Source organism: Bidens hawaiensis, unplaced genomic scaffold (genome assembly GCF_021521415.1).
Source record: "Bidens hawaiensis isolate Kalapana, Puna unplaced genomic scaffold, B.hawaiensis_p1.1 tig00001236_1, whole genome shotgun sequence".
Lineage (NCBI taxonomy): Eukaryota > Viridiplantae > Streptophyta > Magnoliopsida > Asterales > Asteraceae > Bidens > Bidens hawaiensis.
The window spans coordinates 3147638-3286356 of NW_027491070.1; the positions used below are offsets into that span (position 1 = coordinate 3147638).

At 39.1% G+C, this 138719-nt stretch overlaps 7 protein-coding genes and 2 pseudogenes across 8 annotated transcripts; 2 read left to right on the forward strand and 7 right to left on the reverse strand.

Annotated features, from left to right (window-relative positions):
- Positions 1–15019: 15019 nt before the first annotated feature.
- Positions 15020–20134, reverse strand: LOC143567788 (putative sulfate transporter 3.5). Its single transcript, XM_077054105.1, has 12 exons — positions 19654–20134; positions 18747–18954; positions 18466–18637; positions 17878–17943; positions 17444–17557; positions 17225–17341; positions 16838–16964; positions 16444–16730; positions 16163–16353; positions 16004–16086; positions 15725–15801; positions 15020–15322 (listed from the first exon to the last, which is right to left on the reverse strand). The coding sequence occupies exons 1-12, from the start codon at positions 19985–19987 to the stop codon at positions 15182–15184; spliced, it is 1917 nt and encodes a 638-aa protein (XP_076910220.1). The 5' UTR covers positions 19988–20134; the 3' UTR covers positions 15020–15181.
- Positions 20135–22019: 1885 nt separating this feature from the next.
- LOC143569281 (aldehyde dehydrogenase 1-like) lies at positions 22020–24966 on the reverse strand. The gene is made up of 9 exons (XM_077055243.1): positions 24826–24966; positions 24617–24759; positions 23774–23916; positions 23430–23670; positions 23083–23346; positions 22846–22983; positions 22632–22769; positions 22488–22549; positions 22020–22401 (listed from the first exon to the last, which is right to left on the reverse strand). The coding sequence occupies exons 1-9, from the start codon at positions 24929–24931 to the stop codon at positions 22128–22130; spliced, it is 1509 nt and encodes a 502-aa protein (XP_076911358.1). The 5' UTR covers positions 24932–24966; the 3' UTR covers positions 22020–22127.
- Positions 24967–41359: 16393 nt separating this feature from the next.
- Positions 41360–41457, reverse strand: LOC143569673 (small nucleolar RNA snR60/Z15/Z230/Z193/J17; annotated as a pseudogene).
- A 2285-nt stretch (positions 41458–43742) lies between these two features.
- On the forward strand, positions 43743–76651 carry LOC143567798 (dynein light chain 1, cytoplasmic-like). Of its 2 annotated transcripts, none has more exons than XR_013141470.1 (2): positions 43743–44371; positions 76297–76651. XR_013141470.1 is itself a non-coding variant. In XM_077054114.1 (2 exons), the coding sequence occupies exons 1-2, from the start codon at positions 75690–75692 to the stop codon at positions 76438–76440; spliced, it is 282 nt and encodes a 93-aa protein (XP_076910229.1). In that variant the 5' UTR covers positions 75307–75689; the 3' UTR covers positions 76441–76651. The 2 variants fall into 2 exon arrangements, 1 of the variants encoding a protein (XP_076910229.1); XM_077054114.1 differs by lacking the exon at positions 43743–44371 and adding an exon at positions 75307–75827.
- A 314-nt stretch (positions 76652–76965) lies between these two features.
- On the reverse strand, positions 76966–79465 carry LOC143566630 (uncharacterized). The gene is made up of 4 exons (XM_077053278.1): positions 78650–79465; positions 77762–78564; positions 77600–77669; positions 76966–77531 (listed from the first exon to the last, which is right to left on the reverse strand). Exons 1-4 carry the CDS (start codon positions 79236–79238, stop codon positions 76966–76968), a joined length of 2028 nt encoding a protein of 675 aa, XP_076909393.1. The 5' UTR covers positions 79239–79465.
- Positions 79466–101599: 22134 nt separating this feature from the next.
- LOC143566639 (rho guanine nucleotide exchange factor 8-like) lies at positions 101600–104986 on the forward strand (annotated as a pseudogene).
- Positions 104987–105305: 319 nt separating this feature from the next.
- On the reverse strand, positions 105306–107855 carry LOC143569291 (ras-related protein Rab7-like). The gene is made up of 7 exons (XM_077055250.1): positions 107705–107855; positions 107562–107588; positions 106290–106389; positions 106036–106182; positions 105874–105954; positions 105651–105796; positions 105306–105546 (listed from the first exon to the last, which is right to left on the reverse strand). The coding sequence occupies exons 1-7, from the start codon at positions 107755–107757 to the stop codon at positions 105480–105482; spliced, it is 621 nt and encodes a 206-aa protein (XP_076911365.1). The 5' UTR covers positions 107758–107855; the 3' UTR covers positions 105306–105479.
- A 1249-nt stretch (positions 107856–109104) lies between these two features.
- Positions 109105–112754, reverse strand: LOC143569301 (proline-rich receptor-like protein kinase PERK1). The gene is made up of 7 exons (XM_077055257.1): positions 112111–112754; positions 111241–111795; positions 111072–111158; positions 110920–110990; positions 110726–110802; positions 110503–110650; positions 109105–109715 (listed from the first exon to the last, which is right to left on the reverse strand). Exons 1-7 carry the CDS (start codon positions 112625–112627, stop codon positions 109257–109259), a joined length of 1914 nt encoding a protein of 637 aa, XP_076911372.1. The 5' UTR covers positions 112628–112754; the 3' UTR covers positions 109105–109256.
- Positions 112755–126329: 13575 nt separating this feature from the next.
- On the reverse strand, positions 126330–129884 carry LOC143569310 (putative chlorophyll(ide) b reductase NYC1, chloroplastic). The gene is made up of 10 exons (XM_077055264.1): positions 129529–129884; positions 128774–128852; positions 128542–128677; positions 128072–128146; positions 127787–127982; positions 127637–127705; positions 127350–127489; positions 127149–127271; positions 126834–127026; positions 126330–126679 (listed from the first exon to the last, which is right to left on the reverse strand). Exons 1-10 carry the CDS (start codon positions 129802–129804, stop codon positions 126497–126499), a joined length of 1470 nt encoding a protein of 489 aa, XP_076911379.1. The 5' UTR covers positions 129805–129884; the 3' UTR covers positions 126330–126496.
- Positions 129885–138719: the final 8835 nt, after the last annotated feature.

Here is a 138719-nt window from a genome sequence, read left to right on the forward strand (position 1 = left end):
GGACCCGGCATTCTTAAGTCCGAATGGCATCATTTGATAACAAAATGTGCCATCGGGCGTCCGAAATGCGGTTTTGTCCTGATCGTCAACGGCCATGTGGATTTGATGGTACCCTTTATACGCATCAAGGAAGCATTTAAGGCGAAACGGTGCTAGCGAATCTACCTTAAGATCAATTTCGGGTAACGGATAACAATCTTTGGGGCATGCTTTGTTCAAGTCATTGAAATCTATGCACATGCGCCATTGTTTGTTAGACTTCGGTACCATGACGGGATTTGCAACCCATGTTTGATATCTGCTGACGCGTACGATGCCCGCGTCAAGGAGTTCTGTGACTTGGGTTCTACACGCGTTAGCTTGTTCCGCCCCCATTACTCTGCGCTTTTGTATGACCGGCGTAAAAGCCGGGTCACACTTGAGCTTATGCTCTGCCTTACTTCGAGGTACCCCAGTCATGTCAGCTGGTTTCCATGCGAAGATGTCAGCGTTTTTTTGTAGTAAGCGTTTGAGTAAGGTGCGCGTAGGATCAGTGACTGTTGGGCCAATGGTAACCGCCTGGTCGGGGTATTTGTCATTGAAGGCCCATTCTTCTGGTTCGGTGATGGTCGGTTTAGCCATCTTTGGTTTGGGTGTCGATGAGATAGATGCGATGCATACCTGGGGAATACCGGTGACCATCGCTACGCCCTCAGCTGTTGGCCATCCCATCATGCCGTGGACTGAAGATACCACGGCATTGAATCTTGCCATCCCATCTCTCCCGAAGAGAATGTCGTATGTGTGGTGTGGCTTCCTCATTACGACAAATTCCACGTCCTCTGTGCGGGAGTGTTTCCCGTCTGTGAGAATGACGGGGAAGGATAGGATACCCAGGGGGGTGTTTGTGCTGCCGTCAAACCCTTCCATCGAGGCGTAGACCGTTTCCAGGCGTTCTTTGTCTTCGTCGTATAGCTTGTCGAAGAACTGCCTGTACATAACTGTTGACGAGGCGACATTGTCAACAAGAGTGCGGGAAGTGATGTAGTGCCCCAGCTGGCTTTTGATGACGATAGGGCCTTCCTTGCTGGGTCCTCCTAGAACTCGCGAGAAGCGCACCTCAGCTTCCTTCCATGCGCATGGTTCTGTCGTCCGTCTTTTTCTTCCTCTGATGTTATTATGGACCATGTGGATGCTGATGTCAACGGGCTTTCGTCCGTTGCTTTTGTATCGGTTGTCATTCTTCCTTCCATTCTTGATTGATGCCACAAGGTGTGTAAGTTTTCCATCCTTGACGAATGATTCAATAATATCCCTCAAGGATGTACACTTCTCAGTGGTGTGACCCTTTGTCCCGTGGAAGTCACAGTATTTGCTCTGATCCACGCCAGGTCGGTGCCGGACCGTTGGAGCTTTTGGCCATGGGAGTTTCTCAGTGGCAAATATCTCCGTGACGCTTTTGGTGAGCGGCGTCCACCGGGGGTGTCGGCTTGATGGGTGCGTGTTATCCCTTCCGCCTACTAAAGAGCGAGAGCTGGATGAGGTGTCAAAGTTTACCCTTGACTGCCAAATGCCTAGCTTCCTCTTTTTGTTTTGCCAGGCGGTCCGGAAGTTGTTTTCTCTAATCCTCTGCGCGTAGAGGTTTGTACTCTGGGGCGGATCCCCACCCAGTTGCTTCTCTGTTTCGGCAAAGCGCTTGGCCGCCGTCATGATGGCATCCCACGTGGATGGCATGCCATCTTTACCCGTCAACATGCGGATAAGCTCTAGGTATTCGGCGCCCTGGATGAAAGCGGCGCGAACAAGATCTTCGCATATAACGCCCAGACTCAGCTTTTTCGAGTTGAAGCGAGTGATGAAGTCTAGTAAAGATTCATCCTCCTCTCTAACACAGTTGAGGATCGTCCACTGCTCTTCAGTATATTTCCGCTGTTGACTGAAGTGTTGGCTGAACTTGTGTTGGAAGTCCGCCCAATCGTAGATGTGGTTGACCGGTAGACGGTCAAACCACGCTCTAGCCACTCCAACCAGCGTCATCTGGAACATATAACACCACGTGGGTTACGTCCAGTTGCTGACGGTTGCCCCCGCTATGAATCTGTTCAGGTGATCGTCTGGGTCGGATATACCATCATAAGTGCCAATGTTGGGCATCTGCTTGGCACTCTTCGGGGCGATTGCTTCCGCAATGTCCTTTGCAAATTTGGACGTTCCTGCATTTGCATAGTTGGTCTGAAGGTTTTGGAGAAGTCACGTGGGTTTCCCCCCGCGTTCCTTTGTTTGAAGGTTTTTCCAAAATTCCTTGTTGGTTGGAAGTCCGTTTCGTTACGCTTCCCTTTCGCCCTATGGCGAGGGTTTGCGTCACTGTCGGATTCCTCCCTATCATCGTCCGAGGACTCGCACTCATTGCTCATGTTGAGCTGTTGTCGAGTGCTTCCGAATTCGTCATCTTGTTGGATGGAACGTAAGCGTTCGTCCAACTCAGCTTGGAATTCTTTCTGACGTGCTTCCGCCCACGCTTTAACTTGATCAAGTGTTTGGCGGGGGAACCTCGTCTGTCGTCTTTCCGCCTGGGTATCAATGAATCCCAGGGGATGATTGTTTACTGCACTTGCCCCGGCTCGAGTGACCGGGGAAGTGTTCGTAAAATTTACTGCACTTGCCCCGGCTTGGGTAACCGGGGTAGTGTTCGTAAAATATGTGTACTCGCCGGCGTTCCCCCCAGTAGCTGGGGTTGTGGTTACCGGGGTTTCTTGCTCCCTCGTTGGCCTTGGCAACGGAGTAACCTTAGCCATCTTTCCAGAAGTTTTGAAAAAACTGAAAAAATAAGTTCTAGCTTTTATGCACGGATGGCGCCAATGAAGAAACACTAATCGACCCCGGGCAGATTACGGATAATCTGGGGGTTAAATAGATGTTTCCCACGAGGGTTATGTCCGGCAAGATGGTTATTCTTCTGATGACCTGCAAAACAGACCGTGAGCTCGTCACTGAGAAGGGGGGGTACCTTCTTGTGACCACCCTCCGGCGTGAGAGTCAGACTAGATTGCTCTTGAATATAAGTGTATATTAAGAGAAATAGCTAGAGAGAAGATGATGATACCGTTCCAAGGTGTTGGAGTATTTATAGCCGAAGGTAGGTTTCCAAGCAGGTACAGCCGGCTGAATAGTATTCCTGTTCTACCAACTGTGGGCTACGCACGTGCCATGCTGATGGGTGGTGGGTAGGCAGCGGCTGATAGTGACCAGGCCGGCTGTGTACTATTCCTTTTCCACCAACTGCAGGCTATGGACGTGCCCCGACAGGGGTTGGTGAGTAGGCAGCGGCTGATAGTGACTTTAAGTACTAGAGCGTGCTGCCCGTCGTACTGTTGTCAGTGAGCTGTCGTAGCTTTGGTCAGATCTTTTGTCCATACCTTGGCATGTACAGTACAAAAGATCCTCCAGTATCGTACGGACTGGCTCATTTGGGCGGAGTATTCCCGGCTTTGGGCGGGAGTGTTCCCGGCTTGCTCATTCCCTCTTCAGGTGACATTACTGATTTATTTGAGAGTTAGTGCCTTGTGCGTGTAGCCTTGCTGCGCGGGTAGCCTTCCCTGATGGTTAGTATCCGTAGCTACGGGAACAGGCGGAGTACTTCACCATTGGGAGGCTTTTCCTGCGGGAACAGCTTGCGTACTGCGCGTAAGGACGTCGCGTCTCTGAGCATGGTTGGTCCTGCGGATCCAGTTGGTCTTTGCGCAGACGTCCCTCTAAGGAGTCTTGCGAGTTCAACTGCGCAGACGTCTCTCTTCGAGGTGAGTCTTGCGGGTCCAACTGCGCAGACGTCCCTGTTTAAGGTGAGTCTTGCGGGTCCAACCGCGCAGACGTCCCTGTTCAAGGTGAGTCTTGCGGGTCCAACTGGGCTCTGCTGGGACCTACCTCTTCAGAGATGGTCACAGTCTACTTTGACCAATTTAACATAATTTTTGGATGGCGTTTGAACTATTTAACATCAAAAAAATAATTATTTAAACATAAAATGTATCACAATCATACATTCCCAAGATAAAAGGGCAACAAATTAAAAGAAAAAAAAAACTTTAGAAAAAAGAAAAAGTTTGACTTTTGAGTGTTGGGTTTAAGTTTTAAACCGTCAACTGAACCAATACGTTGTTAGACCATCAAAAGTTTAAAACCGAATCATATGGCTATATGTTATGTAGTTATAGGTCTTTCTTTATATTCTAACATTCGTTACTTAGCGTTATCTTAGCACTTTCTTCATCATTCAACCTCACCACCCAACCCATGTTATACCTTATTTTTCATCATTCTCTACCGCTCAACTTATTTATATTAGAAAAAGTTAAAAAGAAAAAAAAAACTAACTAGTTAGAGGGCACATGACTCGCAAGACCATGGTCATTTACACCCGTCCCGTCACTAGTAAGATGATGATGACAATGGACACAGTGTTCCAGTGAGCTCACACGAGCCATACAAGCATCACGCATGATGCTCCCTTACCTATACTCCGTAACCTAAACTAAACTTTTTTTTATAATACTGATATTATTTTTATTAAAAGTATTTAATTACAATATAGAGAAAGGTAAATTGTATAAATATTTTCAAAGGCTTATGAATACTATTTGTTTGGATTCCATTTTTGAGATTGAGATAAATGAGTTGTACGAACGAAGCCTATGCAACGTGGAAGGTGACAACGTTGTGTGTAGAGGACAATATGTGACAGTCTGGCACTGCCAGCAAGGCAGCTAAAGCACATGTGACGTGGCCCTCCATGTTTGACAGTTGACACATTATAGTTCTACGTGGCACTTGGACTTGATGCAAATTGTTTAGTTAAAATAAAAAATTAAAAACACATATTCCAAGTCACACCTTCAAACAATATTTTGAGATCCCAAATTAAAGTTTAATTTTTCGGAGATAATTTAAATAATTTGTAATGTCAAATATCTGGGTTTTACGGAATGTTTGTATGTATATTTTTTTAACTTTGTAAATAATTATTTACTAACTCGGTAAATATAAACTATTTAAATCACGATATTATTTACTTATTAAAACCATTTTATTTATGCTAAAAATTTTAATATTATACTATTTGACTTTACTATTTATAGGTAGCTTTTGGGAAAAAAAAGTTAATATTCTAGGGATAAACTAAAATTAAAAAAAGAAAGAATAATAAAGTTTTTGAAGTAATTCCATTTATAACGTATAGTATGGTTCCTCAACCTACTAAAGACTACCCAAATATTAAATTTAATATGAACTAATACTTAAATAATAATTATTAATTATTAATTTAAATTTAAACGAGCTAGCTCGAGCTGAACTTCCATCTTGTTAAGAATATATGAGTTTAGCCGAATACGAAGTTGGTTTGGTTCAACCAGCTCGTTAAGTAGCCCTACATTGTATATTTGGTTCAACCAGCTCGTTAAGTAGCCCTACACATATTAACTCTTCCTTAATATGTGTTTTTTTAACGATCAACTAAATGTGTATTATATATACTCAAAAAATGAAAATTACCCGCATTTTGCATCCAACCAAATACACCAAAACACCCTAAACACAATTTACAACATTAAAGTAGAAAACAAAAACAAAATCTTTTTCTTTGTGTCATGCTTTTGATATTGTTTAATGGGAACCAGAACAAATTGGGAGAATATTCAAATAAGAATAAGCGGTGGCAACGCAAATTAAGGGAGAAATTGGAGACAACACAAAGAATAAGAGCATTCACATTCCGTTCTCCATCCCCATCTCTATAATTACACTACAAAACACTACATTTCTCTTTCCTGTTTAATTAAATAATACTTTTATCATTACAGTTTTCTCTCTCCCCTACTCACAACCAATCCAACAAATATTAAAAACTAAATAGGGGCAAACAATGTTCCCTAAATGTTTCCCCAAATTTACAAAAAATCACCACATTTCTCTCTCCACCCTATAATTTACACTCACAATCATTCAAAACTCATCCCAATAATTTACCAATCCCCTCACATAATTATGGGGGATGGGATGGGAATGCTCTAAGGTCTTCTTTTTTAATGTTTGCTTTACACTTCTTCTATCTTCATGGACCCCACACGTCATTCACTTTTTTTTAGCATATTTCAAAATTTTTACACACTTTCGAAAGAAAGTTACCGACTTTTCGTTTATGGCTCAACATAAAACAAAGATAGAAAGGCATGATGCAAATTAAAGTTTTTGATATTTGGAGTAAAATTTGTTTGGACCATTTGAATCACACTGATATGAATTAATCAAACAAATTAGATAAGCTTGATTAGGGAAAATTATCAAAATATATTAATTCTAATATGCAAACGTTATTTACTATTAAAAGATTGTGACTAAAAATGTAAACTTTTCATTTTTCAAGTAAAAATGTGTAAAATATTAAATATCGTTTTTTAGCCTAGAGTTTCATGTATTTAATCTCATACTAGTAAATTTTAATGATTTTATTTTCCTGGTCACACAACTATTTTATTCACCCTAATAAAAATTACCCATGCACTCTATTATCTCTGTTACTCATGACCAAAATGTGACATTGGTGGGTTAAACGAGCTGAACTGGTATTGCGCTATTTGAGATCAACACACTAACAACTCAACACGAGTCAGTTTAAATAACCCGTGTTTAAGATATGTTCGTTTAGTAAATGAGCATGAGTTGGTCTTTATATACCGAGCTTCTTAAATTTCAAATGAGTCGATTATTTATAATACTAGTCAGTTGCCCGCGCGATGTTGCGGTGTATGCGCAAACACAACCTGTGTTAGTACGTTTGTAACCTTGCAAATGTATGTGTGTAACCCGAAGGTGATCTGCATAACGTGGCTTCAGACGCGTAACCAGTGCCAGTAAGCACACCATATAATGTCTATACGCGAGCAACCCGGTATGTATAAACAATGTCATCCACGTAACTGATGCTTGAACGCGCGTAACTGGTGGCGAGAAAAAAGAAGTAAAGATGAAATGCACAATAATTTCAAAACCCAATCCGTTTTGACGGACCTGTTCCGACCCGAAAATGTTATAACCCGAAACCCGTTTTGACATGAACCCTTTCGATCTAAACTCATCCCGACATGAACTAAATTAATCCTTTTTGCATTAACCTGTTCCAGCCCTAACCCTTTCCAACACCATTAGCCGAACCTGCCCAAACCGTTGTCGGTAATAACTGATCACGTAACATGTTAGTTTTTTAAAAATTAATAAACTATAACAATACTATACTCAGATTAAAGAAAACAAAATGCTCGTTTTCATGATGGAATTTTTTAGAAAAATATTAACGTGTGAAAAAGTTACGACCGTTAAAATGTCGCGGGGTAGGTGGTTTATAATTAAGGTGTAAATGTTTAAATATTTAATATATTAACAAAACTTGATTGAAGTTGAAGAACCATTATTGTATATTATTTTGAAATATGTAAAGATTATTATACCCCTATTTTCTTAAAATTATATGCATTGTAACTTGTACTATATGTAATAAGAGTGGTACCTCTTAAAATTTAAGAGGTCCCTCACTCCTATATTATATATAGCACAGATATAGATATAGATATAATGATATAATACCTTTTAATGTAATAAATATGTATTACATTAATAATTCAAAATTAATTGTACATATATTGTATGCATATCCAACATGATTTCGGCCGTATGTATGACTTATGGAACAAGTATTTATAATTGGACATGGATTAGGATTGGCTAAACCCGTTTCGAGCCTCACCCATTACCATCTTTAATCAAAACAAAAGAGTTCAAACTATTTCAAATAAAATAAGGTGAGCTCGAGCTTATACGAGTTAAAGTTGGACACATCACACCTATACTCAAAACAAGGAAAGGTACAAGTCAACTCATCGTATTTTACCATCGAACAAGATCATTTTGACTTTATATAGTTTTTTAAAATTTACCAATGATGTGATCTAATTTTTATTAACCTGAATTACGAATTCACGATCCCCAAGCACTTGAAAGATAAATTGCCACATGCCACACTTCATGGATCTATTCTTACCCATTCACACTAAGTTAAAATCCATTTATTCTTTATATTTATACTAAAAATTATCATTTGTTACCGTATATAATAGTATATTTATTATTGCTTTTCATTTATAATTAAAATTTTTATTTGACAGTAACGCTACATCGATTTGACAATACTTTTTTATTATAAATAGTATGTAGTGTTAAGACTAAATACAAATAAATTTAAATTGATAAGAATATGCGTAGTGGTTTTGCCCCAAAACGCTCCCACCCCATCTTCCTCTCAATTAGCCTGGAAGAAAGTCAACCCCCCATCAAGTGTTTCCTACAAAACGCTCAAGCCCAAATTCGCCCATAAAACGTCCCGAGGGTGGTATACTGCTATACTACATTTTTTGAACTAGGGTTTATTCTACTTCAATATTTGTAATGTGATTGCTCTAGATAAAACTGTAAAATGATAGCAGTTACTCTGGTTTTTGTACGCTTAATAAATTAATTTCAATTTCATTTATACGTGTGACGTCTTTGATTAAATGATTTATATAACATTTATATTATTTTAAGTTTTTAACCCATACTTTAAACATAATAATTGCTACCTTACATTTGGCATTTTGTTATCCCGTTAGTGGGTTTTTGTCCGTCTGCCTTTGTCATCTAGTCACCATTACAAAAGACATTTAAAATATACATAAAGTTATATTTTACCATCCGTGTATTACGAGGATTTATACATCGTTGAAACCAACTAACAAATCGAAACATCTAAATCAAAGCAAGTTGGTCGATCGGTTGGTTTTAAACAATGCTAGCCTATTCATGGTTTTACCGTATCATTATTATTACTGATAAGAACATAACTTAAAACAAATTATATAATATAAAAGAAAAGTTTGGTGATGCTAGAGTATTACGGGTCCATTTAGCATCGTGAGATTGACTAAGTAATTTTTTATTTTAATAATTAAATGGTTATTCGTGTCGATTCACCGCCGTAATGACCGAGACCGAAAACATTCGGGTTTTACCAGCTCACCGTCGCAACGCCTGGTATCGACAACGCTCGGGTTTTACCAATACCCGGGTTTAACCGACCTTTTTTATTTTAGTTCCATTATCGTAAAGATTGTAAACGAAATCTACCAAATTTGCTTCCGACTCGCTGTCGCAACGCCCACGACTGTATATGTTATGGTTTTGCCTACTCGCCACCACGAAACCTGGTACCTACAACACTTGGCTTTTACCAACACTTGAGTTTTAGTTTCGTTACCGTAACGAATGTAACCGAAAATGAGCAAATTCACGCTGACACACCGTTGCACGACTAGGATCGACAAAGCTCCTATTTTATAGCGCATGGGTTTGGGGTTCACTGATCCACCGCCTTCGTAACGTACATAAAGAAAACCAACCGAATGTCGATTTTGTTTTTTTATGCTTTAATTCTGGTACCATAACGAACGTGTCAGAAACCAACCGAACTTGCGTAGAGTCACTGCCTCAACTCCCGGGATTGACAACGATCGGGTTTTACCAACACTCAAGTTATACCGGTCGACACCACCCCATTGCTCCACCTCAATTTTTATATTTTTTTTGTTTATTATTTGTTTTAATTCCGGTACAATAACACATGTAACCAAAACCAACTTAATTTGCGTCGACCTACCATATCATCGCTTAGGACCGACAACGTTTGAATTTTACCACACTCGGTTTTACCGACCTACCGTGGCGCAATGCGCCGGTAAAAAAACTAGTTATTACATAATAATAGTTTTAAATTCGTTAATGTTCTTTACTAAGAGGGTGTTTGGGATTGTTTCTTTAAAATGTTTTTTGCTTTTTAGAGAGACAAAATGTCCAAAATGTCCCTCAAAAAACAATAAAAAACACCTGATGTTATTGAAGAAACATTTTAAATATTTTGTCTCTTCAAAAAACATAAAGCATTTTAAAAAAGTAATTCCAAACATGCCCTAAACATGACATAAACTTGGGTTAAAGATTAAAGTCATCGGAGAGAAATAAAAGTGGATAGAGATACGATAAAAGAACTTGGGTTAAAGATTTAAGTCATAGGAGAGAAATAAAAGTGGATAGAGATACGATAAAAGGTGGTGGTGATATGTGGGCCCCCACCACGAGGAGCTTAAAAGTAACGGATCCGTTTATATGATTAGTGGGCCCAGAGGATTATTGACCACAATTTTCTTATTGCCATGCACATGACCATAGCCATTGTGTCATTATCTTTCTTTTCTAAGTTTTAACTAAATTTATTTCAACTCATTTTATTATAGAATAAATATTCCCACATGTTATGCTATGGTATTTTCAAATAAAAATTTCAACTCATTTTTTGTACACTTTGTTCGTATTTTCATATGTTGTTATTTTTTAATTCAATTTCATGTTCTATACCATTATTTTCATGTATTTATGCCTTAATTTATGTATTTATATATTTATTTTATATACTTATATATTCATTTCATATATTTATCATCATTTTTATGTATTTGTAAGTAAAGTATTTTATCCAAATTTGTGTTCTATTAGTAATCGAAACCGATAAATTAACTGAATAAGCCGAATTAATTAACTGCAATCTGATTGGTTAATTTGGTTGAGGCTAATAACTTAACCAAATCAAACCATGCACAATCTTACCAAATACCATTGGTCCAAATGCCCTTTGATTTTTTTTTTAATGCCGACTTTTTTTTTGTGTTCAAGCCACCACACTCTCCAATTTGGAAAGCCCGTTGCCCCAACCTGATCAGACTATGTTGTCTTAACCGGGCTCACACTAACTTCAGAGTTTGGCTTGGACGTTCCCCTCAAAAACCATACCGTCGGCTACCACTTGACAATCGTCGTGTCACCACAAGAGCAGAAGTTTCTGACATAACATAAGGGCGGGACAAAAACCCGAGTGGGCCAGGGATTCAAGCTAAAAACCTCACAAGACCTAACTCAAATTCTTATTGCCAATATCCACTAAAAGTGACACAAGTGATAATCGAACTTAAGTCTCTATTAAATAACCCAAGCTTTTCTACCACTAGTAAGTAAATGGGGATCCATATGCCTTTTGATGAGTTGGTTCGATAGTTTGTCTGATTATTAAAATATTTATCATCATAAAATTCCAAAAACTTTAAACTACTTTGTGAAATTTATAGTGATTTTTGATGGATAAGTAGGATGGTATGAAGAAGATTGAGGCGTCAGTGAGATACCTAAAATAAGAAATGACAATTTTTGATGATGAAATCTCTCTAAAGTCTAGAGTCTAGACGTTTGTTGCCAGCTGCTTTGGACCCCTCCCTTTTACTTCTTATTTGTTCTTTTATGATTTAAATATTCCTTAAATTTGTCATAATTATCAAATATAATGAATGAATGAATGTATGTATGTAATTAGTTGTTAGTTCAATGGTTCATGTATGTATTCTTTAATTTGGAAATAAATATAATGGTGGTCAAATATGTTGGGGCGATCTATGTCGTGAATAGCGATGTTACGTGATACTGATAAAGAAAGAGTTACATATACAATATATGTGATAACCGGTAAGGCCATATATTGATTTTGTTATGTGTATCATCGTTGCTTCTACGTTTCAAAACACAAGATAACTGTTGTTTTAAAGGGGAAAACAGAGATTGCAATGGTCTGCTTGTGGTAAATTAAGAAGTTCAAGACGTCGGAGAAAGGATGTGTTCGGAGAGCATGAGCAAAAATGGTGTAGGCATTATTTTTATATTTAGAGTTTTATTTGTTTTTGCTAGAAGGGTAAATTAAATATTTTTTTAAAAACTAACCGAGTTTTCAACGTTAGTAAAGTGAACATTATTAGCTACCATAGGTACCAAACATATTATTTTTTAAAGTTAAGGATTAAAATTGAAACATAAAGATACCATAAGTCCACAAGTACTATCTATATAATTCTTTCAAACTAAATATTTATGTACTAGTTGAGTAATGAATGTGCATGTGTCTTTACTTTCATGTGTATTTTAGTATTTTAACTATATATACATGTTTTTCTATATTATTTTTTCTAATCCAAGCATAATAAGATAATATTTGATATATTATAACATAAAAAGCCAATAGCAATGAATTTAGGACATGCATGTATATTTATATTAAAATTGCAAGAAAACGGGTGCAACTCAGGTTTGTTTAATAAACAATAAAAGTTTCACATTCAAATATACCTGATAGCATGCAGGTCTATAAATAAATTATTTAAACAATATGTAATAGGAGCGGGCAATAACTGTATCGTTAATCAGACTGAAAACTAATACAACCGAGCTGAAATAACCGACAACCAAACTAACTAAAATTGATTACTTTTTGTTTCCTCGGTTAACTAAACTAAAACGAACCATTTATATTTTCAATATTTCCAGTTTTATACCTTTATTTCACGTATTTCATGTTTTATACTATTATTTCATGTATTTATATATTTATTATATGTATTTATACCTTCATATCATATATTTATGCATTCATATAATGTATTTCAAAGTAAAAAACCTAAGAAAAGTTTGAATTCGATTCTTAACCAAACAAAAAACCGAAAAAATAACCGATTAACTGAAAGTCCGAAAGCCAATTAGTTATTTAAATTGAGGCTAATAACCGAACCGAATTTAACTGTAATTCACACGGCATTATTTTAATTAAAAAGAATAAAGACACAATAATGGAATCGGAGCATATCCGTGTAAAAGGAAGTCAAAGAACAGTTGCAACAAATCCATATACATAAAACTATAAAAGTATAGGTATAAATTATTAAATTATGATGTATTTCACCAGCCAGCCTGTTCAATTATGGTCTTATAAAAGAATTGGCATGTTGTTGAAATCTAAATCATTTTCAATTAGATAAAAATAACATATTTTGGTTATTAAGTTAATATTAACTGTGCTAATAATAAATTCTTTATAATTGAGTGGGCTTGGATCTGGAGACATTTATGGGCTGATAAAGTTCGTGGGCTCAGCAACTTGGGATGGATGCAGTTATGTTCAAGTAGAGGTGTAATAAAAAAACGGTTTGGGCCCACCAACCCGGTTTATAACGTGACCGGCGGCTGCACCAAAAAATTTGGTTTGGCTTAAACAGGTTAGGACCTGACCCCACCCCGTTTATAACCTGATCCGCTACACCAAAAAAACCGGTTTGGCTCAAACCGGTTAAGACCTGACCCGACCCGCAATTTCTTATACTGGTTCGTAGTTTTGTTCCCCCAAAACGGTTTGAACCCAACCGCATTTGAAATACACGCCAAAAAACTCCTTTTTTTGTCCGAAACTGGTTTCAACTTGATCCAAACTGGTTTATCGGACTGAACATTCTTGCCTCCAAACCAATTTTAAACCCGATCCGGTATCTTTCAACCCGGTTTTACCATCCCAAACCAGTTTGGGTTATAACTCGTATTGTACATGTGTACGTTCAAGCCTCAAATTGGCCAATTGGGTGACTAATAATAAAAGTAGGATGATATATTTGTGGATTAAAATAAAATTGGGTGACAAGTGAGTAAAAGGTATCGAATGAAAGGTGAGAAGCAGCCTATGAAACCAATCATAGTGTCCACAAATATTTGGGTCACTTTCATAAATTTAGTTCAGCTTAAATTTAGATAACATATCCATATATGTTGTTAACTTAAAATGATTCACATGGATTAACATCATCCATGATTATTGTTTTGTCACCACCATAGACACGCCCACCACCACGGACGACATCGTCAACCACCCACCACCGCCATAAAAAACACCGCCACACTTACATAACCACCGCAAATGGTCGCCATAACGGGTGAACCTATTTTGATACTTTTAAGTTATTATATGCTCCCCATGTTACAGGAACTCACTTTATGTCATTATTAGAGTAATAGAATTAAGAGTATATTATTATTTCAAAATAAGTTATTTTCATCTAGTAATTCTAGTTTATTTATAAATTATTGTTCTTTTATCTTTCACCAAGAAATGCCTATATTAATTAGATTTAACTAAACTAATAATTTGTGTATGGTAGTATTTGTTTGCTTTAGGGGTCTTTTTATACATCTATATTTTCTAAATATAACTACTACCAAATGATTAGTTATCGTAGCCCATTGGGCTTTTAAACAATGCTTGTCACTTTGTCTTCAAGATCTCTATGCGTTTAGGCCTTGTTCATCAATGTATGGTATTAAAACCGGTTAGAAACCAAATTGAACCCTCGGTTCAGGAACCACTTTGTTGAAATCGTTTAAAACTGAACTAAACCGGTTTGAAACCAATTCGATCATCTTCTACTTGGAAACCGGAATCGTTTTTAAATAGTTCAACAACTTGATCTAAGTATATAAAAAGTAAAAACAATGATATTTTAATGTAATTACAGAAAGAAATACAAAATATATGTGGTCTGTCATATGTTAGTTATACAAATTCATATTTTGTTGCGAAAATTTGTAGCATCCATAATAAATAGTACTATACAAAATAATAAAATAAATAAATAAATAAACAAAAAAATTTTCAATACATTTATTTTAATTTTAATATAAATTGGTTGTGGCTCAATGGTAGAGCACTCACTTTACTAGTGAGAGGTAAGGGGTTCAAACCTCACTATCAACAATTTATATGGGAGATATGAGGGATGACCCTGGCTTGTCAGGGTTCGAGTCTTGATCTCATCCGGTTTTACCGGCTCCTCGTTGTCGTGCCATTTGGCGGGCTTGGGTGTCGGGTTTTATCTGGTGAATCCCTCAATAGGTGGACCGCTAGGGGCTTCGTCCGTCCGGAAGTGGCCGGCTCGGGCTACCTTTAGCCAATGGAGGCCGCGTACGAAGTATCCAGCGTTACTTAGTTGGTCGTTAAAAAAAAATACATTTATTTTAATCTATCAACAATTATATTTAAAAAAAAAGAATTTACTTTATTTTTTTTTCATATAAACTTTTATATTGCAACAAGAAATCATGCATTTACAACTAATAATAAAGATAACAAATTCCTCCTCTTCTTCATCCACCTAATTCCCGCAATGCTAGAAAACTCAATTACTTTCTTTTATATTTATAGTCAATGTTATTCGTGACTAAGTGAAAATTTACACCCCTCAATTGCATCTTTGACGGATAGGAAAACCCTTTCTTTCCCAATTTTGTCAATAAAATTGGTCACAATCAACTTCTCCATCACCTCAAGTCTTGGATTTACTATGACAACCTATATATAGAAATACAATAATAATCAAGTTTCAATACCTTTAAAATAAAATTAATTATACTTTTCTAGCTATAAAACCACTCAAGTTTCATTAGTGTTCCATTGTTGTAAGATTTTCCAAAATTTGTAAAAATTTATGAAGTTTTATAAAACTTTTAATAAATGGAACAATTATGAAATTTATTATTATTTAATTACTTTTTCCGTTCATGATTCATAGGTATCTCATTAAATAGTAACCAACTTTCATATATGTTATGTTTCGGTCACTTAATTTTACATTTATAAAAATTTTACAAGTACTGAACAATTTTGTTTAGAAAAATGGAAAGCTAAGAAAACTTGTTAATATTAAGTGAAATATCCATGAATATATATCATGACTTGAGATTTGATAATTACCTTGATTTCTTGAGCTTCTAAAGATCTACGAATTTCAACTAAAGTTTCAACACCAGTTATGTCAATAGATGTAACGCCTGAATAAATCAGCACATCAAGTGTCAACATGTTAAACATGAGTAAAGTTAGACGCATATAAAAAAAATCGAGTTTATTAAACGTTGGATCCTGTAAAGATTTTTTAACTGAAAAATAGTGACTATATCGAAACAGAAGACAAACTGATAAACTTTAACACATGTTAATAACATCATTTAATCAAAAACCTTTGAAACTTACCTCCTAAATCTAATAAAACATACTCAACGTCATCTCCTTGAGAATCTTTACTAGCCTTTTCATCTCTAACCCATCTCAAAACCCTTCAAAAGATCCCAAAAATCATGTCAACTTTCAAAAATTACACCATGCATCAAAATGCAAATCAAGATTTTATACCTTTCTCTAATGTAACCAGAATTTGCAAAATAAATTGGAGAACCAAGTTGCAAAACTAGTGTTTTGGGAATGCTTATCGCACCGGGGTATTGCTCTACATCGCGATACAAACCCGTATCTCCTATGTTACCTAGCTTCGAACTTGCCGGTCTAGCTACATACAAAAGTGCTCTAATCAAAGCTAATCCCACCTAAATTTACAAAGACCAAAAAAATTCATTTATTAACACATGTAACACATAAAAATAAAATAGTTGAATAATTATTAGAACAAACAATACCGATAACATGAGACCAACATCCATGCTAATGAACGCAACACCAAGGAAAGCCGCCATGCAAATCAAAAAATCAAATTTATCGGTTTTGAAAAGATGGTGAGCTTTGTCATACTCGATGAGACCAATCATTGCTGACATAATAATAGCCGAAAGAGCAACAAGAGGAGTGTAACTAAAAAGAGGTGCCAAGAAGAACAATGTTAACATCATGCACACTGACATCACTACATTTGCCATTTGTGATTTACACCCCGCGTTGTAATTCACTGCGGTTTTTGAAAACGGCCCTGCATAGTGAATAAAAGAAAGGGATTTTAAGTAGCAAGAAAATCATTTGTGTTTACGAAAAAATTAAAAAAAAAATAATAATAATAATAATATATAAAGTAAGAACCTGTAGTTAAGTAGCAAGAGGTTAAAGATCCAACAATGTTCATGAGACCAAAAGCAACCATCTCCTTATTACCATCAATTTGTTGATTTACCATTAATGCAAAGCTTCTTCCAATTGCTATTCCTTCCTGCAATTTTTAACCTCAAATTATCTTTAAATTAATAAACAATTAATGTTTTGAAAGAGTAATACATTATTGAGTCTAGTGTTTTTTCAAAAAAAAAAATAATAATTTTTTTTATATTTATAAAAGTGGTAGCGGTGCAGCTTGTTGCCCATTTGCCTTCTCTTTCGATGTAATCAGTACTTTTCACTTTTACTATATTAAAATAAAAATATCCCATTAAAATTTATAAGCAATTTTAATAAAAAGAATAATGTACTTACAGCAAGAGCAATCAAGGCTGTAATGACTCCTGCTTCAATAGGTGCTGATATATATTTGGGATCAAAATTCAAATTTTTAAGAGATGGAGGATTAATTCCTTTTTTCAAGGGCCCCACCTAAATATTCCAAATTATGTTAGTTAATAACATCAATCAAATAATTGTTTTCTTTTTTCTTATAAATGTTAAAACTTATAGAGACTACAAATAAAAACTTACTATCGCGATGCCAAGTTTCTCTACGTCTACTACAAACGCAAATAAGCATCCAACTGCGACTGCCACCATTGGAGCTATCGCCGACACCCAGAATAGCTTCGGTTTTCTTTTTTTCTGAATAACCATGGCGCATTCGTGTATTAGTAAATAATAACATACCATTTGTTGGCAACCGAAAATTATGATATATTTTTTAAACTAAACCTCATAAATTATTTTGAAAATGCAATTCTAAACAAGATGTCACACAATTAAAAACATTAGATGTTAACTTTTAGGAGCATGTCATGTCATTATTGTTACCAGTTTAACCCGCCATTTTTCTGCCACTAGATAGTGTCCAGAAAAGATAAACCATATCTTTTCATATTGTCGCAATTGCATAAGCGATTTAGCGACGATAAATCGTGACATATATGAGTGTCGATACTTACCACCTGCTTTGCGAGTTGAAGAAAGATTAAAAAGATGACACCAACAAGTGTGCATTCCCATCTTATCTGTCAAACCAAATAAATAAATTTTAAAACTTGTTTTCCAGAGGAAAAACACATACCAAATATTATTTCACTATGTAGAGAAACATACTAGAGAAAAAAATAGGGTTCGGTTTTCTGTTATTTTTGTTTTATTATTTGGGCTTGAAAATTCTTAATAAAAAAATATTACAAAATAATAAATTTGGGCATAAATTTATTTAAATAATGATTATTACATATTTGGATCTATCATTTTAGCTACACCAATTATTAATTTGTTATAATTTACATAAAATCCTTTTTGTTTTTGTTTTTGTTTTTTGGTTCCAACCGGTTCGGTTTTTTTTTTTTTGATTTTGGCAGCAAAACCAGAAATTGGTTTTAAAAAGAACATAAAACCAAATCGTGGATTTTTTTATTGGTCCGATTATTTCAGTTTCGTGCACTTTTCTATACTCGAATGTCAAGGGGCACTTGTAAAGGACTCACTTTATGTTTATTTTTTGTCTAGTGAAAACTTAAATACGTGACGGGGTATTATACCTCATGTTTATACTTAAAAATCGCGGTTGTAACAGATACAACATCAGTATGTGTAGTAAAATGCTTCAAACCAAAAATGCCTTTTAATTGTTGCAAGCATATTATTGTTGCAGTCCCTCCCATGAAGCCAGTGATCGTAGAATGTGACAAAAAATCCACCAAAATTCCCAATCTGTTTACATTCAAATATAAAAAAAATAAAAAAAATATTTAGTTACAAAACACCTAACTGATTTTTTGTTTTATTTTTTATTTTTTACATTTTGTCAATCAGAACTCACCGAAAAACACCAAGAACCAACTGAATTACACCGGAAATGAGTGTCGCCGTGAATATTAGGTTAAGATAGAGCTGTGGATCATCGGCTTCGTGCACTTTCTTTTCAATGGCGTCGGCTATGATCAACGAGCTTGAAGCTACCGTTCCAACTGCTAGATGCTTCGAGTTACCAAAGATTGCGTAGATCAAAGGCGGAACAAAGCTGGAGTCTACAAGTAAATGTTTAATTGATAAAAAATTAAAAATGATACAACGGAAAATTGTATTTACTAGCTCAATTTACAAATCAATACAAGCCTCATGTATAATGGATGAAACTTAACATACACTGAATGACTATAATGCCCCTATTCTAACTAGGGGTGTGCATGAAACCCAAAAACTAATCTAAAACCGAAAGACCGAAAAAAAAAACAAGTTGAAACAAAAACCAACGGCTTGGTTTATGTTTTCACAAAGATGGACTTTTTGTTCGGTTTTTGTTTTGCATGTAATATATACCAAAAAATCCCCCTGAAATTTTAGATTTCATTTTTTTAATTTTTAATCGTAAGCAGTTTATAAAATTTTAATAAATGTGTAACCCAAATATTTTAGCTCAAATGTATAGTAATTAATTAGTTATTAGTTAACAATATGATTTAGGAACAAGTTCATTATATTTGGCCACTTTTTTTCCGGCCCAAAAATTTCAAGCTCAAATGGTAAAAACCGCAACCAAAAGATTTTCAAAAACGCAAAAACCGAAATTTCACATTTTAGTTTGGTTTTAGCTGAAAACGAGCTAAACCGACCCATGCCCACTCCTACCCCTAACCAGGCCTAAAAAATAGGTACAATATCGAATTATAAAAACAATGTAATTTGAATTTTGGATCGAATCAAACAATGTGGATCAAAGAGCTTACATAAACCGATAATCGGGGGAATATTAGCAAGCTTTGCATAGCTAATGCCTTGAGGAATCGCAAGGCTAGCAATCGTGACTCCAGCCAAAAGATCATACATAAACAGCTTCCGGCTGTAATCCGGAAGCCATTGACATATGGGAACAAAATACTGTATCGCTTTTTTTGCCTTCACGGGCAATGTCTTGCCCGTGAAGTCATGAAAAGGATCGTCAGGGAATAAAGTTTCCTTCAAATCGGACTTGAATGCCGTCGAGAAGCTCCTAGGCTCAGCGAAACTTACTTTTCCGACACTGGATTGGTCTTCATCTGGTTTGGAAGCCATGGGAATCATGTGTTATGTTACTAAGAGTGGAAATTGGTGTAGGAAATGGAGTTAAGGATGATGGTATTTATAGAAGGTAGGTTTAAAAAAAGCCGTTAAAGATGGTAGTTATGGATAAAAGAAGTAATATTAGTTGTGAGTTGAGAATAATTTGCTAGTTTTTGACCTATTCAGGCTCATGTCTATAAATAGTATTTAGTATTTATCCATATAAGATAACATGGATTAATGCAAATATTAATAAAGATAAAAGTATAAACATAATATTGTTGACATGTAAGTATTAAAGGGTAAGGTTAGGATCTTAAGAGAATATTTTAAAATCGTAAACTTTGAGAAACATTTTGAGCCATATAAAAACCTTTTAAAAAAATAATATAAAAAATATTAATTTTTCTTTTATAAAGAAAAAAAGAAAAAAACAAAAATTTTTATTTTTCATCCCAGATTCATAAAAAAACTAATTATACAAATATGTATATTTGTATTTAATCTCGATTTACATATTGTACACATATGTACATTATTATTTATCGTAATTGTACACATGTGTATAAAAAATAACATATATAAAATTAAAAAATAAGTATTATACATATGTGTATAATTTTGCTAAACCGACATTTTTTTATGAAACCGGGATGAAAAAATAGAAATTTTTGGTTTTTTTTTACTTTTTTTATTTTCGCGTTTTTTTGATTTTATATTTTCTTTTTTGTTAAAAAAGAGTTTTTTTTTTCCAAAATAATTCTTAAAGTTCTCAATTTCAAAATAATCCTCACATAATCTTAATCATTTTAAGGATATATAAGTTAAAAGTTATACAATAAGATGAAGTGTGTCATTTTTTATATTATCCTTTGATATTATCATTGATAAATGTGTTTTACTTAAATCATGTTGGGTTGATGTTTCAGTTGTTCAATTTTGATGCAACCAGTATATATTTTTGTATAGAATTGTCGGATATAACCTTTATAGACTTAAAATTGGGAAACTCGAATACGACTCGTTTAACTCATTTATCTACGTGTGAAGCAGGTTGGTGAGTAGTGATCAAGTTGTGAATGTGTTAAATAGGTTGGTATGTTGTAAAAAAGGGTTAGTGGTTCGAACCGTTGAAAGTGGCCTACAAGTCGACCAGTGTAATTAAACAAGTTAAATATGTCAACATGAACACACCACAACTAATTAAACATGCTAATCTAAAACTTGTATACTTGTGCACTAAATCGAGTCTTTTCTAACGGCTAAATTTTTATTAAAACGAAAACCCGACTAGAAAGAAACTAATCATAATCCAACAAAGAAAGAAACTTACTCCTAGTTGACACGAGCCCAGGAACAGTGATCCTAACCAAGTGGCTTCTAAAGTTTTTCATGTGTGTAAGAGACAGAGATAAAGTGGGGCCTAAACACAACCGGTTCGTCTCATTCAAAAATCCAGACGGCCAATGTCGTTTGAAAATTCAAATGGGGTTATATCGGCCAACTGTTCGAAAAGTTTTTCACCTCGTAAGTTAAAGGTGCTTTAAGAGCATCCGCGTACTGAAATAAATCGGAATTTATAAACCTAGTTTGATTTTTGGGCCAAATCCGCTCTTTCCCACTCTCTCTTTCTCCTTTTAGAATGGTTGTCTATGTAATTTTTACGTTTAGATAAAAACAATTATATACATAGTAAATAATACTGACCATGAGCCGAGCATAGATACATCGAGCTCACTAAAATTACATAAAAACAATTTTTACGTATTTTTAACAAGACGAGCTTGAGAAGACAAAGTTTGAAGCTAACAAACTCGAGCTCACTAAAATTAAACAAGTCAAGCTCACGTAGCTCATTTACACCTCTAGATACGTAGAAGCATCAATGATCTTAAAACTAGCGTGTGCGATTGACTAATGCGACAATTGTGATCACGAATGCCAATGGAATGGTATATTCTCCATTAGATCACACTCAAGGGTCCCGATCAATCGATCATAATCAAGGTGTCACTATTTTATTATATAGTAAATGAAACTGCATATACTTTTAATAACCTTATTATTCATTAAAAAATATTCTCGTTACACCCAGCCTTGCTTCATCAAAGATATTCGATTTTTGCTTAAATAGATATGAATGCCATGTTTATTGGTACACTCATAGCCAAGGAGAATTATGAACCGGAGTGACAACTGATTTCACTTGAAGATACTTGTATAACGCGTCCATCCCGAACTCTCTTCCAAATCCGCTCATTTTATAGCCCCCGTAAGGGGAATCTGCGTCGAATGCCATATAACAATTTATCCAAACGATACCCGCACGAATTGATCTTGAAACAGTGTTTGCTATGTTTAAGTCCTTGGTCGCTATCCCTGCGGCCAAACCATAACGTGTTGCATTCGCTCTAGCAATCGCCTCCTCAATCGTCCTACAACATTTATACATAAAAGTTATTATTATTGTTATTATGTATTTAGGGTTCTATGATTTATTTAGCTTTGAATTTGATCTTACTTGAACTTAATGACACACATAACGGGGCCAAAAATTTCATCGGTCGCAATAAGCATGTCGTCCTGAAAAACATAGATAAAAATAAACGTATATGTTAACAAGAGTACATTTATGCACTTCGTGACGCCACTTAGGTTCACTTACCTTAACATTGGTGAAAATTGTTGGCTCAATATAATATCCCTTTTCACGACAAGGGTTTCCCCCGGTTAGCAATGTAGCGCCTTGTCGTTTTCCATGTTCGATATACGAAAGTACTTTATCATATTGTGCCTTATCAGCCTATAAATTGAAGCGTTAGCGTTACCCAAAATAGTGACACAAAACTTATGGAATATAATGTCTAAATGTTAATTACTTGAGGTCCTTGAATCGTGGAAGGCTCGAAAGGATCACCGACGGTCATCCCTTTTACATAGCTAGCAATCTTCGTCACAAATTCGTCGTATATTCCTTCTTGAACGAAAATCCGTGAGCTACACACGCAGTATTCGCCCTAAAAGTGGCAAGTTTTATTAAATGAAATTGACAGTTTCAACCCATTTACTTATAAGTTGACGCATAATAAACTATAATATTAAATATATTTATATACCTTGTTTGCAAAACCGCCCATAAGAGCAATATTAACAGCTGAATCAACATCCACGTCATCAAAAACAATGAGGGGGGATTTGCCTCCGAGCTCAAGAGACACTGATTTCAAATTACTTGTGGCGGCGGCTTGCATCACAAGCCGCCCCACTTCAGTCGACCCTGTGAAGCTGACACAGTCGATATCCATATGAGAAGTTATGGCGGCTCCAGCTGTCGGTCCATACCCGGTAATCACATTAATCACCCCGTCAGGAATACCCGCCTAATCGATAACCAAAATCATATTATTATTTGTATTTAATTAATCCATTTCAAATGTAAACCCAAACACACCCCAAACCATACCAATTTAGCTAAGTGGGCACAATAAAGAGCGGAAAGTGGTGACTGCTCGGCCGGCTTGACCACCATGGTGCATCCGGCGGCCAGAGCGGGGCCGACTTTGAAAAAGAACATCCCCGAGGGGAAGTTCCATGGGATAATATGCCCGACAACACCAATAGGTTCATACAACGTGTAGCCTTGCAACTGGTTTGCCAGTTTTAACGTCTTTCCGTGGATTTTATCGGCCCCACCAGCGTAGTATCTAATAATAATAATAAAACGTTAATAACTATACTAGAATGACTAACAAGCAAAGTTAAAGATAAATGATAAATCAATAATAATAACTATAACAGATAAGAAACCTGAGTACGCTGGTTGCGAATGGAAGTTCTCTAGCCTTCCCGTGTGATAAAACCTTGCCGACGTCAAGGGCGTCGAGTGCTGCTAATTCTTCAAGGTGTTCTTCTACTAAATCCACATATTTCATTATTATTCTACCTCTCTCCTGTTATTAAGCAAATTATAGTTGTCAATATGTTTTGTTCACATAAATATAACTTAGATATAAGTTTGATTAGATAAATCTGCAATACCAAACACATAAGATTTGAGTTTATTTTATTCAGTTTTAATATAAAAAACACAAAATCACTCATGTTCATATATTATATCATCTAAAAAATAAAAACATTCTAGCAAACAGGGTCGAAACGAGCCGAGCCACTTAATATAAGACCCATAAGAAGCTCAAAAGGAGTAAGCCTTATCAAGCCGCATGCCTCAAATAAAGCTCGTTTAGTTATCGAGCCTGAGTTGAGCTGGAAGATCGTCTAGGCTCGTCGAGCATAGGGTATTTTTAAGGTTTAACTATGTTTTAAATCCTTAACGAAATCGAGCCAAGCTTTGGCTCGTTCAAGGTACTGCACATGAGCTCGAGCCGAGCTCAGGCTTGTTAAGCTATTTCTCAAACATTTAAAAATAGTAAAAAAAAATTATAAATTAATTAATAAATAATAAACAAGCCAAGCTCAAGCTTGAACTCCCGTAGGTCAAAAACAAGCCAAGCCCATGCCTAGTCAAGCTTGTGCTCGGTTCCTTTACAATCTTAATATTTACCAAACAACTATAAGATATCTGCTACTAGCAGATATCTTATATTTGTCCGGTAAACATTCAAAAACTAAACTAATTAATATAACACGTACAGAACCGGACATGCGAGGCCACGGGCCATGATCGAAAGCCTCACGTGCGGCCTTGACAGCCAAATCAACATCATCTTTATCTCCTTCAGCAATATCCGCAATCTTTTCTTCCGTTCGTGGGTCAATCGTCTCAAACGTTTTCCCTATACATGTCACAAACAAATAAATACCAACAAGTCACAACAACTAGACCGAAAAACTAAACGTACCCGAAACCGAGTCGACGAATTCTCCATTGATAAAGAGCTTAGTGAAGGTTATTTTTGGGATGTTGAATGAAGAAGTTGAGTTGCCATTGCTGTGAGTTTGAGCCATAACTAATATTTTTGGTTTGTGACAAGAGATAATGGATATGAATATATATGATATTATTATTATTATTATTATTATTATTATTATTATTATTATTATTATGGTTGAGTTTGTCTGGTAATATTGATTCCATTGGCCGTTCGATCATGATACTGTTTTTCATCATTTTTGTCGCCGGGCTATTGGCCATATTTTAAAACATGGTAACTTTAATTTTTTATTAATATTAATATGCCGTTCAAATAAAAATAATAATAATAATATAGATTAAAATAAGTTTATATGTAAATTTATTATGTTGGAAATCAGACTCATTTAATTTTGACTCAACTAATATCAACTCTTTTCGTTTATTATGATTCTTTTTTTTTTATGAACGACAAGAATCTCACATGTAAACCTATCCTTTTGGGGTTATGTTGACTCCTCGATCGTACCCCCTGATGTGCCAGAATAGGATGGAATCTATAAATCCTCATCACTGTCGGGTTTGAACCCAATATTAAAGCCCTGATTCTGCCATCCACTAAGGTAGATCGTGCTCTTACCGCTAGACTAACTTCTTAAGATATTACTCCCTCCGTCCCATTATAAGTGTCTTAGTTTGACTTTCCAAGTCTTTATTTTGCAACCTTGACCGTAAATATTTTTGTTCGTGTCATATAATACTTGATGAAAATTATATCAATGTAAAATACATTTAAAACTCAATCCATTCATATATTTTACATCAAATATTATATAACACAAACAAAAATATTGTCGGTCAAAGTTAAAAAAAAAAGACTTGAAAATCAAACTAAGACACTTATAATGGGACGGAGAGAGTATAATTCTTAACACACAAATTACATATTATTTATAACAAAGATTTTTCTAAACATATTACGACTTAAACTTCTACTTTCTAGCTTTCAAAGTAATAAGGTAAAAAGGTAAACAAACAAATAAAACCGTCCTAGGATTAACTTGTAATAATTTATACCGAATTTCATAAAAACATGATTATGACGGAACATGCATGATGTAAAACTTTTGAAATACAATTGCTGTTAAATTTAGACCTAAAAGTATGAATAATATTATTTTCAACCTACTCATAATAATAATAATAATAAACTTTAGGAAATTTATTTAAATTTAAATAATTCATTAAACTCCACTAATTATCCATTTAATAATTTAAAGTGGCCAACATAGAACCAAAATTAATTTCATTTATGTGGTGCTAATCATGGGTGGTAGGTGAGAGAAATGGCAATTAACTCTGTGTATCACATATACTTTATACGCTTTCATAATTCTTTACTTAAAATTAGTTATAATTAGTTTGCTGCTATGACTTTAATGGACCGAGCCTTAATTAGGATTGTAGGTGTTTATCATATTTAGCATTTCTAAACTTGTATTGAAGCCGGAATATGTAGATAGACTCGTTAGAAGGTGTCTCATCCCCAAACAAATTATATGTATCGGTCAAATTTGTATCATATATAAAAACAGTTATCTCGTGTGCAATATACACGAGAAGACTAACGTAAACGGCGGGTTGTCATTCTCATGTAGGGAGGGTAAATGGCCACTTCTAAACAGTTTATCCATCCATATTGATTATGATCATCCGATCAAATTTATTTGTGAGTCTGAGTAATCTCTTTGTGAGGACCGACAAAATTTGAACTTTGTTACTGCCGATCTACAAAATTTGTCTTTATGTAATATTATTTAGTTTTAAATATTTAAATATGAAAAACACAATTTATAAAAATAAAATAAACTTGAATATTATAATGTTATAATAATAAGATTAATATAATAAGTTATAACGTTATAGTATAATAATAACATAAATTACTATAAATATTATGTTGCAAAATATTGTCTCTTATTACTATTCATTTTAGTCTATACATCTTGAATTTGTTCTTTTTGAATTGTCTGGGGTCACATCCTGAATATATGTTTATGTTAACACGTGTTGTAGTACGTGTTCTTCCCTCCCATATTAAGACAGTTTATAAGCAAAAATTTTAGGGATTTTTCAAATTGTGGGTTAGTTTTAAAAAATGGCAAGTCAATATGGCCATAAAGTAAAGTTCTTAGACTATGTGTAGTGGATGAGCTACAAAATAGGACGATTTGTGTCATGTGACGCCCAACTAGCAAATGATAGGTTCCTCTATTTTGTAGCCCCCATCACCCCTAATCCTTGCTCAATTATGCATGGCTTTATAATTGTTCTCATCAAGCTTTCATGCTTTGAGTTGATGAAATCAAAAGGTAAAAATGTGGTATTTGAGATTTGAGAACTGAGGCTTTGAGCTATTCTAGCCCAATTATAATGTAGATAGTGTGGCCCAAATTTTATAATAATTGCGTTATGTATAGCACTATAGCCCATTTAAAACTTAGTCAAAGCAAGCGGCCTCATAATATATATGATAAAAAGTAAATTAAATTCCCCCTTGCATTTAATTAAAGACCAGTGGGCTTTTGCCTGTGTGTGTGCTGCCTTGGGACGTGGCGCTCTAAAAGGGCCCGTCACTTCGTTCGTACCTTCTTGGCTTAGGCTTGCGACTTCACTTACTTTATGGCCTTGCCGCCTTTTTCTAGCAGAAGCTAAGCGCTCAGTCGGTATCATTATCGGTTCAGTTAGTTGTGGTACGACACTCGCTATATAAACGAAAGAGACAACAACAAAAAAAGTTTGAAATTGGCCCAACAGTTTAAAAAATTAGTCATTGTAATTATAAAAGTTGTATTAAACGTATATCGCATCTTATTTTTACGCGTTGCACCCTTCAAGTTCCTAGATGAATACAATTTAAACCTTTAGGTTTTTTGACGTTTTGTTATCTGTTATTACAACTTCGATGCTTAAAAATTGTAAATGAATTTATTAAAACCTTTTTTATACACCTTTAGGTTTTTTGACCTTTTTAACGGCAAATTATAAAACCTTTTTTATACACCTAAATACAACCTAATCTTACATTTACAAAGAATTTAACCCGCGTCATCTTTATGAGAAACAAACACGATACTACTACATCACTAGATCACGCGTTATTTAAGTTAACGATTATTTAAAACATACATCGAAAGCAAACATCCTCAACCATAAATAGTATTCCATGGCGGACACCACCCGTTCACTAGTATGCACTACCTAAAATACATTTAGTGCCCTACACGAAACAAACAATCCTCGTCAAGTAAAGAAAGCATCATATTCCAAACTCACGCCCACCGAATCGTAGTTAACGTTATAAATGATTTAATTTGGATTATATTTTTCACTTACATGTAAAATAAATATTTAAAACATATTAAACATATTGAGATGATGTCTTGTAACGTGCATTTTTATGATACATGTAATATGAGTAATATCTGCTTGGGACATCTATAATGGTTTCACTAAAAAATAGAAAAACGATACGTCATGTCATTGTCTAAACCACAATTGTGCAATGGTTTCACTAAATCATAATCATAGATTCGACCTAAACTAACTGCACCCATTTAACCTCAACTCAGACCCGTCAATTTTGTATTAGACACATTTTATGTCATTAATTTGCACTCCAATTAAGCCTAAAACAACAATGTGATTAAAATGACTCATACCTTATTTTAAGCAAGTTTCAGCAACTTTATGCACCTTTTGTGAATATAATTAACTAATATCACTAAGATAATATAGGATCATTGTTAGCTCGATTTGAACATGAATTAGCATGTAATTTAGGCATGATTATAAATCTCCTTGCACACCTTTTACATTAAGATAATAAAGACCAAACATGTTTTAGTACTTGTGAGATTTTAGGACTCATTTAGTGGGCCACCACAATGTCAATCAGAATGTTTTTAACATATGAAGTTTGGCCAAGTGAGATGTGTATGACTCATGTTTCTCAATTCCCACCAATCATCAACTTCACTCATAAACCAAGAATTTGTTCTAAACCCTTTATACAAAACTTTACTCACCCAACTTTATTTCCTACAATTGGTGTATATGTGCTATATATAATATAATATAACACAATACATTCTTTTCTTCAAACTAATTTCACAACTTTTTAACCAAGAAAAAAAATGTGTTGCCACAATTTTCACTATATGAAAACAAGATGGTACATATCACAACCACCAAGATCCATGGTGGTAGAAGGCGGTGAATCTCAACGAGCCTTGAAGCGGTGTTTGTGCTCTCCAACTAGCCATCCAGGTTCATTTCGTTGTAGAAGTCATCACGATGAATATGTTTGGGGCGGGCGGGTGACTCGAGTTACCACGAGACCATGATGAAGCTAACATCACCATGTACGGCACCCGAAGGAGGGGGGGGGGTGGATAAGTTTGGTTTATTTCTGGTATGTCATATTAATTGCCATTTGATATTGATATGTTTTTCAATCATATGGTTTGTCTCCTCTAATGAGGCTTAAATTATATCATTTACATGTTATAACATTATGTAGTCATGATCAAGATTAGGTTTCATCTTTCATTTCTAGAAATCTATATCTGGACAAGTTGTATGAAAACCTAACCAGGGTTTCTATTTTACGTAACAAGTCACATGCCTAAAACCGACACTTCCCCTATTGATAAATCATTACCAGCAAATGATTCTTTGTTGGGTGTAAACGAGCCAAGCCCGAGCTCTACTAAGCTCAAGCTTAGCTCAATTAACATATGAGAGCTCAAGCTCGAGCTTGGATTGTTTCATTTTGAGCTCTATTTCTAAAGCTTAAGCTTAGATCGTGAGTAGCTTTTCATGCTTGAGCTCGACTCGGCTGTGTTAATAATTATTAAATACGTCTATACATTTATAATAACTATTTATATGTATATTTATAAATATATATTATATATTTAATTATCATTATCATAGTTTTATATATAGTAATAATAATTATTATTTCTACATACATACATACATACATACATAACAAATAAAACTATACAAAAAATAGGCTCGATTAAGTTTGCAAGCCTACAATAGCTTGCTCAAGTTCAGCTAACATATAAGCTTATTTTGTGTCTCAAGCTTGGGCACAAGCTCTTTTAACCTTGGCTCGATCAGTTCGATTATTTACAAATACGTTCATTAATACTGAATGTATGTCATTTATGGTTTACTAGTGTCGACCTATACCATGGTAAAGCTTTTACCTCTACCATGGTAAATATCTTCATTTTCTCTAGTACTTAAGAATTATCTTCAAATGTACAAACTCGACCTACTTTCTATTTTTTGGAGTTTGTGTGTATGCTGAAAAGTGTGAGTCATTTTGTATTATAGTAGCCTAGTAGGTCATGTTTATGTACTTTGAAGTCCATACAAGATATTTTTCATGACTTGAGGTTAAGGTTTATCACATTCGAAGACTATTACAACAAGAGCCCAATGCTCGTAGTTTTTTTTCTTATTCTTAAATTAATATATTTTATATTTAGTTTCTGTTTCTTTTAAAAAAAACAAGAACCTATAACTAGATTAAACAACAAAAACCTAAAATAGTAAACCCAAAAAAAACCCCATTATTAAAACAAAAGCTTATTTGTTTATTCATTAACCAATTTATCAAAAGCTAGAGGCAGTGTTTGGTATGAACAAATGAGATACGAAATAGAACATCCGTTGTGAATGATTGAAAACAAAAACTTTTCGGTTGGTTAAATGATTGAAATCACATATTACATCGTCCATTCAATTGTCTTTAAAGCATCCCAAATTTATTATATGAATTCTGTCTTTTTTTTCCCCATTATATTCTCTCTTTCACCCTACATCACCCTCCCACCGCCACCTCCAACGTCGCTGCCATTCACCCACCACCGCCACTGCCGCAACAACCAACCACTACCATGACGAACCGCCCACAACCACCCACCATCGACAACCACTGCCCACCACTAACGCCACTGCGACCACCACCGTCACTCACCACGAATTTTATATCTATTCATTTGTTTTTTCGTGCGTATCAAACATCATAAAGTAATGATTTTTTCTATTTTCACATCCATTCCATTATTCTATACCAAAAGACCATATTTATCAAAAGCCCCATTACTTAAATAGTTATGCTATAAATCTCATTAAAAAGGCCAAATTTTAAAATTCGGTAACCATTTTAACCAAAATGACAATTCTATTGCTGATTTTTTTTATATATCCAAGTTAATTATATTGAGGATCCGTACATTCTCAAGCTTGCCCTGATTACAAAGAAAACTAAAATAGATTCGTTAAATTTCTATGATTTTTATCACTAAAGAAATAAAAAATTGTTTGACATAAAGAGTAACAATAAATAAACATATTTCATCATAACCTCAATAATACAAACCAACCGTTTAGTGTGGTCCTAGGTGACAACGAGTCAGCATAGAATCGGCATATCGTATAAAGGCATTGGTCCTGGTTGACAATGAGTCGACCTCGAATCTTCATACTTGATTAAGACTTTTGTTCTTAGTAAGTCCCCACTTCAATTTACTTCAAAATTCATAACAATTATCATGTAATTTCAAAGTTTAAGATTAAACATATGTTCTTCTAGACGGTTCAACCATTTTGAGTGTCAAGATCGAAATTAAATCCGAGGTTTTTTTTTTCAAGTTGTTTGTGTTTGTACTTTCGATTTATGTTTGCAAGGAAATTACTAAGAATAAAGATATTTAATTAAGAGAGAAATCGAACCAAAGTAGGATTGGCTTTCCTTTCAAAAGGGGGTTGTGGCGCAGCTTGTTGTCCGTTTGCCTGCCACTTTATTGTAATCGGTTTGTAGTAACTTTATTTAATTACAAAAAAAATGTTTTTAGCTAAGAAGTCCAAACATACCAATACTATCGATTAAGGGTAAACGGGGTGGAGTGTTGGTAATTTAAGACTCTAAGTCACAAGTCGGTGAGCTTGAGTGACCAATATTGACAAGTATGTCATATTTGGTTATAAATAGAATCACATAAGATGCAACCGATTTAGGGTTCATAAAGAGAAACACGAATTATGTGTAACATGGGTTGTTGAGTTATATTTCTTCTACACTATACTGAGAGTTATTCAATATTTGTTTTGTGTGGTTAATGATTTGGAGAGTTATATCAATTTGTTCTTGATGGATTACTTGGAGCTCTATATACACTCTCTTGACTTACAAGAAAATGGAAGCTTCTTCAAGAAAAAGATCGCCGGGTTCAAACGCAAAGATATATAGACCAAGGATTGATCTAAATCGATACCAACCCATTCCGACCCAACCGTTTGTTAGCCATCCGAACCCGAGCCATCACTTTTCTAGCCAACCGAACACGAACCGACCTTAAACTGGGTAATTTTGGATAGTTCAGGATTTGGTCTGAGGTGACAGTATCATATTGGTTGGTTGAGTAGGTAAACCACCTCTCACCGTAAAAGCAATAGAATTTAGAGTATGTATTTCTTTTTAATGCTTAGAAATAAGATGGGTGACATGTAATAAGTTTACATAAGTGATATATACACACTTAAACAGAGCCTATTTAAGATTACATTAATGTTATTGTTAACTTTGCATTGTACAACAATGTATCATCATAATTCATAAATGCCTGAAGTACACATATTTGGCCAATGGAGGTGATTTGTGAGATTTTAATGTGTATATTTATATTCCTTTTGAAGTATGATTTGTCTTATTATTTTATATGCAAAGTTGTTGAACAAGACAACATTTTCATTTGGATGCAAGGTATCAACTGTTGAATGTAAATTGAATTTTGAAACTCATGAGTTACAAGATTTGAGATATGTTTTATCTTACACTAAACCAATATAGTGGATGAATGTTTCAAATTATTTTGTAACCATATATTTAACATATGAATATATAAATTTGTAAAGCGAACTTGTTTTTTAAGACCATTGTGGAACAAGAGACAGAAGGCATCACATGGAGAAAGTCAGTAATTTTGTTTTGGTTTTCTCTGTCTATGAACAAGACAAGAAAACATGTTTCACTTTTACATGCTTTCATATAATTTTTTTACTTTATTAACCTGAATAAGGTGTTTATTTCAGAAGAATTATGGTCAAAATTTTATGCTCTCCATCATCTTTTGAGTGAATGAAAAATAGATAACTTTATTCGTTAATCATTCCCACCCTCCAAATTATTCTTCTCATTCTGTATTTCTGTTAATAAACTTTTAATTACTATATTAACTCAAAATCAAACACTATTAACGAATATTCTCATTCGTTAATGAGCAGTGTTTACATTGAAATAAAAGGCAAATTATTGTTCACATATGTGTAGCTAAAACATCGTATACAGATAACAAGCCAATTTAGGTTAGTAGAGCTCGATAAGCGAGTTTCGGATTATTAAGCACACTTATTTTTTTCACTCTATCTTCAGCTCTGACTCATTTAAGTTCGACTCAATTAAAACTTCCAATAAACTTTTGACTAAACTTGATTTATTATTAGCTAAAATGTTTTTTAAGTGAGTAAATGTTACTCAAATATCCACTACTTTTGGCCTAGTGGTACGGGGCTTGCGTTCTCCTATGAATACCTAAGTTTAATCCCCCACTTATGACAGTTTGAGTGGATATTAATAGTGAAATATTTGAGATAGGCATTGCGTGGTTGTTAGTTCGAATCCCGAACTCACCCGGGTTTTAGTCCCACCATGTCTTACGTCACAAAGTTCAGCTTTTGTGGCGACACAACCACTGTCAAGTGGAAGCTGACGGTGTGTTTTCCCGGGGTACTGCCCAAGCCAAACTCTGAAGCCAGCATAAGCCTGGTTAAGACAACACAGTCTGACCAGAGTAGGAATACAGGACCCTCCAAATTAAAAAATGCAGTGACTTAACATACAAGAAAATCATTGTTCTAAACAAATGTTACTCAAATAATATAAAACCACCCCAACTGATCACATAAAATGACAAGTTTATTTATTGTGAGACTCAATTTTCATTAATCACAACGAAGGAGAAGTCACTAGTACAAAAATAAAGAGCAAATATCACGGTTTTCATTCAAATATAACGTTTAACAGACCGCCTTAAAAGCCATCGTTATATTTGATATACACCGCGTTATTTGAACATATGCACCGCCTTATTTGAACTAACTGGAACCGCCTTATTTAACCTAAATACACTATGTATCCACTGCCTTATTTGAACAAACAAAACCACCTTATTTAACCTAAATATACTAAAACCAAAACCGCCTTATTTCAACCAAATATCAATTCATTTTCATATTTAATTCATATATTATTTATCTAATTTACAATTCACCATTTGTTCCATACCGATTAATTCAAAATCATATAAACAGAAAGATATTTATATAAAATAGCCAAACATCCATACATAGTCTAAAGCATTCACTTAAACTTACAAATATATCCAAACACTCACTATAACTCAAATATAAACAACTATTTAAAAACTTCCTTTAGACTTCAAGCAACCTCCTTTATCCACCACAATAACCATAAGCTACAATCTCTTTGCCACTGATCAATACACAAAAAAGAGTCTATTAGCTACCATTAAAGATTAAAATAAAACAAGATCCACCTATAGAATCAAAGAAGAATTTAAATGCATAAGTTAATACAAAGCCCTTTGGGGCTCCTAGCTGATATTGCATGTGATCTATGTTGTCACAAACTCTTTAGCGTGTAGGCATTGGGGTTAGATGGATGGATGACTAATCAAAGTGGACAAACGGGTCAAAGTGACTTAACCATTCGTGTAATTAACTCTAAAAAATGAAGAAAATGAAAAATATAATATGTACAAAAGAGATAGCATACTAATATACTTACCTTCGTTCATCCTCCACATCCTCACAATAACCAAGTAATAACATAAACACCTTTAAAGTACGCTCTACAATTTCGTTAATTTCATCTCAACGAACCATTCTTTTATTATTTACCAGCTACAACATAAATATAGATAAAAGTTAGATTACATTTTAATATACATTGCAATTAAACATAAATAAATAAGAGTTAATAAAATATGTTTACTGTATGTTCTTTGTTACTAACGACAAAATTATACATAGCCATCATAATACAATAACCAGACTCCCATCTGTTAGGTTGTGAGACAACACTAAATACTTGATTGAATTAACCGTTTGTTAACTAAGCATAACCATAAACAATCTGGAAAGAACAAAAGAGAACTTACATTAACCATATCCAATGCAATTTTCTGGTTTTGTGGCCTTTTTGAATAATTCCGTAATCTGAATGATCCTGTGTACCTTTAAATAAATCATACTATTAAAAGTTGTCAGAGTTAAAATTTTGATTAGCATAAATATATACAACATGTATGTAAATACTTACGGGTTTGTTAGTAAATAATGAATATACAAACAGAGATTAATATATGCAACAGAGAACATAGGTAGCAATTGAAGTTGCAATTATGCAAATACACATGTATTAAAAAACTGAGGCATTTACATGAAATTTAATGATTGAACAACTAACAAGGAACCACATAGTTATTCTAATATATATATATATATAAAGCTTCAAAACATTACCTTTTCATGAAACTTGGAGTAAAAAGCTTCAAACTGAAGATAACCCAAGTTAGAGTTCGTCGTTTAGGTTCTTCGAATGGAGTAAAAAAGCTTCAAATTGATTAATTAATAAATGCATCGTTTAGGGTTTGGATCGAAGAAGCTACTGGACGCTAGCTTTACTTTGGGAGTTTGAATAGGGTTTGGTGGGGTAGATATAGCGCCTAACTAGTAAAAGTTTGGAAATTTTTGGGATATTGAGCGGGCTTTGCACGATGTTTTGTTTTTTCAATAGTTGGGATATAAATTTTAATATATTGAATTTTAAAAGTGAACAGTGGATATGAATTCCGAATGGCCAGATGGATTATATAATCAAAATCATGGGATAGTTAATATTTTCAAGTTCTTACAATAATTTATATACACTTATAAAAAGAAGTTAACAAATAAAAAGAAAACGGTACATCAAGTATATGACTGTCACCGGTCCTAATTTTCACACAATTTGTTTTCATTGAACCTCTGCTAAAAAACTTAACGATGTTAGGTGTTTTTACCAAATTTCAAATTGATGTTTTAGGGCTTTCGAGAATAAGGATACGAATCATTGATGTAAAAATGTAAAACTTACATCGAAACAGTGTTTCAAACAACTTGATTTTTGTTGAATAAAAGTTTACACACCGGAATTGAAGCATCCTTTAGTCATTCGGGCCATCGTTTTGAGGTAAGTTAAACATCAATCGACTCGTATTCTAATTCCGAACGAAATCCCTAAAACATAAATTTGAAATTTGGAAAATCTTAACGCCGTTAAGTTTTTTTTAAAGAGGTGTAATGAAAACAAGCAGTATGAAAGTTGGGAGCGGTGACAACTATTTTCTAAGTTGGGATTATTATCGGCCAATTGTAATTAGTTGGGATTCTTAGAATTCAATTTTCCAAAAAATTAAGACCAACATAAATATATTATTTTGTTTTATATAAATTCTAGTTTTTATCCTCCGTGGGGGTTGCTTTATATTATTTGTTTTCAATATTTATTTATTTTTTGAACTTTTTATTTTTTTATTGTATGAAAGTCAATAATATACTTATGGTTTTATAATAAATTGTTTCATAAATAAATGAGATGTTATAACCTGGTTTAAAAGTTATATGTGTTTGATAAGACCCAAGACCTGTTTATTTTTTTTTACTATACACTTGGTTTTTTAATTATAAATAATATATATCTTTTTATAAAAATAAATCATATATTAATTTTTAGTAAATTCCTACTTTATAGGATTTTTATATCAAATATTTGGTAATATTAGTTTTTAATTTATTGAGATGTTATAACTCGTTTAAGAAAATATCTGGTTTGATGAGACTCATACCAATGAATTCGGGTCAAATGCATGAGAAGCCACCATTTAAAAATCAAGTAAATCTGGTGACTCCAAAAAAAGGAGTAGCGACCACATCGCAACACGTAGGATTTTTATGGTTTCGTTTATAACTAACGAATTTTTACATTGATTTTCATAAAATAATTAATCTAAACCAGCAAATAGTTACTAAAAAAGAACATAACAAACTATAAAGAAAAAAATAATAAAATATAGAAGAATATATATATATATGTGTGTGTGATTGATTTCTTTTGAGAACCGCTTTGAGTTTTAAGAACTCGAAAGAACTCAACGTAACAAATTTTATTTTTGATTTTTTCTACACATGTGTAATACGTAAATACAAGTAATGTACAAAAAATTACCGTAATTTTTAACACACTGAATCGACTTTTTACACATGTGTAACTAAAGTTTAAACTTGTGTAATCAACAAAAATATTTATTCTCTCTCTTGATTCATTTTTTAATCAAATTTAATCTCAGTCACATATTATAACTCAGTTAATTAAATGTGTGGTCTAAAATTGAGTTTTTAAATTTCTTACAAATTATCAACTTCTCAAATATCTCTCCCCTATATATATGTATATATATTTAATATGAGAGGGGTGAAAAATTGTCGTAAGGATCACTCAAACGGTGAAAAATTGAAGTAGTAGCCCAATTATTACTATTCGTATCACTCTCATCATCTCCAACTTCCAGCCGTGACGGGGAACTCTCTGGCATCTCAAACGGTGTCCCATTCGCTTCACCATGTATCGGATTCGATATATAAACCGGTGAGCATCCGTTTTGGGTTCCATTGGTGGCAACTTCTTGTTTTTCTATGTCAGTTAAGGGGTCTGAATGGGTTGGAGAGTTGTTTATGGTGGTGGTGTTGGTGGGAGTAGTGAGGTGGCGGCCGCGGCGGTGGCGGTTGAGTGGAGAGCAGTACAGTTCAGCTAAGAGAAGTAGAATTAAGCCTAATACCATGGCTAGAATGAGGACTAGAAGTATAGTTAACCATATTATAATATATGATGTTCCCTTCATGTTTTTTGCTTTTGTTTTGTTTGGTTTATGTGTGTGACTAGAAAGAATGTGGTACTAGTGGTTGTTGCTACAATGTCACTAACTAATAAATGGTAGAATCAGTGTGTGTAATGTGTATGACATGTTTTGTTTTTGGCGGGAAAAGAAGGTGCGTTGTGAATGGGCGGGTGGTGGGTGGGAAGCATACAAATTTCCAAGTGAGACAAGATTATTATGTGTTGCGGATAGAGGTGGCAAATGAGTTGGGTTGGGTCGAATGAGTCATGGGTCAAAACGAGTATAAGTCAGAATGAGTTTGGGTCAAAACGGCTCAATTAAAAAAAGGGTTGTTTTGGTTTGGGTCGAAATAGGTTAGGGTCGAACAGGGTTTTGAGTTTTTTTTTGTGTGAACGAGAATAACGGCATAACATTTTAGTTTTTTTAGATTTTTCGTTTTTATTAATAATTTAAGTTATGATTTTTTTTATTATTTTTTTAGAGGTTTTCTATTAAGATCAGAAACTTTCAAAACAATATTCAAAAATAATAATAAAAAATTATAACTCAAAATATAAATCATAAACAAAAAAGGTAAAAACACTAAAATGTTTACTAAGTTGTCGTCGTTCCGTAAAAAAAACTACCAAGAATCGAACCGAAACCGATAGAATCGACGAAAATGAAACAAAAAAGCCAAAACCGGACAACATCAATTGAAATCGAAAAAATCAATCAAAACGAATCTAAAAGAATTCAAACCGAACAAAAACAAAACTGAAAAAACGAACAAAAACGAGTCCAGAATCGACCAAAAAGAAACAAAAGCAACCAAAACCCAACACGTCACAGGTGAAAACTCGTGTTGGCTTGAAACCTGAACTGAACCCGTTCCAATCTGAAACCCGTTTCGTGCTGAAATCTGTCTTGTACGAAAACCCGTTCCGATCCGAAACTTGTCACATTTCCTTAGAACACTAACCCACATCGACCCATTTCTTTGAACTTGTCGACCCATTTTAACCCGAAAATAAAAGGATGGAATTTCAAATGACTTATTTTGACCCATTTAGTTAAAACCTTTGACCCAAACCAACTCATTTAACTTTTAAAACAACTCAAATTAACTTATTTGATAGGGTTTGGGTCAAGATTGCCACCCTTAGTTGTGGAGCATTGTTGTAGTGTTATGACATCTCTCGAAAATCAAGATGGTGCGGTGTTAACTAACTCATAAATTATATATAGTTGAGTATAGTTTCAACTAAATAAGTTTATAATCATTTTGGTTTGTATACACACATCACGTATTAATTGAATTAAAAAGGTTAATTATCATTAATTGAATTTGATTGTAGTCCAACCACCTTGAGCTCATTGGCTCGTTTTCAGTAGCACGCCAAGAGGTTGAAGATGGGGTTGACGCTTGTTAAAAGGGGATGAAATTGTTTTATATCGCAAAAGAACGTGTTGTGGCAATCTCACCACAACACAGTCTAATAAGATTATAAAAAATTTGAAATAATATAGTTGGATTGGTGGAACTGTAAATGTTTCTATTTTAAGTTTATAGTTGGATTGGTGGAACTGTAAATGTTTCTCAAGAACAAACGTTTGTTTAGATTAGACGTGCACAAAAAAACCGGTTCCGGAACCTAACTGGTGGAACCGAACCGGAACCGGTTCCAGTTCCAACCCGGTTGGAACAATACCCGGTTTGGGTATTTTTGTACCCGAAAATCGTACCCGGTTCTCCTATTTGTATGTCAGTACCAGTTCCAACCCGGTTCCTACCCGGTTCTTAATTGGAACCGGTTCGGTTCGTACCCGGAAAAACCGGTTTCGACGGGTTTTTTTTGAAGGGTCAAACAAAATTCAAACTAGCCGTTGGAACCGGTTCCAACGGTAATATAGCCGTTGGAACCTGTTTTTTAGACACCAATTAGCCGTTCCAACGGTAATATAGCCGTTGGAACCGGTTTTTGAGACAATAGATCCGTTGGAACCGGTTCCAACGGTAATGTCGAGTTGGACCCTGCTTTAAGAAACTTCGAGCAATATTTGCAACGTGCCAACTCATGTGAGTTGGTCATGAGACACAAATCGTTATGAACCCAAACATCGGGGCATCTTGTTGTTTCGATCACCATAACAACGTCATCATTGGTTGTCATTTGTTGTCGGTTTAAGGTTAATTGTGGTTTGGAGTGTGTTTTATAGTTTTGGAAGTGGTTTAACAAGTAAACAAACAAACCTTGCTATTTATAGTAAGAAAATAACTTATTTATAGTTAAAAAACCGGTTCCAACGGTCAAAAACGGCTATATAGCCGTTGGAACCGGTTCCTAACGGCTCTGATATTTAAATTTCAAAAAAAACCGGTGGAACCGGTTTTTACGTAAAAACCGGTTCCGGTTCATACCCTACCCGGTTCTTAAAAGTTCGCATATCTGGGCATCGGTTCGGGTCGGGAACCGAACCGGTTCTTGATTGGAACCGGTGCCATTTTACAACCCGGTGTGAAAAAACCGGTTCGGGTTTTCCATTTGAACCCGATTTGTGCACCTCTAGTTTAGATTTAAACGATGTAACGCAATTACGACACAATCACAATCTAGTTTTTTGGGTCGCAGAATTTGGTGAGGGACTTTTTAACATGTCAAGATTGAGTTCCATCCATTATTAACAAGAATTCATGAATACAACGGTCTTAACATCCATTCGATCTTGTGGAGACTCGGAAGAGCATTGCACTCCAATTTTCACCAGCAAAATCAAACTATTTTCATCAACATTCTCATTTAGAAGCAATGGATCCGAAACACAGAACCATCAGCTAAGGCATTCATATGCTAGGAATGCAAGGTTAGACACTCGTCAAGCATTGGATCAACCGGTTCCTTCCCTGTCATCGTCTCTAACAATAGGATTCCAAAATACATGTTTTAACATTAAATTTTCTCACTTTTAATCTTATTGGAAATGAATAAATTCTGTTTAAAAATTCCTACTAAAAAAATTAACAAAATTTATAAATTAACTAATAATCAAATATTTACATATAAAAAGATATATGTAAATATATTATTATTTAAATAAGATTTTTTTAACAAAATCAATTCTTATCCAAGAATAGAAAAAGTGAGAAGATGTAAAACTAAAAAATCTATTTAAATAATATGCTTTTAAATATTTTTTTTACTTTAAATTTAAAAAAACATATCATCAATATCACATCCAATATTCTATTCAAGACCACATTCTAAAAGATATTCATACAAGAAATCATCAAGATAAAAATCAAAAGTAACCAAGAGCTCATCAGACAATAGTGAAAGTTTATAATCACGTAACATTGTCATTCGAACCATGAAAATAAATTAGCATCATTTGAATCTCTTGGTTATAATAATAACAAAAAAAAAAGTTACAAAAGAAATCAAACCAAAAACTCATCAGATAGGAGCGAAAGATTATAAAATAATTAATAATCACATAATTAATATTGTCATTTGAACTATGCAAACAATCATCAATTGAGTTTCCCAGCTCTAACAAAAAAAAATTATAAAAATATTAAATGAGTCTAAGCTGACCCAAGCTTTGGTAGTACCTTAAACAAGCGAAAGCTCAGCTCAGGATCAAACATAATAAAAAAAATGGGTATAAATAATCAATGGCAATTTGTTTAAAAAACAATATCAATAATAAAATAATAATGGTTGGCCTCATAGAGAATATTAGATTTAACAACACAGTGTGATTCAGACATATGCTTGTCATTTATTTTATATTAAATCAAGATCGAAAACAAAAACAAAAACAAAAACAAAAAACACTGAATTGTAAAATTAAAACAAAATAGCAAATACCTTCACATTCTGTTTGATTGTGAATAAGATTATATGATGAAGATAAAACTTTGGGTTGTGATTTGTGGAGATTGTGGGTTGGTATTTATAGACGGCCGCTAGGGTTTTATCAAGCTATGAATATGATTGTGAAAATTGGGCCGTTAAGAGAAGAAAATTGGGTTTTCTTTTGTTTATTTATATACCAGAGAATTGCGGTTTTCGTTATTATGTTTACGGTTTTAATATGATAGTTATAAATTTAATTTTTTTGTCCAATAGTTTTATTTTCACTTGTAATTAAACTTGATCTAACTAATCTTGTTAACTCTGGTAGTTAAATTCATCAGTAGGGATGGCAATGAAACCCGAACCCGATGGGAAAACCCGAAACCCGACATAAATGGGACAGGTAATACCCGACCCATTAGGATTTGGGACGGGTTTGAGATTTCTAATATACCCGATTACCCGTCCCGATTACCCGATAACATAAACTCATTTACCCGATTATATATCCAGATATATCTTATTATATTATATATATACTATATTCCAAATATATTATTTGTCAAAACTTGTTTATGTTAATTATTATAAACATTTTATCTTTATGGTAACCATCTTTGTAATCGATTAGTAATATTTTGTCAAAACTCGGAAGAAACTTAACGGGTTTTGATCTGGGTATACCCGGCGAGAATTTTATCAAAACCCAATAAGAAACCCGAAACCCGACGGGTAATTACCCGATTAAAACCCGATGGGTTTGGGACGGGTTTGGGACGGACTTTCATAACCGGGTATGAGTTTGGAAATACCTAAATGCGACCCATTGGCATCCTATTCATCAGCGTGTCCCTTGCATGAGGGGCAATTTTGTTCTTTTTCTACCCAAATAAAGCCAGACCTAATTCCCAAATCCCATTTTAATCTTCGTTGTTCTTTCCTTTTCCTTCCACAAACTCTACATGAACAAACGAGAATTAGGATTCATCTCTGGTGGCTTCGATCATGACACATTTGATAGATAAAGGGGCCAAATGATTACACAAGCTGACGGGTTCAATGAACATAGTTAACGGGGCTAGTTGGATCTGGTTTAAATTGCAAATGAAAACAAAACTATTGGATGACAACCATATATTAGAAATGGTTGGATTAAAACCGCAAATTTGATCAAACCAAAACGAAAACAACAGTTCTCTCTCTCTCTCTCTCTATATATATATATATTGACTTTATAATGTTTTCAGTTTTACAACAAAACATTTAATACTTCAAATGATGTAACATACTTCAATTTATTACATGTAGCATGTAAGAGTTCTCTATTATATGATACAACTTTAAGCGTAACGAAATTAAACGTCACTTTGACACATGCTCACTCTGGGCATGAGCGGTGAGCCTGGAACCTGACCACGAGAGGCGGACGAAGTTTTGCCCCTTTACAAAAATGCATATACATAATCAAGGGAAGGCGATTGCACTCTAGGGAACGGTCTTAAATTAAAAGATGTCCTTTATGACCCAGATTTTAAGTGTAACCTTATATCAGTTGGACAACTGACTGAAAATCTGCAATGCTCCTTTTCCTCGGTTTTGTATTATGCAGATGCTTGACACGAGGAGTTTGATTGGTGCGAGTATACAAAAAGGTGGTAAAATGGGGAGAGAATATCTTCTTTTCAATCAAATAAAACATATGATTATGTACGCAAATGCATATGATGGTTTTACATCTACGTATCTAAACTCTTTTCATAATTTTATTTAATATTAACTAGACTTTTACCCACAGGCGTATTTAGTGTTTTTGTTGACTGGAAGTTAAACTTATACAAAACGGATGCTAGATGTTGATGTACACAAAGCAAAGTAAGTACTATCGATGAGTAGTACTCTTTTGTGAAACAACACCAATTTCACAATTAATAAATTTTAATGAATAATATGTCACACGTTGATTTTTATAACATTGTACAATTCTTTTCGTACCCAATAAGCTAGCTACACATATGATTGTTCAAACTTGTGCAAATACCCTCTTGACACATAATATTTTCGTGTTACATCTTATGTGTCATCTTATATAACATGTTACGTGTCGAACTTTCCCTTAAATAACGAAAAAAGAACAAAAGATGCGCACTTTATACACAAAACACGACAGTCACAACTCATGGGTGTCAACAAGATAACAACTAACAACATGGGTATATGTTGATCTTATTATGGAAAACAACAAAACATGCCACCATACATATTTTCCCACACCTATGTAATGGACCCTTGAATACTTCTAAAATCATCAACTAGAACTTTCATGTTTGTTAAATGACATTGAAGTTTATGGCCTATATTATCTCATCAACATTCACAAGTTCACACCCATTTTTCAAAATTCAATATTTTGATGAGTTAGTATGAGTTTAAAGAATTTTGATTTTTAAGGGTGAAATTAAGAATGTTGGAAGGTAAAGCATATGTGAAGGATACATATATGCCATTGAAGATGCAAGTTCATGCAATGGATTCGGCTTCTCAAGCTCTTGATCTTTATGATGTCGTTGAGTGTACCGCCATTGCGGCATGCATCAAGAAGGTAGCTTTTTGCTTAAAGTTTTACTTTTTTTTGGCTTAATCTGGACCAATGTCATAAAAGTATGCTTACATAATCGCTACAAGGTATGGCACTGAGGTGACTCTCTATAACTCCGCCTAGTTACTAATTATCGATCAAAGGTGGTTAACAGAGCCGGCTCAAAGAAAGCGAAAAAAAAATTGGGCCGAAGACGAATTTTTTTTTGGGCCTTAAGTAAAAGGAGTATTTTGTTGGGTTTAAACAATTTAATTTTTATATGAGCTTACTTTGTTATAATTTGGGTTGTGTAATTTTTTCTTTATAAAAATAGGATTAAACATACCTCAAATGAGACTCAAACCCGTAACCTTTGGGTTATAAGTAATATTCATTTGCCACTAGACCAAGCTAGTAGTTATGTAATGTAATTTAAACACTAAATATACATATTGTTTTAAAAGAAATACATATAATTTTTAAAAAATGGGCCTAGAGGGGTGTCGGACATGTGGCCATTGACCACCCAGCCCCACCTTATGGTCGGTCCTGGTGGTTAACCTCACTCAGAATTGATATAGTCGGTTAAGTTTTTGATCCTTGTTTTAGTAAAGATAAGGTAGATTTTTTTTAGCTAACATGGGTGGATGCGACGGGTTTTGAGCTAACAAGGAGCGTATACGATGGGTTTTGAGCTAACATGGTGGGGAGGTGACGGGTTATGAGCTAATATGGAGGGGAGACGACGAGTTAAGAAACATATCGTCTCGATTTCCTAACGTAAAGCTGAAGACGAGTTAATAAAGGGACAAAAAAGGAATTTGAATTTTGAAGGGACATATTTGGAATCTCTCTTTTAAAACGAGACATTTTGGGAATTTTCCCTTTAATTTTCTTCATTTATTATATATATATATATATATATATATATATATATATATATATATATATATATATATATTTTATTATGATTGTAATATCCAATCTTGAATGTTACATGCTTTGTGACATATTGGATTCATATCCATGATTATCATAATGTGTCAATTCCACCATTAGATTAGACCGGCTAATGATAAGATGTTTGGTTGGGATTGTGCTTAATTAGTGTCCAAGATTAGATCCACTAAATCAATGCAAATTATTTATATGTAACAAGATGAGCATTCTTATCAAATATCAAGTTAACAAAAATAAAACAAATCATCCTAAAGAAGAAATGATTGCTTACGTTCTATTTTTACAACCAAATTAACTATATTGTGTTTCTTGTTTTCCTAAACTGATTATGAGCAATGTTTAAAAAACGGGTATTTTACTTGTGTTGGATTGGGTTAAAAAATTATACAACCGCTTGAACCGGGTTATGAATTCATTTTGTTTTAAGTTTTAAATGGAATTTTGCGTATTATTCAGGAATGAATCAAGCTGGACTGGCGGAATGTATCTTTCGAGCGGTTAATTCTTGTCACCCTTATCTTCATCGTGTGGTTTACGAAAGGTAATTGGCATTTGACGTTTAATTATTATTATTATTATTCATTTCGTGGGTCGCGTGAATTTCACATCTTCTTTGTCTTTCTTGATTTGATATATGAATCGTGATTTTAAGTCAAAACTTGTGTTTCAGTATCATATTGACTGGTGGAAGCACATTATTTCCCGGTTTTGCCAAAAGATTGTGAGTTTCACTTTTGTGTTTAAATCTTTATTCTTATATCCACTAGGGATCAAATTTGAGTTGATTGCAGAGAAAGCGATTTGCGACCGCTTGTTCCAGATGTGTACAAAGTGAAAATAACAACTCAAGAAGAGTGAGTAATAATCATTTTCAGCAATTTTTGCTTTGAATTATTTTCCCGCTTTTAGTATCTTATAATTGGGAAATATATATCCTGTATTCGCAGCCCTATATTAGGTCTTTGGCGAAGGGGTCGTTATTGCCATCTAGCCCTGATTTTGATGGCGATGCGTGTCACGAAAGCCGAGTATGAAGTGCATGGATCAGCCCGTTGTCGTAGGCGATTCTTTCATTAACCCACATTCGAAAGGTACTTTTTTTTTGTTTTGGTTTCTTGTGGTGAAACAGCAGGAGTAGGTAGATGAAGATTGTTAGTGTGCCTGTAACAAAAATGCTACCTTGTGCTGAAAAACCAGATCTGTAGATAAAAACAAGCATTTTTATTGACTATTGTTATTCAAGATTTTTTTTTGATAGTTTGATCCAAGTAAGGTGGTGTTTGGTTTATAATTCGTATGATTTAGAAATTAGGCAAATTGGATTCCAATAATCCGATCTATATTCGTCTTATAATCAATGCCGACAATCTGACTCGGTGCACATCCAAACCGGTTTCTCTAACTGGTTAGTAAGTGGTCCCTCTCTAGCCGGTTTCTACCAGGAAAAAACCGGAAGTTAGTACCGGGTTATACATTTGGCCTAGAAACCGGAACCGCTTAACTGAAACCGGTTTTAGGTTTTTTTAAATATATTTTTCTAAATCCGGGTTTTCTTCAGTTATTTATCAGTTAACCATACCGGTTAGGGTTTTTCTGCTTGAAAACCGGTTGGTACCCGACCTGATTAACTGGTCTAGTCGGTTAGTTGACCATTGACCACTAACCGGTTATTAAATTAACCGGTTTTCGGTTAACTGGTTTATGCATACCTAAATCTGACTAATAACACTTTTATCTTTCACCTGCGGTATCAACGTCAAAACCTACCAAACACAATTGAAGATACTAAGGCTATCCAACATCTCAAATTGAGCCCATAAAGTGGGCCCAAATGAGTACAAAACACAAAGCTGGTGAAATTTTCTTCGAGAGGCACCACAGTACTACCACCACGTGCAAATATCTTATCTCAGTACATGATGATATTTTTGTTTTGATGGATTTTTCCTTTACAAGAAATAAAATAAAATCTCTATGTAATATATTTGATAGTCACTAAAATTCTCACAACAATGATGATGAGCGAAATGGAAAAACGAACTCGCAAAATCAAGCATAAATCAAATGTAAATTGAGTGTAAAATCTATGATAGATTGAATTATATAAATTCAATTTTATTTTACTTTTTCTTAGACCATGCGTAGTCAAAACTACGCACTCGGGCATTTTACGTCATGTGGCGCTTAGTCAGTTTTTGGGCATTTTGCAAAATGTGGGTGTGGTGAGAAAAAGACTCCAAAACGCCCCCTCTCTCTCCTCCCACTCTCACAAAATCCTCAGAATTTGTGCTTTCTTAGCGTTTTATAGGAAACGCCTCCCCAAAACACCTAGAAGGCGGTGTTCCCCGGCGTTTTCACCCCTCAAAACGCCACAAATTGGCCGATGGTCTTAACAAAATACTCAGTCCTGACTCTTGATTAGATGCTATATAGATTATAGAGCTCCTTTTATTGGAATGTAGGCATCAAAAAAGTTTTATTTTATGAATTAAAAAATAGCCTTTTATTTGAAAGTGAAGAAACGCATGCATTTTCAATGTTTAGACGTAGACTAGGACCCCTAAAATCGTAGAGCGGTGGAGCATCAACCGTTGTGTTTTATTTTAAATGAAGTGTTATTTGTTCTTATCTTAAACATATATGAACAAAATCTCTATAAATTCTCTCAAACTAACATATAACTTTATTTTAAATTAAGATTTTTTATGTATTTGACCTGAATTAAAATGTATTGATATACCAAACTCAGATAGTACTTAAACGAGTAATAGCATCTTATTAAAATTAAAAATTAGTTGATATCAAAATCCTATATAATAGGGATATACTAAAAATTAGTATCCGATTTTTTTCTTAAATTTATTTTTTATAATCAAGAAACAATTTAATGGTAAAAGAATATGCGGGTCATGCATCTCATCAAACCCGTATAGCTTTTAAACCGGGTTATAGCATCTCATTTATTTGTGAAACTCTTTTATCATCAAATCTTAAGTATATTATTAACAATCTTATAATAAATAAATTAAAATCTGAAAAATATATAAATATTAGAAACGAATACTATAATTAACTTTTTTAAAATAAATAAATTAAAAATCCTAAAAATATATAAATATTAGAAACGAGCAATTTAAAGCAACCCTATAATACGAGAGATAAAAACTAATTATTATTTATATTTTTATGTTTCACAACCACCTTATCTTTTAGAATTAGACCATGCGTGACGGTTAATGTCCCTTAAGGGGTATTTTCCACAACCACATCATCATCGCCTTCTTTTTAGTTAAAAACATGTATAATAAATAATGTGCATTTAATCATTACACTTTAAGATACATATGTGGTTTATTGTAAAAACGTACATACCCTTATAACACTCCACAACTATAATTTACAGGAATGCGTATGTTAGATAAACGTTTTATCATGTATAACCCTCCGTTAGTTATGTTTGATAATCTTCTATAATAGTCAACCGTTATTTATATTCAAACAAAGAAAAATCTACTCCCGTTGTTTAAGTAGGCAAGTAGCCCATATTTCGTCTCAAAAAAGTTCAACCGGGCATTAAAGCTAGTCTAAACGATGTTAAATAAAAAATAATAATAAGAAAAAAATAGTAAATTTATTATATTGGGAATCATATATCATGGTAACTTACTGAAGAAACACTAAATGACCCCGGCAGATTACGGATAATCTTAGGGTTAAGTAGATGTTTCCCACGAGGGTTAGGTCCGGCAAATATGGTTATTCTTCTTGACCTGCAAAACAGACACCGTGAGCTCGTCACTGAGAAGGGGGGGGGGGGTTCCTCCTTATGACCACCCTCCGTCGTGAGAATCAGACTAGATTGCTCTGAATATAAGTGTATATTAAGAGAAATAGCTAGAGAGAGGATAAGATGATGATACCGTTCCAAGATGTTGGAGTATTTATAGCCGAAGGTAGGTTTCCAAGCAGGTACGGCCAGCTGTATAATACTCCTTTTCCACCAACTATATGCTACGTACGTGCTACGATGGGAGTTGGTGGGTAGGCAGCGGCTGATAGTGACATTTTGTACTGGAGCGTGCTCCTCCTCGTACTATTGTCGGTGAGCTGTCACCCTGTGATTGGTTCATGGGCTGCTTTGGTTAGATCTTGTCTATTTTGTCCATACCTTGGCAGGTATAGTATAAAAGTTCTTCCAGAAGCGTACGGACTGGCTCTTTTGGGCGGGAATATTCCCGCCTTGCTCATTCCTTCCTCAGGTGACATTGCTGAAGTATAAGAGTTAGTGCCTTATGCGTGTAGCCTTACTGTTAGTGCGGGTAGCCTTCCTTCTTGGCTTGTACCCACAGCTGCGGGAACAGGTAGGGTACTGTACCAAGGGAGGCTTTCCTGCATGAACAGCTGGCTTACTGCGTGTAAGGTCTTCATCTCTCTGAGCATGGTGGGTCCTGCGGAACCAGCCGGTCCTTGCGCAGACGTACCTCTTCAAGGTGTGTCTTGCGGGTCCAACTGGGCTTTGCTGGGACCTACCTCTTCAAGTCCCCCAGTCCATTGTTCTTCTCATGAATTGTTAATGAGGTGAACTTTTGGACTTTAAGCAAGGGGTTTTAAAGAGGGGTTTTTGTTTTTTAAGGTTTTTCGTGGGGATTCTTCCCGCAGTTTTCCTAATGTCACTTGCAGAAATTCCCGACTTTTCTGCCTGATCTTTGGTCATGATGCGGGTAGATGTTTAATCTCTTCGCAAGTCGGGAGCGTTGAGTTTCACTTGTATAGATTCTTCACGAGGTTTTGGTAGTTTTGGACATAGTGATCAGTTCTGTTAAACCACCACTTCCACCTTGAAGTTTCAAACAATCTAGTTCTCAACGTTCCCGCCATGCGGAGGTGTTATTTCTCTTTCCGCAAGCATGGCCCATAAGATCCTTCTTGGTTTCAATTCCCTGCAAGTGCTAAGTATGTGAAGGGTTTCGCCTTGACACTGTACCCGCACTTGTCTTACGGTATCTTGCTTTCCAAGGTAAGGGGGTATATTCCCTCTTATTTTTGAATCTTTTTGAAATTCGAAGAGTTGGTGAAAGGATAAGGACAGTCCAAACTGTTGAAGTGACGTTGGCGTCTCCTGACGGTTTCTTCTGACGGCTTCAGGACGTGCAGGAAGTTATGACGACGTGACAGTATATGGTCATTCCAGACGCTTTTTCAGGCGCGTGGGCGCGAGTTTTACGGCACGCGTCCTTTTGACAGCTGTTGCCAGCTTGCTTTTTCCACGTGTCGCCGTTTCATTGTACCTGCGCTTTCTCTCTCTTCCGCATTAAATTCATCGCATTCATTGCTTGAGTATATAAAGGGGGGAGAGGGTGCATCTCAATTCATACCTTCACTTCACTCTTCTTCTTCTAAGCGATTTCCGGCGAATACTCTAACTTTTCCGTCGAGCATTCCCCTGAAATCGTTCTCTTTCATACCTAAAAGATGTCTTCTACTCATGATCTCGAGGTTACTGTCGAGGAGTCCGATGCATACCTCGAGAACCCGACGTCCACGTCTGATAAGGACGATAAGAGTACTGCTGGCGAGTGCCAGTGTACTCTTTCTGTCGATTTGTATCACTATATCGTCAAGAAGTTCATGCTCGAGCCTCACGAGCCTGAGTTTCCAGAGCCCCACCAGACAGTGTATGATGCCCCTAAGGTCAAGATAGGGGTTTATGCCTCATTCTTCATATATGGGAATCTCAGATTCCCATTAACGAAGTTTGTATACCGTGTTTTGGAGAAACACGATGTACACTTGACGAAGGTGCACCCGATGGCAATCGCCAAGGTTCGCCATTTTGAATGGGTGTGCCATATTCTGGGCATCGAGCCCCGCGTCGACCGCTTGATGACCTTCTACTCCTGGAGGTGCATCCAGGGTTGGTATACCCTGGTTACTCGGATCAAAGGGTTGAAGATCTGCGCTACCGAGCGCAGTCTTCGGTCTTGGAAGCGGGAGTTTTTCTACATCTCCGCTCGCGTCGTCCCCATCACGATGACGTTCAAGAACGGGAGGGCGCTCCCTAACCTTCACGCCTCCAATTACCAGGAGATGGAATGGTTCGCCAAGATCTCCCAGATCCAGACTCCGGTTTACCGCTTCGCGGAGTCTGGGATGGTGATGCTCGGCATGAGCCGCTTGTGGAAGGATGCCGGGTCTGGGACGCCGCAAATACCCATCGTCCTCGAATACGGTTTGAGCTCTATTCCTTACGGTATGCTCCATTTTTTCTGTTATTTTAGGGTTTTTCTACTAACACCTGTCTTTTCTTATTTCAGAGGGGAACGACTTGCAATCGCTCCTGTATCCGCGGGAGACTGGTGGTCCCGCGCGGTTGGGTAGTCGTGATCTTGACGAGAACGAGTTGCCAATCTTGGAGCAAACTGCGGATAGGTTCGTCGAAATCCATCCGGCAGGTCATGAGATCCTAAGCGCCACTCGGCCAGGTAATAAGTTCTTCAATCCTCGTCCCCTTCATGCTCAAACTTCTGCTGGAATTCCTCTGATTTTGTCATCTTCTGATGAGGAATCCGCAGATGGGCCCTTCTTTGCGAGGAAGAAGAAGGCTGCTGGTGGGAAGGACAAGGCGAATGTTACCTCTGTCGTCGACCTGGGGAATTAGTTTGATTCCGAGACCGAAAGTGAGGAGGCGGCGGGGGACGTTGGTGGTGGCGAGACCATTGCTTCGGAGGCTGAGACGGCTGTCACCTCCGAGCAACCAACCGTTGCGATGATGACTGGCGTGAAGAGGCCAGTTCCATCGGGTTCGTCTCCGCCCGTCAGAACTTTCAAGATAAAGAAAACCCGTAAGTATACTTTTTGTTTACCTTTTCCACATTTCTTTCCGACATTGTTTTTAATATTTTGTTGTCTTCAAGCAGGAGTGGATGCATCCGTATTCCAGAGCGGTGCGGGAGGAAGCAGTTCCGGACCCACGACGATAGGTTTGGTCAACCTATCCGAGGCGATGACCCAGGCGGCTGCGCCTGCATCCTGTGCTGGTTCAGTTGCTCATACCGTTGAGTCAACTGTTCCAGTTGTGACGTCATCTCCGCCGGCCGTCAGTGCCATTTTTACTGCGTCCTTCACTGAGCCGTCGGTGATCTTTTCTGCAAGCTCCGCAGCAGCGACCACGGTTGTGAGTTCATCTCCAATGAGTTCACCTCCGATGGTCTCTACCACGGTGGCTTCTACCATGCCTCCTCCGGCGCCAGCGATTACCTCGTCGATGGCCGGTTCTTCAGGTATGTTCGGGGTTGGGACTTCTAGCCAATCTTTGCCTCCTTCCCATCTCCTTGACCTCTTGGATGGATATCCTTTAGGTTCGGGTGATGGGTTCGGCGGTTACTGACCTGTTATAGATCCTACAGGTGCGTGGGGTTATTTTGGCCTTTTATCCCTTTTATCATTTTTTCCTAACTGTTTTTTGTTTTTGCAGTTTCGGATTCTAATGAGGTGTACGCTCCACGGTGGAATATCCGCCGGGGAACGACCCTCCGAACGGCTGCGGACTGCGTCGAGTGGGCGTGTCATGCCTCCCCAAGCGGTGCGTTGGGGGAGGCAATGGCCAGCTACCAGGAGGGTAGGCTGTCCAATGAGCTCCGAATCCTCCTTGCCCGGATGAAGCCGCGCGTCGAGCTACTCTGTCGTGAAAACGACAAGTTAAAGACGGCGCGTAGCCTGGAAGTGTGACATCTGCCCCGATCCGACCCGACCCAGGTACCCGTTTCTCTGACCCGATCTCTCTTTTATTATTTAATATTTATACTTATATTTTACTTTTAATAATAATATATATTTTCCTTCCCGCCTCTTTCTCTCTCTTTCTTTCCGCCGTCCCGTCCCTCTTCCTTCTCTCTTTCCGCCTTGTTTCCCTCCTCTTTGCTTGTCCTTTGGTTCTTCCCGCCTAAGGATGTCTGCAGCTCCACGCGCCAGACTCCTTACATGGAAGCCTGCGTGAAGACATCTTGTTCCTGCGATGCGTGAAGAGAACTCTTCTCGCAGCGCGCTAAGAATGCATGTTCTTCCCGCAATGCGCTAAGAATGTATGTTCTTCCCGCGATGCGCTTAGAATTCTTGTTCTTCACGCAGCACGCTAAGGATTTGTGATTCTTCCCGCAGTGCGCTAAGGATTGTTGTGCCAGCCTTCGCGCTCGCGCACTCAGCCTTCCCGCGCTTAACCCTTGTATCTTCTGTTTATTCCAGCCTGTATGCTTTGTGTTGTCTTATCTTCTGTGCTGTTGACCTAACCTATCTAATGTCTGAATAGTTACTTTCGGCGCAGCATGCGTACCAACCCCCATTGGTTGGTAGAAAAAGTGACTGACATTATCTTTTGAGATCTGCTTTTGCCATGCTTGACCAGTACCTTTATCTGACCCGCCATGCCTGTTACTGTTTCCCTGACAGCTTTATCTTGCCCCTGCAGCTGCCATATCTTTTGATATCTTTTGCTTTTGGAATCTTTTGCTTTTTGAGATCTTTTTCCCTTTTCTAGGGATTATGTCTCCTAGGGTTTTTCTATAAATAATAATAATATTTCATAACACATCACACACAAAACACTTAATCTCTCCTGTTCTCTTGCTCCTTGCTCTCTCTGCCGTCTTCCTCTCTGCCTCCGTCTTCCTCCTTGTTCTTCCTGCTTTTCCGGTAATATATATTATAATTTACTTATTAATTATGCTAACTTATAATCAAGACTTAAAACAAATCATTAAAACAATAATCTTTAATTATAGGTTAACTTTGCTTGTTTAAGAGTTGATTCTTGCATATCTATCACCGCATCGTTTATCAAGTGAGTTATCTCGTATCTAATCCCTTTTTATTTTAAATGCTTTGGGATGTTCATGTGTTCATACAAAACTTGAGTCTTAAACTTGTTTATGAACTTTAGTCGCGCAGTATCCCATGTGTTGAGGACGTTTACTTGGCTGTTTATTTGTATGTGTGTATCATTAACCGCTTTGTTCGGCCTATTCCGCAGTTCCGTTGGTACCATTAGTTGAACACGGGAGACCTATCGTTTACGGTTTTCTTTGTTTACACTTGCACAGATGTTTTCTCGTTTTTATGCTCAATTGGGAGCATGGATTGAACTATGATCTATGAACTATCTTAGGCTTGATCACAATCTGATTACACCCTTGTTAAACTCTAGACATACACGTGTTGCGCGCAGATTTACTGTGATTATCTATGATTATCTATTAAACTTGATTTCTCACCAACACGCAAGTGTTTGACGTTTATTTTAACACATGTTCAGGTTTGCAGTAGCTGTTTTGGAGCTTGTGGACACGTAGGACGTTTTTACTTTTGGACCTAGAATTAAAATGTATCAAGACAAGTTAATGTTGTTTGAATGTTAAAATTTATAATATATTGATTTATGTTTGATTTATGTTCTTTATTTTCCCCGCTGCTCGTGCGCGATAAAATGTGTATTAATAAATATTGACACCAATAGTGTCGCGAGTAATGAAGCAATATGTGGCGCCCCGATGTATAATCCGCCTTTGGTCGGGGTGTTACAGATTGGTATCAGAGCTCGTTGACTTTAGGATAGGTGGTTAGACGTAACGGCCTAGAATACCTAAGAGTCCCTTCTCGCGCATGAGAGAAATCTCATGTTTGCGCACTTATTGTTAATTACTCGTTATTTATGAATATGCTCGCGCTTGCGCAGTATATGATTTTATTCCGCGATATTTCGATTTTTGTGAATTTCGATTTTTATTGATTTTACTTACATATTCGTTTGTTGGGATTGAAAATCCGAAAAGTCATGGTGATACATGAATAGTTGATTTTCAATTTCCATTTACGATTATGTTCTAAGGTTGGAGACTTGAAAAGTCATGGTGATACATGAATTGTCAACCTCCAATACTCATTTTCTTGTATGTTTTATATTGAGGATTGAAAAGTCATGGTGATACATGAATCGTCAATCTCCAATACTCGTTTGCTCGTATATTTTAAATTGGGAATTCGGAAAGTCATGGTGATACATGAATCGTCGATTCTTGATTCGAATTTGTTACCCTTATTAAGTCTGCATTTAAAGTCATTTATTTTACTTTAACTTTTGATAGTATCTAACTCTGCGAAACCAAGCTTTATAAGATTAAAACTTTGCGCTAAAACCAAGATATTAACTAAAATTAAAATTTTTATAGAATGCCTCCGCTATCTCGCCGATTTCAGAGAAGAGAAGCCTCGCGCATGCGTAGACAGCAACGTTCCCAGGAAATGGCCACCGCAATAGCCCAAGCCTTAAACCAAAACAATACCAACACCTCGAGTTATAACATTAAGTCCTTCAACGCGGGTAACCCTCCAAAGTTCACAGGTCTTGAAGGAGCCACCGTGATGCTCCAATGGCTCGAAAAGATTGAAAACACTTTCCTCCATACCCAATGCCCTCATGACAGACGAACCCTATATGCCTCCAGTGTCCTGGAATCCAGAGCGCTTACATGGTGGAATGGAGTAGCCCATGCGCGTGGCGCAGAAGCTGCTTCCAGCATACTCTGGGAGGAATTTAAGGAAATTCTTACGCGAGAATTCTGCCCTCCCAATGAAGTTAAGCGCCTGGAGGAAGAATTTTGGAATCTTAAGCAGTACAGCGGTGAAGCGCGCGAGTACGCGACGCGCTTCCACGAGCTAAGCTTACTGGTCCCTCACCTTGTTACCCCTTCCCGCCGAGCCATCGAGAAATTCCTTGGGGGTCTCCCCATGGAAATTCAAGATTCTGTATGGGCCAGAAACCCAGTAACCCTCTCTGACGCCATCGAATTGGCCGCTGTGCTCAGCGACAACCATGTCAGAGCAGGAACCCTGTTCCTGCGGGGAACTGAGAAGACCAAACCCAAGACTGTCCCTGAACCAACAGAAACCAAACCAGAACCCTCAAACCATAACCAGAAACGTAGGCGCAGACAAGCCTATGCGCTTACCAACCCGCCCATTGTCCAGCAACCAATTTATCAACCAGTTTACGCGCCTAACCCACTGTCAACCTACCCAGCACCTCCTGTAGTCCACAACTATGCCTTAACCAATCCAGCACTTCCTGCCCCGCCAACTAAGAAACCTTACACAGGAAACCAACCCTTTTGCCCAACCTGTAGACTTCATCACCCACCTCAAGTCCCGTGTCGACAATGTAACCGATGTGGCCGCATAGGTCACTCCGTTGAGTACTGTAGAACCCCTCCCTCCAATCCGATTGCGCCAACACCACCAGCCTACCCGCAGAACCCACAGCCAACTTACCAAAACCCACGACCCAGATCGTGCTTTAACTGCGGTGATCCAAGTCATTTCCGGAACGCGTGCCCAAGGCTACAAGTTCAGATTACTCAAGCGAATCCGGTGAACCAAATTTCGAACCAAGTGACGCGTGGCCGAGCTTTTAACATAACCGCGCACCAAGCGCAAGCGAATAACGACGTAGTTAATGGTACATTTTTGCTTAACGGATTTTATGCATCTATGCTTTTTGATACTGGCGCCGATAGAAGTTTTATCTCTCGCGCCTTTGAGCGGAAGCTTGCGCGACCGCGCGATAACTTAAAAGAAGATTTTTCAGTTGAATTGGCTAATGGCGAAACTGTTTTAATAAACTCGGTAATTAAAGATTGCACGCTTAACCTTAACGAAAACGATTTTCTGATCGACCTCATCCCTATGCCTCTTGGAAGCTTTGATGTTATCATTGGTATGGACTGGCTCTCGAAGAATCGCGCCGAAGTTATTTGCGCCAAGAAATTGATTCGCATACCTCGAGAAAATGGTGATCTTCATATTTACGGCGAAAAACCCTCCAGTGGTCTTAAACTTATGTCTTGCGCCGAAGCCCGAAGACTCATGCGGAAGAAGTGTATTGCATTTCTAGCCCATGTGGTTAAACCCGATGAAGAAAAGAAGCTTCGCGATATCCCTGTTGTGCGTGATTTCCCTGAAGTTTTTCCTGATGATCTTCCTGGTATCCCTCCCGCTCGTGAAGTCGAGTTTCGTGTTGATCTTGTCCCTGGTGCTTCCCCCGTGGCTAAATCTCCTTACCGTCTTGCACCCGCTGAGATGCAAGAATTGGCCAGCCAACTTCAAGAGTTGACTGCTAAAGGATTCATTCGCCCTAGCTCTTCGCCCTGGGGTGCTCCGGTGTTGTTCGTTAAAAAGAAAGATGGATCGTTTCGCATGTGTATTGATTACCGCGAGTTGAACAAACTCACCATTAAAAACCGGTATCCCTTACCGCGTATTGACGACCTCTTTGATCAACTCCAAGGTGCCTCTTGTTTCTCGAAGATTGATCTCCGCTCTGGCTATCATCAGTTGCGTATCCGCGATGAAGATGTTCCGAAGACTGCTTTTCGTACTCGTTATGGCCATTTTGAATTCTTGGTCATGTCCTTCGGTCTAACCAACGCACCCGCCGTTTTCATGGATCTTATGAATCGGGTGTGTAGGCCTTTCTTGGATAAATTCGTGATCGTGTTTATCGATGATGTTCTGGTGTATTCTAAGACCAAGGCCGAGCATGAGCAACATCTCCGATTGGTATTGCAAAAGCTTAGAGCCGAGCAACTCTATGCTAAGCTTTCCAAGTGTGAATTTTGGTCTGATGAAGTACAGTTTCTTGGTCATGTTGTAAACAAGATGGGTATTCATGTCGACCCATCCAAGATTGAAGCAATCAAGAACTGGATTACGCCATCCTCTCCTTCTGAGATCCGTTCCTTTCTGGGCTTAGCTGGTTATTACCGGCGTTTCATTTCAAACTTCTCAAAGATCGCTTTGCCTTTAACAGCTCTAACGCACAAAGGTAAACCGTATATTTGGGGCTCGAAGCAAGAAGAAGCCTTTCTGACGCTCAAGCGTTTGTTGTGTGAAGCTCCTGTTCTTGCGCTACCTGAGGGTAATGATGATTTTGTCGTGTATTGCGATGCATCCAACCAAGGTCTCGGTTGTGTTCTTATGCAACGAGGCAAGGTTATCGCTTACGCATCAAGGCAACTCAAGGTTCATGAAAAGAATTATACAACTCACGACCTCGAGCTTGGTGCAGTTGTTTTTGCCTTGAAGATCTGGAGACACTACCTTTATGGTACTAAGTGTATCCTCTACACTGACCATAAAAGCCTTCAGCATATCTTTGGTCAAAAGGAACTTAACATGAGGCAACGCCGATGGAACGAACTCATCAGCGATTACGATTGTGAGATCCGGTATCATCCTGGTAAGGCTAATGTGGTAGCCGATGCGCTCAGCCGAAAACCCTGCCACCTTAACTGTATCTTGCCGCGCACCCAGCTTCACTTCGCGCCGATTCAAAGCAACCTTGAATCGCGTATTCGTGACGCGCAGCGCGCATCCATCAGTAATGGTAACCTTCGCGCCGAGTTAGCGTGTGGCGCGGAAGCACTCTTTGTCCCTAATCTGAGTGGAATTCTCTGCTATCTCAATCGCATCTGGATCCCTTGTGATGAGAATCTTCGCGCTGATATCCTGAGTGAAGCGCACAAATCTCGGTATTCTATTCATCCTGGCGCTGATAAGATGTACAAGGATTTGCGCATTACTTATTGGTGGTCTGGCATGAAAAAGGATATTGCTGTGTTCGTAGCTAGGTGCCTGACTTGTTCTAAAGTGAAAGCTGAACACCAACGCCCATCTGGTTTGCTCGAACAACCAGAAATTCCTACGTGGAAATGGGAAGGTATAGCGATGGACTTTATTACCAAGTTACCTTTGACAGCAAGCAAACATGATAGCATTTGGGTAATAGTGGATCGATTGACTAAGTCTGCTCACTTTCTGCCCATTCGTGAAAACTACCGTGTTGAGCATCTCGCGCAGCTTTATGTCAAGGAAATTGTCTGCCGCCATGGTACTCCTTTGAGCATCATATCCGATCGCGATGGCCGTTTTATATCTCGCTTTTGGAAATCTCTCCAATCTGCGCTAGGAACTCGCTTGGACATGAGTACGGCATATCATCCTCAGACTGACGGTCAGTCTGAGCGAACTATTCAAACTCTTGAGGATATGCTCCGATCTTGTGCTCTTGATTTTGGAGGTAATTGGGATTCACACCTGCCTTTGATCGAGTTTTCTTATAACAACAGCTATCATTCCAGTATCGGTATGGCCCCATTTGAAGCACTTTACGGTCGTAAATGCCGCTCCCCGATTTGTTGGAGCGAAGTGGGTGAAACTCAAATCACAGGACCCGAACTTGTTCAAGAGACAACCGATAAAATCGCCAAGATCCGTGATCATTTGCTGACTGCCAGAAGCCGACAGAAGAGTTACGCAGATCGTAGACGGAAGCCTCTCGAATTTCAAGTTGGTGATCTTGTTCTCCTCAAAGTGTCGCCTTGGAAAGGTGTTGTCCGCTTTGGGAAGAAGGGTAAGCTTGCTCCTCGTTATGTTGGTCCATTCAAGATTCTCGCGCGTGTGGGAAAAGTTGCCTACAGACTTGACCTGCCGCTCGCGCTCAGTAATGTGCATCCAACGTTCCATGTTTCCAATCTCAAGAAGTGTTTAGCTGACGAGAACCTTCACATTCCACTTGATGAAGTTCAAGTTAATGAATCCATGCATTTCATTGAGAAGCCTGTTGAGATTATGGATCGCGAGGTTAAGCAAACCAAGCGCAGTCGTATCCCTATCGTGAAAGTTCGCTGGGAGTCCAAGCGCGGAGCCGAGTTTACATGGGAAAGGGAAGATCAAATGAAGATCAAGTACCCGCACCTGTTCTCTGCGCAACCTACTTCGAGATAAATTTCGGGACGAAATTTCTTAAAGTAGGGGAGACTGTGACATCTGCCCCGATCCGACCCGACCCAGGTACCCGTTTCTCTGACCCGATCTCTCTTTTATTATTTAATATTTATACTTATATTTTACTTTTAATAATAATATATATTTTCCTTCCCGCCTCTTTCTCTCTCTTTCTTTCCGCCGTCCCGTCCCTCTTCCTTCTCTCTTTCCGCCTTGTTTCCCTCCTCTTTGCTTGTCCTTTGGTTCTTCCCGCCTAAGGATGTCTGCAGCTCCACGCGCCAGACTCCTTACATGGAAGCCTGCGTGAAGACATCTTGTTCCTGCGATGCGTGAAGAGAACTCTTCTCGCAGCGCGCTAAGAATGCATGTTCTTCCCGCAATGCGCTAAGAATGTATGTTCTTCCCGCGATGCGCTTAGAATTCTTGTTCTTCACGCAGCACGCTAAGGATTTGTGATTCTTCCCGCAGTGCGCTAAGGATTGTTGTGCCAGCCTTCGCGCTCGCGCACTCAGCCTTCCCGCGCTTAACCCTTGTATCTTCTGTTTATTCCAGCCTGTATGCTTTGTGTTGTCTTATCTTCTGTGCTGTTGACCTAACCTATCTAATGTCTGAATAGTTACTTTCGGCGCAGCATGCGTACCAACCCCCATTGGTTGGTAGAAAAAGTGACTGACATTATCTTTTGAGATCTGCTTTTGCCATGCTTGACCAGTACCTTTATCTGACCCGCCATGCCTGTTACTGTTTCCCTGACAGCTTTATCTTGCCCCTGCAGCTGCCATATCTTTTGATATCTTTTGCTTTTGGAATCTTTTGCTTTTTGAGATCTTTTTCCCTTTTCTAGGGATTATGTCTCCTAGGGTTTTTCTATAAATAATAATAATATTTCATAACACATCACACACAAAACACTTAATCTCTCCTGTTCTCTTGCTCCTTGCTCTCTCTGCCGTCTTCCTCTCTGCCTCCGTCTTCCTCCTTGTTCTTCCTGCTTTTCCGGTAATATATATTATAATTTACTTATTAATTATGCTAACTTATAATCAAGACTTAAAACAAATCATTAAAACAATAATCTTTAATTATAGGTTAACTTTGCTTGTTTAAGAGTTGATTCTTGCATATCTATCACCGCATCGTTTATCAAGTGAGTTATCTCGTATCTAATCCCTTTTTATTTTAAATGCTTTGGGATGTTCATGTGTTCATACAAAACTTGAGTCTTAAACTTGTTTATGAACTTTAGTCGCGCAGTATCCCATGTGTTGAGGACGTTTACTTGGCTGTTTATTTGTATGTGTGTATCATTAACCGCTTTGTTCGGCCTATTCCGCAGTTCCGTTGGTACCATTAGTTGAACACGGGAGACCTATCGTTTACGGTTTTCTTTGTTTACACTTGCACAGATGTTTTCTCGTTTTTATGCTCAATTGGGAGCATGGATTGAACTATGATCTATGAACTATCTTAGGCTTGATCACAATCTGATTACACCCTTGTTAAACTCTAGACATACACGTGTTGCGCGCAGATTTACTGTGATTATCTATGATTATCTATTAAACTTGATTTCTCACCAACACGCAAGTGTTTGACGTTTATTTTAACACATGTTCAGGTTTGCAGTAGCTGTTTTGGAGCTTGTGGACACGTAGGACGTTTTTACTTTTGGACCTAGAATTAAAATGTATCAAGACAAGTTAATGTTGTTTGAATGTTAAAATTTATAATATATTGATTTATGTTTGATTTATGTTCTTTATTTTCCCCGCTGCGCGTGCGCGATAAAATGTGTATTAATAAATATTGACACCAATAGTGTCGCGAGTAATGAAGCAATATGTGGCGCCCCGATGTATAATCCGCCTTTGGTCGGGGTGTTACAGGAAGTGGCTCAGGCGCGAGCATTGCGGGAGGAGAACAAGAGACTCGCTGCCACCGCAGCGGAGAAGGAGAAGGCCTACAAGGACCTTGAGGTCGAGGTCCAGGCCAGGCATGAGGCCCGCTCCAAGGCCACCCAAGCTGTCAACGAGCAGCTTAGGTTGGCCAAGGAGACTGCGCGTAACGCGACCGAGAGGGCCACCAAAGCTGAAGCCATTGCTGAGCCTCTGCGCGCCGAGAATGAGGAGCTTAAAGCCAAACTAGAGAAGCTTCAGCAGGCTCATGATGTTTTAGCCCTAGAAGACGCCAAGAAGCTCTAAGAGCTCCTGGATCAGAAGGGTATGCTTGATCGCGCTGAGCGTAAGCTTAAGGGCGTTGAAGAGGCTGCGGCTAAGGGTTTAGTTGAAACGGTAATAATATACTCTAATAATATTTATGGTAATTGATTAGGGTATGACCATAGGGTTTAGTTGAAATTGGTAATGGGCTGGTTTGGCAAGCCCACCTAGCTAATGGGCTGGTCTGGCGATATGGGATGAGCACAGCCCACAGGCATGTGCTTGTCAACATTTCTACTTAAGTATTTAACATATACAAGTAAAAAATACAAGCAAGTTCTAAGCAATTGGTTATGAACTATTTTTCTACGAGATGCCGGTAATTCCTTGTACCATATTCCTAGCCATAGTATGTAGATTGTGAAGAAGACTGTTTGACTTTGAAAGTAACAAATATTATTTCAAGACAGTCTTATTTCAAACTTTCTATTGGCAAAAGTTAACATGGAAAAAACTGTTTTTTTACATTTACAAACCTTTATTTAACTTTGAGCCATCAAAGGTCAAACTAGGTGACACTAGAGGTGGCAATTCCGAAATAACTATAAAATATAATTAAGTTTTAGGTTATCATGATATCTTAACTCATTTACAAGATCACAATCAAGTTAACATGTTCAATTAAATAAGCTGACTCACTAACTCATTTAGCTCATTTTTGCGACCCACCAACATGTGTAAGTAGCACGTTTGCAACTTGATCACTACTTGTCAACCCATAGGACACATTTAGATAGTCATAGTTTGCATATTTTTTAATGTCAAGTAAAAAAACATTAAAGTAAAAAAAAAATTAATGTGCCACACAGTAAATGCCATCATATTGAATAAAGAGAAACAAACAAACAAACACGAACAACATATTTCGATCATTTACTTAAACGAACGAAAACGGGCATGCTCCGTTCATGTCCGTTCGGTTTGTTTACAAGCCTGGTGATGGCTAAGATTTGTATTTGTTTTTAAATGTGATTATAATAAAACTTATTAAAGTGACAAGTGAATAAACTTTCCCTTCACAACACAACCATTCTCCATGGGTCATGAAAAGCCTAACCCCATCTGGATTAGTTAACATCTTGATGCCATTATCATTAGTTGTAACAGCCAATAGGATACCTTCTTTGTTAAAAAAATTATACAAGGAAGCCTGCGAAATATTTTCATAAGAGTTACAAATGTGTAACGAACATTTAATAATTAATTATGAAATAACAGCATTAGCGATTACCGGTAAACCACCCTCGGACATTAAAACTTAACAAGAAACTCATCACCAGCAGCAAGAGAACGATAGTTCCCGAGCCTGTTACGCGTTCTTTTAACCACTCCTTGGCTTTCATTCCATTCAACAATGTATGATTCTCCTTCTTTATTTGTACCACATGAGAATAACCTATTATTAACCAAAGTAAGAACCATAAGTAAACATGTGTTTACATCAAGAGTTGACTTATTGGCATTTGATAAAGTACAAGTTGATGACTTTTCTAACCTTGTACCGTCTGCAGTGTATGCCATTGTGGTGGATGAATGACCTGGCGCATCATAGTCAACTCTTGAACCCATGTTGTCATACAACCATGCTTTTATTTTCCCATCAGTTGCAGTTGAGAATATTTTCTTTAAAATGTGAACAAACAGAATAAAAGGGTGCTGCATGACCCTCAAACGTGTGTTGTTTGGCACCCGTAACCGCATCCCAAACTCTTCACCACAAGTCACAATGCAAAGTTGTTTGTTTGGATAAGAAAACGCGAGATCATTCACACTGCCAACATGAGCATCAATCTGTGTATAATATGGAATATAAGAAACGCATTTAGTAAATGCACAATAATGCCAACCACCTAAAAGAATAAAATAAAATAACAAAGTAAAGAAAATATAAAACTCCAAGTGGTTTATGGCATCACCACCATCATGATACAAGTATATCTGCACAATGTGCTTTGAGTATGCAATACCTGTATCAAAATCTATTATTCTTAATTTGGACTTTACTGACAATAGATATAAAACTATAATTGTAATTTTAATAATATACCAAAGAGTGTTCCAAGGCTCCAAGTTACATGATTGATAATGCAGTATGGCCTCTGGTCAAAGTGGCCTGGAATAAAGAGTCAATACGTAACAAAAATAACAGAGGACATGAAAAACAAACCGTGTTCGTTTAGTTAAACAAACGAAGATGAAGACGTGTGACGTGCGTTCACGTACGTATGTTTGTGAACGTTTGTTTAAGTTTATCCGTTCATGTTCATTTACGTTCTTTACTTTACATTTGTTTAAGTTCGTCCGTTAACGTACATTAATATTTTCATTTAAGTGTATTGGCCCATTACAACTTTTAGTATAGTTATAATACTATTTAGGTCCAGCACATTGTTATGTTTTAGCTCACTTACATATGATACGTACTATATATTTAGGTTAACGCTTTGGCTCAGTTACGTTCGTTCGTGAACCGTTGGTTATTCTGATAAGGAGCAAACATAAACAAACACGAGCATGCATGCTTACTTTCTTAAACGAACGAATACACACAAAAAAACCTCATTCATCTTATTGTTCGTATTTCTATTAAAGTTAAACGAAAAACCGAGCATGCTCCTGTCGTGTTTCTTCAATTCAAATACAAGCCTACCTGCAAAGGCATTGACAAGGCTCTAAGATCCCAAACTTTAAACTTCTAATGAGCAAGTTTTTCTCTGCTACCGAGCTCCCATATCATGATATCCCCAGTACTTGTTCCAATTGTGATCAGATCCTGATACCAAATGTGATCAGATCCTGATACCAACTAATTGTCAAACTACTCGTTTTTTTTTTTTATAAAAGAAAGTGACATACTTCATCAGAGATACCAAATGCCCGTGTTCTTTTTAATACATGTTCTGAATCAGCTGTTTGATAGTCTACAGCAGGATTGTTGGTTGGTTGAGTCCTAGGGCGCTTTAACGTAGCTGTGATAACTTACATTAAGATAATACGGACCACTAATCCACAGAATTTGGTGAGCGATAACGGCACCAACTTTGCTGACAAGAAGCTACAACAGTGGCTGAAAGAACTTCAAATCACCCACACCTTTACCTCAGTGGCACACCCGCAAGGTAATGGTGAGGTGGAAAGAGCAAATAAGAGCATCGTCGAAGGCATAAAGAAAAGACTCTTGGAACATAGATCCGGCTGGGTGGACGAGCTTCCGCACGTCCTTTGGGCAAATAGAACGCTGAAAAAGGCCAGTACGGGAGAAACCCCGTTCAGTCTCACTTATGGCACTGAAGCCATGGTCCCGGTCGAAATTGGTTTACCCTCACCAAGGGTCTTGATTCAGCCAGAAGACAATGATGCGGAAAGACGGTTAGACCTTATGCTAACCGAGGAACGCAGAGACTTAGCCGCAGTGCGTGAAGAGAACTACAAGCGACAAATGCAAAAGTACTACAACACGCGGGTAAAACTCTGCAACTTCAATGTAGGAGACTACATACTGCGTAACAACGAGGCTTCGAACCAACAACGCCCAGGAAAACTGGCCCCGGTCTGGGAAGGGCCATACATTATCAAAGAAGTTCTGGGAAAGGGCGCATACCGGCTCGAAAGGCTCGATGGCACTCCCATCCCAAGAACATGGAATGGAGCTCAATTACGCAAATGTTATATGTAGATCAATTCCAAAATTGTAAAGAAAAGGCCTAGAGCCACTTCTAATGGAAATGATTCTCCTTTCACAATGTGTTGATAGCCTTACCTTTATACTTATGAACTTCCCACACTGATGTGCCGGTATTCACCGCATAAATAGGGGAAGAAGTAAGTCGTTACGTGTGGAAGGCGGCAAAACCCGCATAAACACAAAACGGTAAAAATTTCAAGTTTTAAGGAAAACCTCCACGCAGGTCAGAGGTAGGCAAAGTTTAGCCATCCTACTAAGTGCAAGTGACGGTCTTACCCGCACAATCACGAACAAGGAGGCAATACTTCAACCTATTATCTACCACGTTCAAAGGTTAACTTATTCTGAACACTTAGAAAATTTCAAAGGAAAAGATGAGGAAAACTTCCACGCAGGTCAGATATAAGTAAAGTTAAGCCATCCTACTAAGTGTAAGTGACGGTCATACCCGCACAATCATGAAAGAGGAAGCGAAACAAACTTATAATTTGCCACGTTAAAAAGTTAACTTATCTAAGTACTAAAGAAATTGCTAAGTTAAATCAAAACATGCGTAAAATAAACAAGGCAAGGAATTAACACAATCTTTATTCCATCAAAATTCAAATATTACAAAGATTGCTGGGTGCATACCCGCATACAAAAGAAGCTATACAAAAACAAAAATCTACGCTAATGGTGGAAAGGGATCTTCAGGATCATGCTTCAGGACCACTTCCACTTGGACCCGCACCATCAGTAGAGCGTGGCGGTTCAAGGAAAGCTTTAAGGATAGCTAGCCCATCATCAGCAGCAGCGACTTCGTTTACCTTCTCCACCACCGGATGCGGGAAGGCGGCATACTGATTCACTGCTTGGTCATAAACAGCTTCAGTATCCACATCATACAAAGGGAAGTTGGAAGGCGGGATGCCTTTCTCAACAAACCCTAGACCAAGCAGGAAGCCGGCCTTTTCCCCATCCTCATGAGAAGCGTTGAGGGCTGCGCTCATAGCATCGTCATAAGACGTCTCTGTGAAGACCCGATGCACAACCTACAAAAAAGAAAAAATACAAGTATCAAAACCTTTTCTATTTACAAAGAAAAGCTTAAAGACATTATGAAGTTAAACTTACCTGAGACAACGCTTCTCGAAGAAGCCATTCCTTGGCAACCAGAGCTTCTTGGAGGGCGGCTTGACCTTGGTTACGGGCGCGTTCGGCTTCACTTTGGTTGAGGTTGGCAAGCAACACTTCTTTAGCCGCAGCCTCTTCAACGCCCTTTAGCTTCCGCTCAGTCTGGTCAAGCACCCCCCTCTGGTCCAGGATCTCTTGAAGCTTCTTCGCGTCTTCCATCGCCAAGGCATCATGAGCCTGTTGGAGCGCCTCTAGTTTAGCTTTAAGTTCCTCATTCTCGAGGCGTAGAGGCTCAGCAACAGCTTCAGCCTTGGTGGCCCTTTCAGTTGCGTTCCTAGCAGTTTCCTTAGCCAGCCGAAGCTGTTCGTTAACAGCTTGGGCAGCCTTGGAACGGGCCTCGAGACGGGCCTGAACTTCAACTTCAAGGGCCTTGAACGCCTTCTCCTTCTCCGCAGCAGCCGCGGAGAGCCTCCTATTCTCCTCCCGGACAGCCCGCGCCTGAGCTACTTCTTGGATTCGAGCTGCTTTTAACTTGTCGTTTTCACGACAAAGCAGCTCGACGCGCGGCTGCATCCGGGCCAGGAGAACCCGAAACTCATTGGTTAGCCTACCCTCCTGGTAGCTAGCCATGGCTTCCCCCAATGCACCACTGGGAGCTGCGTGACGAGCCCACTCCACGCATTCCACAGGTGTGCGAAGGGTTGTTCCTCGGCGGATGTTCCATCGTGGAACATACACTTCATTGGAATCCGACACTGCAAAAAACAAAAAGCAGTTAGGAAAAGATGATATAAAAAAAAAAAAAAATAGGCCAAAAGAACCCTACGCACCTGTAGGGTCAATAACAGGCCGATAGCCGCCAAACCCATCACCTGAACCCAAGGGAAATCCGTCCAAGAGGTCAGGTAGATGGGAAGGAGGCAGAGGTTGGCGAGAAGCCCCATGCATACCTGAAGGATCGGCCGTCGTTGCCGATGACGGAGGAGGCATGGTGAAGGCCGCCGCGGTCGCCGCTGCGGAGTCCGCAGCAAAAGTAACCGCCGGCTCAGTGAAAGATGCGGTAAATATGGCACTGACAGCCGGCGGTGATGTCATCACAGCTGGAACAGTTGGCTCAACGGAGTGAGCAACTGAACCAGCGGAAGCAGGCGCAGGCGCAGCCGCCTGGGTCGTCGCCTCAGGTAGGTTGACCAAGCCTACCGTCATGGGTCCGGAGGTACTCCTCCCCGCTTCACCCTGGAATGCGGTAGCATCCACGCCTGCACAAAGAAGATAAGTATTAATGATGGAATGCTATGAAGTTAAAAATAAAGTTTGAACTTACGGGTTTTCTTGAGTCTGAAAGTGCGGACAAGCGGGGATGAACCCGATGGAGCCGGCCTTTTCACGCCGCTCACCGTTGTCTTCCTGGGCTCTCCGGAGGTGACAGTCGTCGCAGCCTCCGGAGCAGTGGTCTTATCACCACCGGGGTTCCCCGCCACCTCCTCGCTCTCGGTCTCTGAATCAGACCGAGACACCGGATCGGCAGTGGAGGCCACCTTCGCCTTCCCCTTCCCGCCGGCAGCCTTCTTCTTCCGCACCAACGAAGGACCATCTGCGGATTCCTCATCAGAACACAGGATTAGAGGTATTCCAGCAGAGGTTTCAACATTGAGGGGTCGAGGGTTGAATAACGCCTTACCTAGCCGCCTGGCGCTCAGGATCTCGTGGCCTGGCGGGTAGACCTCCACGAACCGATCCGCCGTCTGTGCAAGGATGGGCAACCCGTTCTCATCTAGAGCACGAGTACCCATCCGAGCGGGACTATCAGCCTCCCGCGGATACAGGAGCGACTGCAAGTCGTTCCCCTCTGAAATAAAAGGCAAACAGTTAGAAGACAAACATATATAAACAAAGAAGACAGAGCATACCGTAAGGGACAGAGTTCAAACCATATTCAAGGACGATCGGGATCTTTTGCGCATCCGCATCCTTCCACACCCGGCTCATCCCGAGCATCACCATCCCGGACTCCGCAAAGCGGTAAACCGGAGATTGGACTCGGGATATCTTCGAGAACCATTCCGCCTCCTGATAGTTGGAGGCGTGAAGGCTGGGGAGTCCTTGCCCATTCTTGAACTTCATGGCAAGGGGGATGGCGCGAGCGGAGATAAAAAAGAACTCCCGCTTCCATGAACGAAGACTGCGCTCGGTTGCGCAAATCTTCAAACCCTTTATCCGGGTTATCAGAGTATACCACCCCTGGATGCACCTCCAAGAGTAGAAGGTCATCAGGCGGTCGACGAAGGGCTCAACGCCCAGAATCCGGCACACCCACTCGAAGTGGCGAATCTTCGCGATCGCCATAGGGTGCACCTCGGTCAGGTGTACACCGTGCCTCTCCAGGACACGGTACACAAACTTTGTCAAAGGGAACCTAAGATTCCCATAGACAAAGAATGCGGCATATACCCCGATCTTGCCTCTGGGGGCATCATACACCGTCTGATGAGGTTCAGGAAACTCAGGCTCGAGAGACTCGAGCATGAACTTCCTGACGATGTACTGATATAGATCGACAGGCAGAGCACACTGGCACTCGCCAGCAGTACTCTTGTCATCCTTGTCGGACGTGGATGACGGGTGCTCGGCGTGCACCCCAGCCTCCTGGGCTGTAGCCTCAAGGTCGTAAGCAGAAGACATTTTGCAGGTATGAAAAAGAGAACGATTTCAAGAGAATGCTCGACTGAAAAGGTGAGTATTCGCCGGAAATCGTTTTGAAGATGAAGAGAAAAGTGAAAGTGTGGATTACAAAGGACCCTCTCCCCCTTTATATACTAATCGCAATTAATGCGGTGAATTTAATGCGGAAGAGAGAGAAATTGCAGGTGCAATGAAACTATGACACGTGGCAAAAAGCAAGCTGGCAACAGCTGTTGAAAGGACGCGTGCCAGTAATTTCGCGGCCACGCGCCCGAAAATTCGCGCCCACGCGCCTGAAAAAGCGCCTAGAATGACCATATACTGTCACGTCGCCATAACTTCCTGCACGTCCTGACACTGTCAGAAGAAACCGTCGGACGACGTTTCAATAGTTTGGACTGTTCTTATCCTTTCACCAACTCTTCGAATTTCAAAATTTCAAAAAGATTCAAAAGCGAGAAAATACCCCTTACCTTGGCAACCAAGTAACTATAAGACAGGTGCGAGTAAAGTGTTAAGGCAAAACCCTTCACATACTTAGCACCCGCAGGGAATTAACGCCAGGAATACCTTGGAAGTAAAGTAACCGTAAGACGAGTGCGGGTACAGTGTCAAGGCAAAACCCTTCACATACTTAGCACTCCGCAGGGAATTCAAACCAGGAAGGATCTTCTGGGCCATGCTTGCGGAAACGGGAATAACATCCCCGCATGGCGGGAACGTCGAGAACTATATTGTTTGAAACTCCAAGATGGAATTGGTGGTTTTAACATAATTGATCACTATGTTGAAAACTACCAAAACCCCATGGAGAATCCACACAAGTGGGACTCAACGCTCCTGACTTGCGAGGAGGTTACAGACCTACCCGCTTCATACCCAAAGATCAAGCAGAAAAGTCGGGAATTTCTGCGTGACATTAGGAAAACCGCGGGAAGAATCCCCACGGAAAACCTTAAAACTAAAAACCCTTTTCAAAACCCCTTGCTAGTCCAAAAGTTCACCTCACTTATTAATAATTCATGAGAAGAACATTGGACTGGGGGGACTTGAAGAGGTAGGTCCCAGCAGAGCCCAATTGAACCCGCAAGACTCACCTTGAACAGGGACGTCTGCGCAACGACCAACTGCTTCCGCATGACCCACCATGCTCAGAGAAGACCTTACGCGCAGTACGCCAGCTGTACCCGCAGGGAAAGCCTCCCAATGGTGAAGTACCCCGCTTGTTCCCGCAGTTGCGGATACAAGCCATCAGGGAAGGCTACCCGCACTGATAGCAAGGCTACACGCACAAGGCACTAACTCTTGCTACTTCAGTAGTCACCTGAAGGAATGAGCAAGGCGGGAATACTCCCGCCCAAATGAGCCAGTCCGTATGCTTCTGGAAGATCTTTTGTACTATACCTACCAAGGTATGGGCAAAACAGACGATCTGACCAGAGCAGCCCATGAACCAATCACAGGGTGACAGCTCACCGACAACAGTACGAGGAGGAGCACCCTCTAGTACTGTTTGTCACTATTAGCCGCTGCCTACTCACCAACCCTTACTGTGGGACGTGCGCAGCCTACAGTTGGTGGAACAGTGCATAGCCGGCAGTAAAGGAACAGTATACAGCCGACCTTGTCACTGTCGGCCGCAGCCTATCCACCAACCAGCATGGCTTGTGCGTAGCCCACTGTTGGTAGAACAGGAATACTATTCAGCCGGCTGTACCTTCTAGGAAACCTACCTTCGGCTATAAATACTCCAACACCTTGGAATGGTAAGGACATCATCTGATATCTCATTATCTTATCTTATCTAGCAATCTCTTAATATACACTTATATTCAGAGCAATCTAGTCTGATTCTCACGCCGGAGGGTGGTCACAAGGAGGAACCCCCCCTTCTCAGTGACGAGCTTACGGTGTCTGTTTTGCAGGTCACCTGAAGAACAACCTTCTCTGCTGGACCTCATCCTCGTGGGAAACATTACTTAACCCCCAGATTATCCGTAATCTGCCCGGGGTCACTTAGTGTTTCTTCAGTTTCGGTTGTAAAACATATGATGATTATTATTAGATACAGAAGAGGAGGAGGAGGAACTTGATCCTTTTTTATCATGTTTCTGTTGTGTACTTGATAGGTACAACAGGGGCTTCCAAGCGCCCCTGTGTTGAGCATTCATCGGGGACCGGCAACCACTCGTTTGGTATGTATACATTTGTGCCTTGTTCTTAGTTCTTGACAGTTTCTGCTTTAGAGTGCGTGTGTTTGGTTAAAAAGATGATATTGTTTCTCAACTTTAAAAGTCCTTTTTTAAGATATTTGGATTTAATTATTTTTTTTATCTTGTCTTGTTAATTAACAGTTGGAGATCATCCAAACTCTGCATCACAAGTAACCGCTTCTGCTGGTAATCACTCCTTCCTCTGATGGTTTCTTTTTTTTTAATCACTTTTATCATCAAACGTACAGATAATTTGTTTATAAACTAATTAGCAGGTACCAAAGCTAAAGCGATACCTTGGGCTTCATTAAAAGCAACGTATGGACAGCCTTCTGATCCAGGTAGGTAACAATGACGTCGGTGTTAAAAACTGTTAAATCTTTTTAATAATTAATTAATGCAGGTTGGTATCCTACATACAGTTACTCATTGAAGGAAGGTCGCTTTGTTCGAAAACTCAGAAAGTGGGATGGACCGATTACGGTACCTGGTATCCTTAATAAACACAGAAGAAGAATTATTTTCCCAAAAAAACAAGATGCAGGTACAGATAGCTACCTACCTTTTATTATTATTATTATTATTATTATAGTTTATTTAACTGTATTGATAGCTAACTACAATCCTTGCTCTTGTTGGCCGGTTGGTTATTAGGTGCTCAAGTCAAGTGAATCCAGTACCCTCCTTATTAGTAATATATTATTTTACATGTTTTGGCTTAATTTGTTCCTAGTACTTTATATATGGGCATGGACTCTTTTATTTATGTTGTGGACTGTTCTGTAAGGGCCTGGAGCCTCTTTGAACTCGATCTTTCAAGGCAAGCATGAGTCTTATTTGTGGCGCCGATTAATCTCTTTTATTATGTAAATAACTGATCAGCACTGGAATTCAGCTTAGTTGCTGTTCCTTTTGGTCTATTAAAGTTTTAGGGTTGGGGCGAGATTTAAAAAGGAAAAAGCCTGTTAACCGAGTCCGAAACCAAGTTGTAACTCGTCTCAAAATCAAACCACGAACCCAGCTTGTTTGTTACGTGCGGGACCCCATAGTCACCAACTATGCATTTAACTTTTCAAAATGACAGGGTCAAACTCTCTTCAATATGCTCTTTGTATTTCCCCTTGTTTGGCACAGTTTTTCCCTGGTAAAGTGACCAAGTTAAAAGTTAATGGGTTAAATTGTGGATTAACTTTATTAAATTTAATGATTGATTTCGACCCACTCTTCTCTAATTATAATTATATATTTAGATTAGACGATAATAGAGGTCGGAGTGTATATTATACTTTTTTCTAAATGTATAAAGTTTTAAATATTAGACAACTAGACCCCTGTTTGTCCGTCCGGTAGGCCCGGTGAACCGGTAGGCCGTCCGGTCCGGTTATGAAAACATTGATTATATGGTTAGATATTCCAAAAAAAAAAATTATTGATTTTATAATCTTTTCAAGTTTTACAACAAAACATTTTACTAAAAATATATACTTCAAATTTTGATTTAACATGCAAGAGTTCTCAACCAACAAGAGGCAGATGAAGTTTTGCCCCTTTACAAAAATGCATATACATAATTCATAAAATGGTGTACAACTCAACCAACAACTAATGGGACGCATACTTGAAGATATCTAAAAAAACTTCACAAGTCAATATTTACAAATTACAGTTCCGTAAGGGTGAAATTAATCTTTACTCTATCGTAACATTTATTTGTATAAACTTTTGTGGAAAGACATTCTAACACCATATGAGGTGCATGAGGCTAACATGACTTTCTCAAGATGCTTGGTATTATTTACTTTACACATTAGGAGTGGTCATATTGTCCTAAGGCTATGCGTAGTGGAAGGGCTACAAATTGGGGTGAATTGCGACACGTGAAGCCCAGTTAGTAAGGTGTAAGAATTTGTTTTTAGGGTGTAATGGTGTAAGGACTACAAATAGTAATAATATATATATATATATATATATTTGGAAGAGATATTTTGAGAACCATGTTGAGTTTTAAGAACTTAAGAACTCAATTCTAGACCACACATTTAATTAAATGGATTGTAATATGTGGTTGAGATTAAATCTGGCAAAAAAGTCAAAGTAAGAGAGAGAATAAATATGTAAGTGGTTACACTAACTTTTAGGTCCGTTACACATGTGTAAAAAGTCGACTCGGTGCGTAAAAAATTCTGTAATTTTTTTACGTGTATGTAACTTACATATACTACGCATGTGTAAAAAAAATTCGGAAAAAAAAATCGTTACACTGAGTTCTTTCGTGTTTTATTAAAACTCAAAGGAGTTCTTAATTGAAATCTCCCATATATATATAGGAGAGAGTTATCCTAAAAATAAGTAGTTTCCTAGGAAGACTAAAAATAAATCATAGCCATTGGATCATATCAATCAATAGTTGAGATTTAAAATTACCAAAAACCGTCATAGTTTCCTAGAATTACTCTTTCACAATTATAACCGACATAGTTTCCTAGAATTGTTCTTTCACCATAGGTTTTAATGCCAAATGTCAAAATTCTATTGGTTCTTACTATTCCTAGGAAACAACTTCTTTTTATTTGAACCCTTATATATATATATATATATATATATATATATATATATATATATATATATATATATGTGTGTGTGTGTGTGTGTGTGTGTGTGTAACACGCACACATAGTAATATAACAATAATAATATTTCTTTCTTCCTTCCAGCGACAAAATCCTCCCGCCCCCGCCCCATTTCGCCCCTGTCGTCCCGTGAAATTCGCCCACTACGTTGAGCCTAAGGTGTGGCATGTTTTCTATATGTTAGGTGATCATCCACACCCATTGCTTAGTCTTGAAGTTGTAGCGTCACATGATCTATGAATTTGGCATGCATTCTTTAGGGTTGCAGAGCCAACAATGATGTTCTGGCTCAGTCACTAGCTTTTACGGTATAATAGATGTAGCTGCCCTATAGGGTCCTCGTATATGTCAGAATAGTACAGTACATGCACATTAGTAATATCTTTCCAATGTAATGCATCCCGAAGGCTTGTTTTACGAACGTAACGTTTGGTATAACTTCCCTATGAATGCCAAATTTTCATTGCCAACATATATAATAATAATGCACACGTTGATTTTTATTGCATTTCACAACGGCTTTCGACTTTTCATACCTAATAAGCTGCATATTTGATTGTTCACACTTGTACAAATACCTTGTTGACACATAATATTTCCGTGTTACATATTATGTGTCATCTAATATTATATGTTACGTGTCGAACTTTCCCTTTGAATAACGAAAAAAGAAAAAAAGATGCGCACTTTATACACAAAACACGACAATCATAAGTCATGGGTGTCAACAAGATAACAACTTACAATATGGGTATATATGCTGATCTTATTATGGAAAACAACAAAACATGCCACCATACATATTTTCCCACACCTATGCAATGGACCCTTGAATACTTCTAAAATCATCAACTAGAACTTTCATGTTTGTTAAATGACAATGATGTTTATGGCCTATATTATCTCATCAACATTCACAAGTTCACACCCATTTTTCAAAAATTTATTTTTTTGATGAGTTAGTATAAGTACAAAGAATCTTGATTTTAAAGGGTGAAATCAAGAATGTTGGAAGGTAAAGCATATGTGAAGGATACAGATATGCCATTGAAGATGCAAGTTCATGCAATGGATTCCGCTTCTCAAGCGCTTGATCTTTATGCTGTCGTTGAGTGTACCGCCATTGCGTCATGCATCAAGAAGGTAGCTTTTTGCTTAAAGTTTTATTATTTTTTTTGGCTTAATTTTGAGCATTGTTATAAAAGTATGCTTACAAGGCCGTCGAGTACTCCCCGAGTAATCGTACAAGGTAGGGCGCTATTGCGACTCTTTATAACTCCGCCTAATTAGTAAGAATCGATCAAAGGTGGGTTGATTTTGACTTAAAAAAAAAATAAATATAATTCGTATTTCTATAATATTAAAAAACGAATATCATTTTTTTTAATTAATGATTAGCAAATTTTAAAATAATTTAGTATTTAAAAATATATTTATATCAATATTCACCTGTTTTGTTATAAATATCAGTAAACTTATGATATTTGGCATTTATATAATATCCAAAAATTAATTTTCTTTATATTTATCGGGCAGTCCGAGTACTCTCCGAGTGACTTGTGCAACCTTGATTTTGAGAAATAATTTGTGGGCTTTTGATGGAATATTACAGGAATTTGATAGGATGTATGGTGGTGGATGGCAATGTGTTGTGGGTTCAAATTTTAGTAGCTTCTTTACTCACACAAAAGGATCTTTCATCTATTTCTCATTGGAGACACTCAATTTCCTCATCTTTAAAGGTGCTACTTATTGATTAATTAATCAAATCAAGAATTAGTGTTTATGGATTGTTTCAAACTAGTTAAAGTATGCTACTTTTTGTAACATGTTTAATTAGTTATTGGTCATAAATTTTATTTCAGTTTAGTAGAAACAAATCTTTATGCGTTATTAAGTTACATTTATTTTTATATGGTAGTACCTAAAGAAATAAAATACAAGTCACTATAACATGATCGTGTCACGTTCGAATCTAGCTTCGACTAGTTTTTGTCTTCATCCACTTAGACAACATTACAACAATACAACTTCTATGTTTTAATTGATCATATTGGTTAGCAGGTACTGGTGGGTCCCGTACAGTTACAAATAAATACATGATCATGTCGGTTTTTACCATTTTATTATGCTGAAAACACCACCTCAACTAGTATTAGAACTTATATACTGAATTTTTATACATCTACTAAAGAATTTAATTTTCAGGATATGTTTTAAAATAATGCACCAAAACAACAATATTTCATTTTATTTGCTGCAAAACACTAATTTTTTTTTTCTACACAAGTTCCATAAGCACATCATCAATTAATCTGCTCAAAACCATCTTCTCCAAATCTAACACGGTTTCCTCGACTTCATATACCGTAAAACCATCTTTCCATCCCGTAGTACCCCACGCTCCACCGACTGTATTCCAACTCAAATCCCTTTCCAAAAATACAGAAACTGTATCTGCAGCACACCTCTCGTTCGGAAACTTACTATAGTTTTTAAAATTTTCAAGCTTGTTTAATATTTCCCTCGTCGTCTGATCCTCGGAAACGCAAACTCTTGATGGTAAAATGGATCTTGGAATCCACGGGCTTTGTCTTTGGTGTTCGTGTTCCAAAATCTCGTCTATGCAGTCTTGAAAGAGCTCAAAACTTGCTGGCTCGGGTTCTTGAAAATCTATTATAGTTTTCAAGATTCTTGCTTTCTGCATATTAATGTCGAAATCAACATTTTCTTCTTGACTGTTTCTTGTTTCGGATTGATCCATACACGTAATATTATCATCTCTAGCACGACATGAATCTTTTACAAAAGCTTCACAGAGTGACTCTTGTCTCACACTGCCAATTTCTGTAAAAGAATATACATTAAAATTTATTAATAAAGCATAAAACTTTAAGGTTGTGTATGTGATATACCTTTAATTTTAACTTCAAAATCTTTACTTTCTTCTTGAATTGGCGAATCGACTTGCAAGACTTCATGAACCTACAATGGCATGCAACAATGTTAAGAACTTAAGATCATACTTGACTTTTGACATAATATTTTTATGATATTTAAAGCATGAAAGAACTCACTATGATTGGCTTTCCGATCTTTGTACTCTTCTTTTGGTTGTTTGACTTGTTGGTTGATAAAGCCGAAGAATTTGTTCGTTTTGAAACTTGACTCGAGAGAGCAGTTCTTTGTGGCTTCAACGAACTGTTTTTTGAAATTGAATTTGTGGATTTTGCATTCTCTACCGATTTTTTCTTAATTTGCGGTGCCGTGTTTTGAATCTTGTCTACTTTCTTTTCAACTTCTTGCTTTCTTTGTGGTTTTCTGGCAACAGGAACAGAAGCTTTCTGCCTATTTTTGACACTTTTATCTTCGGTTTTCGCCTTTTCTTGATGAACCTTTCGAATTGGATTTTCATAAACTTTAACTTTAGGGTCATCAGAATATAAACCAACTCGTTGCGGTCTCACTAAAATAATCGGTGACACATCATCTTCAAATCTTTTGCTACTTTGCTTGATTTCCCGCTTGTTGCTTCTCAAAAGTCCTTTAGAATGCATCATGTTGATGATTTCATCTAATGACATATGTTCTCGATCCGTTTTCTTCACGAAAAACTGCGGTTTCTTTCCATTTGGCAAATCAACATCGAAAACGGGCCTTGTTTTGCTACTAACATCCATTTGTTTCCGTGGCGGCTTTGCAGGAAACTCTTCTAAGCCCATGAGTTTTGCAATTAAGTTTAACCCTTTTGACTTTTCCTCTGTCGCCCTTGATGAAAAAGACTCGGAAGAAGTGAACTCGTGTGTCGAAAACACCATCGAAGAAGACGTGCTTGAGCTTGTTGAAGCAATATCAGGAGACAACTGTGGTTTTCTTTTACCTGCATAGTAAAAAAAATTCTAAAAAAATTTAATTTATGATATTTTAAACCTTTTTTTACAAACATTAAAGATAGAGAATCACACCTTCTAGTCCTTCTACGTATGTGCTTGAAAAGGCACTTTCTTGATAAGACTTTTGTTTAGAAAGCCCTTCTTTAATCACTTCTCTAAGCTCTGTGAAACAATCTCGTGACGACCCATTCGCCAATTTTCTGTCCTTTTGATAACCAGAATCATAAATTTCGAAACTTTCAAACCGATCCGAACCATTCCTGCTAAAAATTTCTTCACTTGGTTTTTCATGTTTCTTCTTGAAACTTGTCAAACTCACTTCTTGCAATTTTCCAAGCATCATTAGCGATTCTTGAAGATCAAGAGCGCCTTTTAGCAAATCCTTCGCGATATCCTTCGGCTGACTTTTAAAACCAACCCCTTTCGACCAGAAATCGATAGCTTCGTTTAGATTCCGAGCTCCGTTTTTCACCTCAACAAGAGACATCTTTTCCTTTTCTTTTGAACTCTTTGATTGCATTTCTGTTTCGGTTCTTCGGTAGCTCGTTTTCGTAGTATTAGTTTTTGTTATTTTGATTGTTTTCCCTTCAACTACACCTCTTGGATCTTCACAAGTGACAAATGATCTGTACACAACTGATCTCAGGCTTTCTTGAGGCATATTCTACTCACACACATCATTACATTGATAAAGTCAGAAACTTTATTAAAAAATTATCAAAATTCACATTTGTGTTACATTTGTTGCTTACTTAATCCACTATTTTCAATCCAAAAAAAGACAAATTTCAAGAATTCAAAAGATTTGTCCGGCTGCATAGTTCATGCCCAACAAGACAAAAAAAAATTAATAAAAATAATATAAATAATAATAATAATAAAATCATCAATTGCCGCCATTACAGAAACAAGTATCTTTCTAGACAAACAGTGACAGATCTAAACAAGACTCCAAAAACAAAACTTGAAACAAATTAAGTTAAATAAGCATATGTTTTCCAAGAACAAGAAATGAGTACCTTTTTGAGTGTTTCTTTGCTACCAGACAGCAATAATCACCATTTATTTAACTTAAATTAATAATCTTGAAACTCCCATATGAAAAGATGTAAACTTGAAGGTTAAACCATCAAGATTTCAAGAATCTTTGCTTCCAGACAGAAATATTCAGCATTTATCAAACTCAAATTGGCAATCTTGAAACACCAATGTGAAAAAGATTAAATTTTTACAGAGTATGAACTATAAAAATCAAGATTTCAAGATTTTAAGAATCATGGGAGAAAGAAGGTAAACTTGGAGTCTTGAGTTGTGGTAAAGAAATAAAAACTGAATCTTTATAAATCAATATGATGTTAAGAGCAAATTTGCAGGTGAAGCAACATATTTGATGAGAAGTTAAGTGTTTTTTTTATATATAATTATATAAAAAGGGTGGAAATGTGAATATGAAAGGTTAAAGAATATAATAAGAATAATAATTGGAGTTTAAGGAAATTTGGGATTTATGTTCTCATGGGTATCATCATGAATTCAGAGCCCTTAGTTTCATGGGTATCCCAATATATTATACTTGTTTAAAAAATAAAAATAATAATAATAATAAAAGATTTAATAATTTATATAATCTAATCTAATAATAATAATAATAATAATAATCATGTTTTCATGTGATTAGATGATTACCGTTTGGCTCCTAGCATGTGATTTGGAGGCCCTCCAAAGATTATTAACATAATTATTTGAAAATCTAAAGAGATATTAAATTATTATTAATATTACTTACTAAGACCATCACTGTATAGAAGACGGACTTTAAAGAACTATTTCTTAAAGCTCTGTTATGATCTAAAGCCCATGGCCCCACCACTTTCTCCTTACACCACCCGATATCCAAATACAGCCCCCCTACCACCCTCACTATGCCGGCGTGGTGTGCAAGAGCGTTAAATCCCCCAATGCAGCCCACACCACAAAGTCTATTGTGACATCCCACATCGGTTGAGAAGGAGAACTAAGCCTTCTTTATAAGGAGGTGGATACTTCCCCATCATAACGCGTTTTGGGCGCTTAATGGTAGTAGATGAGAGGAGAATTCCACAGTTAAGCGTGCTCAGGTGGGAGAGTATGAGGATGGGTGACCACCTGGGCAACCAAAAGCAAATCCGTGAAGCGATGGTGGTACGTCCCGACCAAAGCGGACAATATTATGGTGCGATGGTAGCTGGGTTGTTACAAATGGTATCAAAGCCAGGGCCGGACCGGTGGTGCCAGGTCCCGCGAGGACGCTGGACCCCTAAGGGGGGGGGGGTGGATTGTGGCATCCCACATTGGTCGGAAGGAGAACTAAGCCTTCTTTATAAGAAGGTGGATACCTTCCCCATCATAACGCGTTTTGGGCGCTTAATGATAGTGGATGAGAGGAGAATTCCACAGTTAAACGTGCTCAGGTGGGAGAAGTATGAGGATGGGTGACCACTTGGGCAACCAAAAGCAAATCCGCGAGGCGATGGTGGTACGTCCCGACCAAAGCGGACAATATTATGGTGCGGTGGTAGCCGGGTTGTTACATCTAATAAGGTGTTACATTTGCAAATGAACTTTAAATGAGTCTGTTCAAAACACGACAAGACTTTAAGTGTGTTTAGGTTGTAAATTGATGTTTTTGCTAAAAAAAACCCATCAACATAACTCTTGTTTTAGTTATATAAAAAAATTGTATTATAACATATTAAAAATAACAACTTCTTATAAGTGAAATATAATGGTGTTTTAAATTGGAATAGAATCACAAGTCTTGTTTGGCTGGATTTAGCATCTTTTCGGGGTGGAGCTTTAAATGTAATTTAATCCCCACCAATCTTTTGTTTGCCTCTTGTCTGCTGGACATCAATTTCAAATCCTACTTCAATTTATGATATGTCATATATTGGGTCCATATGTTTTCAATTTGAACCTCATTACACAAACCATCTTCCTACTATTCGCATGTATATATAAACTACTAGTCTAAATGTGTAATGTTTCAAAAAATCAAGACGTGTGAGTTAATATGTAAAGTTGTCAAGATCGTTATGTTTCTATGAATCATTTTGTCTTTGTGAAGAGGTAGGTCCCAGCAGAGCCCAGTTGGACCCGCAAGACTCACCTTGAACAGGGACGTCTGCGCAACGACCAACTGCTCCCGCAGGACCCACCATGCTCAGAGAACCTTACGCGCAGTACGCCAGCTGTACCCGCAGGAAAAGCCTCCCAATGGTGAAGTACCCCGCCTGTTCTCGCAGTTGCGGATACAAGCCATCAGGGAAGGCTACCCGCACTAACAGCAAGGCTACACGCACAAGGCACTAGCTACTTCAGTAGTCACATGAAGGAATGAGCAAGGCGGGAATACTCCCGCCTAAATGAGCCAGTCCGTATGCTTCTGGAAGATCTTTTGTACTATACCTACTAAGGTATGGGCAGAACAGACGATTTGACCAGAACAGCCCATGAACCAATCACAGGGTGACAGCTCACCGACAACAGTACGAGGAGGAGCACCCTCTAGTACTGTTTGTCACTATTAGCCGCTGCCTACTCACCAACCCTTACGATGGGACGTGCGCAGCCTACAGTTGGTGGAACAGTGCGTAGCCGGCAGTAAAGGAACAGTGTACAGCCGACCTTGTTACTGTCGGCCGTAGCCAATCCACCAACCAGCATGGCCTGTGCGTAGTCCACTGTTGGTGGAACAGGAATACTATTCAGCCGGCTGTACCTTCTAGGAAACCTACCTTCGGCTATAAATACTCCAACACCTTGGAATGGTAAGGACATCATCTGATATCTCTCTTATTTAGCAATCTCTTAATATACACTTATATTCAGAGCAATCTAGTCTGATTCTCACGCCGGAGGGTGGTCACAAGGAGGAACCCCCCCCTTCTCAGTGACGAGCTTACGGTGTCTGTTTTGCAGGTCCCCTGAAGAACAACCTTCTCTGCTGGACCTCATCCTCGTGGGAAACATTACTTAACCCCCAGATTATCTATAATCTGCCCAGGGTTCACTTAGTGTTTCTTCATTGGCGCCATCCGTGCATAAAAGCTAGAACTAATTATTAGTTTTTTCAAAATTTCTGAAGAAATAGTTAACGTTACTCCGGTCCCAAGGCCAGTAATCGACCAAGAAACCCCGGTAACCACAACCCCAGCAACTGGGGGGAATACCGGCGGTTATACAAATCTTACGAACACTACCCCGGTTACCCAAGCCGGGGCAAGTGCAGTAAATATTCCACTGGGGTTCACTGATGCCCAGTTGGAAAAACGAACGAGGGTCCCTCGCCAAACACTAGATCAAGTTAAGGCGTGGGCCGAAGCACGTCAGAAAGAGTTCCAAGCTGAATTGGATGAACGCTTGCGTTCAGTTCAACAGGCTGACGAATTCGGCAGTACTCGCCAACATCTCAATATGAACAGTGAGTGCGAGTACTCAGACGATGAGAGGGAAGAATCCGATACTGACGCAAACCCTCGCCATAAGGCGAAATGGAAGCGTAAGGAAACGGACTTCCAACCGAAAAGGAATTTTGGGGAAGCCTTTAAACCAACGAATGCGGAGAGAAACCCGCGTGACTTCTCCAAAACCTTTAGACCAACTGCTACAAATGCAGGAAAGTCAAAGTTCGCAAGGGACATTGCGGAAGCAATCGCCCCGAGAAGTGCCAAACAAATGTCCAACATTGGCACTTATGATGGTCTATCCGACCCAGACGACCACTTGAACAGATTCATTGCGGGGGCAACCGTCAGTAACTGGACGGAACCCACGTGGTGTTATATGTTCCAGATGACTCTGGTTGGAGCGGCCAGGGCATGGTTCGATCGTTTACCGGTCCATCACATATATGATTGGGCGGACTTTCAAAACAAGTTCAGCTAACACTTCAGCCAACAAAGGAAATATACTGAAGAACAGTGGACGATCCTCAACTGCGTCAGAGAGGAGGATGAATCTTTACTAGACTTCATCACTCGCTTCAACTCCAAAAAGCTAAGTCTGGGCAACATAAGTGAAGATCTTGTTCGCGCCGCTTTCATCCAGGGCGCCGAATACCCAGAGCTTATCCGCACATTGACGGGTAAGGACGGCATGCCATCCACATGGGATGCCATCATGACGGCAGCCAAGCGCTTTGCCGAGACGGAGAAGCAACTGGGAAGGGATCTTCCCCAGAGTACACACCTCTACACACAAAGGACCAGAGAAAACAATGTTCGGATCGCCCGGCAGAACAAAAAGAGGAAGCTAGGTATTTGGCAGTCAAGGGTAAACTTTGACACCTCATCCAGCTCTCACCCTCTTGTTGGCGGAAGAAATAACATACACCCTTCAAGCCAAAAACACCGGTGGACGCCACTCACCAAAAGCGTCACGGAGATATTTGCCACTGAAAAGCTACCATGGCCAAAAGTTCCAATGATCCGGCAGCGACCTAATGCGGATCAGAGCAAATCCTGTGACTTCCACGGGACAAAAGGTCATAGTACGGAAGAGTGTACATCCTTGAAGGATATTGTTGAAGCATTCGTCAAGGATGGAAGACTGGCACACCTGGTGGCATCAATCAAGAAGGGAGGAAGGAACGACAACCGGTACCGAGGCAACGGACGAAAGCCCGTTGACATCAGCATCAACATGGTTCATGGTAAGATCAGAGGAAGAAAAAGGCGAACGACAGAACCATGTGCTTGGAAGGAAGCTGAGGTGCGCTTCCCGCGAGTGCCAGGAGGACCCAGCAAAGAAGGCCCTATCGTCATCAAAAGCCAGCTGGGGCACAACATCACTTCTCGCACTCTTGCTGACAACGGCGCCTCGTCAACGGTGATGTACAGGCAGTTCTTCGACAAGCTAGATGACGAAGACAAGGAACGCCTGGAAACGATCTGCGCCTCGATGGAAGGGTTCGATGGCAGCACAAACACCCCCCTGGGTATCCTATCTTTCCCCGTCACTCTTACGGACGGGAATCACTCACGCACAGAAGACGTGGATTTTGTCGTAATAAGGAAGCCACACCACACATACGACATTCTCTTCGGAAGAGACGGGATGGCAAGATTCAACGCCGTGGTATCCTCAGTCCACGGCATGATGGGATGGCCAACAGCTGAGGGTGTAGCGATGATCACCGGCATTCCCCAGGTATGCATCGCATCTGTCTCATCTAAACCCAAACCAAAGATGGCTAAACCAACCATCACCGAACCAGAAAGATGGGCCTTCAAAGGCAAATACCCTGACCAGGCCGTCTCCATTGGCCCAACAGTTGTTGATCCCACACGCACCTTACTCAAGCGCTTATTACAAAAAAACGCTGACATCTTCGCGTGGACACCAGCTGACATGACTGGTGTACCCCGAAGTAAGGCAGAGCATAAGCTCAAATGCGATCCGGCTGTTACGCCAATCGTACAAAAGCGCAGAGTAATGGGGCCAGAACAAACTAACGCGTGTAGAACCCAAGTCAAGGAACTCCTTGACGCAGGCATCGTACGCGTTAGTAGATATCAAACTTGGGTTGCAAATCCCGTTATGGTACCGAAGAATAACAAACAATGGCGCATGTGCATAGATTTCAAGGACTTGAACAAAGCATGCCCCAAAGATTGTTATCCGTTACCTGAAATTGATCTTAAGGTGGATTCGTTGGCACCGTTCCGCCTTAAATGCTTCCTGGACGCGTATAAGGGGTACCATCAAATCCACATGGCCGTTGATGATCAGGACAAAACCGCTTTTCGGACACCCGATGGCACATTTTGTTACCAAATGATGCCATTCGGACTTAAGAATGCCGGGTCCACATACCAACGCCTGATGGACAACTAGTTTCATGCCCAAATTGGGAGGAACTTGGAAGTCTACATGGATGACTTGGTCATCAAAAGCCCTGACCCAGAAGCGATGTTGAAAGACATCGAAGAAACTTTCAACACGCTCAGGAAGATAAACATGAAGCTCAACCCGAGCAAGTGTGCCTTTGGAATGGAAGAAGGGAAGTTCTTGGGGGTCATCGTCACTAAAGATGGCTTCAGAGCGAACCCTGAAAAGGTCGAAGCCATAATCAAAATGGAATCACCTACCACCATCAAACAGGCTCAGACACTGAATGGACGACTAGTGGCACTTAATCGCCTTTTGGCAAACCACGCGGATAAGTCGTTTCCCTTCGTGTCAACGTTGAGAAACTGTTTAAAGAAAACGCACTTCCTCTGGACACCAGAAGCGAAAGCAGCTTTTCAGGAGATTCGGTCACGCTTGATCGAACTCCCAACGCTCACAGCACCAAAAGCGGGAGAGGAGTTAATCCTATACCTTTCCGCAACAGATAGAGCAACCGGGGCAGTCCTGCTAGTAGAGCGAAAAGGCATCCAGATGCCAATCTATTATGTCAGTCGTATCCTAACAGACGTAGAAACCCGGTACTCTACCCTCGAAAAATTAGTCTTAGCACTTATACACGCTTCACGCAGGTTAAGACGATATTTCCAGGGTCACCCAATCACCATTCTCTCCAACTTCAAACTTGCAAACGTTCTAGGCAAACCCGAGTTATCGGGATGCCTAGCCAAATGGGCAATTGAGTTGGGGGAGTACGCGATAAAGTATAAGCCAAGACCAGCCATAAAAGGCCAGGTTTTGGCCGACTTTATTGCAGAAGTGCCTGCATCGCGGGAAAAAGAGTGCCAGGAAGAGGCTCAACCCTCTCCAGCACAAGACATCAATGATGTCTGGCGACTCTACACTGATGGAGCAGCCAGTAACGAGGGTTCAGGCGCAGGGCTGAAACTAACCAACCCAGCAGGCCAAGAATACACTTACGCTATTCGACTGGATTTTCCAAGTACGAATAACGAAGCCGAGTATGAGGCATTCTTGGCTGGGCTGAGAATTGCGCGTAAGATGGGAGTGAAACACTTGGAAGCCCACGTGGATTCCATGTTAGTAGCCAATCAAATCAATGGGACGTACACGGCCGTGAACGACACAATGGCCCTGTACCTCGCACAAGCAAAATCCCTTATGCGCGATTTCAACGACTGCAAAGTCATACACGTCAAGCGAAGTGAAAACAAATCTGCGGATGCGTTAAGCAAGCTTGCATCGTTAGCCTTCACCCACTTAGGAAAGGACATCCGCATTGAACTCCTCGAGACACCTTCGGTCCCGCACAAGGAAATTTGTGTCATCCAAACCGGCACAGAAACATGGATGACACCAATAATAAAATACCTTGCGGCAGGTACACTGCCAGAGTCAAAAACACAGGCAAGAAAACTACGCTGTAAAGCACTGAATTATCAACTCATCGATGCCATCCTTTACAGACGTAACTTTCTTGGCCCACTCTTAAGATGCGTGGACAACCAAGATGCTGACTACGTCCTAAGGGAAGTACACGAAGGCATCTGTGGAGTACACGCAGGTCCCCGCGCTGTTGTAGCTAAGCTAAACAACGCGGGATACTTTTGGCCGGGGATGCATACGGATGCGCTGGCATACATCAGAAAATGCAGGTCTGGAATGCGTCAACATCCACGCCTGCACAAAGAAGATTAGGTAATAATGATGGAAGACTATGACGTTAAAGATAAAGGAAGTTTGTACTTACGGGTTTTCTTGAGCCTGAAAGTGCGGACGGGCGGTGTAACACCCCGACCGATGGCGGATTATACATCGGGGCGCTACGAATTGTTTCATTACTCGTGACACTATTTGGGTGTCAATATTTGATAAATACATTCCATTGCGCATGCGCATAACACACCATAAAGTAACATAAATCACATAACTCATAATATTCAAATACATAAATTTGTCTTGTTATATTTTAAACTAGGTCCAAAGTAAAAGAAAACATCCTACCTGTCCTCGAGTTTCCAAAAGCAGCTACAGCAAACCTGAACATGTGTTAAAATAAAACGTCAACACTTGCGTGTCGGTGAGAAATCAAGTTTAATAGATATAAATAGATAATAACAAAGCACTGCGCGCAACATGTGTATAACTGGTGTTCAACATAGTGTGTAAACAGATTGTGATCAAGCCTAAATAGATCATAGCTCATAGTTCATAGCGTGCTCCAAATCGAGCAAAAACAAATAATCATTCGTGTATGTGCAAACAAAACAAGAAAATCGTAACAATAGGTCTCCCGTGTTTATCTAATGGATCCATGAAAACTTCGGAATAGGCCGATCAAAGCGGTTAATGATCAACACATACAAATATACAACACTAGTAAACGTCCATAACACATGGGTTTTGCGCACATAATTTCATAAACAAGTTTAAGACTCAAGTTGTACGAACACATGAACATCCCAAAACGTTAAAAAAATCAAAGGGGATTAGGTACGAGATTACTCACTTGTAAAAGGTGCGTTGAAAGATAACGCAAGAACCAACTTTTAAACAAGCGAAAGTTAACCTATAAATAAGAGGTTATTGGTTTAACGATTGGTTTTTTTATGTCTTGAATATATGCAAGTCACTTAAACAAATTATTTAGAAAGAAAATTATATATTATATATTTACCGAGATTTCTGGGCAGAAAAGAAGAGAAGACGGATTGCAAAGAGGGGAGTGGAGGCGTCGCTGAGGATCTTCGGCTGAGAGTAAGGGAGAAAGATTTTGGGGAGTGTTTAAGTGTTTAATTATCCAAGAAATTAGTTTTATTTATAGGAAAATCCTAGGGAACACATCCCTTGAATTGGGGAAAAGATCTTATCAAATCAAAGCAAAAGATATCAAAAGCAAGAGATATGGTGGCAGCTGCAGGGGATGGGGAAGGCTGACAGGTTACTGTTCATAGCATGGGAGGGGTCAGTCAAAGTACTGTTCAAGACATGGAAAAGAAGATTTAAAAGATTATGCCAGTTACTTTTTCTAACAACCAAGAGGGTTGGTAAGCAAGCTGCGCCGAAAGTGACTTTTCGGACAGATGTCAGATCTGGCCTACTGTGCCCATACCTTGGCAGGTATAGCACAGAATATAAGATATTTCAAAAGCATACAGGCTGGCTTAAACTGGAGAAAAGACTTAAGTGTCTAGCGCGAGAAGGCTTGAGTGCGCGAGGGCGAAGGCAGACAGAACAATCCTTAGCGCGCCGCGGGAAGAACTATAATCCTTAGCGCGCCGCGGGAAGAACTACAATCCTTAGCGCGCCGCGGGAAGAACTACAATCCTTTGCGCGCCGCGGGAAGAACTACAATCCTTTGCGCGCCGCGGGAAGAACTACAATCCTTTGCGCGCCGCGGGAACAGTTCGCCTCGCGTATCGCAGGAACAGCTGGTCTTCACGCAGGCTTCCTTGTAAGGAGTCTGGCGCGTGGAGCTGCGCAGACATCCTTAGGCGGGAAGAACCAAAGGACAAGCAAAGAGTTAAGAGAAAAAGGGGCGGGACGGCGACAAGAGAGAAAAAGGGGCGGGACGGCGGAAATGAATTATTATTATTATCATTATTATTATTAGTAATATATATATATATATATTTGATAAATTTATAAAGATTATAATCAAATTTTAAATCTTAAAATCGGATCCGAAAACGGGTACCTGGGTCGGGTCGGATTTGGGCAGTTGTCACAGTCTTCCCTACTTTAAGAAATTTCGTCCCGAAATTTATCTCGAAGTAGGATGCGCAGGAAAAAGGTGCGGGTATTTGATCTTCATTTGATCTTCCCTTTCCCAAGTGAACTCGGCTCCGCGCTTGGACTCCCAGCGAACTTTGACAATAGGGATGCGACTGCGCTTGGTTTGCTTTACCTCGCGATCCATAATCTCAACAGGCTTCTCAACGAAATGCATAGACTCATCAACTTGAACTTCATCAAGTGGTATGTGGAGGTTCTCTTCAGCTAAACATTTCTTGAGATTGGATACATGGAACGTTGGATGCACATTGCTGAGCGCGGGCGGCAGGTCCAGTTTGTAGGCAACCTTTCCCACTCTCGCAAGAATCTTGAACGGACCAACATAACGAGGTGCAAGCTTACCTTTCTTCCCAAAGCGGACAACACCCTTCCAGGGCGACACTTTGAGGAGAACAAGATCACCAACTAGAAATTCGAGAGGCTTCCACCTGCGATCTGCGTAACTCTTCTGTCGGCTTCTGGCAGTCAGCAGATGATCACGGATCTTGGCGATTTTATCGGTTGTCTCTTGAACTAGTTCGGGTCCTGTGATTTGAACTTCACCCACTTCGTTCCAACAGATCGGTGAGCGGCACTTTCGACCGTAAAGTGCTTCAAATGGGGCCATACCGATGCTGGAATGATAGCTGTTATTATAAGAGAACTCGATCAGAGGTAGGTGTGAATCCCAATTACCTCCAAAATCAAGAACACAAGATCGAAGCATATCCTCAAGGGTTTGGATGGTTCGCTCAGACTGTCCGTCAGTCTGAGGATGATATGCAGTACTCATGTCCAAACGAGTTCCTAACGCAGATTGGAGAGATTTCCAAAAGCGAGATATAAAACGGCCATCGCGATCGGATATTATGCTCAAGGGAGTACCATGACGGCAGACAATTTCTTTGACATAAAGATGCGCAAGTTGTTCAACACGGTAGGTTTCACGAATGGGCAAAAAGTGGGCAGACTTGGTCAATCGATCCACTATTACCCAAATGCTATCATGTTTGCTTGCGGTCGAGGGTAACTTGGTGATAAAGTCCATTGCTATACTTTCCCATTTCCACGTAGGAATTTCTGGTTGTTCGAGCAAACCAGATGGGCGTTGATGATCAGCTTTTACCTTAGAACAAGTTAGGCATTTAGCTACGAACACAGCAATATCCTTTTTCATACCGGGCCACCAATAAGTAAGGCGCAAATCTTTGTACATTTTGTCAGCGCCAGGATGAATGGAATACCGAGTTTTGTGCGCTTCACTCAGTATGTCAGTGCGAAGAATCTCATCATTGGGAATCCAGATGCGATTGAGATAACAGAGAGTTCCATTCAGGTTAGGGACTAGATGCGCTTCCGCACCACACGCTAACTCGGCGCGTAGGTTGCCTTTGCTGATCGATGCGCGTTGCGCGTCGCGAATGCGCGATTCAAGATTGCTTTGGATCGGCGCGAAGTGAAGCTGCGTGCGCGGCAAAATACAGTTGAGTTGACTGGGTTTGCGGCTGAGCGCATCGGCTACCACATTAGCCTTTCCAGGGTGATATCGGATCTCACAATCGTAATCGCTGATGAGTTCGTTCCATCGGCGTTGTCTCATGTTAAGTTCCTTTTGATCAAAAATGTGCTGAAGGCTTTTATGGTCGGTGTAAATGATACACTTAGTACCATAGAGGTAGTGTCTCCAGATTTTTAAGGCAAATACAACTGCGCCAAGTTCGAGGTCGTGAGTCGTATAATTCTTTTCATGAATTTTGAGTTGCCTTGACGCGTAAGCGATAACCTTGCCTCGTTGCATAAGTACACAACCGAGACCTTGGTTGGAGGCATCACAATAAACGACAAGGTCGTCAGTACCCTCTGGTAACGTTAGAACAGGAGCTTCGCACAACTTTCGCTTGAGCGTTTGAAAGGCTTCTTCTTGCTTCGAGCCCCAAATATACGGTTTGCCTTTGTGCGTTAATGCTGTTAATGGCAAGGCGATTTTTGAGAAGTTCGAAATGAATCGCCGGTAGTAACCAGCTAAGCCCAAAAAGGAACGGATTTCGGTAGGAGTGGTCGGTGTAATCCAGTGCTTGATTGCTTCAATTTTGGATGGGTCGACATGAATACCCATCTTGTTTACAACATGACCAAGAAACTGTACTTCGTCCGACCAAAACTCACACTTGGAGAGTTTGGCATAGAGTTGTTCGGTTCGAAGCTTTTGCAACACCAACAGAAGATGTTGTTCATGCTCGGCCTTGGTTTTGGAATATACCAGAACGTCATCGATAAACACGATCACGAATTGGTCCAAGAAAGGCCTACACACCCGGTTCATTAGATCCATGAAGACAGCGGGTGCGTTGGTTAAACCGAAGGGCATGACCAAGAATTCAAAATGACCGTAGCGGGTTCGAAAGGCAGTTTTGGGAATATCTTCTTCGCGGATACGCAACTGGTGATAGCCAGAACGGAGATCGATTTTGGAGAAACAAGAGGCACCTTGGAGTTGGTCAAAGAGGTCGTCAATACGCGGTAAGGGGTACCGGTTCTTAATGGTGAGCTTGTTCAGCTCGCGGTAATCGATACACATGCGAAACGAACCGTCTTTCTTTTTAACGAACAAAACCGGAGCACCCCACGGCGAAGAGCTAGGGCGAATGAATCCTTTATCGGTCAACTCTTGAAGTTGACTTGCTAATTCTTGCATTTCAGCGGGTGCAAGTCGATAAGGAGATTTGGCTACGGGGGATGCACCAGGAACAAGATCAACACGAAACTCGACTTCCCGAGCGGGAGGTAAACCAGAAAGATCTTCGGGAAAGACTTCAGGAAAGTCACGCACGATGGGGATTTCATGAAGTTTCTTCTCTCCTTCATCGGGTTTGACCACATGAGCTAAGAACGCGACACATTTCTTTCGTAAAAGTCTTCGGGCTTCAGTGCATGACATAAGTTTAAGACCGTTAGATGGTTTCTCGCCGTAGATATGAAGATCTTGACCATTTTCCCGAGGAATGCGAATCAATTTCTTGGCGCAGATTACTTCGGCGCGATTTTGCGAGAGCCAGTCCATACCAATAATAACATCAAAACTTCCAAGAGGCATGGGAATGAGGTTGATTAGAAAATCGTGTTCATTAAGGTTAAGCGTGCAATCTTTGATCACGGAGTTTATTATAATTGTTTCACCGTTAGCCATTTCAACTGTAAAGTTTCCGTTTAAGTTTATTCGCGGTCGCGCAAGTTTTTGTTCAAATGCGCGAGAAATAAAACTCCTATCGGCGCCAGTATCAAAAAGTATAGATGCATATTGTCCGTTAAGTAAAAATGTACCATTAACCACGTCATTATTCGCTTGCGCTTGGTGCGCGGTTATATTAAAAGCTCGTCCGCGCGCCACTTGGTTTGAAATTTGGTTAACCGGATTAGCTTGCGTAATTTGTACTTGCAGTCTCGGGCACGCGTTCCGGAAATGACTGGGGTCACCGCAGTTATAGCACGACCTGGGTCGTGGATTATGGTATGTTGATTGTGGGTTTTGCGGGTAGGTTGGTGGTGTTTGCGCGATTGGGTTGGCGGGAAGGACTCTACAGTACTCAGCAGTGTGACCAATACGGCCACATCGGTTGCATTGTCGACACGGGGCTTGAGTTGGGTGATGAAGTTTACAGGTTGGGCAAAAGGGTTGGTTTCCTGTGTAAGATTTCTTAGTTGACGGGGCAGGGAGCGCGGAATTGGTTAAGGCATAGTTATGGACTACAGGGGGTGTTGGGTAGGTTGACAGTGGGTTAGGAGCGTGTACTGGAGGTTGGTAGGCGGGTTGCTGGAAAATGAGCGGGTTGGTAAGCGCGTAGGCTTGATGATTGGGTTTGTGCCTGCGTTTGAGGTTGTTACGGTTTGAGGGTTCTGGCTTGGTTTCTGTTGGTTCTGGGACAGTCTTGGTGAGTTTGGTCTTCTCGGCTCCCCGCAGGAACAGGGTTCCTGCCCTGACATGGTTGTCGCTGAGCACAGCGGCCAACTCGATGGCGTCAGAGAGGGTTACTGGGTTCCTGGCCCATACAGAATCTTGAATTTCCATGGGGAGACCCCCAAGAAACTTTTCGATGGCGCGGCGGGAAGGGGTAACTAGGTGCGGGACAAGCAAACTTAGTTCGTGAAAGCGCGTAGCGTACTCGCGCGCTTCGCCACTGTACTGTTTCAAGTTCCAAAATTCCTCCTCAAGGCGCTTTACTTCGTTGGGAGGGCAGAATTCTCGAGTCAAAAGATCCTTGAATTCCTCCCAGAGCATGCTAGAAGCAGCCTCTGCGCCACGAGCGTGAGCTACTCCGTTCCACCATGTAAGCGCCCTTGATTCCAGGACACTTGAGGCGTATAAGGTTCGTCGGTCTGGAGGGCAATGGGTATGGAGGAAGGTGTTCTCAATTTTCTCGAGCCATTGGAGCATTACGGTGGCTCCTTCGAGCCCTGTGAATTTCGGAGGGTTACCCGCATTAAAGGACTTAATATTGTATCTGGAGGGGTTGGTATTATTTTGATTTAAGGCTTGGGCTATTGCGGCGGCCATTTCCTGGGAACGACGCTGCATACGTCTGCGCGAGGCTTCTCTTCTCTGATGACGGCGAGCTGATAGCGGAGGCATTCTATAAAAGTTTTAGTTTTTGTTAATAACTTGGTATGGGAAATCGTTTTAGCGCAAAGTATATCATTGTAAAGCTTGTTTCGCGGAGTTAAATGCTATCAAATTTTGAAGTAAAATATGAATTTAAATGCAAACTTAATACAGGTAATGAATTTGAATTGAAAATCGACAATTCATGCATCACCATGACTTTTCAAATCTTCAATTTAAAATATACGAGTAAATGAGTATTGGAGGTTGACAATTCATGTATCACCATGATTTTTCAAATCTTCAATTTAAAATATACGAGTAAATGAGTATTGGAGGTTGACAATTCATGTATCACCATGACTTTTCAAATCTTCAATTTAAAATATACGAGTAAATGAGTATTGGAGGTTGACAATTCATGTATCACCATGACTTTTCAAATCTTCAATTTTAGAACATAAAGTTAATGGGGATTGAAAATCAACTATTCATGTATCAGCATGACTTTTCGGATTTTCAATGTTAAGTCCCAACAACAAACGAATATGTAAGTAAAGAAACGAATTAAAATTTAACAATAAAAATCGAAAGATCGCGGATAAAACATGAAATCATGTGCTGCGTATGCGCAAGCATATTTTATAAATATCGAGTAATTAACAATTAGCGCGCAATCATGAGATTTTTCTCATGCGCGAGAAGGGACTCTTAGGTATTCTAGGTCGTTACGTCTAACCACCTAATCCTAAAGTCACGGAGCTCTGATACTAATCTGTAACACCCCGACCGATGGCGGATTATACATCGGGGCGCTACGAATTGTTTCATTACTCGTGACACTATTTGGGTGTCAATATTTGATAAATACATTTCATTGCGCATGCGCATAACACACCATAAAGTAACATAAATCACATAACTCATAATATTCAAATACATAAATTTGTCTTGTTATATTTTAAACTAGGTCCAAAGTAAAAGAAAACATCCTACGTGTCCTCGAGTTTCCAAAAGCAGCTACAGCAAACCTGAACATGTGTTAAAATAAAACGTCAACACTTGCGTGTCGGTGAGAAATCAAGTTTAATAGATATAAATAGATAATAACAAAGCACTGTGCGCAACATGTGTATAACTGGTGTTCAACATAGTGTGTAAACAGATTGTGATCAAGCCTAAATAGATCATAGCTCATAGTTCATAGCGTGCTCCAAATCGAGCAAAAACAAATAATCATTCGTGTATGTGCAAACAAAACAAGAAAATCGTAACAATAGGTCTCCCGTGTTTATCTAATGGATCCATGAAAACTTCGGAATAGGCCGATCAAAGCGGTTAATGATCAACACATACAAATATACAACACTAGTAAACGTCCATAACACATGGGTTTTGCGCACATAATTTCATAAACAAGTTTAAGACTCAAGTTGTACGAACACATGAACATCCCAAAACGTTAAAAAATCAAAGGGGATTAGGTACGAGATTACTCACTTGTAAAAGGTGCGTTGAAAGATAACGCAAGAACCAACTTTTAAACAAGCGAAAGTTAACCTATAAATAAGAGGTTATTGGTTTAACGATTGGTTTTTTTATGTCTTGAATATATGCAAGTCACTTAAACAAATTATTTAGAAAGAAAATTATATATTATATATTTACCGAGATTTCTGGGCAGAAAAGAAGAGAAGACGGATTGCAAAGAGGGGAGTGGAGGCGTCGCTGAGGATCTTCGGCTGAGAGTAAGGGAGAAAGATTTTGGGGAGTGTTTAAGTGTTTAATTATCCAAGAAATTAGTTTTATTTATAGGAAAACCCTAGGGAACACATCCCTTGAATTGGGGAAAAGATCTTATCAAATCAAAGCAAAAGATATCAAAAGCAAGAGATATGGTGGCAGCTGCAGGGGATGGGGAAGGCTGACAGGTTACTGTTCATAGCATGGGAGGGGTCAGTCAAAGTACTGTTCAAGACATGGAAAAGAAGATTTAAAAGATTATGCCAGTTACTTTTTCTAACAACCAAGAGGGTTGGTAAGCAAGCTGCGCCGAAAGTGACTTTTCGGACAGATGTCAGATCTGGCCTACTGTGCCCATACCTTGGCAGGTATAGCACAGAAGATAAGATATTTCAAAAGCATACAGGCTGGCTTAAACTGGAGAAAAGACTTAAGTGTCTAGCGCGAGAAGGCTTGAGTGCGCGAGGGCGAAGGCAGACAGAACAATCCTTAGCGCGCCGCGGGAAGAACTATAATCCTTAGCGCGCCGCGGGAAGAACTACAATCCTTTGCGCGCCGCGGGAAGAACTACAATCCTTTGCGCGCCGCGGGAACAGTTCGCCTCGCGTATCGCAGGAACAGCTGATCTTCACGCAGGCTTCCTTGTAAGGAGTCTGGCGCGTGGAGCTGCGCAGACATCCTTAGGCGGGAAGAACCAAAGGACAAGCAAAGAGTTAAGAGAAAAAGGGGGCGGGACGGCGACAAGAGAGAAAAAGGGGCGGGACGGCGGAAAGGAATTATTATTATTATCATTATTATTATTAGTAATATATATATATATATTTGATAAATTTATAAAGATTATAATCAAATTTTAAATCTTAAAATCGGATCCGAAAACGGGTACCTGGGTCGGGTCGGATTTGGGCAGTTGTCACAGGCGGGGATGAACCCGATGGAGCCGGCCTCTTCACGCCGGTCACCATTGTCATCCTGGGCCCTCCGGAGGTAACAATCGTCGCAGCCTCCGGAGCGGTGGTCTTATCACCACCGGGATTCCCCGCCACCTCTTCGCTCTCGGTCTCCGAATCAGACCGAGGCACCGGATCGGCAGTGGAGGCCACCTTCTCCTTCCCCTTTCCACCGGCAGCCTTCTTCTTCCGCACCAACGGAGGACCATCTGCGGATTCCTCATCAGAACATACGATTAGAGGAATTCCAGCAGAGGTTTCAACATTGAGGGGTCGAGGGTTGAATAGCGCCTTACCTGGCCGCCTGGCGCTCAGGATCTCGTGGCCTAGCGGGTAGACCTCCACGAACCGATCCGCCGTTTGTTCTAGGATGGGCAACTCGTTCTCGTCTAGAGCGCGAGTACCCATCCGAGCGGGACCGTCAGCTTCCCGCGGGTACATGAGCGACTGCAAGTCGTTCCCCTCTGAAATAAACAGGAAAGAAGTTAGAAGAGATTCTAAATTAACAAAAAGAAACAAAGCATACCGTAAGGAACAGAGTTCAAACCGTATTCGAGGACGATCGGGATCTTTCGCGCATCCGCATCCTTCCAAACCCGGCTCATCCCCAGCATCACCATCCCGGACTCCGCAAACCGGTAAACCGGAGATTGGACTCGGGATATCTTCGAGAACCATTCCGCCTCCTGGTAGTTGGAGGCGTGAAGGCTGGGAAGTGCTTGCCCATTCTTGAATTTCATGGCAAGGGGGATGGCGCGAGTGGAGATGTAGAAGAACTCCCGCTTCCACGAGCGAAGACTGCGCTCGGTTTCGCAAATCTTCAAACCCTTGATCCGGGTTATCATGGTATACCACCCCTGGATGCACCTCCAAGAGTAGAATGTCATCAGGCGGTCAACATAGGGCTCAATGCCCAGAATCCGGCACACCCACTCGAAGTGCCGAATCTTGGCAATCGCCATCGGGTGCACCTCGGTCAGGTGCACACCGTGCCTCTCCAGGACACGGTACACAAACTTTGTCAATGGGAACCTAAGATTCCCATAAACAAAGAAGGCAGCATATACCCCGATCTTGCCTCTGGGGGCATCGTACACCGTCTGATGGGGTTCAGGAAACTCAGGCTCGAGAGACTCGAGCATGAACTTCCTGACGACGTACTGATACAGATCGACAGGCAGAGCACACTGGCACTCGCCAGCAGTACTCTTGTCATCGGCTGTAGATTCGAGATCACGAGACGACATCTTGCAGATATGAAAGAAGAAAACGATTTCAAGGGAATGCTCGACTGAAAAGATGAGTATTCGCCGGAAATCGTTTTGAAGATGAAGAGAGAAGTGAAAGTGTGAATTGCAAAGGACCCTCTCCCCCTTTATATACTAATCGCAATTAATGCGATGAATTTAATGCGGAAGAGAGAGAAATCGAAGGTGCAATGAAACTATGACACGTGGCAAAAAGCAAGCTGGCAACAGCTGTTGAAAGGACGCGTACCATTAATTTCGCGGCCACGCGCCAGAAAAATCGCGCCCACGCGCCTGAAAAAGCGTCTGAAATGACCAGGTACTGTCACGTCACCATAACTTCCTGCACGTCCTGACACAGTCAGAAGAAACCGTCGCACGACGTTTCAGAGGTTTGGACTGTTCTTATCCTTTCACCAACTCTTCGAATTTCAAAATTCAAAAAGATTCAAAAGTAAGCGGGAAAATACCCCTTACCTTGGCAACCAAGTAACCATAAGACGGGTGCGGGTACAGTGTCAAGGCAAAACCCTTCACATACTTAGCACCCGCAGGGAATTGACGCCAGGAATACCTTGGAAGTAAAGTAACCATAAGACGAGTGCGGGTACAGTGTCAAGGCAAAACCCTTCACATACTTAGCACTCTGCAGGGAATTCAAACCAAGAAGGATCTTCTGGGCCATGCTTGCGGAAACGGGAATAACATCCCCGCGTAACGGGAACGTCGAGAACTATATTGTTTGAAACTCCAAGATGGAATTGGTGGTTTTAGCATAGTTGATCAGTATGTTGAAAACTACCAAAACCCCATGGAGAATCCACACAAGTGGGACTCAACGCTCCTGACTTGCGAGGAGGTTACAAACCTACCCGCTTCATACCCAAAGATCAAGCAGAAAAGTCGGGAATTTCTGCGTGACATCAGGAAAACCGCGGGAAGAATCACCACGGAAAACCTAAAAACTAAACCCTTTTCAAAACCCCTTGCTAAGTCCAAAAGTTCACCTCACTTATTAATAATTCATGAGAAAAACATTGGACTGGGGGGACTTGAAGAGGTAGGTCCCAGCAGAGCCCAGTTGGACCCGCAAGACTCACCTTGAACAGGGACGTCTGCGCAACGACCAACTGCTCCCGCAGGACCCACCATGCTCAGAGAACCTTACGCGCAGTACGCCAGTTGTACCCGCAGAAAAAGCCTCCCAATGGTGAAGTACCCCGCCTGTTCCCGCAGTTGCGGATACAAGCCATCAGGGAAGGCTACCCGCACTAACAGCAAGGCTACACGCACAAGGCGCTAGCTACTTCAGTAGTCACATGAAGGAATGAGCAAGGCGGGAATACTCCCGCCTAAATGAGCCAGTCCGTATGCTTCTGGAAGATCTTTTGTACTATACCTACTAAGGTATGGGCAGAACAGACGATTTGACCAGAACAGCCCATGAACCAATCACAGGGTGACAGCTCACCGACAACAGTACGAGGAGAAGCACCCTCTAGTACTGTTTGTCACTATTAGCCGCTGCCTACTCACCAACCCTTACGATGGGACGTGCGCAGCCTACAGTTGGTGGAACAGTGCGTAGCCGGCAGTAAAGGAACAGTGTACAGCCGACCTTGTTACTGTCGGCCGTAGCCTATCCACCAACCAGCATGGCCTGTGCGTAGTCCACTGTTGGTGGAACAGGAATACTATTCAGCCGGCTGTATCTTCTAGGAAACCTACCTTCGGCTATAAATACTCCAACACCTTGGAATGGTAAGGACATCATCTGATATCTCTCTTATCTAGCAATCTCTTAATATACACTTATATTCAGAGCAATCTAGTCTGATTCCCACGCCGGAGGGTGGTCACAAGGAGGAACCCCCCCCCCCCTTCTCAGTGACGAGCTTACGGTGTCTGTTTTGCAGGTCCCCTGAAGAACAACCTTCTCTGCTGGACCTCATCCTCGTGGGAAACATTACTTAACCCCCAGATTATCTATAATCTGCCCAGGGTTCACTTAGTGTTTCTTCAGTCTTTGTAAGCTTTTAAGATTGCAAATTGAATCGGAATCTGAATATTCTACTGAAATGTGATAACTTTTTCTCATGTGTAACGTGTTGTGTTTTTATTAAACGCCAAAAAAGTCACTTCAAGCATCGTATGAATTGACTTTTATAGTTATATAAATTATACTAGGTTGTTTGGAGTAAAATCTCAGGTGTTGAAATGTTGAGGTCGGATAATTTTTATGTTGTTTTAGTTATGTTCGCCTACTTATAGTTTTCTTACACCCTTATGGTTAAACACTTAAAAACAAGATCTTGTGTAAGATCTTATAATTATAGAGACCTTACTTGACCCGGACCGACACACCTATACTAAATAAAAGTATTATATCATAGGATGTTAAGATGAACACTAGATTATAAAGTTGAATTGAAACAAAGGTTACTCGGGTATTTGGGACAGTTTCAAACGCTGTTAAAAAACAAGCAAATGTTAGATGATGTATTTGCACCCACTATCAAAATAAGTTGGTACTTTTTTAGAAAAATGGGTAAGAAGAAGGATACCTGACATTATGGAGTGTGGTGGCTGTGTGGTGGTGGTGGTGGTGTGGATACAATACAAGCAGTGGGGCAGGATGGCAGGAATGGTGGTGGTTGGCAATCAATTGAGGTGAGTATTATGGGATGGGTTGTTTTGACTTTTGACTTCAGTAGGAGTACAAATTTATGTTTTTTATAATATTTAAATTCAAAACTTTAAAAATAATTTTTAATTAAAAATAAAGAAAATACACTTCTGGCTAATAGTAATACCTTTTAAGTTTCAAAGTCACAAAGTGAGTCAAGGTGTATGAATGAATAATGATAATCACTTTACAATGTGTATATTGATATTTAATAAATAGAATAATGTGTCCCTTTATCAATTTCATATATAACTTTTATTTTATATACGGGATTGCATAGGAGCCCAAATTACATGGGTGAATTTGAAACATTTGAAACGTCTATGTTTATTTGTTTCAAACTTACCGGTGTATTGTATACATACTCGTTTACCCAAACTATACCGGTAAACATTTTAATTTGATTTTCATTTCTAAGTACTAGAATATACTAATCACAAAGTTTTAGTAATAAATTATATAAAAACACTATAACAACATTTACTTGACAAGTATTGGGTCAGATGTAAAACACGATTTTAAGATGACACCGAAAACAAAAACTGAAATTACCAATACTCATTTCATTATAGCCACTCTTTAAATAACCAATCTAAGCTCAAGAAATAAGTAAGATGAGTTATTATATTTTATATAAAAGTATATTAAAAATTAAAAACTGAAAAGATTACAAACTATCACATTCCACATCTGAAAATCTACTTATGTGTGGGTGTTTATCTATTTGGTTTTCGGTTTACCTAGAATGAAGATTTTTTCGGTTGAAATGGAAAACGAACCGAACCAAATTCAGGTAATTTAAATTGAACAGAAAACCGGATTCAAATTCAATTTGGCTTTCTGGCGTGAACAAATTATAAACCCTATCATGATGCTCTATTATAACCCCTATAGATTCAGATTATACCAATTTAAGACCCTCTTATTTCAATTTTTGACCACTTTTTATAAAAAAAAACATGCACCCCACATTTAAAAATCTCAAAAACACCAATCAAATTCATTTTAACCTCTTATTTGGGTCTAAGTAATTTATCTTTTTTTCTTTTCTTTTCTTTTTTCCTGCAAATGCAGAAACCATAATAATCAATCAACAACATTTCAAACCTTTGTCAAATGGAAGCAAGCACGACGCCAATAGACGAACAAGAACCTGTTGTAACCGACAATGATCACGCTTCCCTGATTAAGTTGAAGCGTCATGGTACATTTTTTTAATAACTTTCATGTTTCGGTCTGAAAACGTTTGGAGAAAATAGAATTTTGTTGTTTGTGCAGAGTTGGAACAAATGAAAGAAAGATTTGCTAAGCTTCTTTTAGGAGAAGATATGTCCGGTGGCGGCAAAGGCGTTTCTTCTGCTTTGGCTTTATCAAACGCCATTACAAATCTTGCTGGTAATCTTGATCAAAGTTGTTTAATTTAATAATCTTTGTTCATTTTTCATATTTTGTTGTTAAAGTTCATGATCTTTATCTATAAAGTTGTTTAATTTAATGATGCTTTGTTCATTTTTCATGCTTTTGTGTTAAATTTCTCAATCTTTATCTAAAAACTTGTTTAATTCAATGACTTTTTGTTCAGTTTTCATGTTTTTTGTAATTAATTTCTCATTCTTTATTCAAAAAGTTGATTAATTTAATGATTTTTGTTCATTGTTCATGCTTTTGGTGTTAAATTTCTTAAATCTTGATGTAAAAAGTTGTTAATTTATTAATATTTTGTTCCTTTTCATGTTTTTTTGTCAGTTTCTTAATCTTTATCTCACAAGTTGTTTAATTTAATGACTTTTGTTCATTTTTCATGTTTTTTTGGTTAAACATGCAGCTTCTGCGTTTGGCGAGCAACATAAACTTGCACCCATGCCGGAAGACAGGAAAAAAAGATGGAGAAGAGAAGTCGGTTGGCTTCTTTCGGTTACTGATTACGTCGTTGAATTTGTTGCCTCGCAACAACCATCCAAACGCGGATCAAACATATATGTTTGTATAAACAGATTATGCATAAGATTATCTAATTATAGACTTATAGTTATAATCTGATTCTGATAATCTTTTAGGTTATGACGACAAAACAAAGAGGCGATTTGAGGATGAACATCCCGGCTTTAAAGAAGCTAGATGCGATGCTCATTGTAACGTTTCAAATCCCATTTCTGATACAATATTAACATCTTTTTTAAATAATGAAGTCGATGAAAAATTGAAAATAATATATGATTCAGGGTTGTCTAGACAATTTCAAGAATCAGAATCAGTTCTGGTACGTATCAAAAGACGCAGACGAGTCCGAAAAAGGCGTTCAACGAGGCGATAAATGGTGGTTACCGACGGTTAAAGTTCCACCGGAAGGACTTTCTGAAGAATCAAGAAAATGGATGCAGCATCAAAAAGATTGTGTTAGTCAAGTTTTGAAAGCTTCCATGGCTATAAATGCAGAAATACTTGCAGAAATGGAGATCCCGGAAAATTATATCGACAATCTCCCAAAGGTAAGAAACGGGTCGGTTTCAGTACGGGTCAAAACGGGCCACCCGACCCGAAAACACTTTTGCATTATTTAATCGATAAAAAAATGGAGATCCCGGAAAATTATATCGACAATCTCCCAAAGGTAAGAAAACGGTTCGGGTAACGGGCCGGTTTCAGTACGGGTCAAAACGGGCCACCGACCCGAAAACACTTTTGCAATATTTAATTAATAAAAAAATGGAGATCCCGGAAAACTATATCGACAATCTCCCAAAGCTAAGATGAACGGGTCGGTTTAAATACGGGTCAAAACGGGCCACCCGACCTGAAACACTTTTGCAATATTTAATTGACAAAAAAAAATTAACTTTTAAACAGAATGGAAGAGAAAGCCTTGGAGATACAATCTACAAGAATATTACAGTTGACTCGTTTGACCCGGCGCAGTTTCTATCAACAATGGATCTCTCAACCGAGCTAACGGTTCTTGATCTTAAGAACAAGATAGAAGCTTCTATAATATTTGGAAAAGAAAGATGAATCAAAAGGACTCAAAATCTTCTTGGAGTTCATCAATTGTAAGTATGGAGAAAAGAGAGCTTTTTGAAGACCGAGGGGAAACTATTTTACTTCTCTTGAAACAACAGTTCCCGGGACTCCCTCAATCGTCACTCGAAATTAGCAAAATCGAGTCTAATAGAGCATGAACGCGTTCAAAAATTCATATTTTGTTGTTTTTTTTCTTGGTCAGTCATTAAAACTTAAAAGCTGGCGTTTGGATACACCTTTTGAAGAAAAAGTGCATCCAAGCAACTAACTTTGTTCAAAAAGTTCTTTCGATTGACTCGTTTGTAAACAAGAAACCAAGCCTGAGTCAAGGTTGGCTCGCTCGTTAGCTGACTCGTTGTCTCGTGTAAATCAAAACCCAAATTTATATACATTAAAAAATTAAAAAAAAAATACTGAAAACTCCCATTTGGCTCGATAACTTATGCATTTGTATTTTACATATATTATTAATATACCAATATGCATAAATATACAAATATATGCATAAATAAACGAGCCAGCTTGAGCTTTTGTCAAGCTAAGCCCGAGCTCAAAATTTCAACTTGTTAAAATAGACGAGCCGAGCCCGAGCTCAACATTTCAGCTCGTTAAGATAGACGAGCCAGGCCCGAGCTCAACGTTTCAGCTCTTTAAGATAAACAAACCGAGCCCGAGCTAAACGTTTCAGCTCGTTAAGCTCAACGTTTTAGCTCTTAAAGATAAACGAGCCGAGCCCGAGCTCAACGTTCCAGCTCGTTAAGATAAACAAGCTGAGCCTGAACATTTCAGTTCTTTAAGATAAATGAGCCGAGCCCGAACTTTCAGCCTGTTAGGATAAACTAGCCGAATCCGAACGTTGCAGCTCGTGAAGATAAACGAGCTGAGCCCGAACGTTTCAGCTTGTTAAGATAAACGAGCCGAACCCAAGCTCAACATTTCAGCTTTTTAAGATAAACGAGCCGAGCCGGCTCGACTCAGTTTGTAAACGAGCAGAGCACGAGCCCACCCTGTCTCTGCTCGGCTCGTTCTAAAAAGAGTAACATTCTTATGATATTTTGAGCTATGTAGAATGTTGGTCATGCTATATTGGAGAGCTATTCAAGGGTTTTAGAAAGTTTAGCAAACACAGTGATGAACCGCATCGAGGATGTCCTGTATGCAGATAAAGTGGCACAAGATCCATCATTGGTAGCAAAGAAGAGGACAATGTCAACACGAGGGGTGTTGGATGAATCCAACGGTCAAGTATCGGGTCAAACTCCAGATCAAACACCTACAGGATCACCTACATCAATGACACTATCGGATGTTATGGGGTGGAGTGTTGAGGATCAAACAACAAGTAGCGCCTCTAGCCCTAACGTAGAGGATAAAGAGACCGAAAAGTATCAGAGCAAATCAGCCAAGATTTTGGCAAGAACAAAGAACTCGTATATGGAGAAACTAGAGGCTTATAAACTAAGAAGCCCGACAACCCGCCATTAGTGGAGATTAAACCTTAGATTAGTAGACATGATTGCAGATTCAATGTATATACTCCTATTATGGATCATTCATTGTACACATTTTTTTCAAATATGATTACTAATTTTTTATTTCAAGTAGTATTAATAATATTACTAATAATAATAATAATAAACTATTTTTTAGATTTTGGGCTCTAATATAATAATAAGTACATAAAATGTATACACATAACGAGTTAGGTTGTTTAAAAACAAATTATAATAACAAATAAAAAACAGAGATTTTTTCAACACTAACATAAATAATAATCATATCAAATTAAACAAATAACCTTAGAATTAACTTATGAAAAAAAAACTTCCAGTACTTCATACATATTACACAAACCAATTAATCAACATTTTAATGCATGAATTATAAAATAATTATAATTAATAAGGATATACATTTGATGATAAAACTTGCATGATTGCATCAACATACCTCGAAACAATCCATTGATTCAACACGCTTAACATTCACATCCCGAAGATTTTTGTTGCCGTGCACTAGCCACATCAATGGTATCCGGAAGATAGCTTCATGAATAATAAATAATTAATCACGAATTTTAAACTATTATAAAAAAAATATAATATAAAGATACTAATCTATGATTAAGTAGCGCTTCATAAATGCATACGTTTCTTCCTCGGGCTCATTTTTAAGAGCGTTTTTGGCTATACTTTCGAAAGCAGCTTCAACATTAAACCCTTCTTTAGCCGATGTTTCAAAGTAAGGAATATTTCCTTTTGAAGCGCACCATGCTTTTGCTTTCTTTTCAGACACCTGAAACGGGAAAAAAAAAGTAATTAACTTTAACGCAAACGCGTTAAAAGTTGACAAAAATGAAACAATCGTATTACCACTCGGCTATTGCCTCCATCAATATCTATCTTGTTACCCAATACAACAAATGGAAAGTTTTCTGGATCAGCAGGACTCGCCTGCCAAAAATAATACATCCTCGGTTAACAAATTAATACTTACAGTAATCTGGATCTTGTTTCAAGTGTGACGGTTGTTACCTGAATTAGGAACTCTTCCCTCCAATTATTAAGGTTATCAAATGACTTCATGACATTAACATCATGTACAAGAACACAACAATCTGCACCGCGATAAAATGCAACACCTAGGCTTTGAAATCTTTCTTGTCCGGCTGTGTCCCATATCTATATAATGTGTTTAGCATATACAGAACATGCATAACAATATGTGAGTATTCATGAATTTACTCTGCTAATGGTTGAACATTTTCGTATATCATAAAGAAACAGACCTGTAATGTGAAAATCCTATCTTCAAACTGTATTTCTTTCGTTAAGAAATCAGCTCCGATAGTAGCTTTGTACTGGTTACTGAACTTCCGATTCACATATCTAAAATCGCATGATTTAAGCCAACAATATGATGTTTTTTGTTTAGAACAATATTGATATGTTCGTTATGAACCACTAATTACAAGTAGGCCTGCAAACGAGCCGAAAGAACACAAACGGAGCATGTTCGTGTTTGTTAGTTCGAAAAGAAAACGAACATGTCCGTGTTGTATACGTTTGTTAACAGTATAAACTAGCATAAGCGAACAAACAAAAATGAACACAGGTGAACGAACATTACCAAGCTAAAACCAATTTAAAGTTAATGCAAACAACAATGTGTTGCCGTGTTGGGCCTAAAAGTTAATAATGCTAGACTAAATGTAATGGGCTTAAATATTTAAATGAAATCATTAACCAACTTAAATTTTCATAAACTAACGAACATAAAGTCATAAATCACGGTAACTGAATGAGCATAAACATAATTAAATGAACGAACGTAAACGAACAAACGAGACATGTGTTCAAGTTCTTTCGTTAAACTAAAAAAACAAACTTTTTTCTTCATGTTTAGGAAACGAAGTAAATTAACAAATTGTAATGGGCTTAAATATTTAAATAGAACCATTAACCAGCGTATACATTCATTAACTAACGAACATAAAGTCATAAATGACAGTAACCGAACGAACATAAACGAAACTAAATGAACAAACGCTAACAAACAAAAACAAACAAACAATACAAGTGTTCATATTCATTCATTAAACTAAATTAACAAACTTTTTCACTCATGTTCGTTCATTTATTAAACAACCCAACTTCCCACCAAACCGTTCACTGAACGTTCGGTTTAAATCTGTTTTAAGAAATTTTCAAAATTGCAGCAAACTGAAATTAGGGCAGTTGCATGAAACCAATCGATCTAGAAATTAAAGTTTTAACTTTTAAATGAAACAATAACTAACATTGACAAATGTAACCGAACGAACGTAAACAAGCATAAACAAACAAACAATACACGTGTTCTGTGTTCATATCCATTCATTAAACCAAATTAACAAACTTTTTCGCTCACATTCACTCCGTCACTAAATAAACCAACTTCCCACCGAACCGTTCACGAACACTTCACTAAAAACATTAATTTCCTTCAAAATCTTGAAAATTGCACCAAATTAAAATGAAGGCAACTTAATAAAACCAATAATTCCACAAATCAAGGATACTGATTCATCAAAGACGTCTTTCCAACCCTGAAAACAACCAATAAACATCAGAAAACACTTTAATTGAACTCAATTTACTGATTCAGTAAACTATTGACTGTATATATGAAATATTGAAAATTGATGAAATTAAAGAATTAAACCAGCTGTCACCGAGGATTATGACTTTGAGAAGCGTACGACGACGAGACGCCATGGATTCAGAGCTTCAATTGGTTCAATTTTGATCTGAGAGTGAATTTGGGAATTAGGGTTTCTTGATGCTTTACAGCAAATAACGTGGAAGAATAGAATATACCAAGATTCTCTTTTAAATAATATATAACTACCTGTTATTTCCGTTATGGTTGGAGAATATTATTAAAAGGCCAAAATATTATTATTATACTTTCAAATTTTCAAAATAACTTTAATAATAAAAATGTCATCGTATTGGGAATTTTTAACATGGGTGTGTACGGTTCGGTATGGATTAGTTTTAAGTTGAAACCGAATCAAAACCCCGAACTTAGGTTTTTGAATTTTGGAGTACGTTCGGTTTATGTGTTTTTCAGCTTTGTCAGTTGAGCATGAACTTTTTAGATGAAAATAATAAATTAGGGTCTAAGTTATTTTGTTTGTACAAATTTATTAAATTGTTATAAAACAATTAACAAGAAAAGTTAAAATCTATAAATTTGGTTCAATTCGAGTTTTTATATTTTATTATATGCAAAACTAAAACCAAACAATAAATTTAGTTTTTACAAAAATGTAAAACCAAATCATCCGTTTTTCGATTTCAAAACGGATTTTTCGGTTTGGTTTTTGGTTTTAAAATGTTTTTTTTGCATGCACATCCATATTGTGTTCTTTTTGCCATCACCGCTTTGGTGGGAGTATTAGGAATTTTACCTTATATTCTCCTGTTTAACGTTTTGGGTTCGAATTTCACTCATGTGTCATATTTAAGCATGGGTAAAGCACCACTAGTTCAATTATTTAACTCAAATTTTGGGTGTGTTTAGTGAGTGATTAATAAACAAAAGGTTGAAATTGTTGCCTATTAACTAAAATTTAAATTGGTCGAAGTGGAATTCTGTGTCGTAATCGATGATTCGTTGTACCTTTTGTTGTAACCAGGTTTCGTTATAGTGATGAAGGATAGGTTGGAAATGCTCTTATATGGTTGCTAGCATGCCTTTGTTTTTTTTTTTTTATGGAAGTTGTTCAAATAAAATTTATTTCAATATGATTAAAGGACTTGTTAGAGATGTGACATATGTCACTTTTAATTATCTTTGTTTGCTAATAGGATATCACTCTTTAAACCTCATAATTTATAATCATTTCTTAACTTTGAAATAAAATATCTTTAACATGCCAAAAATTATTAGTAGGTCCTGTTTGACAATATAATATATAACTAGTTGCCTTTAAAGTCTTGGCAACATGACCCACAATAACGGTTTAATTGACAGCTACGTTATTTCTAACAGTTGTGATTGATATCCAAATTCAAAGCAAAAATGACAACACAACTTAAAAAAAAAAAAAAAAAAAATCAAAACTTTAAATCATCAAATAAAAGAATTTATGTTGTATAAAACAAAATTAAATACAATCAAACCAAAGAAAAAATCATACTAGTTAAAAAAATAGAACAAAATATAATCAAGAATTAGCAAGAAACTTTATACACGAGCCCGTTAACGATCAAAACCCGTCGCCATCTCTTTTATACTTACCCAGTTCCATTTCTCGGGTATCCTGCCCTTCACCACTTGACCCGGATGGATACAACCCGTAATCACTCGTGGGTCGGCTATATTCACTGCTAGCATTATATTCTTGCGTACCTAAAGCCATCTTTCTGAACTTAACCATATCATCGTTGTACTGGCCCGCATCATAGTCTGAGCTTCCGTGGGACCCGAAGGCCGAACTGTGTCCGGGCAGGATTCCTTCGTTTAGGTCTGAGAGTGACACGTCACCTTCCAAGGCCCGGACCACTTGGCTCATCCTGGGCCTGCGACGGGCCGAGTGGCGGACGCAGGCGGCGGCACAAGAAACTATACGCGCCATTTCATCGTGGTTGTATTGTTTTTGGAGACGCGGGTCAGCTATTGAGTCAAAGTTTCCATCATCCATGGCTCGTCTGAGCAACGGTCGTGCCTGTAGTTTGATTTATGTAAAGATTATATAGATTACCGCAAACACAAATAAAAAGTTTAAAACTTTCTCAACTAAAGATAATAAACACATTGTTGTGCCAAATCTACAAATTCCCAACAAAAAGCACAAAACTTTTTTAGTTAAAAGTATGCCCGTGAATTTATGGGTGCAAACGAGCCGAGCTGCCCACGAGCTACTCGAGATCGACTCGTGAAAAAGCTCGATCGAGCCGAGCTTAAATGAGCTCGAGCCTTAAAGTAAGCTCGTTTAATAAACGAGCCTGAGCTTCACTTATCGAGCTCAAGCCGGCTCGCAAGCTTAAGCAAGCTTGTCATTTGTATAATTTTTATAATATATATACGTATATATTTACATATATATATATAATAATTAATAAACTAACAAAATAACTAAATAATATATATTATTATGTAATATATTATAATTTAATTGAAAAAAATATAAAAATTAATTAATAAATAGTAAACGAGCCGAGCTCGATCTCTGTGTAAGCTAAACGAGCCGAGCTCGGCTCATTGCACCCCTACCCGTGAATCGTGATGCCTGAAATGTTTTATTATAACCATCCATGAAAACATGATATGGGTTTACATTCAATCCCGCGTATGAATTCTGGTAAAGATATCATTACAAGTTTTCCCGTGATGTAAAAATGCATTCTTGCGTGATAATATTCATATACTCGGGACAAATCAACATATTTTTACAAAAAAAAAAAAGTGACCAAAAAGTTAAAAACAATATATGTATAAATAAGTGAACTTACCCAATCTACTAAACTATCATCCATAAAAGTTTGAGCTGAATCAACGGGCCTGCGTCCAGTGATCAATTCCAGGAGCATGACCCCATACGAGAAAACGTCAGATTTGTCTGTGAGTTTGCCTGAAGATGCATACTCTGGAGCTAGGTACCTGTAATGCATAAAAGTTAAATTTATGACAAATTTCCGTCAACCAAACCAACTGCTTGTTTGTTTCGAAACTTACCCAAAAGTTCCCATCACTCGGGTGGAGACATGAGTGGCAACATCAGAAGTAATCTTGGCGAGCCCGAAATCAGCAACCTGTGAATTCAGTAAACGTTAGTAAATGCAAGTTTCAAAGTGAAGAGATATGATACCAGACTTAATTATCCGAGTCGGATACAAATCCCCAACATTAAAAATATAATAATAAGCTACCATTGCTTCAAAATGGAAATCAAGAAGTATATTAGCCGCTTTAATATCGCGATGAATGATCTTAGGATGACCTACAAACAAAAAGAAGGTTAAGTACACCAATGATTCGATGAATGATCTTTCAATGTACAAACAACTAAAAATGAACTTACAATCTTCATGGAGATACGCTAGCCCTTTCGCTGCTCCTAGCGCAATTCGCAATCTTGTCGGGAATTCCATGACCGGGCGATTCTTTCCTGAAATTTTGGAGGGAACATATTATCACAATATATAGAAACAAAACACATTTTAATTCATTGTTATTTGTAACAAACTTACCGTGTAAGTGGAACTCCAATGTGTTATTCGGAACAAACTCATAAACAAGTAATCTTTGCGTTCCGGTCATACAATATCCAACCAAAGAAACAAGATGCTTATGATGAACTCGGCTAATAATCTCAACCTCCGCCTGAAACTCGCGCTCACCCTGTCCACTACCGGTTTTCAATTGTTTAACCGCCACTTCTTTCCCGTTCGGAAGCACACCTCTATGCACATAACCAAATCCACCTTGCCCAAGAAGATTAGCTTCCGAAAACCCTTCGGTCGCCATCGCTAATTCGTCGTAAGTGAATGTGCTCTTCGAAAATCCTAGTGACATCCCAGGAGACGGCGGCGGAAGCAGTGACCCGCCCGAGTAACTTGTATCCGAACCCCCACTGCTGCTGATTAATGGTGGCGGTGGCGGCGGTGGCTGAGGTGAAGCCGGTTTAGGCTTCGGTTTAGGGTTAGGATTTGGGTTAGGTGGTGGCATTGTTACAATATGATCAGAGGGTGGTGGTGGTGGTGCATTGTGTTGCCATTGTTGTGGTTGACCTCCATAATAGTCAACTGTAAAAACCGTAAAACCCAATTTCAAAAGATTAATAATTTAACAGTTGCAAGTTACAATCTAATCTGGGTATATCAAGATTCTCAATAAAGATTAATAATTTAACAGTTACAAGTTAAAACCTAATCTGGGTATATCAAGATTTTTAATAAAGATTAATACTTTAACAGTTACAAGCTACAATCTGATCTGGATATATCAAGATTTTGAATAAAGATTAATAATTTAACAGTTACAAGCTACAATCTGATCTGGGAATATCAAGATTTTGAATAAAGATTAATAAAGCATGAAAATTTATAAAAAATAATAACCTTTAGGCGGTGCTGGCGGCGGTGGAACATAATAACCCACCGGAGCTTGAGTTCTTCTTCTCTTCTTTCTACAACAAAGAAACAATATGCTGAGCACAGCTAGAATCACAACCCCACCAATTGCAATCCCAACCACCACCCCAGTTGAAATCGCCGGCGAACTTTCCGGCGAAGACGGTGTCGCCGGAGTACGAGTAGAACCACCTCTAGGCGGCGGAGATCTGCTCGGCGGTGACGGCGGACTGTTTCGTGAAGTGGGTGGCGCAGGGGTGGTGGTGGACGGCGGTGGTACGGTGGGTGGCGCCGGCGGAGATGTCTCCGGAGATGGAGTCGCCGGAGTTGCCGGAGCCGGCGGAGATGAAGCAGGGGAGACAGGGGCAGGTGGGGAAGTGGCTGCCGGAGGTGGGGAGCTGGTGGTAGGCGGTGGTGATGCGGCGGCGGCGGGTGGCGGTGAGGTGGTGTCAGACGGTGGTGAGGTTGTGGGTGCCGGAGATGTCACCGGTGCCGGAGATGACATAATTAGATATTATTATTATTACTATTAAAGATTATTAATGAATATAAAGTTGGTTGAATTTTGTTTGCATGAAAGTGTGACCGGAAAACATATACGCCGGAAAGTTGAAACTCCGGCGGAATTGTAAGAGAATAATAAGAAGAAGAAGAAAAAGTGGATGTGGTTTTGTTCCACATGGAGTGAAGTAGTGATTTGAATTGCAAAACAGGGTGTACCTAGAAAGATGTAGGGCCCACAATACTTTTTTTGCTTTTTTGGTGATTATATATATTTATGTTTTTTATTTATTAATAATTTTAATTTTAAATATTTTTTAACACAATGATTTTTTGTTTAGGTCAGCGCAATCTTTAGATTGGAGAGTCATATTGTTTCATTTTGGTCAATTTATGTTATTTTAACTAGGCCCATGTTGACCCTGAGAAAACCATACTGTTAATTATCACTTTACAGTTGATGTATCATCACAAGAGCGAACTCTCTGACGCAACACATAGTGGGACGAACCAAGAAAGCTTACGATTGGAATGGACAACCTTACAAAGCATATCTCAAGTATTTCACTGTCATAATCCACCAATAGTTAAATAAATGGGGATTGAACTTTGGTATTCATGGGAGAACCCCAAGCATTCCTATCATTAGGTGATGGATTTTAATTTTAAATACTAAGTTTAAAATGTTTTTTGAAAATATAAATAATTGAAACTGCATTCTTGAATTTTTTATTTAAAATTTTGGAAAAAAAGAAAATATAATAATTTTTTTTTTCATTTTTTAGTTTTTTGTTTTTTAAGAAAAAGAAAGAGAATGGAAATAAAAGTTATGGTTTTTTCTTTCAAAATTTTCCAGCCAAATATGGTCGGATTGTGAAGGAAAAATGTATATCCCATTATTATATTATTAATTTACTCTATTTCAATTCTCTTTTACATGTTACTATGAGGATATAATTGTGAAGTTACCATTTTTTTTCTACCTTTTCCTTCCAATATAACTCAAGAATGTAATTAACATTTTATTTTCTTTTATTTTAGTTTAACTCGAGAATGTCTTTTAAATATATAATTTATTTTCCTTTTTTCCCATATTCAATCTTATTTCTTCTTTTCCTTGTATTTTAAACCCGAGAATGCAGTGTGAAAGTTTGAACTTTTACTTTGTAAGTATTCTTTTTTAAGTAAAGTTTTATCAATTTGCCATGTTAGTGGTTTAAATATAATATATGACGTGTTAATCTTGGTTAAAGGATTATAATGGTGAACTAGCAAAGCTGAAGGTTTAAAAATTAAAAGTGAAGAAACACCAGTCGAACCCCGACAGATTACGAGTAACCTGAGGGTTAGATAGACGTTTCCCACGAGGGGTTAATTCCGGCAAGATGGTTCTTCCGATAACCTGCAAAACAGACACCGTGAGCTCGTCACTAAGAAAGGGGGGGTTCCTCCTTGTGACCACCCTCCGGCGTGAGAATCAGTCTATATTACTTTTTGAATATAAAAGTATATTATTAATACTAGAGCAGTTATCAGGTAAATTATACAAGATATTAGATGATGAAATGATATTACCATTTGATGTCTTTTATAGCCGAAGGTGGGTTTCCAAGGAGGTTTAGCCGGCCTACTACTCTGCCAACTGAGGCCTACGCACGTGCTCTGCTGGTAATTGGTGGATAGGCAGCGGCTGATAGTGACCAGGCGTGCTGTTCACTTTTCCTTTTCCACCAACTACAGGCTAGGCACGTGATATGGCAGGAGTTGGTGAGCAGGCGGCGGCTTTTGGTCACAGTGCTGTGGCGTGTTATCTGCCATGCTGCTGTCAGTGAGCTGTCGTATCGTTGGTCAGATCTTTTGTCCATACCTCGTCAGGTATCACACAAAAGATCCTCCATTATTATACGGACTGGCTCATTTAGGCGGGAGTTTTCCCCCTCCCGCCTTTATGCGGGAATGTTCCCGGCTTTGCTCATTCCTTCTTCAGGTGACTACTGAATTATTACGAGTCTGAGCCTTATGCGTGTAGCCATGCTGCGCGGGTGGCCAGTCCCTAATGGCGGGTATCCGCACCTGCGGGAACAGGGGATACTTGGAAACCATAGGGAGGCATTTCCTGCGGGACCAGCTTGCGTACCGCATGTGAGGTCGTCACAACTCTGAGCGTGGTGGGTCCTGCGGGTTTGGTAGGTCGCGGCGCAGACGTCCCTATGGTGAAGTCTGCGGGTTCAACTGCGCAGACGTCCGTTTAAGGAGTCTTGCGTGTTCAACTGCGCAGACGTCTCCTTTTAAGGAAGTCTTGCGGGTCCTAACCACCTCTGCTGGGACCTACCTCTTCAAGTCCCCCCAGTCCAATGTTCTTCTCATGAATGTTTAATAAAGTGAGGTGAACTTTTGGACTTAATCTAGGGGTTTTTGAAAAGGGTTTAGTTTTATGGGTTTTCCGCGGGAAGTCTTACCCACGGGTTTCCCAATGTCACGCAGAATTTCCCAATGTTCTGCTTGATCTCTGGGATGATGCGGATAGGTCTGCAACCTCCCCGCAAGTCAGGAGCGTTTAGAACCGTTTGTGTAGATTCTCCATGAGGTCTTGGTGGTTTTGAACATAGTGATCAATCATGTTATAACCACCAATTCCGTCCTGAAGTTTCAAACAATCTAGTTCTTGACGTTAGCGCTATGCGGGGATGTTAATCCCGTTTCTGCAAGCATGGCCCAGAAGATCCTTCTTGGTTTCAATTCCCATGGAGTGCTCGGTATGCGAAGGGTTTTGCCTTGACGCTGTACCCGCACTTCGTCTTATTAGTTACTTTACTCCCAAGGTATCCCTGGCGTTAAATCCCTGCAGGGCTAGGTGCGTGAAGGGTTTTGCCTTAACACTGTACCCGCACCTGACTTATGGTTGCCAAGGTGTTCCTGGCGTTTAATCCCCTGCGGGCGCTAGGTATGTGAAGGGTTTTGCCTTAACACTGTACCCGCGCCCGACTTACAATTGGATGCCGAGGTATGACTTTTTACGGGTGTTAGGTATGTGGAGGGTTTTGCCTTAACACTGTACCTGTGCCCGTTTTGTAGTTGGGTGGAATGCCAAGATTTTCTCGGCTTCACTTCCCTGTGGGTGCTAGGTATGTGAAGGGTTTTGCCTTAACACTGTACCCGCACCCGGCTTCATAATTGGGTTTTTCCGGTTTCCGTTCCCTGCGGGTGCTAGGTATGTGAAGGGTTTTGCCTTAACACTGTACCCGCACCCGACTTCATAGTTGGGTATTCCTGGCCTCTGTTCCCTGCGGGTGCTGGGTATGTGAAGGGTTTTGCCTTAACACTGTACCCGCAGCCGTCTTACAGTCAACTGGATAGCCAAGGTAAGGGGTTCTTCCCGCTTACTTTTCGAATCTTTGGGATTTGCGCATGCATATTTAAATTTATTCTAGCGCTTTTCCTCATATTCTAGATAGGTTAACCGTTCATCGCGTGGTTGTCAATAGATCTAGGTACCTTTCATGATTTATGCGGTTAAAATCTGCATTTTCATTCAGTAGGGTGACCGACATATAACTATGACTGACCTGCGTGAAGGTTTTCTATTCTTTGGGTTAATGCGGGTTTTGCCGCTTTCCCCATGCAGCGAGTCTGCGTGAAGGTTTACCAATTGTTGGGTTTATGCGGGTTTTACCGCTTTCCCCATGCAACGACTTTTGCACTTATGTACGCGGTGAAGACCGACATATCCGTGTGAACAGTTTATATATGAATGCAAAACCATTAACGTCGATGTTTTAAGGAGAATCATTTCCATTAAAAGCGGCTCTTGGCCGGTACAAACTTGGAATTGATCTACATGTAACATTTGCGTAATTGAGCTCCGTTCCATGTTCGTGGGACGGGAGTGCCATCGAGCCTTTCAAGCCGGTATGCGCCCTTTCCCAGAACTTCTTTGATAATGTACGGCCCTTCCCAGACCGGTGCCAGTTTTCCTGGGCGTTCTTGGTTTGAAGCCTCGTTGTTACGCAATATGTAGTCTCCTACATTGAAGTTGCATAGCTTCACCCGCGTGTTGTAGTACTTTTGCATTTGTCGTTTGTAGTTCTCTTAACGCGCTGCAGCTAAGTCTCTGCGCTCCTCGGTCAGCATTAGGTCTAACCGTCTCTCCGCGTCGTTGTCCTCTGGTTTCATCATGACCCTTGGTGAAGGCAGACCAATTTCGACCGGGACCATAGCTTCGGTGCCATAAGTGAGGCTGAACGGTGTTTCTCCTGTACTTGTCTTTTTCATTGTTCTATGAGCCCACAGTACACGTGGAACTTCGTCCACCCAGCCAGATCTGTGTTCCAGCAACCTTCTCTTTATGCCATCAACGATGCTCCTATTTGCCCTTTCCACCTCACCATTACCCTGCGGGTGTGCCACTGAGGTAAAGGTATGGGTGATTTGAAGTTCTTTAAGCCACCGTTGTAGGTTCTTGTCAGCAAAGTTGGTGCCGTTATCGCTCACCAAGTTTTGTGGAAGCCCGAAACGACAGATGATAAACTCCCAAATAAATTTTTTGATATGTTTCGCCGTCGTTTGGGCTAAGGGTTTTGCCTCTATCCACTTGGTGAAGTAATCGATGGCCACCACTAGGAATTGAACGTTTCCTGCTGCTGTAGGGAATGGGCCTGTCACATCGATGGCCCACTTCTGAAATGGCCATGAAGAGGTGACTGGAACAAGATCATTCTTCGGGCGATGCGTGTTAGGTGCGTAGAGCTGACAAGATCTGCACCTTCTGATGTATGCCAGCGCATCCGTATGCATCCCCGGCCAAAAGTATCCTGCGTTGTTCAGTTTGGCTACAACTGCGCGTGGACCTGCATGTATCCCGCAGATGCCTTCGTGTACCTCCCTTAGGAGGTAGTTAGCATCTTGGTCGTTAACGCATCTTAGGAGGGGGCCGAGAAAGTTACGTCTGTAAAGTATGTCATCGATTAATTGATAATTCAGTGCTTTACAGCGTAGTTTTCTCGCCTGTGCTTTTGACTCTGGCAGTATACCCGCCGCAAGGTAATTTATTATTGGTGTCATCCATGTTTCTGTGGCGGTTTGGATGACACATACCTCTTTGTGCGGGACTGATGGTGCGCCCAGGAGTTCGATGCGGATATCTTTTCCCAGATGGGTGAAAGCCAGTGACGCGAGCTTACTTAACGCGTCCGCAGACTTGTTTTCGCTACGCTTGACGTGTATGACTTTACAACTGTTAAAATCGCGCATGAGGGTTTTTGCTTGAGCGAGGTACAGGGCCATTGTGTCGTTTACTGCCGTGTACGTCCCGTTAATTTGATTGGCGACTAGCATAGAATCTACATGGGCTTCCAAGTTTTTCACTCCCATCTTACGCGCAATCCTTAACCCGGCCAAAAATGCTTCATATTCAGCTTCGTTATTCGTGCTTGGGAAGTCTAGCCGAATAGCATAAGTGTACTCTTGGCCTGTTGAGTTGGTCAGCTTTAACCCTGCGCCTGAGCCCTCGCTGCTGGACGCTCCATCAGTGTAAAGTCGCCAGACCTCGTCGATGTCTTGTGCTGGAGAGGGCTGAGCCTCGTCCTGGCACTCCTTCTCTTGCGATGCGGGGACCTCGGCAATAAAGTCTGCCAAGACCTGGCCTTTTATGGCTGGTCGTGGCTTGTATTTTATTGCATATTCCCCCAATTCTATTGCCCACTTGGCTAGGCGTCCCGACAGTTCGGGTTTGCCCAAAACGTTCGCAAGTTTATAGTTGGTGAGAATAGTAATTGGGTGACCTTGGAAATATCGTCTTAGCCTGCGTGAAGCCTGCACCAGCGCTAAGACTAATTTCTCCAGGGTAGAATACCGAGTTTCAGCGTCCGTTAGGAGGCGGCTGACATAGTAAATTGGCATCTGGATGCCTTTTCGTTCGACTAACAGGACGGCCCCGGTCGCTCTGTCTGTTGCGGAGAGGTATAGGATTAACTCCTCTCCCGCTTCCGGTGCTGTGAGGTTGGAGGTTCGATCAAGCGTGACCGAATTTCCTGAAAAGCTGCTTCCGCTTCTGGTGTCCAGCGGAAGTGCGTTTTCTTTAAACAGTTTCTCAGGGTCGACACGAACGGGAACGCCCTTTCCGCATGATTTGCCAAGAAGCGGTTAAGCGCAACTAGGCGTCCGTTCAGTGTCTGAGCTTGCTTGATGGTAGTAGGTGATTCCATTTTGACAATGGCCTCGACCTTTTCAGGGTTCGCTCTGAAGCCATCTTTTGTAACGATGACTCCTAAGAACTTCCCTTCTTCCATCCCGAAAGAACATTTGCTCGGGTTAAGCTTCATGTTTATCCTCCTAAGAGTGTTGAATGTTTCTTCGATGTCTTTCAACATCGCTTCCGGGTCAAGACTTTTGATGACCAGATCATCCATGTATACTTCCAGGTTCCTTCCGATTTGGGCGTGAAACTCTTTGTCCATTAGGCGTTGATATGTGGACCCGGCATTCTTAAGTCCGAATGGCATCATTTGATAACAGAATGTGCCATCGGGCGTCCGAAATGCGGTCTTATCTTGATCGTCAGCGGCCATGTGGATTTGATGGTATCCTTTATACGCATCAAGGAAGCATTTAAGGCGAAACGGTGCTAACGAATCTACCTTGAGATCAATTTCGGGTAACGGGTAACAATCTTTGGGGCATGCTTTATTCAGATCTTTGAAATCTATACACATGCGTCATTGTTTGTTAGCCTTCGGTACCATAACGGGATTTGCAACCCAAGTTTGATATCTGCTAACGCGTACGATGCCTGCGTCAAGGAGTTCCTTGACTTGGGTTATACACGCGTTAGCTTGCTCTGCCCCCATTACTCTACGCTTTTGTATGACCGGCGTAAAAGCCGGGTCACATTTGAGCTTATGCTCCGCTTTATCTCGAGGTACACCAGTCATATCTGCTGGTTTCCATGCGAAGATATCAGCGTTCTTCTGTAGTAAGCGCTTGAGTAAGGTGCGTGCGGGGTCAGTGATTGTTGGGCCAATGGTGACCGCCTGATCGGGGTATTTGCCATTGAAAGCCCATTCTTCTGGTTCGGAGAATGTGCGTTTGGCCATTTTTGGTTTGGGGTTGGAAGAAACAGATGCGATACATACCTGGGGAACGCCGGTGATCATTGCTACACCTGCCGCTGTTGGCCATCCCATCATGCCATGGACCGAAGATACAACGGCATTGAACCTTGCCATCCCATCTCTTCCGAAGAGGGTATCATATGTGTGATGTGGCTTTCTCAGGACAACGAAATCCACATCTTCTGTGCGTGAGCGGTTCCCATCCGTAAGAGTGACGGGGAAAGATAAGATACCCAGGGGGGTGTTCGTGCTGCCATCGAATCCTTCCATCGAGGAGTAGACCGTTTCTAACCGCCCCCTGTCTTCCTCATCTAGCTTATCAAAGAACTGTCTGTACATAACCGTTGATGAAGCGCCGTTGTCAACGAGAGTGCGGGAAGTGATGTAATGCCCCAGTTGGGTTTTGATGATGATAGGGCCCTCTTTGCTGGGTCCTCCTGGCACTCGTGGGAAACGTACCTCGGCCTCTTTCCATGCACACGGTTCTGTCGCTCGTCTCTTCCTACCCATGATGTTACCCTGGACCATGTGGATACTGATATCAACTGGCTTTCGCCCGTTGTTTCTGTATCGGTTGTCATTCTTCCCTCCGTTCTTGATTGATGCCACCAGGTGTTGGAGTCTGCCATTCTTGACAAATGTTTCGATAACATCTTTCAAGGAGGAACACGTTTCAGTATTGTGGCCTTTTATGCCGTGGAAGTCACAATACTTGCTTTGATCTGCATCCGGATGTTGTCGGATCTTCGGAGCTCTTGGCCATGGGAGCTTCTCCGTGGTGAATACCTCCGTGACACTTTTAGTGAGCGGCGTCCACCTGGGGTGCTGATCCGACAGCTGTGTATTACCTCTTTCGCCTGCGAAGGAGCGAGAGCTAGATGAGGTGTCAAAGTTTACCCTTGACTGCCACATGTGTAGCTTCCTCCTTTTGTTCCGCTGGGCGGTTTGGACATTTTCTCTAGTTCTTTGCGTATAGAAGTCTGTAGTCTTGGGCAGATCTCTTCCCAGTTGCTTTTCTGTTTCGGCAAAGCGCTTGGCTGCATTCATGATGGCATCCCATGTGGATGGCATGCCATCTTTACCCGTCAACGTGCGGATAAGCTCTGGGTAATCCGCGCCTTGAATGAAAGCTGCGCGAACAAGGTCTTCGCTTATAACACCCAGACTCAGCTTCTTTGAGTTAAAGCGAGTAATAAAATCTAGCAAAGGCTCGTTTTTATCTCTAACGCAGTTGAGTATTGTCCATTGTTCTTCAGTATATTTCCTCTATTGACTGAAGTGTTGGCTGAACTTGTGTTGAAAGTCCGCCCAATCAAAGATGTGGTGGACCGGTAGACGGTCAAACCACGCTCTTGCTGCTCCAACCAGTGTCATCTGGAACATGTAACACCACGTGGGCTCCGTCCAGTTACTGACGGTTGCCCCCGCTATGAATCTGTTCAGATGATCATCCGGGTCGGATATGCCGTCGTAGGTGCCAATGTTGGGCATCTGTTTGGCGCCTTTTGGGGCGATTGCTTCCGCAATGTCCCTTGCAAACTTGGAAGTTCCTGCGTTTGCAACCGTAGGTCTAAAGGCTTTGGAAAAGTCACGAGACTTTGCCTCCGCGTTCCTTTGTTCTAAAGGCTCTCCGAAATTTCTTGTTTGGAAGTCTGTTCTCTTACGCTTCCCTTTCACCCTAAGGCGAGGGTTTGCGTCGGAATCAGATTCCTCCCAATCTTCACCCGAGGATTCGCATTCACTGCTCATGTTGAGCTGGTGTGTGCCTCCTAATTCGCAAGCCTGTTGGACGGAACGTAGGCGTTCGTCTAGCTCGGCTTGGAACTTTTTCTGACGTGCCTCCGCCCACGCCTTAACTTCATCAAGAGTTTGGTAGGGGAGCCTCGTTCGTTGTTTCTCTACCTGGGTATCAGTGAATCCCAGTGAACGATTATTTACTCCACTTGTCCCGGCTTGGGTAGCTGGGGTAGTGTTCGTAAAGTTTGTGTACTCGGTATCTCCCCCAGTAGCTGGGGTTGTGATAACCGGAGTCTCTTGGTTACTCGGTTTTGGGACCGGAGTATCCTTAACCATCTTTCCAGGAGTTTTGAAAAAACTGAAGAAAAATAAAGTTCTAGCTTTATGCACGGATGGCGCCAATGAAGAAACACCAGTCGAACCCCGACAGATTACGAGTAACCTGAGTGTTAGATAGACGTTTCCCACGAGGGGTTAATTCCGGCAAGATGGTTCTTCCGATAACCTGCAAAACAGACACCGTGAGCTCGTCACTAAGAAAGGGGGGGGGGGTTCCTCCTTGTGACCACCCTCCGGCGTGAGAATCAGTCTATATTACTTTTTGAATATAAAAGTATATTATTAATACTAGAGCAGTTATCAGGTAAATTATACAAGATATTAGATGATGAAATGATATTACCATTTGATGTCTTTTATAGCCGAAGGTGGGTTTCCAAGGAGGTTTAGCCGGCCTACTACTCTGCCAACTGAGGCCTACGCACGTGCTCTGCTGGTAATTGGTGGATAGGCAGCGGCTGATAGTGACCAGACGTGCTGTTCACTTTTCCTTTTCCACCAACTACAGGCTAGGCACGTGATATGGCAGGAGTTGGTGAGCAGGCGACGGCTTTTGGTCACAGTGCTGTGGCGTGTTATCTGTCATGCTGCTGTCAGTGAGCTGTCGTATCGTTGGTCAGATCTTTTGTCCATACCTCGTCAGGTATCACACAAAAGATCCTCCATTATTATACGGACTGGCTCATTTAGGCGGGAGTTTTCCCCCTCCCGCCTTTATGCGGGAATGTTCCCGGCTTTGCTCATTCCTTCTTCAGGTGACTACTGAATTATTACGAGTCTGAGCCTTATGCGTGTAGCCATGCTGCGCGGGTGGCCAGTCCCTAATGGCGGGTATCCGCACCTGCGGGAACAGGGGATACTTGGAAACCATAGGGAGGCATTTCCTGCGGGACCAGCTTGCGTACCGCATGTGAGGTCGTCACAACTCTGAGCGTGGTGGGTCCTGCGGGTTTGGTTGGTCGCGGCGCAGACGTCCCTATGGTGAAGTCTGCGGGTTCAACTGCGCAGACGTCCGTTTAAGGAGTCTTGCGTGTTCAACTGCGCAGACGTCTCCTTTTAAGGAAGTCTTGCGGGTCCTAATCACCTCTGCTGGGACCTACCTCTTCAAAAAGCTAACAACAAAGTTTACAAGGGAAAAAGAGATAATTGTTAGACCATGTGTTATGGGCTAAATAATACTTTCTAGTTAAATCGTCATGTAAATGCCTTGTAGGTAGCGAGATTTTAACTATTCGACATTTAACCTTTATGCTATGAGTTAACTAAAATTAAAATAATGCAAAATAAAAAGTTAGTGCGTAGAGCTTGTTAAAGTGACCACGTGGCACTTGTTTGGCGCCCAGTGTAAGCCTACGGCGACCATTCTTAGAGTTAAAGACAGTGTTTATTTATTTTTGTTTGGGAATTATTAGGAACAACATTTACAATAATAGTAAGTAGGAAACAAGTCATCGTTAGTATAAATAAATATATAATATTGCATTTTGTACGATTTGGTTCTTAATAATTCATAAAAGACACACGAGAGTTACTCGATCTAATTAAAACCAGACTGTCTAATAATGTATTAATAGTTTCTGAAAATAAAATAAATAAAACTTTTTATGAAAGAAAAATTATTTAAATAAATTAATTTGAAAGGATAAATAAAGGTTTATATGAAAGAAGCAAGACACCAAAGTGTGGTGTGGCTTCTTTTGAAAGGCAAGATTGCACCATTTGGCATCGTTGGCTGTTTGGTTGGTTGCTTATCTTTTCAATTCACATGCAACGTCACATTATTATTCTATATCGTATTTTATCCTTCTTTTTTATAAAAACTTATTTGGTAATTAGATGTTTGATTAAAACTTTAAAAGTTCTTAATCTATATTGGTTAAAAAACAAAAATACAAGCGTTGTGGCGTTTCGTCGTCGATGTCTAACATGACGATATAGTTTTGTCATTTTGGTTTCTTTTATAGATTCATATGATATGCCTTAAAGTTGAAATTGTTTAATACATTTGTATCGTTATCTTTTTTTTGACGGTTCTTGATTAGTAGTATATGACGATTGATTAAAACCTCGTGGTTCTTTTGGGTTCAAAAACAACAAAACAAAATGATTAGTTGTGCACTGTTACACCGAGTCTAGCTTGACAATGTATTTTTGTCGTTCCTAGTTACCTTTATAGATCCATATGGTATGACTTAAATTGTTTTGGTAATTTCCGTAAATCTGTATCTTCTTGACATTTCTCGGGTGTTTTTCAATAAATTGTTATTAAAAATAGATGCCAAGGAAGAAATTTTACAAACATTTTTTCTAACAAATTTTACACACATTTTACAAACACGTATACTTTTAAAAGAATGACACATGGGTGTTCATCGGTTAGGCTATCGATTTATTTGATTTGCTCGGTTATGAGATATTTTACCCCTAATAAAAAAGCGAACCTAACCGAATTCAAAAAGGGTCTAATCGATCCGAATTCAATTCGGTTCGGTTTCGCTTAAAACCGAATAAATCGAATAAAGCCATATTAATCGAATTCATCCAAAAATACCATCTTTTTTTATGTTTGTCTTCCGGATTCAGACAACCGTTTGGGTTGCGTACTACATCAAAATATTCAAACAAACCCAACATAAAACATCCAAACTGATGAACCATTAAATAGTTTTAAACATTCAACCAGTCAGCCACAAAATTATCATTCTAAAACATCCAAAAAACAAAATTCAAAATATGCATATGGATATGGAGTATTGGACTACATATTAGACATGAGCTTAAAAAATATTTAGCCATATATACAAAGAATTAATATATTTCATATTTTAATCGATTAATTCGGTTAACCGAACTAATCAAACTAATTGCTTAAAAAAAACATAACCGAAAATCAAATTCTGAATTTGAATTCGGATTCGGTTTTTATGATTACGAATATGAATCGGTTTTTTTTCGATTTTCGATTTTTCTGAACACCCCTATATGTGGATGTTGTGGATAGGTAGAATTATAATACAATATTTTTATAATGGTGATGATAAAAAGTAAAAGAAAAAATGTAAAATATAATTTAAAACAACTAGCAGATGCTCATGTGAGCCCGCTAATATGGTTGGCTGGTTGCCATCGGGCTGGGATCATTTGCTTTTCATTTTTTTTTTAATATTTTACTTTTATGTTTTTTTTTTTAAATTTAATTAAGCACCCTATAATTGAGCTTATTACATGGGGGATATGATTGAGCAGGCGCGTGATATACGGGTCAACCAACGAGGAAGAATGTTTGACCGGTGTCCTATGTTTTCTCTTGATCCAACTCAAGATTTCCTTAATCAACTCGAAAGTTACTAAAAAAAAACATTAAAATTATTAGTCCCAGTGCCCCATGGGTATACCTTAACGCCCAATGCGTAAATACTGACTTGGCAAGGGTTAACAAGTGGCATATCACTCACTTCATGGGTTAAGGGACGTTAAATACAAGGTGTGTTAAAATATTAACGGACTTTAAATCCTTTACCACACACACAATAATTTAAGAATCAATTTTACATTATATGAAGAGAGTTAAAGGAGAGTGAAACAATTTCCTTATGATGAGGTGGTGTGAAATTTGAAAAACTATGTGGTGTAACGCCTACGCGGAGTTAATTAGTGTGAACGTATACCCCATGACCTTATAGGGAATATACCTAAACTCGCAAACAATGTCAAAACATATAGTCCTAATAAATATCCTTTTTTTTGTAACTAAGACTTTCTAATGTGTTAGGTCATTGCATTTTCCAATTTAGCTTTCTAATGTGTTAGGTCATTGCACTTTTCAATTTAGAGAGTCATGTTGTCATACTCTGGTCAAACTATGTTGTCTTAACCGTGCCCAAATTTAAAACATAAACCCTAAAAATGAAATTTGATTCAATTAAATGGGGAAATTTATCAATCCATTATAATTGGATTAGAGCTTATAATAGAGATGATCAACAAAACCGGTTCCTGGAACCGAACCGGTGGACCCGAACCAGACCCGAACCGGTTCCTACCCGTTTTTTGTAGGAACCGGACCCTATCTGATTCAACCCGATGATCCGTGACCAGTTCTTGCATTTCTGAGTGGGGGCGGGTAGGAACCGGAACCGAACCGGAACCGGTTCTGGAACCGGAACGGGTTCCTAACCGTTTTTTTGGCCGTTTTTTGACCGTTGGGGTCAAAAATAGCCGTTTTTTGACCGGTTACGGTACAGGAACCGGTTTAGGAACCGGTAAGAACCGGTTAGATAGGTTAGGGGTCCGAGGGTGGGAGAACCGGTTCGGTCCCTAACCGGTTCGAGCCTGGAACCGGTTTAAAAGGTGGTTTTGAATATAGGAACCGGTTAGGAACCGGTTCCGGTTCCTAGTCCCAAACCGTTTTGAACATCTCTAGCTTATAATCCAATGATGATAAACTACTTGCTTTTATCGATTACTTATTAAATCTATAACATGAGATTTCAAGTTCATTATATATTATTTACTAAATGCTTGGTACTGCCAAGAAAATTTTACATTTTACTATATTTTTTTCTTTACAATAACAACCATTGCAGATCATGATACTATAGAACAAAACATCCAATGTGGATCAAGAAACTGTTTTCTAGCAACATAATAATCTTGTAATGAAGAGTGTCATTTAAAGATGACAGTTTTTATGTGCCCGGTAGCGTGGTGGTGCCCGAGAGAATAATAAATGCACAAACTACAGAAAGTGAAAAAACCGACACCCAAGTGTTTTCCGTGTACATTTCCATCGCGTCTGTCATAGAAAAACGAGTTCGGCTCTCGGCCCAGTTTCTTAGCCTATCTGCTTCTGCTGCATATAATGCTCTTCCCTGAAATAAAATAGCTTTTAATAACCTTTTTATAAAGTTGAAAGCTTGAAATTTATTTTGGAAAAGTTTATTTTGGCTTTATTTTTTTACTACATATAAAAAAGTAAAAAGTTTGACTTTCCACCGAATAAAACGAGAAGTTTATGCGATTTACCTTGTCATCAAACCATCGTCCTCGTCTTAACCATGCAGTAACCAAAGCAAGTAAAATTCTTGGAGGAGTTAAATAATTAATCGCTTTTCCACTTCCTTTTACAACCCGCATTCGTGGGACCAATGTTCTTGCAACCGTCTCGGGTAACTCACATATTATGTTAAACATTTGTTTGTTTTGGATAGTAGACCCACTGCTCATAAAAGATTGTAAAAAAACAAATCTTTTTAGTAAACATTTTGCATTAAAACAATAATTTATCTTAAATCTCATAATTGTTATTTTATATATCAAAAAAATCCGTTTTTTTTTTACCTCAAGAGCAAGTCTGTGAGAACCATGCCTGGAGAAGCCGTATGAACTCCAACTTTAGACTTTCTGCATTCTTTTAGTAACGAAGATTGAAGTTGTCTAAGACCACATTTTGTTGACCCGTACCTGTAATATACAACGTATTAATTAAAGTAAACAACTGTCATCGGATAAAACTTGACATGTTACTTGATAAAAACTTACACAGCTGTCAAAGGTGTACTTGATCCACCCGAGCCAGCACCATCCATGTTAAAAATATGACCCGCTTTATGTTGTTTGCCCATGACGTGCATTGCTTCACGCGTGCAAAGGATGGACCCCACCAAGTTTGTAGACACGATCTATTCAAATAAAAAAAAATAACTTCATTTAAACTATAAAGTAATAAGAACATTATACGATACAAAACTGAATCAAGATAATAAAATATGCTTTCAAATTTTTATTTTTGTATTTCAATTACACTAATATCATAGGCAAACACGCACTTGTTGTATATCTTCATCGGTAAACTCCAACAATGGTCTGAAACCTTTGTTAGTCCCGGCATTATTAATCTGTAAAAAAAGATATAGTTAGTAATTAATCAAGAAAGTTATATAAATATAATTTTATATATATATATATATATATCTCACCCAAATGTCTATGGAACCAAGTTCATTAACAGCAAAATTGGCCAAATTTTTAACATCGTCAGGATCACAAACGTCACATGACGTGCCAACGACCTTCGCGTGAGCTAAGTTTTTCCTACTCGAGCTTGCTTCTTTTTCCACACCTTCTTGTAAGTTTTCTTCAAGTTCTTTAATAGTCATTTCAACAGATTTTTCACTGAGAAAAAAATATATAAATATCTAATAGTTTGTGTAAATAATGTCAATACGGAAACAAGTTTCATCGATTTAGAAGAAAAAAATTACCTTCTTGAAGCAATAACCACCCGATCTCCGGAAAGTAGGAATTCGCGAGCAAGAGCTTTTCCAAGCCCTCTAGTACTGCAACCAAACAATTATGAAGTTTTAATAATCAGCTTGATATGTCATTCTTTAAAAAGTTTTGACTTTTACGGTCAAACAATTAAAATCGAGCATTTACAATCATTCAATATAATATTTTTTCTCCCCCACTATTTTTTTGTGCATTAATTAACAAAACTAAAGATTTAAACTTTTATCGATTTAGACCATAACGAAAGACGGGTACCTTCTGGTTATGTGATTCTTATTCTTTGACTTTTAGGGTCAAACAATCAGAATTGAACAATTTAAATCATTCAACATGATACTTCATACTTTATATCAAACCAAGTAACCAACTATCTTTCATCTTGCATTAATAAAACTAAAGGTTTAAAATTGGATTAAATTAGAGCATAACAAAAGACGGGTACCTTCCGGTTATGACAACATTTCGAGGACCGGCTCGACTAACTTCATCTAAAACCATGTTTGAACCAATCATTGTTCCGATGATGATGCCACCAACCCAACTAAACCAAATCAAATCATTCATTTGACCATCTCCACCTTCAGTCAACATTTTAAGGGTTAATTAGTCAAAATATTGCTTAAAAATAAAATCTTTAGCAACTTAAAGTTTTGATCTTTTGATCATTAGCTAACCTGATATATTGAATCCAGTTAACAAGATCACTCCAGTGCTCATCATGGTCACAATATATCTCCCAACATGAAGAGCAATCTACACATGTTAAAAAAAAACATAATTAAACTTTAAAAAGAGTATTGCATAACATTATAAAGAATATTTTCAAAAAATCTAAAGAATATTTGCTAAAAAATCTAATTATAACACAATCTATACTACTATATCAACAAATAATTTCATACTTTAACAAGAAACCTAATTCTAAAAATTGAGTTTTAACATTTAAGCACAAATTATATTCATAAAACTAAAACATAAAAATTCAAACTTTAAACAATAATGAAGTTTGCAAAATCCCTAGTTATTATATACTAAGCATAAATGACCAACATCATAAAAAATATTTGCAAAAAAAACCTAATTATAACACAATCTATACTACTATTTCAACAACAAAAAAATCTTAAACTTTACCAAGAATCTTAATTCTAAAAATTGGGTATTAAGCAAAAACTTCATTAATAAAACAATTAAACATAAAAATTCAAACTTTAACCATTAATGAAGTTTGCAAAATCCCTAATTATAATAATACTTACTTTATTTTTATTTATTTAATTTTTAAATTGAGTTATAACTTATAAGCACAAACTAAATTCATAAAACAAATAACAATAATAATAATAATAATAATAATAATAATAATAATAATAATAATAATAATAAAGATTCAAACTTTAGCCATAAACAAAGAATAAAAAAAACAAACCTTTGCTAAATTCTCTTCCAACTTATCCATAGACTCTTTAGAAAAGATCAAAGATTTGACAGCACCCTGCAAACACTTCTTAATATTATTATTAAACCTCCCAATATTCTTTTTATCTTTTCCTTCATCTGTTGTTCTGAAAGACTTGCAAGGCTGCAAAATCACCCTCCGGCAAGAAAATGGTGGGAGTGGGTCCCACAAGACTGAGCTCCGGCAGAAACCCAGGTGGGGTAGTGGCAGTTGGGTGATCCTGTGGTGGAAGTTGGCCGGAATCATGAGTGGGTTTGCCGGAAAAACTTAAAATAATGTTTCTTGAAAATAATAGAGTGAATAAAGTGCAATGGTTGTGTGTCCAGGTTTTGTGGGGTTTAATTTAGATTTTTTTTTTTTATGAAATTGAGAATGAAAATATCTTAAAAGGATCTTACTAAGACAGAAGAAGGGATAAGTGTGATGACCACACGTTATAAAAACCTCATCTTGTTGCCACGTGGATCATGGGATTTTTACATGACTAGTTGGTTTAGGATGATATATTATTATCAAAACATTTTACACGTTCTTTGTATAAAATCATATGAGTAGACTTGGATCCTAATGCGGTGGCGAAGCTTGGACTCGAGCGTTGGGGAGGCCGAACTCAAAATGTATTACAAAAATCATAAACGAGGGGGACGGCTCAAATTTTTGGCCGAAAACGGGTACATTTAAACTACGTATAAAACTTTCGGGTGAAAAAACAGATACATTTACACTACTGCGAAAAAAAATAGGGAGTGTTCGGACGAAAACTAGTAAGTTTACACTAGGTATTAAATTTTCGGGCGAAAAAAGGATAAATTTACACTACTGCGAAAAAATAGGGAGGTCGGACGAAAACGAGTAAGTTTACACCACGTATTAAATTTTCGGGCGAAAAACGAATACATTTACACTACTGCGAAAAAAACAGGGAGGTTGGGCTCAAATTTTCGGGCGAAAACGAGTAAGTTTACACAACATATTAAATTTGTAGGCGAAAAACGGACATATTTACACTAGTGCGCAAAAAAACTGGGGGGCGAGGCCGCCCCTGGCCCTAATGAAACTTCGCCATTGTCCTAATGACAATGTTTGGATGGTGTGCATGATCATCTTTGACTAAGAACTTCTATAGCCATGCACAAGCAACAAATGTTAGCCCTGTTGTCCATGTGGTTAGACTCGGGCGTGAGAATAATCTCGGGCGCAAGAGTAAATATATTTGTATCAGAGCCAACTTAGGTATGGGGAAACCCGGACAACTGGTCGGAGCATTTTAATTTTTGGGAGCACATAATCCATTTAAGGTATTGAGCCCAAACCAAAATTAAAATAAAATAATAATAATGATAAATAATGAAGAGACTTGAGATGTCGAGTAGTGGCTAATTGAATTCCAAAAGCATTGAGAGGCCAATTCTTAAATTCTAATTGTGACCTCCGGGTCTTTTTATTGATACAATGTTAATGTCGTTTAGAAAAAAAAAGCTTATACATTTCTTTACTCGCTAGGGCCTATGGAGCCGAGGCATATAAATTGTCGGAGACGGCTCTAATATGTATATATAATATATTAGATGGAGTGTCTTTAGAGTGTCAATACATACAACAAGAGGATAATTAATAGATAACTGTAATGTGTTGTATGGTGGTTGTCCATTGTTTGGTTGCCTATTTAGAGTGTATGGTATTAACCTTTAGTCCAAACACCAATGCTTTGTCTGAAACCTTTGCGCACACGTTTGTTGTTTGATGTATGTGCCGTCTTTGTTTGTTGGAGCATTTTTGATATATGCCCCGTGAGCATGATGTATTGGAAGAGTCCGTATTGTTCAATATTCGCATGTTTTGTGCCCTCATATGCAAACGATGTTGAAATTCGTTGTAGTTTGGCTACATTGGCATCATCACTAACCGTTATTGCATTGTTCGCAGCAGGCGACGGCATAGAAAAATGCCATTAGCAAAGGGGACGGGATGGTGAGGGGATATCCGTGTTGCACTTAATTGGTTTGTTTTATTGATTTTTTTAAAGAAGAATGATAACTTCATATGTATCTTGGATTTTGTTAAAGTTTATGTAAACCCATAACTTTTTCAACAAGATAAGACCAAAAAGATATGATCAAAACCATAGGTATCATTGTGTAGTTAACTTTGAAATAAAAACAAAATAATTTTCAAACATTTTTTTGAGATCTTAATAGAGACTAAGTTGAGTGTTTATACTCATTTGGTAGATGATCAACTTGATCTGATTTTGTTACGTACGCATGTTATATTCATGTTACGTGTGTCACTTTGAAGCAAATAATAAGAAAACATACATAGATTACGTGGTACATTCGATTTTCAAGTGAAATTTGTCATTTTGAGATATTGCCAAGATACGAAGATCATTGATTGGATAATTGTAGTGGGCTAAAAACCGTAGTCTGGCTTGATAGTTCACGAATAAAAAGCCCAAATAAATATCAACTTGTAAATGGCTCGATAGCCCACGAACCTTTTATTAAGTTGAGTTTCATAAATATCAAAACAATATTACTAGAGGTACACAAAAAACCCGAACTCGGAACCGGACCCGAGAAAAAAACCCTGAACCAGCTTTTTTAATACCTGGGTTTTTAATATCCGAACCCGTACCCGACCCTACCCGTAGGGTACGGATAGGGTATGCATTTCGGCACTAAAACTCGAACCCGAACTGGGCCCGATTTGTACCTGGTAATACCCAAAAACCCGAACCGGTTCCATACCCGGAACCGGGTTTTTCGAATATCCGAAACTGGGTATTTCAAATACCCGATGTATACCCGAAAAATACCTTAAAAATACTTGAAAATTACCCCTAAAAAGTGCAACCTTTTAAAAAATCCAATCTATACCTGAAAAATACCCGGAAAAAAGCCTGAAAACCCCACAAATAGGGTTTTTTCAATACCCGAAAATAGGGTATTCAAATACCCGGTTTTAGCCCGGTTCTATACCCTACCCGAACCCGATGCATAGGGTATGATTTTTAGAGGCAATACCCGGACCCGAACCCTACCCGGTTTTTACCAATACCCGATTATACCCGAACCCGTTTCCATATCCGAACCCGAGTATTTGAAAAACCCGATTTATGCACCTCTAAATATTACTATTAAAGTATCAATTTATTATTACTTTGTTTTTATTATTATCACTGCTACTATTATTATAATTATTATTTTTATTTTGGTCATGCGGTGTAATTTACAAAGAAAAAAAAAACAAAAACTTAACAGTATAGTCGATGTAGGTTATGTGGCTGACAATTTTCTCACGATACTTATTTGAACACCATTTTAAGTATTAGTTAAAGATAAGTACTTTTTACGGTTAAACTAACATTTGAAAAATACATAGAGTAAATAACATGGTTATCTCAAGTGATCTTCGCATAATACATCTCGTGTTTGAAAAATAAAATGCCTAAGATCAAGAGAGCGCTGATATTTGTGGTAAAAAAAACTAAAAATATGATTTTTGACATCCTAGCTCTTGTATATTTGTATAATTAGTGATTCTTACCAAGTTAGTGAAGAATGTAATGGCCACCTCCCTTACCCACCACCTCCATCTCCGCCTCACAGCTCCACCGTAACCCACCATCGTAACCCTCCCTCTCCATCTCTGCCTCTCACCCACCACCGCCACTGTCGTTACCCCCCATCTCCACCTCACTGCTCCACCCTTATTTTGCCACCGTCATCACCTTTCTCGGTTTTTACTTATTGGGTCTTCTAGCATTTCATTTGCTGGGCGATTTGTTATGATTGGCTTTAATTTGGAGGTTTCGCTAGTAATGCACGCCAGGTGTTTGATTAAATGCCAACACCAAATTTTATTTTAATTTCCCTTGTTTCCAAAAACAAAAAAAGTTTTTAATTTCTTAAGTGATTTATGAGGGCCTGTGGTGGAGAGCCGGGCCCTAGCTCGGGCACGGGGATTAGGCGTTGCCCCTTTAAAAATTTTCATTTTTGCAAAGATGGTATCCCGGGGTACAAGGGGTACTCTAGGTTACTCATGCATTTACTGCGGGATCATTTCAATGTAAAGGAAAGGAGAGATCAGTTAAAGGAGCGTCTTGTTTCGGACTTGGAACTCTACAATGACGTTGTCGAAACCTTGCGTTTGCTTAAGAACTGGGTATGCGGGGAGTGCATGGCCCTGCATGCCTTGAATAGGCCTTGTCAGCATGGAAAAGAAGAGGTTAAATGCACCCCATGTGCAGGAGGCGACTTTGATTTTATTGTGGGGATCCCTCAACCCCGCGATCCGCAGGTGGAACTTGGGAGTGGTATGTCTGAGACGTTTGTGGTAGATGTCGCTCTCCTTGAGCGCATCTTCGCCATTCCTATTGCTACTGTCAAGAGTATCCCGCCCGCTTGGCTTTTGCCCAGGCCTTGTCAAGGGGGCTCCGTAAGAGTGTCGCATGGCTTTTGCCCAGGCCTTGTCAAGGGGGCTCCGTAAAGTGGTGGATGCTCGGGGGTCTATTGAGGCTTGGGTTAAACTTTTGTTGTTGCCTCGTTGCACGTTACGTGTTGTCAAACCGGCTACTAGGCAGGAACGAAGGTCCGGTAACAGGAAATCGCTTCAATGTAGCTCCTTTATGCGGGATTTGGCTGTTTGGAAAGATGGGGCAGGTTTAGAAGAGTTGGTGCTGCCGCTCATTGAACCTCCTGTGATGAGGGATTGCCAACATAAAGAAGATGGAGGAGGCAATATCAAGCAGTGCCTCCGGAAGGTAGTGGATGACCATTACACAGCGGCGATCAAAGTCCTGTGTTCATCCGAGGTCGCGCCTGCTGGGGGGGATACATTGAGAGCATTGATAGTGTTGTGGACCCCCCGACCATGCCCTCCGTCTTGCCATCGGAACCAGCCTTGCAGGTGGACGGTGATTGTGTGCTGGAATGTATTAAAACCTTCCCGAAAGGTACATCTTGCGGGAGGGATGGTTTGCGGGCCCAGCATATTTTAGACGCTTTCTGTGGCCAGGGGTCTCCAACCGCCTCCGGCCTCTTAAAGGCCATCACTGATGTTGTCAACTTGTGGCTTGGGGGGCTTTGTCCTAAAGTTCTAGCGGAGTTCATTGCTTCGGCACCGTTGACCTCCCCGTTGAAACCTGAAAATGGAAGTAGACCCATCCCTGTGGGGTCATTTGGAGAAGATTGGTGTCGAAAGTCGCTATGCGTAAAATAGGGAAAAAGGTGGCTGCTTATCTAGAGGATTTCCAATTTTGGGGTTGGGATCCCTAATGGGGCAGAAGCGGTATTGCATAGTGCTAACAGATTTTTGAGCGCGTTTCATTCTGACGGGTCCCTGGCTATGCTCACTGTTAATTTTTCTAACGCCTTCAACGAAGTGGATCGGACGACCATTCTCAGGGAAGTTAGCTGCATATGTCCATCCATCTTCCCATGGGTCCAGTTTTTATATGCACGTCCCGCCGGTTTATATGTGGGGATACTCATATTGGGGCTTTTACTGGAATGTAACAAGGGGACCCCCTTGGCCCTCTTCTTTTTGCGTTGGTCCTTCATCCGCTCATCCTTAGGGTGCAGGGGGCGTGTTCCTTGCCATTCCATGCTTGGTATTTATACGATGACACTATCATTGGTAAGTCTGAGGAGGTTGCTAGAGTGTTGGGCATTATTCGCTCAGAGGGGGCGTCTCTTAGGCTTAGACTTAATATTCGAAAAACAGAGATTTTTTGGCCGTCATGTGATGATTCGAAGAAAGTGCCGGGTTTATTCCTTGGCGAGATTAGCAGTCCTGTGACGGGAGTTAAACTCCTGGGGGGAGCGGTTAGTCGGGATGCAGGGTTTATTCGGTCTTTGGCAACTAAAAGAGCTTTGAGGGCGGTTGAACTTATGAAACGCCTGCCAGACCTGAGGACCCCCAAAGTGAGCTCCTTTTGTTGCGCTCGTGCATGGGGGTTGCTAAGTTAGTGTTTGGGCTCCGGACCTGTCAACCTGAACATGTCAAAGAGGCTGTAACATCCTACTTTCGGTTATATTAATAAAATAAAGTTCGTTAATTTTATAGCGGGTCGTTATCGGTTTAGTTGAATAGAACGAGATGGACTTGTGTTAGGTAAATGGATATGGGTTATGGACTTGGGTTATGGAGGAATGAAGGAAAGACCATGGGCTTAAGCCCATGATCAAAAATATATATACCCTTAATCCTCCATTTAATTCATTTACACATATCCCTTACACCATCCAAAACACACACTTAAGATTCTCTCTCTAGTTCTCTCTCTCTAAACCGATATCAAGAAGGAAACCGAGAACCGACCCGAGGTAATGATAGTATTTTATTGTTTGAGCTTAAATCCGTTATATATAATCATGAAACGACGAGCCGACACCGTTAAACCGTTTAAGTCATGAGATCCGGGTGGATTCGGGTATAAACTGAACCTATGATGAGCTTAGGAGTCACCCTAGCTCAGATCTGGATTGAACGGGACGACAAACGATGAAAAACGAGCTAAAACCCGTTTTTCCGGCGAAATCGCGTTTTTTCCGGCGGCTTTCCGGCAATGACGGCGCCGGAAAGGCGGCGCCGGAAAGTGGTACGAGGTTAAGGGGGAATGTCAGGGAATGTTCTGAAATTCCTGACCTAACCCTAGTTCGCTACAGGAATATAGCGAATTAAAGGTGATTCGCTAGCTAGTTCGTCCATGGGAACATAGCGAACTGATTACAGTTCGTGTTCAGTTCGTTAAGGGAAAGGGGTGACGAATCACCCTTGATTCGTTATGACCAGTTCGTTAAAGTAGATAACGAATTAAGATGTCCAATTCGCTACTTGGACTGGTTCGCTACATGGACTGATTCGTTAAGAGTCCAGTTCGTTAAAGGTTCCAATTCGTTACAAGAACCAGTTCGTCATGGTAAGTCAGTTCGTTAAGGATAAGTAACAAGTTAGAAGTTTAACAGAATGACAGAATGGTCCCTGGACTTAGAAAAGAATGATTTAATTATAAATAAACCCTTGAACTTTTAAGTAGCATATCATTCAATGATTCAAAATGCTAATGGAAAATGTGATAAGACAGTTAATGCTAAAGTTGTAAACTTGATGCTAAGACGAAGCTAACGAACCCATAAACCTGTGCGGCTTGATTAAATGAACCCTTAAACCTCGTATCGAACGTTTTTAAGCTTAAAGGTCCAAGCTTTATAGTATGTACGGGTTATATATGAACGAAAACGGTTAAGAAACGATAGTGGGTGATGTCGAGCCATAACAAGGGTATTAAAAATCGCAAGATGCTTGTTACGATTGATGAAAATCATCCCGTCGCTGGACAACTTTGCTGTAAGCAAGTTCGCCCGTAGACAACTTCACTGCAAGCAAGTTCGTCAGTCAAGTTCGCCCACTGACATGTTCGCTATTGGTTAAGTTCGCTTACGCGTATGTTCGCTTACATTTATGACCGCTTGCGAATACAGGAGAGTTAAAATAATAATTTAAAATCCTAATGAAAAATACGTTAAGACAGTTAATGGAAATAAAATTTTTCCAAGCTGACCTGGCAGCTTAACCCCAGCCAGGGGCTCTGACCCTTGGACCCCGCTAGAGGCTGCCGCCCCTAGAACCCCGCTGCCAGGGGCGCTGCCCCCGGACCCCCACTCGTTGAGGGGTAATAATTAAACTAGAAAGACGATATGTGTAGTGATAGTTATTGATACGTATAATTATTATACAGTTAGTCGCACACAGCCAAAGAAGGGGATAACCGTAAACGGTGAACGCAACCGCCTTGAGGTGAGTTTCTAGCCCCACTTCCTTGTTATGTTTTCGGGGCTGTGTGCATACTCGATGTGATAGTTAATACACTTATCTTAAGTGGTAAGTGTATGCCTTGTATGATTTATGTATGATGATTGTTTGACGGTGCGTGAACGATCTTCGGATATTGCATGTACCGTCAGGTGGTAGTTAAGATATGATTGATAAGTATGATGAAAGATAGGATGTATGTATGAATATATGATGTATGCATAATGTATGTATGTTATGATGATGGTACGTGAACGCTCTTCGGAGATTACACGTATTGTCAAGGAAAGTATGTATGAACAGGTACGGTACAGTTACACGAAACAAAGGGACCAGACCCTAATAATATCTGTGATGTTAGGGACCAGACCCTTATAATATCTGTGATGTTAGGGACCATACCCTTATAATATCTGTGAGGTTATAGGGCGAAAGGCTCTTTAAAACGTATGATTATGTATGTAAAGGAAGTATGAAGGTAAGAATGAAAGTATATGCACTTACGTGTGTATGTAAGAAAGTTAAGAGGTTAAGTATGAAATGTAAGAAGGTATTGTATGATTATGTGATTAACTAGAACTCACTCAGCGTAGCTGACTTTTAGTATGCACGTAGGTGAGTAGAATGAGGCAGCTCGCGTGAGGAGACACGTGGCACTGAATAAGGGGCTGGCATCGGAAGACGTAAGACGTTTAAGTTTAATATTTTGTTTATTTTGAAAAACAAGATGTTGTTTTAAGATAAGAGGTGTTTTGTTATGAAATGTTTTATGAAAGCTTTTATATTCCGCGAATGTTTTAATTAACTATGATATTTAGAACTGCGTTTATGAGTAAATCCAACACGAAAGTAGGGCTACCGGTAACGGGGCCTTACAGAGGCTGTGTCCATCTTTGATGCGGGCTTGCGGGGGGTAATTGAAGATATTGTTGTGTGTGGAGGACCGCATTTTGGGGACCTCCAGTGGAGGTTGGCTTCCTTCCCTATGCGTTGCGGAGGCTTAGGAATTTTCTCGGCTGAGGATGTCTCCGCATATGCCTTTGTGGCTTCCAGGTCCCAGTCGTGGAAATTGCAGGACCACATCCTGCGAAACGCTGGTGTTATGGGGGTAGATCCTGACTACTCTTATGCACTTGGTAATATTGGAACAACTCTCCTGGACCTTGATCTAGGCGGTTATACTGATAAGGAGACCGCCCCAAATAAACCTCAACAAACCTTGGCGAGTGCTCTTTATGGTAAACACGTTCATGATTTGGAGGAGCGATTCGATATGACCCCGAGACAAAAAGCAGTTTTAGCTTGTCTCAAGGGGGCTCATGCCCAGGATTTTTTGACTGTTA

What these genes read in the sequence shown, in the direction of transcription:
- LOC143569301 (XM_077055257.1), bottom strand. Translation starts at nt 112,627, where the DNA reads ATGTCATCTCCGGCACCGGTGACATCTCCGGCACCCACAACCTCACCA. An exon ending in ATTGGAGTTCCACTTACACG is followed by an intron (nt 111,159 to 111,240) that starts GTAAGTTTGTTA and finishes CCAAAATTTCAG; the next exon opens with GAAAGAATCGCCCGGTCATG. An exon ending in AGCGTATCTCCATGAAGATT is followed by an intron (nt 110,991 to 111,071) that starts GTAAGTTCATTT and finishes TTTTGTTTGTAG; the next exon opens with GTCATCCTAAGATCATTCAT.
- LOC143567788 (XM_077054105.1), bottom strand. Translation starts at nt 19,987, where the DNA reads ATGATTCCCATGGCTTCCAAACCAGATGAAGACCAATCCAGTGTCGGA. An exon ending in TTCAACTCGCAAAGCAGGTG is followed by an intron (nt 17,558 to 17,877) that starts GTAAGTATCGAC and finishes ATGGTTATTCAG; the next exon opens with AAAAAAAGAAAACCGAAGCT. An exon ending in TAGAAGCTCAAGAAATCAAG is followed by an intron (nt 15,323 to 15,724) that starts GTAATTATCAAA and finishes TTCTATATATAG; the next exon opens with GTTGTCATAGTAAATCCAAG.
- LOC143569291 (XM_077055250.1), bottom strand. Translation starts at nt 107,757, where the DNA reads ATGGCGTCTCGTCGTCGTACGCTTCTCAAAGTCATAATCCTCGGTGAC. An exon ending in GGGAAGAGTTCCTAATTCAG is followed by an intron (nt 105,955 to 106,035) that starts GTAACAACCGTC and finishes TATTTTTGGCAG; the next exon opens with GCGAGTCCTGCTGATCCAGA. An exon ending in ATGGAGGCAATAGCCGAGTG is followed by an intron (nt 105,797 to 105,873) that starts GTAATACGATTG and finishes TTCCCGTTTCAG; the next exon opens with GTGTCTGAAAAGAAAGCAAA.
- LOC143569281 (XM_077055243.1), bottom strand. Translation starts at nt 24,931, where the DNA reads ATGGCTCAAACTCACAGCAATGGCAACTCAACTTCTTCATTCAACATC. An exon ending in ATTCGTCGACTCGGTTTCGG is followed by an intron (nt 24,760 to 24,825) that starts GTACGTTTAGTT and finishes TGACATGTATAG; the next exon opens with GGAAAACGTTTGAGACGATT. An exon ending in TTCGCAACCAGCGTACTCAG is followed by an intron (nt 23,671 to 23,773) that starts GTTTCTTATCTG and finishes TATTATTATTAG; the next exon opens with ATACTACGCTGGTGGGGCCG.
- LOC143567798 (XM_077054114.1), top strand. Translation starts at nt 75,690, where the DNA reads ATGTTGGAAGGTAAAGCATATGTGAAGGATACAGATATGCCATTGAAG. An exon ending in TTGCGTCATGCATCAAGAAG is followed by an intron (nt 75,828 to 76,296) that starts GTAGCTTTTTGC and finishes GGAATATTACAG; the next exon opens with GAATTTGATAGGATGTATGG.
- LOC143566630 (XM_077053278.1), bottom strand. Translation starts at nt 79,238, where the DNA reads ATGCCTCAAGAAAGCCTGAGATCAGTTGTGTACAGATCATTTGTCACT. An exon ending in AGATCGGAAAGCCAATCATA is followed by an intron (nt 77,670 to 77,761) that starts GTGAGTTCTTTC and finishes ATGCCATTGTAG; the next exon opens with GTTCATGAAGTCTTGCAAGT. An exon ending in TTTTGAAGTTAAAATTAAAG is followed by an intron (nt 77,532 to 77,599) that starts GTATATCACATA and finishes ATTCTTTTACAG; the next exon opens with AAATTGGCAGTGTGAGACAA.
- LOC143569310 (XM_077055264.1), bottom strand. Translation starts at nt 129,804, where the DNA reads ATGATTCCGGCCAACTTCCACCACAGGATCACCCAACTGCCACTACCC. An exon ending in TGGAAGAGAATTTAGCAAAG is followed by an intron (nt 128,853 to 129,528) that starts GTTTGTTTTTTT and finishes TAACATGTGTAG; the next exon opens with ATTGCTCTTCATGTTGGGAG. An exon ending in AATGTTGTCATAACCGGAAG is followed by an intron (nt 128,147 to 128,541) that starts GTACCCGTCTTT and finishes GTTTGGTTGCAG; the next exon opens with TACTAGAGGGCTTGGAAAAG.